This window comes from Rhinoderma darwinii, chromosome 4 (genome assembly GCF_050947455.1).
Source record: "Rhinoderma darwinii isolate aRhiDar2 chromosome 4, aRhiDar2.hap1, whole genome shotgun sequence".
Taxonomy (NCBI): domain Eukaryota; kingdom Metazoa; phylum Chordata; class Amphibia; order Anura; family Rhinodermatidae; genus Rhinoderma; species Rhinoderma darwinii.
This window is the reverse complement of record NC_134690.1, coordinates 349,071,921-349,215,416: the sequence shown is the minus strand read 5'-3', so window position 1 is coordinate 349,215,416 and position 143,496 is coordinate 349,071,921. Positions and strand designations below refer to the sequence as shown.

Here is a 143,496-nt window from a genome sequence, read left to right as displayed (position 1 = left end):
TCATGGAAAACACAAAATTGTCTGGGTGACCCCAAATTTTTGAACGGTAGTGTACATTTAAATTTAGAAAAATTTCAATTTTTGCAATTTTTCACTAAATTTTGGTGTTTTTCACATTTAAATACTGAATGTACTGTGCAAATTTTGCCAGTAACATAATGTCCAATGTGTCACGAGAAAACAATCTCAGAATCGCTTGGATAGGTGAAAGCATTCCGAAGTTATTACCACATAAAGTGAAACATGTCAGATTTGAAAAATGAGGCTCTGTCAGGAAGGTCAAAAGTGGCTAAAGAGGGAAGATGTTAAAAAAAACAGAGACATAAGAAAATATTTTTTTTTTATTGAAAAAGGAACTCCCCCACACAACCCTCTTGTACAATTTTATTTTTTTTAAAAAACGTAGATCATAGCAGTAGCCCAATGAATCTACGACACAGTCCAAACAGGAACATATACAAATACATAAAAGGCACATATATACCCACACAGGCACATATATAAACAGTGCAGATAATGTAGTAGATGTTACCTGCAATCCTATGTAACACCACAGATAATACAGTGATAACTCTCTGAGTACAGATAATGTAGTAGACGTTACCTGCACACGTAGACGTAACACCACAGATAACACAGTGATAACTTTCTGAGTACAGATAATGTAGTAGGTATTACCTGCAGTCCTGTGTAACACCACAGATAACACAGTGATAACTCTGAGTACAGATAATGCAGTAGATGATAACTGCAGTCCTATGTAACACCACAGATAATACAGTGATAACTCTCTGAGTACAGATAATGTAGTAGACGTTACCTGCACACGTAGACGTAACACCACAGATAACACAGTGATAACTTTCTGAGTACAGATAATGTAGTAGATGTTACCTGAAGTCCTATGTAACACCGCTGATAACACAGTGATAACTCTCTGAGTACAGATAATGTAGATATTACCTGCAGTCCTATGTAACACCGCTGATAACACAGTGATAATTCTGAGTACAGATAATGTCGTAGATGATAACTATACCCACAGACACATATAAACACACACACACACACACACACACACACACACACAGAGGCATATATAAGGGCAGCAGGGTATATAGGGGGCAGAAGAACATATAAGGGGCAGCATTGTATATAGGGGCAGCAGGGTATATAAGGGGGCAGCAGTGTTTATAAGGGGCAGCAGAGTATATAAGGGCCAGCAGTGTATATAGGGTGCAGCAGAGTATATAGGGGTAGCAGGGTATATAGGGGCAGCAAGGTATATAAGGGGCAGCAGGATATATATGGGCAGCAGGGTATATAAGGGGCAGCAGGGTCTATAGGAGGTATAAGGGTATATGGGGGCAACAGGATATATAGTGGCAGCACAGATATGTTTGTTTTATCTGTTCTACTTTAATATTGAACACACACTTTTACAAAGAGACATAAACACATACAGACACACACACTGTAACATACACATACATACAAACAGACACATACTGTATACACGCATACACAAATACTGAATACACACATACTGTATACACACACGTACTGAATACACACATACTGTATACACACACATACACACATACTGTATACACACACAGAGACACATAGATACTCACCATCTCTCCTTGCTGACAGGATCACAGGCTTATTGCAGGACGGGCTGTGGGCGGAGCTTCCTCCTCTCCTCTTGCTCCTCGGCTCTTAATTACTACGTGTGTAACTAAGAGTAGAGCACTTAGTAGAGGCAGAGCCCAGTGGCGCCCCCTACATGCTGGGAGCGTGCAGCGCCCTGCCCAGCGGGACATTTTTCAAACCGCCTGGGACAGTGGGACAGCGGTGAGAAACCGGGACTGTCCCACCGGATTCGGGATGATTGGGAGCTATGCATTTGCGCAGGGCCGCCATCAGGAATTTCAGGGCCCCCTACAGCTAAATTTTCTGGGCCCCCCTACCGTGGCACCGCCTGTTAACGGTACTCCATCCAGCACTATATCATGGTACCCAGGGCCGCCATCAGGGGGGTATTATGGGTACTGATGTGAGAGGCCCGGCCAAACCTAATTGAAAGGGGGGCCCGGCAACTGCCGCGACTTGCCTTTGGTAGAAAAAAAACAGGCCCCTGCAATGGGGCCCGTTTTTTTCACCAAAAGAATGTCGTGAGCTGCGGGCCCCCCTTTCAATTAGGTTTGGCCGGGCCTCTCACATCAGTACCCATAATACCCCCCTGACGGCGGCCCTGGGTAGCATGGGTGTCGTCATGGTGGCCGTCAAACACTGCCGCCCGTGCGACCGATCGCGCGCACCCGCAAACTCCCGCGCATGCGCACCCGCGACCCCCTGGAACCGCGCACCGAATTTTGAGGCAGATTTTGACCTGCCCACACTATCTTGCCGCGTTTTTTGCCTGCGGCGATTGAGGACAGCAGACAAAAAACGCAGGGAAAAATGCATTTTCTGCCTCCCATTGATTTAGATGGGAGGTCAGAGGCGGAACCGCGGCAAGAAAGGACGTGCTGCTTTTTCTTTTTTCCGCGACTCGCTCCCATTGATTTCAGATTAAATCAATGGGAGGCGGTTTTGGAAGTTTTTTGGTGCTGATTCTGACGTAGTGTCCGAGTCAATATCAAGGCCCAAAAACTCTGTGAACTGGGCCTTATTGTTAGGGCTTATTCAGACGAACGTGTAATACATCCGTGCAACGCGCGTGATTTTCACGCGCCTCGCATGGACCTATGTTACTCTATGGGGCCGTGCAGACTGTCAGTGATTTTCACGCAGCCTGTGTCTGTGTGTCCGCTGCGTAAAACTCACGACATGTCCTATATTTGTGCATTGTTCGCGCATCACGCACCCATTGAAGTCAATGGGTGCGTGAAAATCACGCCCAGCACTTCCGCAGCCGTATAAACTATGAATGAAAACAGAAAAGCACCACGTGCTACAAACATACAAACAGAGTGTCATAATGATGGCAGCTGCGCGAAAATCACGCAGCCGCGCATCATACGCTGCTGACACACGGAGCTGTTATGGACCTTTTGCATGCGCAAAACGCTACGTTTTTGCGCACACAAAAAGTACACGCTCGTGTAAATCCGGCCTTAGGGTAGGAGCACACTAGGCATGAACACTGCGGATTTTATGCAACACATTTTATTGTGGAAAATCTGCACCGTATTACAGTCGCAGCAGAGTGGATGAGATTGAAACAAATCTCATCCACACGCTGCAAAAAAAATGGACCTGCAGTGTGGCTTTTTAAGCCGCAGCATGTCAATGTATTCTGTGGAATCGCTGCTCCTCTGTTGCGGAAATGCTGCGGTTCTGCCGCAAAAAGCACACATGAGAAAAAAAAAAGGCACTTTTTTAAATTTATAAAAAAGTTTAGACTTGCCCCGGCCGTAGTCCTGGTGACGCGATCCTCTATTCTTAGCGCAGCCCGGCCTCCTGTCATGACGTTTCATCCCATGTGACTGCTGCAGCGGTCACATGGTCTACAGCGTCATCCCAGGAGGCGGGGCTACGTTCAGAAGATAGAGATGCGTCACCTAAACTACGGCCGGGGCAAGTCTAAACTTTTTTTTCCCTGCAGGATTCCCGCAGCGGACATGCCTCACGAAACCTGCGCCACTATTTGGTGCGGTTTTGCTGGCGGAATTCCCTGCGGCTACCGGGGGCGGATAAGCTGTGTAGTTTTACTCAGCATATCCGCCTAGTGTGTTCCTACCCTTATGATGTCGCTCCTGCATTTTTCGCTGCGTTTTTTGTCTGCTGTCCTCAATCGGAGCGGGCTAAAAACGCAGCAAAAAACGCGGCAAGATAGTGTGGGCAGGTCAAAATCTGCCTCAAAATTCTGTAAGGAATTTTGAGGCAGAATTTTTTCTGCCTGCAAAATACTCTGTGTGAACAGGGCCATACATAAACAGCACTTTGAGACACTTTACTCACCGTGTCAGAAGAGCTGCTCCCACTCCAGTCCTCTTCAGGCGATGTCTTCGGTCCAGACGTCCCGTCCAGTCCAGTCCTTCACCTCCAGGCTCCAGGCTCCAGAAAATGGCGGGGATCGTAGAACTGCCGCCGCGCAACAACTAGACTCCTCCCCCTCTCCTTACGCAGCTACGCTCTGGAGAAGAAGGAGGAGAAGGCGGAGTCGGACGAGGAGGAGGACGAGTCGGAGGCGGGCCAGCAGGTAAGTAGACTGCGCCGCTGTCCCTCTGTGGCTGTCCTTCCCCCTAGATCTTGTGTTGCGGGCGCACCGCCTCCCTCTCGGCGGCGCGCCTGGTCGTTCGCGCGTGGGCGCGCGCGCTTGTGGTCGTTCCCGCGCGGCCGCGCGCTCGCTCGTACGCGCGCAAGCGGGCAGTGTTTCGCGGCGGTGATTAGAGGGGGGCCCGCAGCTCACGGCGGTGTTTCACGAGAGGGGGGCCCGCAGCTCACGACATTGTTTTGGTGAAAAAAACAGGCCCCATTGCAGGGGCCTGTTTTTTTATACCAAAGACAAGTCGCGGCAGTTGCCGGGCCCCCATTTCAATTAAGTTTGGCCGGGCCCCCTACAGTAGTACCCCTAATACCCCCCTGATGGCGGCCCTGCATTTGCATGTGCCTCATAAAAATCGTGTTAGGGCTCATTTATATATTGCAGTTTTGGCTATTTTTTTTTTGGCACATTGTTTTGTAAAACTGCTGCAATAAAATCTGACAAAACTGCAGTGTGTGAATAAGCGCTAACATCGATTTGTATAAGGCATTAGGCCAGAATCACACACACACCATTTTGATGCAGTTTTTGGCTCAGGTTTTTGAGCCGAACTGTGAAGTGGACACAAAATAAAGGAGATTTATTTGCCTTTTTTTTATATACTTTTATTTCCTTTTGGATCTACTTCTGGCTTTGGCTAAAAAAAAAACTGAGCCAAGTGAATTTTGGACAATTGTATGCTTCCAACTTTGTGGGAACAGTTTGGGGAATGTCCTTTTGTATTCCAGCATGACTGTGCCCCAGTGCACAAAGCAAGGTCCATAATGCATGGTTTGACGAGTTTGGTGTGAAGCACAGAGCCTTAGCCTTAAAGGAGTTTTCCAGGGACACTATTTTTTTCATGCCGGGCATTGCACGAGCACTGTGGAGTTTTATTAATGACAGGAAAATGGGGCGGGCATTGAGGCGTAAGCAAAGAATTCAATGGTGCGGGCATTGAGGAGACTGTGTATCAATAGGAAGCCTCAAACCCAGGTATACGTCAGAAGTCCTGGGTTTGAGCCTTCCTATTGGTCCACATCACTCTCTGCTTATGCTTCAATGTCGGCACAATTTTCTTCCAAGGTCATGGTATTCCTCAGTGCTCATGCGCTGCCCGCCCCGAAAAGATATTGGGGCGAGCAGCGCACAAGCATTGAGAAATGCATGAACTTGAAGAAAATTATGCCGCCATTGAAGCATAAGCAAAGAATGAATGGCGCGGGCACTGAGGCTGTGGACCCAGGGGCGTAGCTAAAGGCTCATGGGCCCCGATGCAAAAATTCCTACAGGCCCCCCCCGCAAACTTCTCATGGCCGACGGTCCGCAGCTTTCAGCTGCATCGCTGGGTCTCCTAAGTGACCCAACAATGCAGCACTAGCAGCCGGGGGCGTCACTAAGACTGGGTTCACCCACCCTATTTACGGACGTAATTTGGACGTTTTAGCATTGAATTACGTCCGAAAATGCGGCCCAAAAGCGTTGGCAAACATCTGCCCATTCATTTGAATGGGTCTTACGATGTTCTGTGCCGACGGTCATTTTTTTTACGTGCCGCTGTCAAAAGGCGGCGCGTAAAAAAGACGCCCGCGTCAAAGAAGTGCCTGTCACTTCTTCAGACGTAAATGGAGCCGTTTTCCATGGACTCCATGAAAACAGCACCGTAATTTCAGCCGTAACAGACGCTGCCGTGTGAACATACTCTCAGGGCTTAAAATGTCAGGGAAATAGCCCCAATACATATGTGTCCGCCCAAAAAAAAGTGTGTATATGAGACAGCATAGCATATCTATAGCACTACGACCCTATAAACTATGGATAGGATTAGATACCGTGGCTCAGCAGACAGTATCACACATGATAGGATTAGATACAGTGGCTCAGAAGGCAGTATCATACATGATAGGATTAGATACAGTGGCCCAGCAGACAGTATCACACATAATAGGATTAGATACAGTGGCTCAGCAAACAGTACCACACATGATAGGATTAGATACAGTGGCTCAGCAGACAGTACCACACATGATAGGATTAGATACAGTGGCTCAGAAGGCAGTATCACACATGATAGGATTAGATACAGTGGCTCAGCAGACAGTATCACACTTGATCGGATTAGATATAGGGCCCAGCAGACAGTATCACACAAGATCCGATTAGATACAGGGCCCAGCAGACAGTATCACACATGATTGGATTAGATACACAGCTCAGCAGACAGTATCACACATGATTGGATTAGATACAGGGCCCAGCTCGCTGACATTGCGGCTCCAGCGCTGGTCCCAGGATAGGTAAGAATAATAATTTTGCTTCTTTATGTGTTACTGATTATTTTTGTGTGTTTGTGTTTTTTTACAGGTTCGGTTGTTGGACTTCGGAATCGAGGACTTCAATGACGGCGTTTTTTTTATTCTCAATAAAAGGGTTAATGAGGGTTGTGTTTTTTAATTTCAATAAAATATTTTTTCTATGTGCTTGTATCTTTTTAAACTTTATTATCACCGCCTTAGTAATGGCCGCTGGCTGATTGACAACCTCAATTACTAAGGCGAGGCTTAATGTTAGCAGGTGCAGAGGCTAATACTAACACCCATTACCCCAGGTACCCACCGCCACCAGGGATGCTGGGAAGAGCCGGGTACGAACCAGTACCCGTCCATCTGTAGTGAAGGGCAGGCACCGGAGTGGCCGCAGGCTTGTAGTATTAGGCTGGGGAAGGCCAAAAACGGTGGCCCTTCCCACCCTTGTAATGCTGCCTGCAGCTGCTGTGTTGTATCTGGCTGGTTATGAAATTTGGGGGGGACCCGACATCGTTCTTTATTTTTTATTTTATTTTTCATAACCAGCCAGATACAATAAAGCAGCAGCAGCCTAGCATCACCAGGGTGGGAAGGGCCACTGTTTTGGCCTTTCCCCTCCTGATAATGCCAGCCTGCGGCCACCCCAGTGGCCGACCATCACTACAGATGGTCAGGTACTGGATCGTACCCGGCTCTTCCCAGCACCCCTGGTGGCGGTGGGTACCGGGGTAATAAAGGGGGTTAGTGTTCGCCTCTGCACCGACTAACACTAAGCCAGTTGATTGGCGGGTCCCGGGAGTCGGAACCCGCCAGTCAGGGCTAACCTTACCTTCCTCTTCGGCCGCGGCGGGAGTTCTGTAGCCTCGATGCTGTGTGCGCGGGGCATAGCGCTGTGACGTCATGCGCTGCGCACAGCGCTTGACGTCAGGACCTCCGCTGCGATCCGAAACCAAGAAGGTAGGTAAAGTATGTTACTATAGTAACAGGGACCCGAGGCCCGAGGTTACTATAGTAACTTTTTATTGATGTGGTGCGGGGGGCCGTGCGCCCCCTGGCTTCGGGGCCCGGTCGCAATTGCGACCGCTGCGACCCCTATAGCTACTCCAGTGTGTGGACCAATAGGAAGCCTCAAACCCGGGTATACAACAGAAGTCTCAGGTTTGAGGCATCCTATTGGTTCACAGCCTCCTCAATGCCCGCGCCGTTCATTCTCTGCTTATGCTTTTATGGCAGACCTGTGAGGTATCGACACAGGTCTGTCTGCATAATAACGTTCGTGCACGAGCCTGTGTCGAAGAAAAAAAACAGTATGATGAAAAGCAGAACTTCCGGCCGGCCAGAGGTAGGGTGAATAGGAACAAATTCGTTCCGATTTTTGACAGAATGTATATTAGGAAGTATAAGAAGTATTAGAACAAAAATTTTGTATCCCTAAAAAAAAAACCTTTAAGCCCATCGAACATTTTTATCGATGAATTGGCACGTCGATTGCAAGCTAGACCAGGTTGCAACACATTTGAGTATAAAGTATAAGGCCCAGGCCTTATACTTTCTAAAAGGGTTTTTTAATCAGCATTAATTTTTTTTTGTTAGAGTATTTGGACACCCACACATTACACCTACAGGAGCTTTTATGACATCCCATTCTAAATCCATAGACATTAAAATGGAGTTGATCCTTCCTATGCAGATAAAACAGCTTCCACTCTTTTGGGAAGGCTTTCTACAAGATTTTGGAGTGTCTGTGGGAATTTTTGCCCATTCATCTAGAAAAGCATTTGTGATGTCAGACTCTGATGTTGGATGAGAGGGCCTGGCTTATAATCGCCATTCTAGTTCAACCAAAAGGTGTTCGATGGGGTTGAGGTCAGGGCCCTGTGTGGGCCAGTCAAATTCTTCCACTGCAAAATCACCCAACCATGTTTTTTTGGACCTTGCTATGTGCACTGGGCACAGTCATGCTGGAACAGAAAAAGGCCTTTCCCAAACTATTCTCACACAATTTAAAGCATACAACTGTCCAAAATGTCTTGGTATGCTGATTTCCCTTCACTGGAACTAAGGGGCTTAGGCCAACCCCTGAAAAACAACCCCATAGCATTATCCCTCCTCCACCAAACTATACAGTTGGCACAATGTGATGTGTGCATCTATTACAATGTATTATGGAAATTGTGTATTTATGTATAGTGTCAAAATATCGCACGTAAGAGCAGATTTTAAAATTTGTATTGATAAAAATCCATATAAAATTAGGTTATTTTAACCCCTTAAGGACATTCAACGTACTAGTACGTGATTGTTGTGGTGGACAGCACCAATCCCTGCCATGTACTTGTGAGGCAGTGGCGATGGTGCCACCCCCCGATCGCTACCATTGGTCGGTCTGCATAGACCGACCAATCGTAGCCATGGCGGGCGTTTCAAACACCCTGCACCAGCTCTTCCCACCTCACTCTGGTTAGGAACGGTGAGCAGAGCTGGTGTGACAGTCTGTGAACCGAATACTTACCTTGTTGAGGCCTTCTGTGCTGCGATCGTGCTCTTCTGCATCCTGCTCACTGTGATCATCATCATCAACTGTGCTGCTGCTGTTTTTTTGTTGTTTTTTTAGCAGCAGCACTAGTGATTCCTAACTTTCCCAGTCCCTGTTCCAGTCCCCCCTCCTCCATGTACATACTACGGCCGCTGATCAGTGACCGCCATCACTGATCAGCAATCTTTGGCACAGGACTTTTTTTTTGCCAGGTTTGCACCATCTCCGTGTGTGCGCCTTGCGGCCACTGAGTGCTGGTCAGTGACCGACATCACTCATAAACATCTGTGGTAATTTTTTATTTACGCAGGTTTTGTTTTTCCATTTTTCTGCCAGCACCATCTCCGTGTGTGTGCCTTGCAGCCTCTGAGCGCTGATCAGTGACGGCCTTTACTGATCGGCATTTGTGCTCATTTTTTGCGCAGGTTTTCTTGGGCCTATTTTTACTGCACAATTTTCTTGTGTGCGCCCTGCGGCCACTGAGTGCTGAGTCCATAATCAGCCTCAGTGGTAATTTATTCGTTTTTTTAGGGCCTTATTTCTCTCCATTTTTTTGCCAGCACCGTCTTTGTGTGTGCGCCCTGCAGCCCTTAAACGCTGATCAGTGACCACCATCACTGATCGGCATCTGTGCTTTTTTTTTTTGGCGCAGGTTTATTTTTTGCCCTATTTTTACTGCACCATCTTTTTGTGTGCGCCCTGCGGCCACTGAGTGCTGAGTCTATAATCAGCCTCAGTGGTAATTTGTTGATGCAGGTTTTATTGTGCCTATCGTTATATATAAAACTGTAGAAAAAAAAAAAAGTTCAATAAAATATAGTCAGGTGTAGCTAGTACCTGCATAGGTAGGACGTTAGGGTAGCGGTAGTTTAGGTGTAGCTAGTACCTGCATAGGTAGGATGTTCAGGTAGCAGACATATAGGTTAGCATCCGTTCTATAATTAAAAAAATGACATAGCATTTTAGGTAGTTTTAGCTATACAATTTTTTTAAAGTTACTGTCAATCAATTTACTCTAGTATATTTCTTATACTACAGTTTTTTCTAAAATATAGTGTTACATTTCGTGTCAGTGATTACTGTAGCTTTATGGTATGTTCACACGTCTTAACAAATTACGTCTGAAATTACGGAGCTGTTTTCAGGCGAAAACAGCTCCTGAATTTCAGACGTTTTTGCAAGTACTCACGTTTTTCGCGGCGTCCATTACGGACGTAATTGGAGCTGTTTTTCAATGCACTTTTTTGACGCGGGTGTCTTTTTACGCTCTGTCTATTGAAATTACATCGTAAAACCAAGCAATGGGCAGATGTTTGTAGGCATAATGGAGCCGTTTTTTCAGGCGTAATTCGAGGCGTAAAACGTCCGAATTACGTCTGAAAATAGGCCGTGTGAACATACCCTTACAGTTTTAGTCTAAATTTACTGCAGTATAATTTTTATACTACAGCACTAATATATAGCATTACAGATTTAGCGTCAGTTAGTGATGGACATTCATTTTTTTTTACTGAAGTTCGTTCACTATATTTTACATAGCGTAGTTTTATAGTTTTAGCCTAAATTTACTTCAGTAGTTTTTATACTACAGTTTTTTTTTTTTGCAGATTGAGCTTCACTAAATTTTAGTTTATTGTATGTGCACACGAGAACTGCAAATACGTCTGTAAATTACGGAGCTGTTTTCAGAAAAACAGCCTCTGAATTTTAGGCGTTTTCGAGGCGTATTTTGAGGCGTAAACGTGTCAAAATACGCTCCAAAATACGCTCCAAACGCCTGGACACTGTTTTTTGAACATTCCATTGACTTCAATGGACTTACGCTCCGTCAAAATTACGGCTGAAGAATTACCCTGCACTTCTTTTTACGAGGCGTAATTTTACGCATCGTAATTGCCGAACGACGCGTAAAATTACGCCTCGTGGGAACAGTACAGGGTCATACCCATAGAAAGTAATGGGCAGATGTTTGCCGACGTATTTGAGCCGTATTTTCAGGCGTAAATCGAGGCATAATACGCCTCGTTTACGCCTGAAAATAGGTCGTGCGAACCCAGCCTTAGTGTCAGGTAGTCAGGAAATTCTTTACAGTTTTATATTGCCATAATTTTTTTTTACTGAAGGTTGTTCAGAAATTTTTGTATACTTCATTTTTTTCCCAAACTTTTATTTATTTTCTTTGTTCTCTTCTTTTTTTTTTTATTCAGCAATTTTGAAATACACGTGTAAAAGCACAACACACACTCAACCCCCTGTGTAAAAATAAAGTCAGTGTTACACGTGTTCAAGCACTACAGACCTCTAATAAAAATGTCCCAATAATCCCAAAGGGTCTACTCAGCAGAGGAGGCATATGCCATCCTGGCCTCTGACACTGATTCCGCCAGCAAGGGATAAGTTTATTTCGCCCCATACATCTTGTCCTCCTCCTCATCCGGTGATGATGAACCCCCACACCGACCCAGGACATCAGCTGAGGCAACCCCCCCCCCCAGATAAGTGATCCCGTGTGGAACCCACCGCCTGAGAATTATGAGCCTCAGATCCCTGAATTCATAGGCAGCTCAGGAACTCATTTTGAGACTGAATGCCTCATATAAATATATTTTTTTAAGGTTTTTTTCAGTGAGGATTTAGTGAATTTAATGGTGACCCAGACCAATTTATATGCCCAACAATTTATTGCCCAGAACCCCATGTCATCATATGCTAAACCCTTCAAGTGGACACCTGTAGATGCAGCGGAGATGCTAAAAATTTTGGGGCCTTGTGCTGCATATGGGGCTAGTAAAGAAGCCACAGATCAGGCAATACTGGAGTACAGAAGTTTTGTACAACACTCCAATTTACCGCATCGCAATACCCCGTACTCGCTTTGAAGCTATTCTTACATTTTTGCATTATAATGATAATGCACAGTGCCCGCCCCCTGATGACCCCACATATGACAGCCCATTCAAAATCAGGCCAGTAATAAATCATTTCTGCACCAAATTTCAAGAAGCGTATACCCCCCAAAAGAACATTGTAATAGACGAGTCCCTTGTACATTTTAAGGGTAGGCTAAAATTCCACCAAAAGCTGCCCAGTATGAGGTTAAGGTATGGAATAAAAATTTACAAACTGTGGAAGAGTAGCTTAGGGTACACCTACAGGTTTCGGGTTTATGAAGGGAAGGACTCTAGGATTGAACCCCCAGAATGCCCCCCCCTGTCCATGGAGTTAGTGGGAAAATAATGTGGGATTCGGTGCACCCACTGCTGGACCAGGGTTATCACCTTTAAGTGGATAACTTCTAAACCAGCATCCCACTATTTAAATGCCTCTCCACCAGAAATACTGCAGCATGAAACCAGAGAGGCCTCCCTAAAACACTGCTTGGCCAACGTGTTAGAAGGGGTGAGAGCAGGGCATTATGTTGTTCGTCAAGTATAAGGACAAGAGGGATGTCGTTCTCTTGACCACAATGCATGGGAACGGCAGCACCCCTGTCCCTGTACGAGGGAGCACCACAATGACCCCCAAGCCATACTGCATCGTGGGCTATAAGAAGTACATGGGAGGGGTTGATCTCTCAGATCAAGTGCTGAAGCCGTATAGTGAAAAACAAGGGTGTGGTACAAAAAGGTGGCCGTGCACATGGTACAGATGGCATTGTATAACGCTTACGTGCTATACAAATGTGCAGGCCGGACAGGGTCATTCCTTAATTTTCAAGAGGAGATTATCAAGGCGCTTGTGTTTGAAAGCCAAGCAGGGGAGGGCCCATGCACATATGCTGAAAGCGAGGGCACCCGTATTGTACCACGGCAACAGTTTCACGGCATTGTTCCCCAAACTGCAAAGAAGGGAAGATCCCAAAAAAGGTGCAGAGTGTGTAGCAAAAGGGGCATAAGAAGGGACACCACTTATCTGTGCGACACCTGCCCCCGTAAAACCTGGCCTGTGCATAAAGGATTGCTATAAGGCTTACCATACATCTATGAATTGTTTGTTTTATTATTCATGTACCCTTTTATTATACTCTGATTTGCTTTTCACAACTTACACATACCCCCACATTATAAATTGAAATACCAATAAATACGGCCTAATTCAAATAAATTCAGCCAAAAAACCTGTGGCGTCAAAATGCAAATTATACATTTCGATAAGTTCCTTGAGGGTGTAGTTTTCTAAATGGAGTCACTTTTGAGGTGTTTCCACTGTTTTGATACCTCAGGGGCTTTGCAATTGCTACATGGCTCCGCAAACCAATCCAGCAAAATCTGAATGCCAAATAGCACTTCTTCCCTTCCGAGCAGTGGCGTAACTACCGCTATAGCAGCCGCAGCGGCTGCTACGGGGCCCGCGGCTCGATTGGGCCCGTGTCGCCCGCCGGCACAGGCCCCCACCATGGCTGGAGGCTCCGCTAGCAGCCGCTATGGCCAGGGCCGCCATCAGGGGGGTATTAGGGGTACTGGTGTGAGGGGCCCGGCCAAACCTAATTGAAAGGGGGGCCCGGCAACTGCCGCGACTTGCCATTGGTAGAAAAAAACGGGCCCCTGCAATGGGGCCCGTTTTTTTCACCACAGAATGTCGTGAGCTGCGGGCCCCCCTCTCGTCATGGGGGCCGTCGAACTGCGCGCGCGCGACCGATCGCGCGCACAAAGCAACTCGGGCGAGTGTGCACTCGCGAGCGTCCGCGAGCACGCACCCACGAAAGCCCGCACTCGAGACCGCCCGCGCGCGCTCCCGCGAAAGCACGGAAGCGCGCACCCGCGGAAGCGCGCGCACCCGCGAACGAAGCGCGCGCAGCCGCGGACTCACACATGGACACAACTTACCTGGAGCCTGGCTGGAGGTGAAGGACTGGACGTCTGGACTGAAGACATCGCCTGAAGAGGACTGGAGTGGGAGCAGCTCTTCAGACACAGTGAGTAAAGTGTCTGAAAGTGCTGTTTATGTATGGCCCTGTTCACACAGAGTATTTTGCAGGCAGAAAAAATTCTGCCTCAAAATTCCTTACAGAATTTTGAGGCAGATTTTGACCTGCCCACACTATCTTGCCGCGTTTTTTTGCTGCGTTTTTTGCCCGCGGCGATTGAGGACAGCAGACAAAAATGCAGCAAAAAATGCATTTTCTGCCTCCCATTGATTTCGATGGGAGGTCAGAGGCGGAACCGCGGCAAGAAAGGACGTGCTGCTTTTTCTTTTTTCCGCGACTGGTTCCCATTGATTTCAGATTAAATCAATGGGAGGCGGTTTTGGAAGTTTTTTGGTGCTGATTCTGACGCAGTGTCCGAGTCAATATCAAGGCCCAAAAACTCTGTGAACTGGGCCTTATTGTTAGGGCTTATTCAGACGAACGTGTAATACGTCCGTGCAACGCGTGTGATTTTCACGCGCCTCGCACGGACCTATGTTACTCTATGGGGTCGTGCAGACTGTCAGTGATTTTCACGCAGCGTGTGTCCGCTGCGTAAAACTCACGACATGTCCAATATTTGTGCATTGTTGGCGCATCACGCACCCATTGAAGTCAATGGGTGCGTGAAAATCACGCCCAGCACTTCCGCAGCCGTATAAACTATGAATGAAAACAGAAAAGCACCACGTGCTACAAACATACAAACAGAGTGTCGTAATGATGGCGGCTGCGCGAAAATCACGCAGCCACGCATCATACGCTGCTGACACACGGAGCTGTTATGGACCTTTTGCATGCACAAAACGCCACGTTTTTTGCGCGCGCAAAAAGCACACGCTCGTGTGAATCCGGCCTTAGGGTAGGAACACAGTAGGCATGAACACTGCAGATTTTATGCAACACATTTTATTGTGGACAATCCGCAGCGTATTCCAGTCGCAGCAGAGTGGATGAGATTGAAACAAATCTCATCCACACGCTGCAAAAATAATGGACCTGCAGTGCGGCTTTTGGCTTTTTAAGCCGCAGCATGTCAATGTATTCTGTGGAATCGCTGCTCCTCTGTTGCGGAAATGCTGCGGTTCTGCTGCAAAAATCACAAATGAGAAAAAAAAAGGCACTTTTTTAAATTGATAAAAAAGTTTAGACTTCCCCCGGCCGTAGTCCTGGTGACGCGATCCTCTATTCTTAGCGCAGCCCCGCCTCCTGTCATGACGTTTCATCCCATGTGACTGCTGCTACGGTCACATGGTCTACAGCGTCATCCCAGGAGGCGGGGCTACGTTCAGAAGAGAGAGATGCGTCACCTAAACTACGGCCGGAGTAAGTCTAAACTTTTTTTTCCCTACAGGATTCCCGCAGCGGACGTGCCTTACGAAACCTGCACCACTATTTGGTGCGGTTTTGCTGGCAGAATTCCCTGCGGCTACCGGGGCGGATAAGCTGTGTAGTTTTACTCAGCATATCCGCCTAGTGTGTCCCTTATGATGTCGCTCCTGGAGCTGCTGCCTGTCTCTAAATAGGCAATTGGTCCAGTAAAATTTGGAATTATTTTTTTTTGTGAACCAGCTTAAAAAAATACAAAACTTTTGTGTTCGGGCCTGTTCACATCACCGTTCGCTTCCGCTTCGGGGTTCCGTCTGAGGTTTCTGTCGGGTGAACCCCGCAACGGAAAGTGAAAGTGACAGCACAGCTTCCGTTTCCATCACCATTAGCGCAGTCGACTGCGCTATTGATTCCGCCCGAAAACCAGCCGGAATGGTGACGAACGGATAGGGGATACATGTGTGATCGCATGCATTGATAGGGAGAACGGGGGACTGAAAGTCACCTGAAGTTCTCCATCACAAACCTCGGACTTCCGGGATCTGTGTCGGCAGCTCCGTAGAAATGAATGGAGCGCCGGTCGCGCTTGTGCGCATGCGTGACCAGCGCTCCTTTCATTTTTATTGAGCTGCGCAGATGCCGGAAGTCAGAGGTTAGTCATGGAGAACTTCAGGGGACTTTAGGTCCCCCGTTCTCCCTATCGCTGCCAGCGATCACACATGTATCCCCTATCCTGTGGGTAGGGGATACATGTCTTTTGTCTTTTCACACTGTAGGTCGCATTTTTTGGGGGGTTGGGGACGCTGTATGGCGTTCCCTACAGGGGGGTTGTATAGCGTTCCCTACAGGGGGGGCTGTATGGCGTTCCCTACAGGGGGGGCTGTATGGCATTCCCTACAGGGGGGCTGTATGGCGTTCCCTACAGGGGGGGGCTGTATGGCGTTCCCTACAGGGGGGGCTGTATGGTGTTCGCTACAGGGGGGGCTGTATGGCATTCCCTACAGGGGGGGCTGTATTGCATTCCCTACAGGGGGGGGCTGTATGGCATTCCCTACAGGGGGGGGGCTGTATGGCGTTCCCTACAGGGGGGGGCTGTATGGCGTTCCCTACAGGGGGGGGCTGTATGGCGTTCCCTACAGACCCCCCTGTAGGGAACGCCATACAGCCCCCCTGTAGATAACGCCATACAGCCCCCCTGTAGATAACGCCATACAGCCCCCCTGTAGATAGCGCCATACAGCCCCCCTGTAGATAGCGCCATACAGCCCCCCTGTAGATAACGCCATACAGCACCCCTGTGGATAGCGCCATACAGACCCCCTGTGGATAGCGCCATACAGCCCCCCTGTAGATAACGCCATACAGCCCCCCTGTAGATAGCGCCATACAACCCCCTCTGTAGATGGCGCCATACAGCCCCCCCTGTAGATAACGCCATACAGCCCCCTTTGTAGATATCTACAGAGGGGGCTGTATGGTGTTATCTACAGGGGGGACTGTATGGCGCTATCTACAGAGGGGGCTGTATGGCGTTATCTACAGGGGGGGCTGTAAAAAAGGCACTATCTACAAGGGGGGGGGGGTTGTGTGACACCCAGGGGAGGGGGGACCCCAGTCAAAAGTTTGCTATGGGGCCCAGTCTTTCCTAGTTACGCCCCTGCTTCCGAGCCCTACCGTGTGTCCAAATAGCAGTTTATAACCAAATATAGGGTATTGTTTTACTCAGGAGAAACTCTTCTACAAATGTTGGGGTGCTTTTACACCTTTAGTTTTTGTGTAAATGAAAAAAAATTTGCTAAACCTACATTTTACTGAAAAAAATCTAGATTTTAATTTTCACGGCCTAATTCCAATACTTTCTGCAAAAAATCTTTGGGGTCAAAACGCTAACTATACCCTTAGATAAGTTCCTTGAGGGGTGTAGTTTCCTAAATGGGGTCACTTATGGGGTGCTTCCACTGTTTTGTCACCTCAGGGGCTTTGCAAATTCGACCATTCCTGCTAAATTTGAGCTCCAAAAGTCAAATGGCGCTCTTTCCCCCCTGAACCCTGCCGTGTGTCCAAACAGCCGTTTATGACCACATATGGGGTATTGTTTTACTCAGGAGAAATTGTTCTACAAATGTTGGGGTGCTTTTTCCCCTTTAGTTTCTTCCAATAATTTCTGCAAAAACCCTGTGGGTGGAAATGCTCTCTATACCCCTAGACAAATTCCCTGAGGGGTATAGTTTCCAAAATGGGGTGGGGTTTTCACTGTTTTGGCACGACAAGTCCTCTTCAAACCTGACATGGTGCCCAAAAAATATATTCTAATAAAAAGGAGGCCCCAAAATCCACTAGGTGCGCCTTTGCTTCTGAGGCCTGTGTTTCAGTCCATTACCACACTAGGGCCACATGTGGGATATTTCTAAAAACTGCAGAACCTGGGCAATAAATAGTGAGTAGCGTTTCTCTGGTAAAACCTTCTGTGTGAGAAAAAAAATGATTAAAACTAATTTTCTGCATAAAAAAGTACATTTGTAAATTTCACCTCCACTTTGCTGTAATTCCTGTGAAGCACCCAAAGAGTTAATAAACTTTCTAAATGCTGTTTTGAATACTTTGAGGGGTGCAGTTTTTAAAATGGGGTGATTTATGGGGGATTTCTAATATATAGGGCCCTCAATGTCACTTTAGAACTAAACTGGTCCCTAAAAAGAATAGCCTTTTGAAATGTTCTTGAAAATGTGAGGAATTGCTGCTAAAGCTATAAGTAATGTGCTAGAAAAATAAAAGGATGTTCAAAAAACGATGCCAACATAAAGTAGACATATGGGAAATGTTAATTAGTAACTATTTTGTGTGATATTACTATCTGTCTTACAAGCAGATACATTAAAATTTAGAAAAATGCACATTTTTACAAATTTTCTCTAAATTTTGGTGTTTTAATAAACACTGAATGTATCGACCAAGTTTTACCACTAATTTAAAGTCCAATATGTCACGAGAAAACAATCTCAGAATCGTTTGGATAGGTGAAAGCATTCCAAAGTTATTACCACATAAAGTGACACGTCAGTTTTGAAAAAAATGGTCTGGTCCATAAGGCGAAAACAGGCTGTGTCTTTAACCCCTTCCCGCACCTGGACGTAACTGTACGTCCAGGTGAGCAGTAACTTTGCGCACCTTGGCGTACAGTTACGTCCGCGCTTTAACAGTTAACCGCCGCGCGGCGCTACACCGCAGCGGCGGTTAACTGTGCAGGGTGTCAGCCCTGCTCTCCCCGTTGCCGATCAGCGGCCTGTCGCCGCTGAAATCGGCAATTAACCCCTTCGATGCGGTGGTCGATTGCGATCACCACATCGAAGAGGTTTACAGCGGATCGGCAGCCCCCCACATGTATTTGCGGGGGCTGGCGATCCTTATCATGGCAACCAGAGGCCAGACAATGACCTCCGGGTTGCCATGTACGGAAGCCTCGGAGGATCAGCCCCCGGCCGTTCCTCCGAGGCTTCCTGTCAGTGTGACTGTCACGTCACAATGACAGTTAGAACACATTACACTACGTGTGTAGTGTAATGTATTCCAGCAGCGATCAGAGCTGCCAGTCTAAGTGTCCCCTAGTGGGACAAGTAAAAAAAGTAAAAAAAAGATAATAAAAATGTTTTTAAAAAGTGTAAAAATAAAAGTTAGAAGTGACATAAACAAAGAATGCTTTTTTTCCTATAATAAGTCTTTTATTATAGGAAAAAAATGAACACGTTAAAAAAAGTACACATATTTGGTATCACCGCGCTCGTAACGACCCCAACTATAAAACTGTAATATTATTTTTCCCGCACGGTGAACACCGCAAAAAAAATAAACAAAAAACAGTGCCCGAATCACAATTTTTTGGTTACCAACCCTCCCAAAATATACAATAAAAAGTGATCAAAAAGTCGCATGTACGCCAAAATGGTACCAATACAAACTACATCCCGTCCCGCAAAAAACAAGCACTTACATCGCTTTTTTGACTGAAAAATAAAAACGTTATGGCTCTCAGAATACGGTGACACAAAAATGTATTTATTTTATAAATAAGTGATTTTATTGCACAAACGCTGCAAAACATAACAAAATTATATACATCTGGTATCGCTGTAATCGTATCGACCCGCAGAATAAAGTATAATGGTCATTTATAGCCCAGGGTGAAGGCCATAAAAAAACGAATAAAAAACATTGTCAGAATTGATGGTTTTTGGTCACCTTGCTTGCCAAAAAATGGAATAAAACGTGATCAAAAAAATTTCTGGTACCCCAAAATGGTACCAATGAAAACTACAGATTGTCCCGCAAAGAATAAACCCTCACACAGCTCCGGTGGAGAAAAAATAAAACCGTTCTGGCTCTCAGAATATGGCGATGCAAAATGTGCGGAGTGTTCCAAAAGCAGATAAGATTGGGCGCCATTTACCAGTGCGACACCGGCCACATATCTGCGGATTATTTATTTACTGCATTATTATACCCTCTTATTATACCCTGATGTACTCCGCACAGATAACATATACCCTGATGTACTCCGCACAGATAACATGTACCCTGATGTACCCCGCACAGATAACATGTACCCTGATGTACCCCGCACAGATTACATACGCCCCCACATTACAAACTGAAACACCAGTAAAACCCCAAACAGAACAACTACCAAGCTACATCTGCGCCCCAAAAGCCAAATGACGCTCCCTCCCTTCTGAGCCCTGCAGCGTGCCCAAACACCAGTTTACGTCCACAGATATGGCATCGCCATACCCGGGAGAACCCGGTTAATATTTTGAGGTATTTGTCTTCAGTGGCACAAACTGGGCATAACATGTAGTGCACTAAAGTGGCATATGAGTGGAAAATTGTAATTTTCACTCCGCACCATGCGCTGCGCATTAACCCCTTCGCGCACCACAACATAGCATGTCTTAGTGTGGGGGGTGATGTATGGAGCGTCTCACGTGAAAAATAAAGAATTTAAAACGGCAAAATCGCTGTTTTTTTGGTCACCTTCGCTCTAGCTAAAAATGTAATAAAAAGTGCTCAAACAGTTGTATGTACCAAAAAATGGTACCAATAAAAACGACCGCTCGTCCCTCAATAAATAAGCCCTCATACCGCTCTATTGACTGAAAAATAAAAAAGTTGTGGCTCTTCGAACGCGGGGAGGAAAAAACTAAAAAGGAAAAGAAAAAAATGGATCAGTCCAGAAAGGGTTAATTACTTTCTAATGAAAAACCATTTATGACCACACGTGGGGTATTGCCGTACTCGGGAGAAATTGCTTTACAATTGTTGGGGTGCTTTTACCCCCTTTATCCTTTGTAAAATTGAAAAAAATGCAACATTTTAGTGGAAGAAATGTTGATATTCATTTTCATGGCCCAATTCTAATAAATCCTGCAAAAGACTTGTGGGGTCTAAATGCCCACTATACCCCTAGATAGATTCTTTAAGTGGTGTAATTTCCACTTTTGGTGGGTTTCCACTGTTTTGGCCTCTCAGGGGCTTTGCAAATGCGACATGGCACCCAAAAACCATTTCAGCTAAATTTGAGCTCCCAAAGCCAAATAGCGCTCCTTGCCTTCTAAGCCCCGCTGTGGGTCCAAACAGCACTTTATTACCACATATGGCGTATTTACGTAATCGGGAGAAATGGTTTTAGAAATGTTTGGGTGCTTTTTCGCCTTTATTCCTTGTAAAAATTAAAAATGGCTACCTTTTTTCAGAAAAAAAGTCGATTTTTACCTTTACAGAATAATTCCAATGAATTCAGCAAAACAACCGTGTGGTCAAAATGCTAACTTTACCCCTAGAAAAATTCCTTGATGAGTGTAGTTTCCAAAATGGGGTCACTTTCCGGGGGATTCCACTATTTTGTTCCCTCCAGTGCAATTCAAACGCGACATGGCACTGAAAACTATACCAGCAAAATCAGAATTTCAAAATCCAAATGGTGCTCCTTCCCTTCTGAGTCCTGCTGTGGGTCCAAACAGCAGTTTATTACCACATATGGGGTATTGCTATAATCAGGAGAAATTGCTTTACATATGTTGGGGTGTTTTTTCTCTTTTATACCTTGAAAAAATTAAAAATTTCTACGTTTTTTCAGAAAAAAGTAGATTTTCATCTTCACAAACTAATTCAAATAAATTTAGCAAAAAAAACTGTGGGTTCAAAATGCTAATTATACCCCTAGATAAATTCCCTGAGGGGTGTAGTTTCCAAAATGAGGTCACTTTTGGGGGTCTTTATTGTTTTGGCCCCACAAGACCTCTTCAAACCTGACATGGTACCTAAAATATATGCTAAAAAAAAGGAGGCCCCAAAATCCACTAGGTGCTCCTTTGCTTCTGAGGCCGGTGTTTCAGTCCATGACCGCACTAGGGCCACATGTGGGGTATTTCTAAAAACTGCAGAATCTGGGCAATAAATAATAAGTTACATTTCTCGGGTAAAACCTCCTGTGGTATAGAAAAAAATGTATTACAAATGAATTTTGTAAAAAAAAAATGAAATTTGTAACTTTCACCTCTACTTTGCTTTAATTCCTGTGAAACGCCTAAAGGGTTAATACACTTTCTGAATGCTGTTTTGAATACTTTGAGGGGTCCAGTTTTCAAAATGGGGTGATTTATGGGGACTTTCTAATATATAAGGTCCTCAAAGCCACTTCAGAACTGAACTGGTCCTTGTAAAAATCACCTTTTGAAATTTTCTTGAAAATATGAGAAATCGCTGCTAAAGTTCTAAGTCTTGTAACGTCCTAGAAAAATAAAACAATGTTCAAAAAACGATGCAAACATAAAGTAGACATATGGGTGATGTTAACTAGTGACTATTTTGTGTGGTATTACTATCTGTTTCACAAGCAGATACATTTAAATTGAGAAAAATGCTAATTTTTGCAAATTTTCTCCAAATCTTGGTGTTTTTTACAAATAAATATTGAATTTATCAACCAAATTTTTTCACTAACATAAAGTACAATATGTCACGAGAACACAATCTCAGAATCGCTTGGATAGGTAAAAGCATTCCGGAGTTATTACCACATAAAGTGACACATGTCAGATTTGAAAAATCGGCTTCGTCCTGAAGGCCAAAACAGGCTCAGTCCTGAAGGGGTTAAAGAGGCACCAGATTCTCAAATCCCTATCTCCTATTGCATGTGATCGGCGCTGCAATGTAGATAACAGTAACGTTTTTTGTTTTTTTTAAACGTTCATTTTTGGCCACGTTATGAGCTATTTTATATATATGCAAATGAGGTTTGAAATGGACAACTGGGCGTTTTTTTCTCGTTATGTCCAACTGGGCGTGTATTGTGTTTTTAACTGGGCGTGTTTACGTGTATGACGCTGACCAATCAGTGACCAGTCAGCATCATACACTCCTCTCCATTCATTTACACAGCAGCGATGTGCAGCCACATAAACAGAGATTAACGTTAATCAAGTGTCCTGATAATGAATACACATGAAATCCAGCCTGGACGTCATGTGTATTCAGAATCCTGACACTTCTGACTCTTTTCTTAGAGATTTCTAGCAAGGGAAACGAAATCTCGTGAGATTACGGAGGTAAACGAGATTTCGTTTCACTTGCTGGAAATCTCACAGAAAAGATTCAGAAGTGTCAGGATTCTGAATACACATGACGTCCAGGCTGGATGATCATGTGTATTCATTATCAGGACACTTCTGAATCTTTTCTGTGAGATTTCCAGCAAGTGAAACGAAATCTCGTTTACCTCCGTAATCTCGCGAGATTTCGTTTCCCTTGCTAGAAATCTCAAAGAAAAGAGTCAGAAGTGTCAGGATTCTGAATCCACATGACGTCCAGGCTGGATTTCATGTGTATTCATTATCAGGACACTTGATTAATGTTAATCTCTGAGTATGTGGCTGCACATCGCTGCTGTGTAAATCAATGGAGATGAGTGTATGACGCTGACTGGTCACTGATTGGTCAGCGTCATACACGTAAACACGCCCAGTTAAAAACACAATACACGCCCAGTTGGACATAACGAAAAAAAATAACGCCCAGTTGTCCATTTCAAACCTCATTTGCATATATATAAAATAGCTCATAACTTGGCCAAAAATGAACGTTTTTAAAAAAAAAAAAACGTTACTGTTCTCTACATTGCAGAGCCGATCACATGCAATAGGAGATAGGGATTTGAGAATCTGGTGACAGAGACTCTTTAAGTGGTTAAAGTGATGGCTGAACAGTATACACTGATCAGCCTTAAGATTAAAGCCATCTGCCTAATATTGTGCAATTCCCCCCGGGCCACCAAAACAGCTATAACCCGTCGAGGCAGGGACTCCACAACACCACTGAAGGTGTCCTGTGGTATCTGGCGCCAAGACGTTACCAGCAGATCCTTTAAGTTCTGTAAGTTGCGAGGTGAGGACTCAATGGATCGGACTTGTTTTTCCAGCACATCCCACAGATGCTCGATTGGACTACGATCTGGGGAATTCGGAAGCCAAGACAACACATGGAACTCTTTGTCATGTTCCTCAAACCATTCCTGATCAATTTTTACAGTGTGGCAGGGCGCATTATCCTGCTGTAAGAGGCTACTGCCATTAGGGAAGAACGTTACCATGAAGTTGTGTAGTCTGCAACAATGTTTAGGTAGGTGGTACGTGTCAAAGTAACATCCACATGAATGCCAGGACCCAAGGTTTCCCAGGAGAACATTGCCCAGAGCATCACGCTGCATTCTCCCAATTGTCAATTCTCGTGCCATCTCTTCTCTAGGCAATCAACGCACACGCAGCTGGGCGTCCTCATGATGTAAAAGAAAATATGATTCATCAGACCAGGTCACCTATTTCCATTGCTCTATTGTACAGTTCTGGAGCCTAATTTTCCTTCTCCAAAATATCAACTTCAAGAACTGACTATTCACATTCTGCCTATTATATCCCACCCCTTGACATGTGCTGCTCGGTGCCAGGACCTTCTATGAGCCATGACCTGCTGAGAGAGCCTAAAGAGACCTGATGGAGAGAAGAGAAGCGATGTGGTGAGTATGCATTTTTTAAAAATGTTTATGACTGATGAGGAAAATTAATGGGCCACAATTGTGGCCCACAGCCAGCCGAAAGATGCAACACATTTATTCATTTATTGGAAGACGTTCACCTCTTAATAAATGTGTCGCATCTTCTGAAATCTTATTTACTAAGACTGGTGTATGATACGACAATCTTAATAAATCTCCCCCACTGAGTATCGAAAGCAGAGGTTTCTTTTCTGAAACTCAGTGCATTAAAATACTAGTATAAAAGAAGTGAGACTGTTAGAACTCGAATACTAGAATAGTGCAAACATTTTTTAGAATAATCACCAGATGGCGCACATGTACTATCCTACAATAGCAATGAATGGGTCTCTATGCCATAACCTGCAAATTTACAATGTTAAAGCACTCGTCATATTCAAAGGGTATATTGGCTGTGTATTAGAGAATAATAACAGTATGGGATGTGTCCAGCATCACCTTGTGAGAAACATGGGCCTCATATTTGGAAGCAATTGCAAATTCATTGGACGTATGAGTCCAGTAATATAAAAATACTGAGCTTGTATGTGGGAACGGGGCTAGGTGAGAACAAGTTTTTTTTGTTTTTTGGTGGGGCTTTATCTTCAGATAGCACTGTGTGGCACTGTCTACAGGGAGGGTGGCACTGTCTACAGGGAGTGTGTGGCACTATCTACGTGGGTTTTTTTTTTTTACTTGAATTTTTTTTCCACTACTAAGACTTTATTTTTATTTTTTTACACATTTCATTAGTCCCCCTAGGGGTCTTGAACCAGCTATTGCTAATGTATTGCAATGTATAGTCATTCTTACAGGCAGGGCTTAACAGAGGGTCCGTCCTGGGGGCCGTCCTGGGGGCCTTCATTAGGCACCCTGGGCTGCCATGACAACCATTGGCGACCCTCAATTGCGCTATGGGGCTGTCGGAGGGGGCACCTTTTCTTTATAACGCCTCAGATGCTGCGGTCGCGATTGACAGCAACATTTGAGGGGTTAAACGGGCAGGAACAACGGGATCGCTGTTCCTGTCTGTTACTCCCGGGTGTCAGCTGTAAAGCAGAGCCGACACCTGCAGCATATGCTGAACGCACTCCATACTTATCCCCCTGCACCATGACGTACCGGTACGTCATGGTGCGTCAAGGGGTTAAAGAGGCTCTGTCACCAGATTTTGCAACCCCTATCTGCTATTGCAGCAGATAGGCGCTGCAAGGTAGATTACAGTAACGTTTTTATTTTTAAAAAACGAGCATTTTTGGCCAAGTTATGACCATTTTTGTAGTTATGCAAATGAGGCTTGCAAAAGTCCAAGTGGGTGTGTTTAAAAGTAAAAGTCCAAGTGGGCGTGTATTATGTGCGTACATCGGGGCGTTTTTAATACTTTTACTAGCTGGGCGCTCTGATGAGAAGTATCATCCACTTCTCTTCAGAACGCCCAGCTTCTGTCAGTGCAGACACAGCGTGTTCTCGAGAGATCACGCTGTGACATCACTCACAGGTCCTGCATCGTGTCAGACGAGCGAGGACACATCGGCACCAGAGGCTACAGTTGATTCTGCAGCAGCATCAGCGTTTGCAGGTAAGTAGCTACATCGACTTACCTGCTAACGCCGATGCTGCTGCAGAATCAACTGAAGCCTCTGGTGCCGATGTGTCCTCGCTCGTCTGACACGATGCAGGACCTGGGGCAGGAAGTGAGTGACGTCACAGCGTGATCTCTCGAGAACACGCTGTGTGTCTGCACTGCCAGAAGCTGGGCGTTCTGAAGAGAAGTGGATGATACTTCTCATCAGAGCGCCCAGCTAGTAAAAGTATTAAAAACGCCCCGATGTACGCACATAATACACGCCCACTTGGACTTTTACTTTTAAACACACCCACTTGGACTTTTGCAAGCCTCATTTGCATAAATACAAAAATGGTCATAACTTGGCCAAAAATGCTCGTTTTTTAAAAATAAAAACGTTACTGTAATCTACATTGCAGCGCCGATCTGCTGCAATAGCAGATAGGGGTTGCAAAATCAGGTGACAGAGCCTCTTTAAGAACGATGACAAACGGAATCCATTTGCAATGGATGCCTTAACATCAATGGTATGCAAACGGAAATCTAGGGTTTCCATTTGTTTCAGTTTGGGTTCTGTTCATGGGTTCCTCTGACGGAAAGGTCTGACAGAACCCATGAATGGAGCCCCGACGCAGATGTGAATGAAGCCTTATTCTTTTTTTTTTCTTCTATTTATGTTTTCCTTTTCCAAGATATCTTTCTTGTATTGGAGAGCCTATGTTTAGTATGTTTATTATACTATATGATTTATGTATTACACTTGACATTCCAAACATTGTAAAGCAGGGCTATCTATCTATTCTGTGAAATGCTTCCTAGATGACAGTCTCTCCATGCCTTGTATGCTGATTCAAACTTTCCATCTAACATCCCACAGTCTCTCTGGTTCCCATTCCATGTCATGCAGTCTATTAATAGTGGTGCAGAGTTTTCTAGATAATCACTTCATAAACTTAGAGAGAAAATAAAAAAAATGTTATGCATTGCATGAGCTTGAAGTCAACAGAGGTGCAGTATATTGCAAAGCGTTTGGCTCTCATAGAATGTATTACATAATAGAATGACAACCCACGTATTTGTTGTTTAATCCCTTAATGGCCGGGCATTAAAACGCCTTGACCATTAACTGACCAGAGGCTTTACCCCCCCCCCCCCCCTTCCTGAGCAGGCACATTTTCAAGTTTTAGCCATGTGCCAATTTATAAGCAAATTGTTCTTCTATTCCTCTTCCAACCTACATGTATTTGGTCTTGTTTTTCTCAGAACATGTTGGGCTTACATATTTTGTAAAAAAACAAAAAAAACAAATATATTTTACTTTTTAAAAAATGTGAAAGGAAAAAGGGGAAGTAAAGTGTAAAAAATTTAAATATGTGAATTTAGATGGTGCATGCCACTGGGTACACACACCTGAATACATATTTGGCAACTTCTGCCGACTTCAGCGATACTAAATGTGTGCGCATTTCTTACACGCTGGGCGCAAGGCAGAGCTTACAATGAATGGTGCGCAAACTGGCTTTTGGAGAGCAAATTTTCCAAATCTGGTTTGCTGACACCATACGACCATTACAGATGTTGTAAAGTGCCAAATCACTGTTAACACCCCAAAAATTACTTTTTTTTAGGATATTAGACCCCAAGGTATTCGATTAGTGACATATGCCTGTAAAAGATTTTAGCTCTCTATTTTTTCCAGACAATTCATTGACCTTGATGGAAGAAATTTAAACTGCCATTTTTTTTCCAAATATGTGAATTCAAGTGATCTTTTCTGACATCTGGTGCATGCCTCTGGGAACACACCTGAATATATATTTGTCAACTTCTGCCGACTCCAACAATACCAAATATGTGCGCATTTCATACATGCTGGGCACAAGGCGGAGCTTACAATTAATGGTGCGTAAACTAGCTTTTCAAGAGCAAATTTTCCAAAGCTGGTTCCAAAGCAATCTTTGTGTATGTGACCAGTGTCGTGGCCAAAGTCGCCGTGTAGCCCCAACCTAAGGCCCCCTGCACACGGCCATGCTCGTAATCACGGGCGGTGATTACAGGCATGGCCGGCCGCAGACAGACACTCGCATTTGCGGGCTGTAAAATCATCTATTTCATAACAGTCTGTCTCATATATATTTATATTAAAGTATAGTACTAGGGGCTACACGACGACTTTGGCCACAACACAGGTCCCATGGCAAAATATTGCTTTGTCCGGTAAAATTACCGTGACCACATTCACTTTCATTACTTGCCATGTACGCTACGGAACATAGTGATCTTTGGCCGCGCGACTGTGCCGTGTCCAATGTCGCCATGTAGCCCCAAACTATACTATATATATCAATCTATAAGAGATACACAGATAGAGATAGATAGATAGATAGATAGATAGATAGATAGATAGATAGATAGATAGATAGATAGATAGATAGATAGATAGATAGATAGATAGATAGATAGAAAGATACTCCTCACATACTGTCCTGGGTGATTTTAATTCGTTTAATGCTGGTTCCTACCATCCCCAGATATATGTAGGTTTAGTCCCAGTTCTGGGTGTATGTGCAGCGTAGGTTCCCACCTCAAAGTGGTCGTCTTGTCGTGGCAGGTGGGCTCACACAATTTGATCAAAATATGCGCTAAGAACCTCCGTATTGTAAGCAGATTTAGCAGTAATGCATATTTATTTATATTTAGCGGCTTAGGTGGCATTAGTGTTCACAGTGTGCTGTCGCCATTTTCTTGTGTGATAGATAGATAGATAGATAGATAGATAGATAGATAGATAGATAGATAGATAGATAGATAGATAGATAGATAGATGATAGATAGATAGATAGATAGATAGATAGATAGATAGATAGATAGATAGATAGATAGATAGATAGATAGATAGATTCATTGGAGGAAAAAAAAAAAGTGTGTGTGTGTGTTTTATTATTGCTATTATTATTCTCCCTCCCTGACAGCCTGCCAGGAGAGGGAAAAGTTACAGGAGGGGGTGGGGTGCGAGAGGGGGAGAGCACGAGGGGGGGGGGTGCTGACGGAGCAGGTATTGTGATCATTGTGACAGATTGTCACAATGATTACATGTCCAGAGGCCGCACTGATTGGTCTCTGGTCAGAGCTCCGTCATGTCAGCTGTATCACGGAGCTCAATGCTGCTACAGAGTGGAAAAAAAGTATAACTCTGCAGGACATTCTAGAACGGCCCTGCAGAGTTAATTGCGGACCGCCCGGACGTTTATAGTCCGCAAGTGGTTAATGATAGGCTAAATATTTTAATTTGTGCCTCTCTGCATTTCAGCATCCACAACTTCTTTATTTTTTAATTGAAGTGGCTGTATGAGGCCTTGTGTTATGTGGGAGAAAACATTTTTGTTTGTTTTTTATCATGTTCACATTTCATGCTAAATAACCTGTGAAATGAATTTTTCAGGATATTACGGTCATATAGATACCTAATATGTGTAGGTTTTCCTGTTTTTATGTATCATATGGACAATAAAATATATTTTAAGCTAAATAATGATTTTTTATTTTTTTGGGGACATTTCTTTATTAATCCCATGAAGGGATAACATTTTTAGAACTTTATTTTTTACCTATAATGTACTAGCGTACCCCTCTATGCTAATACATTATACTTTGTTACTATGACATCCGCTGCCCGCGGTTAGGACACATAGTATGTCCTAACAGTGGGAATACTGAATAGGCAGCAATAGAGAAATGGTGGTAAAGATTATAAAAAAAACATACACTGGAGAGAAAAGAAGGTTTGGATGAAATAGGTTAGGAAACTAGAAGGCTGGCTCGCTGAAACAGAAAAAAGCTATAAGAAAGCAGAGAAAGAGACACAAGCAGCTACTGCAATGATAACATGAGAGAGCAGTACTAAGAAGATAACTTACATGTGTCCCAGCAAGGGCCGGCCTTAGGGGTGTGCGACCTGTGTGAGTGTACAGGGATCTGCACCCTCTCTGCATGTAGAGGGCACCACTGGTCACAGGGCCACCGTCAGGGCAGTATAGCTGGTACTGCAGTCAGGGGCCCGGTCACAATGCTGAAATAAAGGGGCCCGCCCACTTCTTAGTAACTGTAAACCTTTCTACCAGAGCCCCAGCGTTAGTTACTTGGAGAAAGGAACTGACTCTTCCGTTCCTTCCTCCAAAGTAACTTTAACGCTGGGACCCTGAAAGGACAGTAGGGGAAGCTGCTGCATGAGAAGCATGAAACCAGCTCCCCGTGTGGAGAGGGCCACCCACCAGATACAGCCGACAGGACACTGTAAGACTGGTGAGTACTCCATCCACCTTCACATCCCCCCTGACCCCACTTGTAGAAAATAAAGTGTTTTTTATTTAATTTACCTTGCGGTTTTCTGGCACAATTTTAAAAATCGCAACAAAACCGCCTTATTTGTGCCGCGATTGCAAAAATTACCAGTGCTTTTAGGCTATATTCTCACAATGCAGTCAAATCAAGTTTTTGCTGCGATTTTGCAAAAAACGTGGCAAAAAAATGGGATTTGACTGCACTGTGTGAAAAGACCCTAAAGACTTTTTTACAGTAGTTGATATTCGGCCGGTGCAGCGAGTGCCGTTCAACGAGACATTATTGATTGGCGCTCGTTTGCACCTGTCACACGGAGCTATGGATGGGGATCACTCTCCCCCATACGTTATTATCATGTCGGCAGCGCGTCTCCCTGCTTACGTTGCTGCCGACAACGATAATATTTAACTTTTTTAAAACGATACGACCAGCAGATGATCAAGCGTTTGCTCGTTCATCTGCTGATCGCTGCTCTATTTAAAACAGGGCAATTATCGTCAACGAGTGTTCTATGAACGCTTGTCTGCCCGATAATCGCTCAGTGTAAAACCCCCTTAAGGCCACTTCTGACAGGGTTGATTTGACTCCTATTTTCGGTGCTGATTGCGCAATGAAAATCCACTACAAATTACAATACAATTTATGTGAATGGGCTTTTCAAAATTCCATTCACATGCAGCCGGAAAAAATCTGCATGGGCTTTAGGGCATTCTGCTGATTGTTAAATTAGCAGCATGCCTATTATGTTGCAAAATTGCCACGCATTTCACCCTTTACAATGCAAAAGGTTAATTTGCTGCAGATCATTAGCAAAATCTGTAAAGGTAAATTCACATGTAGCATAAACACTATTGATTTTCCGCAACATATCCCATCCAAACGCTGTGTAAAAAATGCACTAGAAAACTGTTGATAAATTGAACTGCTGTGCGTTTTTTTAATCCGCAGCATGTCCATTTATGTTGCAGAATCGCTACTTTCTGTTTTGGGTTTTCTCCATTAAATTCAATGTTGCTATTTTTGCGGCGGAAAAGATGCAATTCCACCACAAAAAAATTGCAACTCAGAATTATTATTATTTTTTTATACTTACCCAGAACTCTGTGCTTCTGTGTCCAGCCCAGCCTCCAGGGATGACATTTCATCCCATGTGACTGTTGCAGGACGTCAGAGAGACGCATTGCATGGAAACTACAGGCTTTATTTATTTATTTATTTTTACCTGCCTTAGTGCTCCTTACATCCTCACAAGTGCTTCACCTTCTCTTAAAGCATCCTCCACACCGTGTTATCGCCCTACGTTTATCTTGTACATCGGATAAATGTGTTCATAGGGCTCCATTATGTCCTTTTGGTCCCCTTTTTTTTGAAGGATGGAATAGCGTAGTAGACTCTGCTATTCGATCCTGAGAGATCCCACAAAAATGTCAGGAGCTTCCCAATGCCAGAGTCCCCAGGCAGAACATCGCAAGCACTCTGCCCGTGGACTTTGGCCCAGGTAAAGCGCCTGACGACTGTCCATTTATAAACAGTGACTTCAGGAGTTTCCCCAGGGCCATTCCCTAGGCCATTCCCCATTGTATGACATATGTTTTGGCTAAATTCAATAAAATCCAGGGTATCAACTGGTTACTGACTGTTTCATGGTTTTGTTCACTGTAACTTTAACGTCAGTAACAAAACCAGTTACTGCATATAGCGTACAAAAGGGAGCTCCACACTTTCCGTTGCCCGCCTGGTAATGGAGAGGGGGACAATCTCTTTGGTAGTATGATGCCCAGAAACTCCTGATGGTGGCCCTGACTGGGCAGGCCATTTAATCAGCGCTCTATTATTTGCTCCTTATTACACACATAGAGGAGAAAGGAAGAGAGAGAGGAGGAAGCTCCGCCCATAGCCCGCCCCTGCAAGAAGCCTGTGAGCCGGTCAGCAAGGGAGGAGGTAAGTGCCCAGTGGAGAATATTTCTGTTGTTTGTGCCTGTATATGTGTCTCGTGTGTGTGTGTGCGTGTGTCTCGTGTGTGTGTGTGTGTGTGTGTGTGTGTGTGTGTGTATATGTCTCTCTATGTATATTTGTCTATATGTGTCTGTGTATATATTTCTCTTCTCTGATTGTGTATATATTCTAATATGTGTTTGTGTGTATGTGTCTCTATGCATGTATATGTGTGCCTATGTGTCTATACAGTATATGGGTCTGTATCACTGTGTGTTATCTGTGGTATTACATAGGACTGCAAGTTACATCTACAATATTATCTGTATTTAGAGAGTTAGCACTATTTTATCTGCGGTGTTACATAGGCCTGCAAGTAAAGGTACTTTTACATGGACCGGCCTGGGCCATGTAAACGAGAGCCGATCAACGAGACAGCTCGTTAATTCGTTAATCGGCACTCGTTTGCTTCTTTCACAAGGAGCCAGTATGGGGACGAGCGCTCGTTACTCCGATCTCTCGTCCCCGTGCATTATTTACATTTACACAGAGAGATGTGCTGCCGACAAAGATAATATTTTCAGTATTTAGAACGATACGATTAGCTGATGAACAAGCGTTTCCTCGTTCATGGAGTGATCGTTGCCTTGTTTGCCCGATAATTGGCCAGTGTAAAAGGGCCTTAACACTACGACATTATCTGTACTCAGAGAGTTATCACTGTGTTATCTGTGGTGTTACAGAGAACTGCAAGTAACATCTACTACATTATCTCTACTCGGAGAGTTATCACTATGTGTGTTATCTGTGATGTTACATAGGACTGCAAGTAACATCTACTTCATTATCTCTACTTAGAGAGTTATCACCGTCTGTTATCTGTGATGTTACATAGGACTGCAGTTATCATCTACTGCAGGGTCAGCAAGCTTTGGCTCTCCAGCTGTTGTATAACTACAATTCTCACATGCCCTAAAAGCTTTTGGATGACATAATAAGCCATTGGCTGTCAGGGCATGCTGGGAGTTGTAGTTTCACAACAGCATGAGTGTCAAAGTTTGCTTACCCCTGATCTGCATTATCTGTACTGTGTATATATGTGCCTGTGTGGAAATATATGGGTCTTTATGTGTATATGTGTCCTCGTGTGTGTCTGTATATTTGCCTGTATGTCTATATATGTGCCTTTATGTATTTGTACATGTGCCCGGATATCTGTATATATATGTGCCTGTGTGTGTGTGTGTATATATATATATATATATATATATATATATATATATATATTTATATATTTACCTTTATATTTATAAATGTGTTCCTGTATGTGTGCGTGTATATATATATATATATATATATATATATATATATACACACACCGTGTTCCAAATTATTATGCACATTGGATTTAAGTGTCATAAACATTTAATTATTAGTTTTTCAATTAAACTCATGGATGGTATTGTGTCTGAGGGTATGTACACACGATAGCAGGCATTTACGTCTGAAAAGACAGACTGTTTTCAGGAGAAAACAGCTGCCTCGTTTCAGACGTATATGCTCCTCCTCGCATTTTGCGAGGCTTCTCTGACAGCCGTAAATTTTGAGCTGTGCTTCATTGAGTTCAATGAAGAACGGCTCAAATTACGTCTGAAAGAAGTGTCCTGCATATAATGTATATAAGTGTCCTGCACTTCTTTTGCCGAGGCTGTATTTTTACGCGTCGTCGTTTGACAGCTGTCAAACGACGACGCGTAAATGACAGGTTGTCTGCACAGTACGTCGGCAAACCCATTCAAATGAATGGGCAGATGTTTGCCGACGTATTGTAGCCCTATTTTCAGACGTAAAATGAGGCATAATACACCTCGTTTACGTCTGAAAATAGGTTGTGTGAACCCAGCCTTAGGGCTCTTTGGATCATTGTAATCAATCTCAGACACCTGTGATAATTAGTTTGCCAGCTGTGCCCAATCAAAGGAAAACTACTTAAGAAGGACGATCCACATTATTAAGCAGTCCACAGGTTTCAAGCAATATGGGAAAGAAAAAGGATCTTTCTGCTGCCGAAAAGCGTGAAATAGTGCAATACCTTGGACAAGGTATGAAAACATTGGATATTTCAAGAAAACTTAGGCGTGATCATCGTACTGTGAAAATATTTGTGGCTGAGACAGAGCACAGACGGGTTCATTCAGATAAAAGCATAATGAGGAAGGTTTCTGCCAGACAAATTAAAAGGATTAGGAGAGCAGCTGCTAAAATGCCATTGCAAAGCAGCAAACAGATATTTGAAGCCGCTGGTGCCTCTGGAGTCCCGCGAAACTCAAGGTGTAGGATCCTCCAGAGGTTTGCAAGTGTGCATAAAGCCATTATTAGGCCACCCCTAAACAATGCTCACAAGCAGAAACAGTTGCAGTGGACTCAGAAATACATGAAGACTAATTTTCAAACCGTGTTGTTTACTGATGAGTGCCGTGCAACCCTGGATGGTCCAGATGGATGGAGTAGTGGATGGTTGGTGAATGGCCACCATGTCCCAACAAGGCTGCGACGTCAGCAAGGAGGTGGCAGAGTCATGTTTTGGGCTGGAATCATGGGGAGAGAGCTGGTAGGCCCCTTTAGGGTCCCTGACGGTGTGAAAATGACCTCTGCATAGTACGTAGAGTTTATGACTGACCACTTTCTTCCATGGTACAAAAAGAAGAACCGTGCCTTCTGTAGCAAAATTATCTTCATGCATGACAATGCACCATCTCATGCTGCAAAGAATACCTCTGTGTCATTGGCTGCTATGGGTATAAAAGAAGAGAAACTCATGGTGTGGCCCCCATGTTCCCCTGATCTCAACCTTATTGAGAACCTTTGGAGCATCCTCAAGCTAAATATCTATGAGGGTGGGAGACAGTTCACATCTAAACAGAAGCTCTGGGAGGCTATTCTGACATCCTGCAAAGATATTCAAGCAGAAACTGTCCAAATACTCACAAATTCAATGAATGCAAGAATTGTGAAGGTGATATCAAAGAAGGGGTCCTATGTTAACATGTAACTTGGCCTGTTAAGTTTTTTTTGATTGAAAGAGCTTTTGATTTCTGTAAATATGACCTCCTGAAGCTGCAAATTCAACAAATTACCATTTTAGTTCTCTTTACAACCTTTAAAATGTTTTGATCTCTGTTGTGCATAATAATTTGAAACAGTGCACTTTGAGTTTTTTACTTCTAAAAAAAAATCTGTTATCATTAGGAGATTTGTTCAATAAAATTTGCATTATACTCCAACGGTTGATGGCTTGAAGATTATACTGACTGTCATTTGCATCGACTATTTAGGAAAATCAGCGAAAAATAACATTTGCATAATAATTTGGAACGCTGTGTATATATATATATATATATATATATATATTTATATATATATATATATATATATATATATATATATATATATATATATATGCCTGTATGTCTAAATGTGAACCTTTATGTAGGTACAGTAGGGCTGGGCAATTAATCTACCGTAATTAATTAATTAAATTAATTCGCCCTTTCATTGAAGCACGATATTAGACCGAACCCCACAGCAGCGGCTTCTCAATATGATGGGAAAAGCGCTGGAGGAAGAATCCGCTAGAGCAGCAACAAGTCCAGCTCCAGCAGATTCTCTAAAGGTACACCCTTCTGACCCCCGACCTATTAAGCATCAGCTTCCCCTGACAGCCTATAAGGTGCAAGGAAGACTCCCTGTGCAGGCCGGCGTGCTGTCGTCACTGCATCACGCTGGTCTGCGCAAGCGTCCCACCCGGAAGCTATGCAGCACTCCGTTCGTCGCAGGAACGAGGCAAAGTAGGTACAATATTATTATTTTTTTGGGGAAGGCTGAGTGGCAACATACAGGGGGGGGGGGGGTTGCTGTGTAGCACCATATAGAAGAGGGGGCTGTGTGGCACTATATACAAGGGAGGGGCACTGTGTGGCACTATATACAAGGGAGGGGCGCTTTGTGTCACTATATACAATGGAGTTGGGCTGTGTGGCACTATATACAAGGGGGCTGTGTGGCACTATATACAAGGAGGGCTGTGTGGCACTTTATACAAGGGGGGCTGTGTAGCACTATATACAAGGGAGGGTTGGGCTGTGTGGCACTATATACAAGGGGTTGACATTGTGGCACTATATACAAGTGGGGATGTGTGGCCCTATACAAGGGGGGGACTGGTGCTATCTACAGGTGTCTATGTGTGGCGCTATCTACAGGGGGCTGTGTGTGGCGCTATTTACAGGGGGCATTACTGCTGTGGGGGCACAAAGGGGGTACGGTTACTGATGGGGCACTTTTATTGTGTCAAGCACTGAGGGATCATTATTACCATCTGGGGCACTGTTGATTACGAGTTTGTTTAGAATGGGTATTGGTTGGGAGGATGCTGGAAAAGCGAGAAACCAACATGTCTTTGTGTCAAAGTCTGCAGAGACGAGTCGTGGCTGGAATAAGTCGTCACAGTGGTCTGGGCCGAATGGAGAATAAAAGGGAAATTGAACGACTCTAATCAGAGAAAACATCACCTGTGAGTTACTAGATATAAATGTGCTGTAATCACTTAGATGGTCTGCAGGGCTCCTGTGTAACTGGAATCTACCATATTGGTCTTTATATAGTGGTTTTTATTCAGTAACAGTATGGGGTTATTATTCGTTGACTATGTGGTTATGGTCTGGCAGTATTATGTGGACCTTATATTGTATTATTAGTCTTATAATACTGAGTTGTGTTACTAAAAGTATGCAGGTAATATTTCATCTCGTATAGGTTTATGATATAATAACTGTATATGTATATAATTCTTTTGTGTGAGGGGCATATGCTTTGGAAACTCCTGGATGCGCTAGATATCAGTGATGCAGTTCTCTGCACATCGTCTTCTGAATTGATTGCATTATTGATACAGTAAGGGTGTGTTTACATCAGCGTTAGGTTTTCCGTTCATGGATTCCGTCAGACCTTTCCGTTGGAGGAACCCATCAACGGAAAGGCAAACGGGAACCATAGCTTCCATTTGCATTACCATTGATTTCAATGGTAATGCTTCCGCTGCAAATAGTTTACGTTTGTCTCCATTCCGTAAGGTTTCCGTTTGTTTGATGGAATCAATAGTACAGTCGCCTGCGTTATTGTTTCCGTCAAAAAAAATAAACCTTATGGAACAGAGACAAACGGAAAGCATTAGCAACGGAAACATTACTTTTAAAATCAATGGTAATGCAAACGGAAAGCTATGGTTTCCATTTGGTTTGCGTTCATGCATTCCTCTGACGGAAGCCACCAACGGAACCCCGACGCAGATGTGAACAGGCCCTAATTCAGCATTTGGGTCCCCACTTTTAACTTTGCCCAGGGCCACACTGTCTAAAACCGGCCCTGTATATATTGATAATTATCATTGACCTATGTACACAGGGCAACGATCAGCCGATGAATGAGCAAACACTCGTTCATCGCTGATCGTATAGTTTATGCAGCAATAAATATTATTGTTGTCGGCAGCAGATCTCCTTGTGTAAACAGGGAGACGTGCTGCCAACATGGTAAAAATGTATGGGGATGAGCGATCCTAGTAAGAAGTGCTCGTCCCCATGCATAGCTACTTGTGAAAGGAGCAAATGACTGGCACTCATTTACACGGCCCATGGTCGTGTAAGTGGACCCTTTTTTTAGATAAGGGAATTGAATACCCAGAATTTCTTAAATACTCCTAAAAAAAATAATCGTTGATTGAAATCGAAAATTGTCCATAGGGTTGAAAAAAATCTAATTTTATTTTTTGGCAAAATCGTCCAGCCCTAATGTACAGTATATATGTTCCAGTATATGCGTGTGTGTGTGTGTGTGTGTGTGTGTGTGTATATATATATGTGGTTGCATTTTGGTTTGTTGAGGGCAGCAACAGAGAGTCCCGCACAGGGCGCGATCCAACCATAGGCCGGCCCTTGTCCCAGCAGCGGTGAACTGGCTGCTATTAAGAAGTATATTATTGCAGTATGGTGCAACCCAGTGGAGTCTTGCAATATGAGTTGGTAATGTATTAATACACTTGTGATCTGTCCCTCATTTGATATAGATATTTTCTGATGTGGCACTTATGTACTTTTTTATATTTACATTGCACATATGAGGCTATGCTTTCTAAGAACTCTGTCTAATGATTTAACATGATACCTGAATATTGTCCCTTTCCTGTTGTGGAACTTTTTTTAAATTTATATTCAAAAACGGTATAAATAAAAATATAGCCAGCCTATTCGTTTATTATCATGCGCGCCCCCAATGGAGGTGCAAGGCATGCTTGGAAGTGTGGACAGGAAGTCCACACCGTACTGTACTGGCAGATTTGCATATCAGTGACATGCCCCCCAATATGGAGAGAACAAAAAATAGTGGAAAAGCTGAAACAGGGGGAATAGGAGGTGAAAAAGAATTTGCAAAACACAAAAATGAGGATGGAACATCATAACATTATTGGGGACTGAGGAGCATGACGATGAAACTTTTAGATGAAAACTCAGGTACGATTTAAGATCTCTGTTTTCTGACAGTGAATGGGAACATTTTTAAACCAGAGTCAGGGGCTCAAAATCTGTACAGACCTAAATAGGTCTCACAGCTGAGAGTTTGCTGTACATGGACATACACTATATGGCCAAAAGAACAATATGTGGACACCTACTTATAGAGTGTCCAGGTGTTTAACCCTTACCTCTTTTGACCTTCCTGACAGAGCCTCATTTTTCAAACCTGACATGTTTCACTTTATGTGGTAATAACTCCGGAATGCTTTCACCTATCCAAGCAATTCTGAGATTGTTTTCTCGTGACACATTGGACTTTAAGATACTGGCAAAATTTGCTCAATATGTTCAGTATTTAATTGTGAAAAACACCAAAATTTAGCGAAAATTTTTAAAAATTTGCATTTTTCTCAATTTAAATGTATCTGCTTGTAAGACAGGCAGTTATAACACACAAAATTGTTGCTAATTAACATCACCCATAAGTCTACTTTAGTTTGGCATCGTTTTTTGAACATCCTTTTATTTTTCTAGGACGTTACAAGGCTTTGAACTTTAGCAGCAATTTCTCCCATTTTCAAGAAAATTTCAAAAGGCTATTTTTACAGGGGCCAGTTCACTTGTGAAGTGGCTTTGAGGGCCTTATATATTAGAAACCCCAAAAAAGTCACCCCATTTTAAAAACTTCACCCCTCAAAGTATTCAAAACAGCATTTAGAAAATGTCTTAACCCTTTAGACATTTCACAGGGTTTAAAGCAATGTAGAGGTGAAATTTACAAATGTCATTTTTTTGCAGAAATAAATTTTTAATACAATTTTTTTTATAACACAGAAGGTTTACCAAGAGAAATGCAACCCAATATTTATTGCCCCGGTTCTGCAGTTTTTGGAAATATCCCACACGTGGCCGTAGCGTGCTACTGGAATGAAGCACCGGCCTCAGAAGCAAAGGAGCACCTAGAGGATTTTGGGGCCTTATTTTTATTAGAATATATTTTAGGCACCATGTCAGGTTTGAAGGGCTCTTGCTGTGCCAAAACAGTGAAAATCCCCCAAAAGTGACACCATTTGGGAAACTACACACCTCAAGGAAATTATCTAGGGGTATAGTGAGCATTTTGACCGCACAAGTTTTTTTACAGAAATTATTGGAAGTAGGCCGTGAAAATAAAAATCGACATTTTTTTCAAAGAAAATGTAGGTTTAGCTAATTTTTTCTCATTTCCACAAGGACTGAAGGAGAAAAAGCACTGCAAAATTTGTAAAGCAATTTCTCCCGAGTAAAACAATACCCCAAATGTGGTCATAAACGGCTGTTTGGAAACATGGCAGGGCTTAGAAGGGACAGAGCGCTATTTGGATTTTGGAGATCACATTTAGCAGGAATGGTTTGCGGAGGGCAGGTCGCATTTGCAGAGCCCCTGAGGGGACAAAACAATGAAAACGCCCAAAAAGTTACTCCATTTAGGAAACGACACCTCTTGAGGAATTCATCTAGCGGTGTAGTAAGCACTTTGACCCCACAGATGTTTCATAGAATTTATTAGAATTGGGCAGTGAAAATAAAAACAATCCTTTTTCTTCAATAAGACGTAGCTTTAGCGCAAAATTTTTCATTTTCTCAACAAATAAAGGAAAAAAGAACCCAATATTTGTAAAGCAATTTCTCCCAAGTATGGCAATACCCCATATGTGGTCATAAACTGCTGTTTGGGCACACAGCAGGGCGCAGAAGGGAAGGAGCGCCATTTGGAGTGCAGATGTTGCTGGATTGGTTTCTGGGCGCCTGTGGGTCCAAAACAGTGGAAACCCCCCAGAAGTAACCCAATTTTGGAAACTGCACCCCTCAATGCATTTACCTAGGCGTGTAGTGAGCATTTTAACCCTGCAGATGTTTTGTAGAAATTAGTGTGCACTCGATGTTGCAGAGTGAAAATGGGATTTTTTTTCCATAGATATGCCAATATGTGGTGCCCAGCTTGTGCCACCGTAAGAAGACAGCTCTCTAATTATTATGCTGTGTTTCCCGGTTTTAGAAACACCCTACATATCGCCCTAATCTTTTGCCTGGACATTCGACCAGGCTCAGGAGTGAAAGCGTACCATGCAAAATTGAGGCCTAATTTGCTGATTTACAAAGTATTGGTTCACAACTGCAGAGGCTCAAATGTGAAATAATAAAAAGAAACCCCTGAGAAGTGACCCCATTTGGAAACGACAGCCCTCAATGCCTTTATTAAGGGGTGTAGTGAGCATTTTCACCCCACAGGTCTTTTCCATAAATAATTGCACTGCGGATGGTGCAAATTAAAAATATATATTTTTCCCTAGATATGCCATTTCAGTGACAAATATGTCATGCCCAGCTTATGACGCTGGAGACACACACCCCAAATATTGTTAAAAGGGTTCTCCCGGGTATGACGATACCATATATGTGGAAGGAAACTGCTGTTTGGGCACATTGTAGGGTTCAGAGCGGAGGGAGCGCCATTTGCCTTTTGGATAGCGGATTTTGCTTGGTAGAAGATTTGTTTGAGTATTGCTGGTGTTTCCATGTATAAAGCTGGACAGAGTACATCAGGGGCATAGTCAGGTGGCATAATAATGAGGTAAAAAAACAATAAAATAATCTATAGATGTGTGTTACGCTGTGAAGCAATCCTTTCTGCACAGGCCGGTGTTGCACTGATAAATGTCCTTTCTTATCCCCCTTTTGGTCCACACTCCGCACCTTTGCAGTTTGGGGAATTTTGCTGGGAAAGTGTTGTCCTGGTATAATACGGGCGCCCTCGCTTCCAGCAGATATGTTTGGGCCCTCCCCTTCCTGGTTCCCTAATTTTAGGTCCTTGATAAATCGCCTCTTGAAACAGAAGAAATGTTCCCCTCGGGCTGCACAACTGCATATTTTTTATTTCCTGACTTATTGGAGCCATAACTAATTTTATTTTTTCATAGACGTAGTGGTATGAGGGCTTTTTTTTGCGGGACGAGCTGTAGTTATTATTGGTACCATTTTGGGGTACATGCGACTTTTTGATCACCTTTCATCCTATATTTTGGGAGGCCAGGTAAACAAAAAACCGCAATTCTGCCATAGTATTTTTAGATTTTTTTTATGCAGCGTTCACCATGCGTTATAAATTACATGTTCACGTTATTCTGCAGGTCAGTACGATTCCGGCGATACCTAATTTATAGGACTTTTTTATGTTTTACAACTTTTTGCACAATAAAATTACTTTTGTAAAAAGAATGTATTTTTTCTGTCGCCAAGTTGTGAGAACTATAACTTTTACATTTTTTTATCGACGAAGCTGTATGAGGGCTTGTTTTTTGCGAGACAAGCTATAGTTTTTATAGGAACCATATTTGGATACGCGCAACTTTTTGATCACTTTTTATTCCAATATTTGTAGGGCAAAGTGACCAAAAAACAGAAACTCTGGTATAGTGTTTTACGTGTTTTTTTTACGCTGTTCACCGCGTGCAATAAATAATATAATATTTTGATACCTCAGGTCGTTACGGTTCTAGGGATACTAAATACGTATGATTTATTGGTTTTTTTCAATAATAAAGGACTTGATAAGGGAAAAAGGGCGATTGTGTTTTATTTTATTACTTGAAACTTTTATTGTTTTCAAACTTTAATTTTTTTTTCACTTTTTTATACTTTTTTTTTTACACTTTTTCTGAAGTCCCACTAGGGGACTTGAAGTTCCAACTGTCTGTACGTAGTGCAATGTATTAGATCTGTCAGTTATTCACCGACAGCAAGCCGATTAGACTTCGCCTCCCGGCGGGGCCTAATCGGCTTCCGTAATGGCAGAGCAGGAGGCCATTGTGTCTCCTGTTGCCGTAGCAGTAGTCGCCAGTCCTGATTGCCTGCCAGGGCTGGCGATCTGCTAGTAACCGCTACGATGCAGCAATCGATTTGATTGCTGCATCGAAGGGGTTAATGGCAGGGATCGGAGCTAGCTCCGGTTCCTGCCATTACAGGTGGATGTCAGCTGTAACATACAGCTGACTTCCACCGCTGATGACGCTGGATCAGCTCCTGAGCTGGCGCCATCTTGCCGGCGGCTACGGAGGCCGATCAGGCTCCGCCGCCGGGCGGATCTTGACCGGCTTCTGTGCTAGGCAGACCGGTAGCCAGTATTAGGCCTCCGGTTGCCATTGCAGCCACCGGATCCCCGGCAATTTCATTGCCGGGGTTCCGATGAGCTGCAAACAGCCTAAATGTAGCGATCACGTTTGAACACTGCATTGAAGGAGTTAATGGCGGGGATCGAAGCTAATTTCGGTCCCCGCCATTACAGCCGGAAGTCAGCTGTAAGATACAGCTGAGATACGGCGATGATGGCAGCGGCTCAGTTTCTGAGCCGGTGCCAAATATTTGGCGTAAGTATACGACATTTTGCGGGAAGCACTGGCTTTCCATGTCGTATACTTACGACAAATGTCGGGAAGGGGTTAAAGCAAGTCAAGTACACAGCCATGCAATCTCCATATACAAACATTGGGAGTAGGATGGGTCATACTAAAGAGCAGTGACTAAATATGGCACTGTCATAGGATGTGACCTTTGCCACGAGTCAGTTCATGAAATTTCAGATCTGCTGGATTAACCCGGTCAACTGTAAGTGCTATTATTGTGAAGTGGAATTGCCTAGCAGTAACAACAGCTTAGCCACAAAGCGGTATACCACGCAAATTCACAAAGCAGGGCCACCAAGTGCTGAAGTGTGTGGCGTGTAAAAATTGCCCATCCTCTGTTGCATCACTCACTACAGCATTTCAAACTCCCTCTGGAAGTGACATCAGCTCAAGAACCGTGCACCAGTAACTTCATGAAATGGGTTTCCAAGGTTGAGTAACTGCACAAAAGCCTAATATAACCATGCCCAATGCCAAGTATCGGCTTGAATGGTTTAAAGCACGCCGTGACTGGACTCTGGAGCAGCGGAAATGTGTTCTCTGGAGTGCTGAATCATGTTCACTATCTGGCAGTCTGATGAATGAATCTGGGTTTGGCAGATTATGTATTCCGGTAGGTACCGTTATCGCATTATGTCCACTCTAAAATTTGGTGGAGGAGGAATAATTGTCTAGGACTGCTTTTCAGGGTTCGGGCTGAACTTATCTGCAGTGAAGGGTAATGTTATTGCTACAGCATACAAAGACATTTCAGACAATTGTATACTTCCAATCTTGTGGCAATGTTTCCATTCTGATTGTGCCCCTGTGCACAAAGTAAAGTCACTTCAAAAACAGAACTAAGGTAATTAGAAATACAACGCATACAAATTTACAGTTTATGGAAACATTTATTTTAACTGAACTTTTTGACCTGCTTATCCACAATTGTGCTAAAACAGCAAAAAAAATAATTTTAGCATATTATACACATAAAAAAAGAGAAAAAAAGATAATTTCTCTTTTTACCTCTAGGTAGTCACTCCAGGAGGTTCTCTGAATTTGAAACTCTTGGAAGTTGTGCTTTTTTTTTTATTAAGCCATGCACTGTTGTCATTATGAATTTTCTTAAAGAGGGTTTCCAGCCAAAATGTAAAACCGGCCATATCTTAGTAAATGACAGTTTAAAGCAATAGTTAAAGATTGGTAAGTCTGCTCATTTTACAAACAGAGATAAAGGCGTTTGTTTTTTTTCGTTGCGGCGGCCATTTTTCCAAAAGTGACAACTTGAAGTGCAGCCAAATTGGTTTTCACCTTTGAATTAGCTTCTTAAAAACGGATGGTCAAAACTGTCACTTTTTATTAATAGAACATGCTGCCTTGAATGTTATTTGTAAGTTTCTAAAAACTAATATGGCTGCACTTCCTGTTATCACTTTTGCAATAATTACCGCTGCAGCAAAACAGACCACAAACATCCATATTTATCATTCACTCCAACTTCTGATTTATTAGTAGGTGTCCATTTTACATTTTGAGTGGAAATTCTCTTTGGGTGTTCCCAGGAAAGTGAAAAGAAAAGACAGTTCAAATTTTAGGGGGAAGTACGGAAATTTTTTGACTACTTCCAACATAAGATTACGTGCATAGATCGTTAAGGTTCTGTATCTCATATGGACATAAAAACTTTATTTTTATTAATAAATGTTTTTTTAATGTACAACTGTGAATAGCTTGAATAAGAGATTTAGGTGTCCCGAAATTTTTAAAAAGGGTGACATATTCTTCATACATTGTGTAAAGTATCTATGGATCCATGATTTCTGCACCCTTTTACCAAAGTCACGTTATATAAATGATACCCATTAAATTTGATGCATGTGCCTATGGGCAGTCCTGCAGGAAAAAGACACATGGTCCACCTATATACATGTGACAAACTGTAGCTCTATGCTCATAAAATAATTCTTATTTGTCCAGTGCTCAGCTATTTCTAGTAAAAGTTTAAGTAACCATGCTACTAGCCAAGGACGGACATAAAGGAGTGGTGCTGTTTCATGTCACCAGGCCATCCTCGAAACGGGAAAGTCTGGTGCTTGCTGTTAATCCTATTTAACTTTTGCAGGACAAAAGGAACTTGTGGCCCTTGGGCTACTTTCCCTTTTTTTGCTAATGGGGTGTGTCATTGGAGAGAGAGCCTTGTGCAAGTTCACACTACTCATTAAGAAGTAGGATGAGGCAATATGATATGGGCCCTATAGCAATCACCTTGTCTACCTTCATTTCACCATGTTTCAGGCTACTGGCATATTTTTTTTGCCGATCCACCATATCGCACGTTGATCAGCACTTATGTAGCTCCATTAGCATGGAGCAGTCATCGTACTGTATGGGGACGAACAAAATCATTCGTCCCCATACAGTTTGCTTCATTGTCAACAACACATTTTTTACTGCCAACAATGATGATTATTAGGACTGTATAAAAGATGAGATTGGTCGACAAATGAGTCGACTGATCGCTTGGACCTTTTACACAGGCCGCTGATCGGAAAAAGGCTGTCTATTCACCCTATGGTAAAGGGCCTTTACCATAGAGCACTTTGTGCCTACAGGCTCCTGAGGTGGAAATCCTGCATTGTCACCATTGTCTCTTTAAATCTGGTCACTAGTATATATGGCTGTATTGGTGCAATGAATTGGAAGTGTAGCTGGTGATAACTGTATAACAGAATAGACAGTACATACTGTATGTTATCAGTGATAAAACATAACTAACAGCCCAAAATGTTTTCTTTTTTTTGTTTCTAGACATATAGGAATCAATTTGGCACGTCACATTTTTCTAAATGAATTAGAACTTTGTAAAAGGTCCTATAGTTTATCAATGATCTATTATACAGAATATCTGCACAATTAAGATTCTGCAAAAATTCTAAGACGGAAGGTGATTTGATCTATTTGTTGTTTAAAATGAGATTTAATCTATATTCCTGTTAATTATATCCGATGTTAACAGTTATCACAGTTATTTGGCAGCCTCTTGTGTCTTGTACTTCTGATATGCCTCCAGTATTTCTTTAATAATGCTAGGATCCTCTAGTGTGGTTATATCTCCCAGATCTTCTGTGTGGCCAGTGGCAATTTTCCTCAGCACGCGCCTCATTATTTTTCCTGAACGTGTTTTTGGAAGTCGCTTAACCATCTGATGGAGAGAGAGAGAGAGCGCATGTTACATGTGATTACTAGTCTAGCATTTCATCATACAAAGACAAAAATGACAATTCCAGGCTATAAAAATATTCCATATAAAAAAAAATATATGTAAATATATCAAATTATTTCATATTATGCTGCCACTTGCAATGTCGTTGAGTAATGCTGTCATCTAGCCTTTATTTTATTAAAACCCATTTTAATATACCCTTTTAGTGAATTCGGCATTAATAGACGTGGAGAGCAGATCCAAAGAGCATCTATCACTCTGGAGGACCTGCCTGGCATTACACAGGCAACCCACTGCTTTGAACAGTAATAACTTAAAGGAACAGTGTCACCAAACTTTTTTTTTTAATATCAGTTTTATGTTAGGGTTTTATTAAAAACGTTTATATTTATTTGTGTGTTTGTGATTTACTTTTTTCTATTTTTACACTTTTTCTTCCCTATGGGGGCTGCCATTTTTTTTCCATTTCTGTATGTGTCGATTAACGACACATACAGACATGGAATACGGCAGCTCCAGTCCCATAGGGAATGCGAACGGGGCCCGTTCCATCCACTTTGGTGTACGCCGTGTGTGTGGGAACGGCGCATGCGCCGCTACCACACAGTCCAATTTGAAATGCGCACCGTCCGGCGCCATTTTCCTGTGGACCGGAAGTCGCGGCCGGACAGTAAGATTACTACTTCCGGTCGCGGCTTCCGGACTTGTGCACATGGAGCAGCGGCAGCAGACGGAGCGGACGGACCCGAGGGAGCGGCGGCGACTGAAGCAGGTAAGTTATTTCTATGTATGTTCGTGTTTCAGTGTGTGTTTACTACTGTATGTTAACCTTCTACACTGTGTGTTAGCTCAAAAAATGGCGACACACAGTGTAGGAGGTTAGACCGTTCAAACCCCTCGTTTCTCCCGGCACTAGCCAGGATAAAGGAGGGGGGGATTCTGAGAGCTCACTAGAGCGAGGGATTTTTTCCCAATTTTGCAGCATAAAGCAATGTGGTTGCTTTACCACATGCAATGCTGCAATTTTGGGAATTGCTCCATCTAGTGACCAGTGCTGGGAAATATTATAAATTGAATCCAATTTATAATATTTCCTGACTCGTGAAAAAAATAAAAAAAATTAGAACAATGTTTAATCACCTATACACTAACTGTTTAACTAAAAAAAAAAAAAAAGTTTTGCTGGCAACACATTCCCTTTAATGCTTAAAGAGGCTCTGTCACCAGATTTTGCAACCCCTATCTGCTATTGCAGCAGATCGGCGCTGCAATGTAGATTACAGTAACGTTTTTATTTTTAAAAAACGAGCATTTTTGGCCAAGTTATGACCATTTTTGTATTTATGCAAATGAGGCTTGCAAAAGTACAACTGGGCGTGTTGAAAAGTAAAAGTACAACTGGGTGTGTATTATGTGTGTACATCGGGGCGTTTTTACTTCTTTTACTAGCTGGGCGTTCTGACGAGAAGTATCATCCACTTCTCTTCAGAACGCCCAGAACGCCCAGAACGCCCAGCTTCTGGCAGTGCAGACACAGCCGTGTTCTCGAGAGATCACGCTATGTCGTCACTCACAGGTCCTGCATCGTGTCGGACGAGCGAGGACACATCGGTACCAGAGGCTACAGTTGATTCTGCAGCAGCATCAGCAGGTAAGTAGCTACATCGACTTACCTGCAAACACTGATGCTGCTGCAGAATCATCTGTAGCCTCTGGTGCCGTCCCGATGTGTCCTCGCTCGTCTGACACGATGCAGGACCTGTGAGTGACGTCACAGCGTGATCTCTCGAGAACACGGCAATAGCAGATAGGGGTTGCAAAATCTGGTGACAGAGCCTCTTTAAAGAGGCTCTGTCACCAGATTATAACTTGACTATCTCCTACAGAATCTGATTGGCGCTGTAATGTAGATAACAGCAGTGGTTTTTATTTTGAAAAACGATCATTTTTGAGCAAGTTATGAGCTACTTTAGATTTATGCTAATGAGTTTTTCAATGGACAACTGGGCGTGTTTTTACTTTTTACCAACTGGGTGTTGTACAGAGGAGTGTATGACGCTGACCAATCAGTGACCAATCAGTGTCCTACACTTCTCATTGTTCCAGCCCAGCTTCTTTCACTGCACAATCACAATGTGTAATCACTTAAATACTAGTTGTTCAACTGAAAAAAAAACAAAAAAAAACATTTCTAGCGACGCATTCCTCAGCAGCGTAAAGAAGAACAAGGAGCCCTGGAAGTGATGATATGACCCCCACAGAGCCCTGATCTCGACATCATCGAGTGTGTCTGGGATTACATGAAGAGACAGAAAGATTTGAGGAATCCTACATCCACAGAAGCTTTGTGGTTAGTTTTCCAAAACGTTTGGAATAACCTCCCTGCAGAGTTCCTTCAAAAAGTGTGTGTAAGTGTACCTAGAAGAATAGATGCTGTTTTGAAGGCAAAGAGTGGTCACACCAAATATTGATTTGATTTAGATTTCTCTTCTGTTCATTCACTTTGCATTTTGTTAATTAATAAAAGAAAAACTATTAACACTTCCATTTTTTAAAAGCATTCTTACGTTGCAGCACTTTTCCACAACTGCCTAAAACTTTCACACAGTATATATATATATATATATATATATATATATATATATATATATATATATATATATATATATATATATGCACCTCATATTATGGAAACAAGAGGGGGAGACGAAACCTCCAGCTCACCTTTTGTGTGTAGACTTTGCACTTCAAATGCCGCACGGATCCTCGCGTCGGCACGCGATGTACTGAATGGGAGACAAGGACGATGTGGATCCAGCGGAGCTGTAGATAAAACGGAACTTGTTCCAAGTTTAATGGGCAATTTTCTTAAAAAGATTCAGGAGCAATCCAGACGATGTCCTGAGGTGCTTAGGAGAGATGTGCGGGATTTTTAGGGAGCCTACGCGTTTCAAACGCTTCCTGCGTTCTTAATCATACAGCCATGATTAAGAACGCAGGAAGCGTTTGAAACGCGTAGGCTCCCTAAAAATCCCGCACATCTCTCCTAAGCACCTCAGGACATCGTCTGGATTGCTCCTGAATCTTTTTAAGAAAATTGCCCATTAAACTTGGAACAAGTTCCGTTTTATCTACAGCTCCGCTGGATCCACATCGTCCTTGTCTCCCACCTCATATTATATTCCACTGCCTCCTGAGTACCAGTGAAATGCAAGGATTTTTGTTTACTCCATGAATACTAGAACTGACACTATGTTTAGGGGTAAGACACGGATTCATATGTCACTTTATAGGTCTTTCAGCTTAATGAGATCAATACATGCGTAGGTGAGCCTGCCTCTATCTCACATTAGGACGTATTATAACTTTATTACTTTTAGCGGTATTGCTACAGTGGCTGGAGAATACTCTTCTTTATATCTGTATGTGCTTATTTATGTTTAGAGAGGTTCTACTCAGGGGCGTAACTAGGAAAGACTGGGCCCCATAGCAAACTTTTGACTGGGGCCCCCCTCCCCTGGGTGTCACACAACCCCCCCCCCTTGTAGATAGTGCCTTTTTTACAGCCCCCCCTATAGAGAACGCCATACAGCCCCCCTGTAGATAACGCCATACAGCCCCCTCTGTAGATAACGCCATACAGCCCCCCTGTAGATAACGCCATACAGCTCCCCCTGTAGATAACGCCATACAGCCCCCCTGTAGATAACGCCATACAGCCCCCTCTGTAGATAACGCCATACAGCCCCCTCTGTAGATAACTCCATACAGCCCCCTCTGTAGATAACGCCATACAGCCCCCTCTGTAGATAACGCCATACAGCCCCCCTGTAGATAACGCCATACAGCCCCCCTGTAGATAACGCCATACAGCCCCCCTGTAGATAACGCCATACAGCCTCCCCTGTAGATAACTCCATACAGCCCCCTCTGTAGAGAACGCCATACAGCCCCCTCTGTAGAGAACGCCACACAGCCCCCTGTAGATAGCACCATAAAGCCCCCTCTGTAGAGAACGCCATACAGCCCCCCCTGTAGAGAACGCCATACAGACCCCCTGTAGATAACGCCATACAGAGTCCCCCTGTAGATAACGCAATACAGCCCCCTTTGTAGATATCTACAAAGGGGGCTGTATGGCCTTATCTACAGGGGGGGCTGTATGGCGTTCTCTACAGTGGGGGCTGTATGCCGTTATCTACAGTGGGGGCTGTATGCCGTTATCTACAGTGGGGGCTGTATGGCGTTATCTACAGAGGGGGCTGTATGGCGTTATCTACAGAGGGGGCTGTATGGCGTTCTCTACATAGGGGGCTGTATGGCGTTCTCTACATAGGGGGCTGTATGGCGTTCTCTACAGAGGGGGCTGTATGGCGTTCTCTACAGAGGGGGCTGTATGGCGCTATCTACAGAGGGGGCTGTATGGAGTTATCTACAGAGGGGGCTGTATGGAGTTAACTCCATACAGCCCCCTCTGTAGATAACTCCATACAGCCCCCTCTGTAGATAGCGCCATACAGCCCCCTCTGTAGAAAACTCCATACAGCCCCCTCTGTAGATATCTACAGAGGGGGCTGTATGGCGTTACCTACAGGGGGGGCTGTATGGCGTTACCTACAGGGGGGGCTGTATGGCGTTATCTACAGAGGGGGCTGTATGGCGTTCTCTACAGAGGGGGCTGTATGGCGCTAACGCCATACAGCCCCCACTGTAGAGAACGCCATACAGCCCCCCCTGTAGGTAACGCCATGCAGCCCCAACCCCCCAAAAACATCCGACCTACAGTGTGTCCTACAAAAGACATGTATCCCCTGTCCACAGGATAGGGGATACATGTGTGATCGCTGGCAGCGATAGGGAGAACGGGGGACCGAAAGTCCCCCGAAGTTCTCCATGACTAACTTCTGACTTCCGGCGTCTGCGCAGCTCAATAAAAATGAAAGGAGCGCTGGTCACGCATGCACACAAGCGCGACCGGTGCTCCATTCATTTCTACGGAGCTGCAGACACAGACCCCAGAAGTCCGAGGTTTGTGATGGAGAACTTCAGGGGACTTTCGGTCCCCCGTTCTCCCTATCAATGCCAGCGATCACACATGTATCCCCTATCCTGTGGATAGGGGATACATGTCTTTTGTTTAATGGCAGAGAAGGGAGATACCTCCCTGCTCTGCCGTAGTGTTCAGTGGCGTCCCGCTGTAGCAGCCATAGCGGCTGCTAGCGGAGCCTCCGGCCATGGTGGGGGCCCGTGCCGGCGGGCGACACGGCCCCCTCATGCCGCGAGCCCCGTAGCGGCCGCTGCGGTAGTTACGCCACTGGTTCTACTAGAATTGACAATTATCACCTATCCACAGAATAGGTGAATGCTGGGAGCTCCACTGCTGGGACCCCTACTGATTGCGAGAACGTGAGTCCTGAAAACCGTTTTTCCCTCACTGCACCTACAGCAGTGAGAAGGAAAATGAAAGGAGCTGCTGTACAGTATGCGCCCAGCGATCCAGTCAATGTCTTTGGGACTGATGGAAACAGCCATGTGCTGTACTCGGCGGTGTCTGTCATTACCATAGCCTTTGAATGGAGCAGCAGCGCTCATTCTCAACCGCCGATCCATTTAATGTCCACCTTACTGCGGTTGAGCAGTGAGGAGGGACAGGCGATTCGGTACTCCCATTTCTGCAATTGGTGGGGTGGGGGTTGCCAGCGATCAGACAATTATCACCTATCCTGTGGGTAGGTGAGAATGATCGATTCTTGAAATACCTCTTCAATACTTGCAAGCCCCTGCCTCTGTAGCCTCACTATAGCGGTGTCTGTATATTGTGGTTATTGTAATACTATGGTGCATGTTTTGTGATTTTACTAATTCTATGCCCCAGTCATGTGCACTGTGCTTTATATTAGTACTGGTATTTAGGGAGAGCTTCATGTTCTTTGAAGTGTTAAGGGCTGTGTCATTCTATGCACCCTTATTTTCTCTGTTTGTGCATGTGTATTGTATATATGTAAATATCTGTATATGTGTAATACATTTGATACCGATTTCATATGTTGGGCGTTGCACCTTTTGTTTTGGCTATACACTTTTGTTAAGAGCCCCTATTGTATTAATGGAGGATCTCTTTGTAGGTTCTATCCCTACAGATAACAGCTGATCACTGGGGATCCTAGTAAGGGGACAGTTTATTGTCAAGTGACTCTTCTAATAAGTAGGTATTGTCCGAAGCTGGAATCAGGGGGAATGCAGAAATCCAGTATAATAGCAATTTAACTTTTTTTGCGGACATGACACGTCAATGACATAAATGAGACATCTCATCAATGCGATAAAAACTGATTTGGTCAGTGCAGATGAGAAAATTTAAAACCAGATAAGAAAAAAAAAAAGTTTTACAGGAGGGCGAAAAAAAACCCTTTTTAACATTTACGTATTGTAGCTATGTTAAAAAGGTTGTTTGAGATTAGAAAAATATGATTGATTTCCCCAGGAACTGCTCCACTCTTGTCTATGGGCTATGTGCTCACTTTACGGAGGCTGAACACCAGACACAGCCTATGGACAAGAGTGGCGCCATTTCTTAAATAAGCTAACGCAAGCTGTTTTTTGTAATCTCATAAAACCAATTTAAAGGCTATGTACACCTTTGTTAGCATTTTTTTTTAAATAAATAAATGTATTTAGTGTTTAAGCAACTTTAAAAGTCACTTTTTTTTTTACTTATTAAGATACAGCTTCTACGCATCCGGTTTACATAGAAGCTGTATCGTTCTGTCTCAGCTGATTCCGTCAGTTCAATTATGAACTTATATGTTACTATTATTAGCTGTATCGTGCGTGTGGCTGAATTGACAGAATCGGCAGAGACAGGACAATGCAGCGTCTGTTTGCCGGATGCATAGAAACTTTATCTTAAAAAGTAAAAAAATAAATAAATAATAAAAGTGATTCTGAAAGTTGCTTATAAAAAGGTGTACATAGCCTTGAAGCATAAGCTTCACAAGACCAGAAAATTTCCTTTGTAAAATATCACTTACCAGGATATGATCAGGTACGGCATACTTTGCTATTTTGGTGGCTACTATGGACTTCAGATCCTCTTTTATAACTTGCTCAGTGACTGTAACACTTTCTTTCAATACAACAAAAGCAAATGCAGCTGAAAGATGAAGAGACAATAAATACATTAATTGTGCACTGTGGCCAAGATGTACAAGATTTGGCATTTATAGTATAATCTAGATAATCTATAAATGGCTTTATAGCACCGCCTCCTAAGACACAATGATAAAGTACAAGCAGTGTTCTGCATTTTTTATTAAGTTTGGTACACATTGAAACACAGTCCAGTCTTCCAAAAATGTTGTGTTGGTGGTCTATTCCAGGCGATACAAGGGCAGTCTCTTATATGAATAATGATATTGAAATTAGCATATTTCGAAGTAATAATTTTTGGATAATAAAGGAAAAAGAAAGACCTCTTTAAATAAATGTATCTGTAAAAAGCATCTACCCCTTCCCTCAAAAATTGAATGGGGTCCAGAATAAAAGATGCTAGGTTTGCTAATAAACTTGTCAGATGGCTTCCGTCAGTGATCCCACACAGGCCAGTCAGCACTTCCAAAATGAATCATGTGACATTCTTTGACACTACTTAGAAACTCTTTGTGGCACATTTTACTTGGCACTTCAAGGAGTTTTAGTCACTAGTTTTGTGTGTATTAGGGTATTTCAAAGGACAGATTTCCTATAAGGCTGGGGTTACATGGAAACTTGTAGCATGACTCCCCAATTTTAACTAATGACTACAGCTGCAGTCTAGAGGAATACTATGGGTTACATACAACTTGGTGAACTCTTGTGGACTGAAGCTGTCACTCAAAAGTCATTCTACAAAAAGTCTCCATGTAGCCCCAACTTAAAGAGGCTCTGTCACCAGATTTTGCAACCCCTATCTGCTATTGCAGCAGATCGGCGCTGCAATGTAGATTACAGTAACGTTTTTATTTTTTTAAAACGAGCATTTTTGGCCAAGTTATGACCATTTTTGTATTTATGCAAATGAGGCTTGCAAAAGTCCAACTGGGCGTGTATTGTGTGCGTACATCGGGGCGTTTTGACTACTTTTACTAGCTGGGCGTTCTGACGAGAAGTATCATCCACTTCTCTTCAGAACGCCCAGCTTCTGGCAGTGCAGACACACAGCGTGTTCTCGAGAGATCACGCTGTGACGTCACTCACTTCCTGCCCCAGGTACTGCATCGTGTCGGACGAGCGAGGACACATCGGCACCAGAGGCTACAGTTGATTCTGCAGCAGCATCGGCGTTTGCAGGTAAGTCGATGTAGCTACTTACCCGCAAACGCTGATGCTGCTGCAGAATCAACTGTAGCCTCTGGTGCCGATGTGGCCGACACGATGCAGGACCTGGGGCAGGAAGTGAGTGACGTCACAGCGTGATCTCTGGAGAACACGCTGTGTGTCTGCACTGCCAGAAGCTGGGCGTTCTGAAGAGAAGTGGATGATACTTCTCGTCAGAACGCCCAGCTAGTAAAAGTAGTCAAAACGCCCCGATGTACGCACACAATACACGCCCAGTTGGACTTTTGCAAGCCTCATTTGCATAAATACAAAAATGGTCATAACTTGGCCAAAAATGCTCGTTTTTAAAAAATAAAAACGTTACTGTAATCTACATTGCAGCGCCGATCTGCTGCAATAGGAGATAGGGGTTGCAAAATCTGGTGACAGAGCCTCTTTAAGTGACCTGTGTGTTCATATTTTTTATTGCTACAATCCCTACTGGTAGACTTTCTAATCACACAATTAGACGGTGATTGTAAGTCTCAGCATGTCACTGCCAACTTCAACGGAGGCTCAGCAATTCTGATGTGGCAATTCTGATATGTGGCTGGCCTCAAAGACACAGATTGAGACAGGCAGGGAAAACTTATTCAAACTGAAATTGGAAGATGATCAGACTGATAACCATTTTATTGATAATTTGTGCTGTCATTCTTATTAAAATTAATTGCGTGTAAAAGACTTTGGTCAGAGACAATGCTTATTCTCTGCTCTAACTCCATGATATCATTTATTTACTCAGTAAATCGTAAACTTCAATGCTCCGGAGAATCGGACACATATGAAAAGACTTAATGGGTAACGGGAATCCTGCCAATCATCCACACCTTGGCTTTTATTACAATATAGCACAAAAAAAAAAGTTTCTATTTGTATGTAAGAATAGGAATATGAACTATTATGGTACTATTGATATCCTTAATGTAGATCCCCGTTATTGCTATAAACCATGGGGGTGTTCCTCAGGATGCTTTTGAAGTAGAAAAATAAATATCTTGTTTCTAGTCTTTCACGTCTCATCTGACAGATTAGAATAAGTACAATGAGAAGCTAGTGAGGAGAGGATAAAGAGGGAAAGGACAGGGACTCTGCACTTATGTGAAGCCTGGGTGACTCTGTGACCAAAATATAGCTTCATAGCTGCTTAAAATGAGTGCTATTTCTTGAACCCAGGTTAAAGATAATAACTGGTTGTCCTAGGGGTAGAAAAACAGTCCTCAGCACATATGGCCTAGAGTGGTAACCCTTGCATCAAGTGGTACAGTACACTTTTCTCAGCGGTCTGTAGTGCCCAAATCCAGTAATTTATTTGTACTACTTTCTTCACCTTATCCAATCACCTCTTAATTTCCGACGTTCGAACATGACATCTGAGATGCAGACACCTGAAACCCTTTGATCTCAACATGTCTGTGCTCATCAAGCTCAAGTAGTTTTGAACACGTATCCAGTCTATACAGGAGTGTGGAAGAAGCAAGTAAACTGGTTGGCACTTTCAGAATTATGCGGATGGGCAGTGTAACTTTTTTAGGGGAATTTTTGGTGATCTGTGATTGGCACACTGTTATGAGCACATTTGTTGTTGGTATATTGGCATGGGGGCATCTGTAGCTTTGTGTCTACTGAAAAAGGAGCATGTGGAAAATGTATATTTACCCATTCCCTGTGTCCCACTGCAGGAGGGGACACCTATTTTTGATTTCCAGATGTTGGAGGATTATTGAGATATGTTCTAATGAGTCCCCAGTGACTCTTCTGTGACTATTCTCGCCTGCGTGTTCCAAGTGTTGATTCTGTTCCTGTGGCTTTCTTTTTCCTTGTCCTGTGTCTCTTCTGTGGCTTGGCTACTTTTAGTTCTGACTCCCATCCTGTGTCTAGTTCTTTCCTGGTTCCTGACATTTAAGTCGGTTTTTGAGTCCTGGTACCACGTCTAGCTTCATCTCCCATCTTCGATTGTAATGCTCTGGATCTATATTCTGGTTCTGACTTTGACTACACCCCTGACACCGATTCTGGTAGACCTCTTCTGATTCCTGCCAAGGTCCCATCCTTGCCTGCTCTGCTAACTCAGGTTAGAGACTGCCTTATGGGCAGACTGGGGCTACCCTAGAAGCAAACTCCATAAAACCCCAAAGAAATTCTAAAGAAATATCACACTCCTCATAGCAATCAATACAAATGTGAATGAAATACAGTGGAACTATGCCGCAGGACAGTGAGAATGATACATTTTGTGAATATTTTAAACCCACAGTGCAAAAATAGTAAAAATACTTTGTGTAAGCAGGAGCTGAAATATTTGAATCATGCTTTGCAAAGTTATGAATTTTTACACCTGGTTTATGGCCAAATGAGATAGGGGTGGCCAAAAATAGCACAACTTTATTCACTTTTGCCTATGGCAGAATACAAATACATCCTAGGCTTGTAAATCCAACCATACCCAGATACAATTTGGCATACTATTCTTAGCTGAGTAAATGATCCTACACAAGTGCTTAGTGCAATAAACTCTATGTTAATGGCAGAAACTATGAGCTGTGTAAGGTAAGTGCACTGCGCAGTAAATGTGAGATCAATTATCAAACACTCGCATGATTTAGATGAAACATTAACAGACTTCTCACCTCAACAGAAGTTGTGTTCTTTGGCGCACACTCAGTTCTAACGAATTTTGTTGCGTTTTAAAGCCTGTGACGTCTTATAAAAGCGAACCATATGGAAAGGATTGTTTTTGTAAGTCCTATTATATTCTGCACTATTGCATTTAATGCTGTAATATTCCCCACTATTCTATTTGCCAAGTAGTTAGAAAGACAAGTAAAAAATCTATTGAAGTGGGTAAAATAATTATTTATGACAGTCATTCTGCAGAAGTGACTTGGATTATATAACATAGGTACTTTTATGAGGGTTACTCATTAGCTTAGATAGTCTTCTATGAGGAGTTTTCATGTATTAATACACTAAATGACCCCATATATGAGTCATGGTAAAAACTCATTGAACTGCCCTTGAGATGATTTCAGAGGCCAGCATCATACATGTTTTGACTGACACGGTTATGTAAAATTGATAAGTGGAGTGCTGAGTTAACAATAACATAGTACATTCATGTCCTCAGCTGTAGATTTTTATTTTATTTTTTAACTCTTTCAGGACTGAGACATTTTTTGATTTTTCATCTTCGTTTTTCACTTCTCGTCTTCCAAGAGCCATAACTTTTTTACTTTTCCGTCAATAGAGTGGTGTGAGTGCTTATTTTTTTTCCGGGACGAGTTGTAGTTTCAACTGGCAACATTTAAAGTACCATATAATGTACTGGGAAATTGAAAAAAAATTATTTTGGGGTGAAATTGGAAAAAACTAGGATTCCTCCATTGTTTTTTAGGTTTAGTTTTTACGGCTTGCATTGTGCCAACTGTAAAGTTTGGTGGAGGAGGCATAATGCGATGGGGTTGTTTTTCAGGGGTTGGCATAGGCCCTTAGTTCCAGTGAAGGGAAATCTTAATTCTTCAGCACACCAAGACATTTTGGACAATTGTATACTTCTAATTTTGTGGGACCAGTTTTGTAAGGCCCTTTTCTGCTCCAGCATGACTGTGCTCCAGTCACACAACAAGGTCCATAAAGACATGGTTTGGGTGAGTTTGGTGTGAAAGAACTTGACTGGTCCGCACAAAGCCCTGAGCTCAACCCCATCGAGCACCTTTGGGATGAACTAGGATGGGGATTGCGAGACAGGACCCCTTGTCCAACATCAGTGCCTGACCTCACAAATGCTGTTCTGGATGAATGGGCAAAATTCTCATAGAAACACATCAAATTCTCATACAAAACCTTCCCAGAAGAGTGGAAGCAGTTTTAGCTGCAAAGGAGGGACCAACTCCATATTAATGCCTATGGGTTTACAATGGGATGTCATAAAAGATCCTGTAGGTATAATGTGTGGGTGTCCCAATACTTTTGTCCATATAGTGTGTCTCCCTATCCATGTCTGTCAATCACATACAGCAGAGCTGGGGAAGACAGAGGGGAGCCACCCATCATAAGCACATCACCCTGAGCCTGGTACAGAAATTTTTCATAACAATGTCCTACGAGAGCATAGTTAGTGGTGCCTGATGGGATATGCCATAGGTGCCCAAGAATTGTTATTATATGGAGAATACAAGTATTTACTAAAACCGACGTGTCAGAAGAGCTGACAGATCCGCTTTAATATTCAACCCATGATGACATTAAACACACATTGCTATTGAAAAGTGATTTGGCACTTAGACTAACGCTTGGCCTTGGGCCCCTATTGCTTTTATGAGTCTTTTTGTGAGCACCCTTCTAAGTTACCTATTAAACTACATTTATATAACATTTATAAATAACCAAGTGTGGATATTCCAAGAACAAAACTAAATTAACTCTGCTAACTGAATTTACACAGTTTCGGAAATTATAATTCTATCACGTCTTCTACTGAGTTACTGATCCATTAAATCAGACTTAACCCCTATCCGCACCAGGACGTAACTGTCCGTCGTTGCGGGAAGTTACTTCCCGCACGAGGACGTACAGTTACTGAGTTAATCCCGGTGCACACTGTCGGCGGCAGTGTGCACCGGGAACCAGGAGGTCAGCTGTCGCCGACAGCTGACACTCCCCTTTTGCCGGCCAGCGGTCCTTTGCCGCTGATTTCGGCGCATTAACGCCTTAAATTCGGCGATCGGGTGCAATCGCCGAATTTTAGGGGTTTCTAACATATCGGCAGACCCCCGTCCGAAATTGCGGGGTCTGCCGATAGTTAGTATGGCAAACGGAAGCCAAACAATGGCTTCCGGGTCTGCCATGGACGGAAGCCCATCAGGACCAACCTTCGGCTGGTCCTGATAGGCTTCCTGTCAGAGTGACAGAAAGTCACTGTGCCGTTCCCGATGCACACTGTCGGCGACAGTGTGCATCGGGAACTTGGAGATCAGCTGTCCCCGACAGCTGACACTCTCCAGTGTTGCCGATCAGCGGCTCATCGCCGCTGATTTCGGCAATTAACACGTTACATGCGGGGCTCGATTGCGATCTCCGCATGTAGCGGGTTTGTAGCGCATCAGCAGCCCCCATGCAATCGTGGGGGCTTCTGATGCTTGTGATGGCACCCGGAGGCCAGACAACGGCCCCCAGGTCTGCCATGTATGTCAGCCTATGAGGATCAGCCTCTGCTGATCCTCGTAGACCAACTGTCAGAGTGACTGTGACGTCACACTGACAGTTGGAATACATTACACTACCTAGGTAGTGTAATGTATTCTAGCAGCGATCAGAGCTGCAGGTCAAAAAAAGAAAGTGTAAAAAGTAAAAGAAAAGTTAATAAACAAAAATATAAAGTGTAAAAAGTAAAAAAATGTTAATAAAAATGTTTTATAAAAGTGTAAAAATAAAAGGTTTTGTTTTCCTATAATAAGTCATTTATTATAGGGAAAAAATGAAAACGTTAAAAAAAAGTACACATATTTGGTATCGCCGCATTCGTAACGACCCAATCTATGAAACTATAATGTTAATTTTTCCGCCCGGTGAACGCCGCAAACAAAATAAACGGAAAACTGTCAGCATCGCTATTTTTTGGTCACCACCCCTCCCAAGATATAAAATAAAAAGTGATCAAAAAGTCGCATTTACCCCAAAATGGTACCAATAAAAACTACAACCCGTCCTGCAAAAAACAAGACCTCCCACAGCTTTTTTGACGAAAAAATAAAAAAGTTACGGCTCAGAATAGCGTGTCCCAGAAAATAAATTATTTTATAGAAACTTAATTTTATTGTGCAAACGCTGCAAAACTTAAAAAAAACTATACACATATGGTATCGGCGTAATCGTACCGACCGGCAGAATAAATTAAAACGTAATTTATTGCGCACGGTGAACGCTGTAATAAATAAAGAATTTAAAGCGCCAAAATCGCTGTTTTTTGGTCACCCTAGCTCTAAAAAAGATCCTGAGGGGCCAAAATGCTCACTATACCACTAGAAAAATTCCTTGAGGGGTGTAGATTCCAAAATGGGGTCACTTTTGACGGGTTTCCACTGTTTTGGTCGCTCCGGGGCGTTGCAAACCCGGCATGGCACTGAAAACCAATCCAGCAAAATCTGCGCTCCAAAATCCAAAAGGCGCTCCCTCCCTTCTGATCCCTGCTGTGGGTCCAAACATCAGTTTACGACCACATATGGGGTATTGCCGTAATTGGGAGAAATTGCTTTACAAATTTTGGGGTGCTTTTTCTCCTTTATTCCTTGTAAAAATGAAAAAATTCTATGTTTCCACAGAAAAATAGGTGATTTTCATCTTCACAGACTAATTCCACTAAATTCTGCAAAAAAACTGTGGGGTCAATATGCTAACTATACCCCTAGAAAAATGCCTTGAGGGGTGTAGTTTCCAAAATGGGGTCACTTTGGGGGGGTTTCGGCTGTTTAGGTACCACAAGACCTCCTCAAACCTGACATGGTGCCTAAAATATATTCCTAAAAAAAGGAGGCCCCAAAATCCACTAGGTGCTCCTTTGCTTCTGAGGCCTGTGTTTCAGTCCATTAGGACACTAGGGCCACATGTTGGATATTTCTAAAATCTGCAGAATTTGGGCAATAAATATTGAGTTGCGTTTCCCTGGTAAAACCTTCTGTGTTACAGATTTTTTTTTATTACAAATGAATTTCGGCAAAAAAAAAGAAATTTGTAAATTTCACCTCTACTTTGCCTTAATTCCTGTGAAACGCCTAAAGGGTTAAAATATTTTCTGAATGTGGTTTTGAATACCTTGAAGGGTACAGTTTTCAAAATGGGGTGATTTATGGGGACTTTCTAATATATAAGGCCCTCAAAGCCACTTCAGAACTGAACTGGTCCCTGAAAAAATAGCCTTTTGAAATTTTATTGAAAATATGAGAAATTGCTGCTAAAGTTCTAAGCCTCGTAACGTCCTAGAAAAATAAAAGTACGTGAAAAAAAATGATGCAAACATAAAGTAGACATGTGGGGATGTTAACTAGTAACTATTTTGTGTGGTATTACTATCTGTTTCACAAGCAAATACATTTAAATTTAGAAAAATGCTAATTTTTGCTAAAATTTGAAGTTTTTCACAAATAAATATTGAATTTATCGACCAAATTTTTTCACTAACATAAAGTACAATATGTCACGAGAAAACAATCTCAGAATCGCTTGGATAGGTAAAAGCATTCTGGAGTTATTACTACATAAAGTGACACGTCAGATTTGAAAAAATAGGCTGTGTCCACAAGGCCAAAACAGGCTGTGTCCTAAAGGGGTTAAAGGGAACGTGTGACCAGAATAATTTTTTTTTCAGATAAACAATTAGTATATAACTGATTACACAGTTTTATTTATTTTTTATTTTTTCACAAGTCAGAAAATATTATAAATTAGATTCTAATTTATAACATTTCCACGTGCTGGCCACTAGAGGGAGCAGTTCCCAAAATTGCAGCATGGTCACTGTGGTAAAGCAACCTCATTGATTTCTGCTGCAAATTTGGGGTGGACACACTCTCTAGTGTCCTCACACAATCTAGTGCCAACGCTAGTGCCAGGCGGGGGAGGGGTTTGAATGTCTTCAAACCGCCTACACTGTGTGCCGCCATTTTCTGAGTGACTGCACAGTGGTAGGAGCTCAGCAGACAGTATCACACAGTCGCACATCATACACTAACATAAATTACCTGCCGCCTCCGCTCATCTAGCAAGTTCTTGCCCCCTACGCTCCTCTTCCTTGTGCCTTCGCTTCGTTGAACATATGGCCGGAAGCCGCGGCCGGAAGTCGTCATCTTACTGTCTGGCAGCAGCTTCCGTTCCACATGAAAATGGCGCCGGATTTCGCTCTATGAACGATCTTTGTTCTGGCCTGTGTGGGAACTGCGCATGCGCAGTTCACACACTGACAGCACACGCTTCTGAGAATGGAACAGCTCCCGTTCACATTCTCTATGGGATTGTATGTGCCGTATAGCATCTTAGTATGTGTCGTTAATCGACACATACAGAGATAAAAAAAAAAATGGCAGCCCCCATAGAGAAGTAAAAGTATTAATATATTAACTGGTTGCCGACACAGGACGAGTATGCTCGTCCTGAGCAGCAAGCACTTTGCGCATTAGGACGAGCATACTCGTCCTGCGTGACAGCAGTCTGTGCGCGTCTGTGCGCGCGATCGAGAGCGGGGCAACGGCTGTAATACACCGCCACGGCACCGCTCTGACAGCGGAGAGGAGAGAAACATCTTCTCTCCCCCGTTAACCCTTTGAACGCCGCGATGAAAGCTGATCGCGGCGTTCAAGGAGAGGGGACTGCACTTTGATCGCGTCACAGAAAATAACTGTGACGTGATCAAAGCCCACAACTCATATGGCCAGACAGCCCAGGGTCCAGTGAAGGACCCCAGGGCTGTCTGAACATATTTCCTGTTGTTAGGGCATACTGACAGGATGAGTTTATCGATTCATCCAGCGCTAACAACTGCCTGTGTACAATCAGTACACAGACCAATGCACTGGCATACAGATCTATGCCAGTACATTACAGTTACAAAATCAAAATGATAAATCCCTTTATGGGATTAAAAAAAAGTTAAATGAATGTAAAAAATAAATTCATGATAAATAAATAAATAAAAAGTAAAAAAAATACACAGAAACACACATTTTTTTTATAATAAATAAACTTTTTAAACTATAAGTCCCAAAACATGAAATATAGACATATTTGGTATCGCCACGTAACAACCTGTACAACAAATGTATAACATTATTTATGATGATCGGTGTATGGTGTAAAAAAATAAATATTAAAACTGCAGCACAACTGCTTTTTTTCTGCATTTTCGCCAAAATAAAAATTTATAGAAATTAAACGATAATGTATTTGTACCAAAAAATGGTACCTACATAAAGTACAACTTGTCCCACAAAAAACAAAGTCTCATACAACTACATCGTACAAAAAAAAAAGAGTTATGAGCGTCGGGATGCAAAGAGGGGAAATGTAAAAAAAATTGCTCTGTCCTCAAGGCCAAAATTGGCCGTGTCCTTAAGGGGTTAAAAAGTTGAAAGTGACAACATAAATAAATACATTTTTTGTTTACATAATATAAAAAGCAATATAATTACAAAAGATTAATAAATCATGACACCTTCTCTTTAAATAATGCAATCTAGCTAATGCATTGGAATTGCAAAACAGTCACAATATTAATTACATTAAATGCAACATACACATCTTGTGTAAACTGAAATAAAACGCCGTAAAATACCAACAGAAATCATTATCAGATAGCAATTTATTAGTTCAGACCACAAATTACCTCTGGGTACAGATTAGTAGCAAGTGACAAAGAACAACATTCATATTACAAGTACGCTCAGGACATTATACCTTCTCCTTTGATGTCATGGGGAAAACCAATGACTGCAGTTTCTGGAACATCGGGATGTTCATCCTAAGAAATGGATTAGATAAAACAAAACAAAAAACATTTCCATTAGTGGCACAAATGCATAAACTTTTTTTGAGGGAACGCATAGGAGTCCATCCTTCATAGCTTATGCCAAGTCATTTGAAGGGGGATCTATTGATGAATTGTCAGCATGCTTCCTGATTTCTTACTATTTCTTTATACAAATATCAGTGCCACATTGAAGACATACAGGAGGCCTTGGCCATACCTACCAAGGTATCTGGCACAGCAGTTATGGGTGCACAACTCTGTTTAGAAATGTGGGGCAGTTAGTCAACAGTGTTGACTCAACACAATGGGTGATGAGGGTGGTGGTTGGAAATTGGGAGACAAAAGAAGGGAAGCGGAGACAAACATTTTCATAAGCTTCTCATGCCCTAAACACTATTGCTACGGATGGTGGAGTTGGACCCCATACTTACTTGTTGAGCCCCTGCAGGAGTCAAAAATAAAAATCTCTGTTTACGAGAATTTCAATATGGCCCTATAAGAACTGTAATCTGCTATATAAACCGCTATAAAACATCCTATATCGTAAGTTGTGGTCCATGGGTGGCAGTGGCTTTTAAAAAGGGTTGTGTCCACACGGACCAGCAATGTATATCTGTCCCAGACCATGCTTTATTATATTTATGTTTATTTAAAAAATAGGGAATGTTTTTTGCCAAAAAAGTAATAAGGAACGTAGAATTTGCCAATACATAATACGCTTCTTCACAATACTATATAGCATGTATAGCTATATTAATGGATTGTCTATTATGTAATATATCCAGGGTTCTACAGGTCAGGCAACAGGTGTCATTTCTCATGCAGTGTTTTGGAAAACAGGAAAAGGATAAGGAAAAAGTTATATCAGTAATCAGTAGTCAAGACTTTTCTAGATATATCTATATTTTCCGGTTATAAAATAACCGGTGGCCTTAATGCTTTGAAAAAATGTTCACCTTACATCAGTGAGATTCTACTTTTACGGAGTTGTCTTACTCAAGACCCCCTATATGAGCAAGAGTTAAAAACCATGAAGTATCTACGGCTCCCGTTCTGGCTAACCCATTAATTTGAATGGCGACCATGTAATACAACATTTATATGCCCAGCCGCAATTCCCCCATATGACGAGACAACCCTTAAAACCTTATTTTTGCCATTTAATCTATAATTTAAAAATGTAAACCCTACAAGGTAAACCTTACTTTAGCTTATGGGGTATTTGTGGAGGATCAGCTAATAGTACAAGGCATATGATGTTAAAATATAATTTTTCTGTTGCACCACGCTCATAAGTGGGTCAGAATTTGGTGCAAGCTGGATGAATCGATAAACTCATCCTGTCAGTTGTAGAAGTTCAGGCTGGTGAAGTAATAATGTGGGGAATATTTTCTTGGCACAACCTGGGTCCTCTGATACCTGCGGATGGACGTTTAAACAGTAGGGCTTACCTAAGCATTGTGACCGAACTATCTTGTTTGAGCATATTCTGTCCACATGGGCCAATATTCCTGAAGAACAATTTTAACACCTAGTGGAATAAATACCACGACGAATTGCTGTGGTTCTGAAAGCCAAAAGGAGGTCCAATGCACAACTAGATGGGTGTCTCTTATAAAGTGTCTGTTCAGTGTATGTAAATTATGATAACACTATACATCATTCGGGACCCTCCCCTGTGCCATTTTACAAGGGATAGTTGGCTCCATGGGAAATGTAGTGCACGCTCAGTTTGTTCGAAGGCTCCCCATTAACCTGTGTATAGCAGAGCCTCTGAACAAAGTGAACACGCTCAAGATTTTGGCATCCACAAGATTTCACGAAGCTCAGTCAATCATACTGTAGAGGGCAGAGCAGAGTCCTGATTCATGAATAAACCAAGCATGATATACAGCATTGGAGATAGTGAGCACTATTTGTAAAAAAGAAAGGTGCGCTGGCAATATTGCATCTTATAAACCATATGCCTTGTACTATTAACCGATTCCTCCATCTTTTCAGTAATTTTGAGTTGACAAATGCATTGAAAAAACCGAAGCCAAGGCAATAGCTGTCAATAAAAGGGAAGGTGTTTCCTCCGATAATGTAAGTTAGGCTACATTCACACGAACGTGGCAAACCTTGAACGTGAAAAACTGAAGTTATTCAAGTCCGAGGTGCACCCATGCGGGACACGTTATCACGCATCCTCCATAGACTAGAGTCTATAGAGGGATGCGTGAAGCGCAAAAAAATAGGACATGTCCTATTTTTTCACGGACTCGTCACACACTCTGTTGAAACAACCATTATGTAAATGGCCCCACTGAAATAAACGAGTCCGTGTGACGGCCGTTGTTTTAATGGCCGTCACATGGACGTGATACACGCTCGTCTGCATGAGCCCTTACAGTGAAAGATACTAGACACGAGGAAAGTTACATTTCCTGTTAAATATTTAGGTTCCCTGTGTTTGCATGAGTTTCTTCCGGGTTCTCCGATTTCCTCCCACACTCCAGTATGTGTATAAAAATAATTCACTCAAGGGGTCCCTCCCTTAAATCTTCCCGGAAGTCAACCACAATAAACTAAGCCCTTCCATTCCCCTCACTCAGCAGAAACATTCTTGACTATTCTATGTCTGCAGAGTGTGAAATAATCTGGTATCAAGTACCAGATTTTGTCCATTAATTTCTGGAAATACTGTTTAAAAAATAAGAATAAAGAATATTTAACTCACTATTCCTTAATTTTACATAGAGTTTTCTATGGATATACAAATAACTAACATAAAAAAATTTAATTTCCTATATTTTTTCTTACGGGAGAACTATTTCAAGTCATATGGTACATACCAATGCATCTTCAATCTCTGCCGTGCCAAGTCTGTGCCCACCGATGTTTATGACATCATCCATTCGACCTGTTATCTGGTAGTAGCCTTCATTTGACCTATAAGCTCCATCACCAGTAAAATAATAGCCTGAAACATGTAGGTAAAAGTGCATGAAGATAATGAATTTCATAAGTTACACTTTAATCAGTTACTGGGAAATAATTCTTAAGACCATTGATCCTATAATGAGGCTACAAAGAAAACAATAAAATAAATAAAAAAACACTGCATACATAAGGTATTTATTAAAAAGAAATAGATCCTATCTAAGAAAGCACTTTACCCATATCTCCCAACCGTCCCAGATTCAACGGGACAGTCCCGGATTCCTGGTGGTGTCCCGCTGTCCCAGGCGACTGGTGGTATACCACGGTGTCAACTGTATCTGCGTCTTCAGAACCATCAGCTCCCTGCTTCAGCATTCACTGTCCACTAATCGAGTGCTCTCCGGGCACAGTGCTACTTTAAGCGTAGAGCCCGGGAAAGTCCTTGATGTCACTGTCCATATATGGACAGTGAATCCGGGCTTTCAACTATGGACTCCCCGGCCAGAGCAATGCAATCTCTCTGGCCGAGGATTCCTGTCTTGGGAAAGCCCTTGACGTCACTTTCAATTTATATGGACAGTGAGGTCAGGGGCTCCTCCTGGAGCGGAATCTCGAGGTAGAGCGTTGCCGAAGCTCTGGCCGGGGATTCCGCTCCTAGAGGGAGCCCCTGACGTCACTGTCCATATATAGAATCCCCAGCTACGCGCGCGCCGCATCGGTTGTCCCCCTTTGCAATACTTGACAGTTGTGAGGTACGCTTTACCTAAAGTATTGTTTTTTAAAATATAATTTATACTCCACGTATGGACTGTGTCACAACTGCTCATCAGACAAAGGCCAACTAAATTGGAGTAGGTATGTACCTAGTTGTTCTCTGATTTTACAAATAAAATGACGTGAGTAGATGATGTTCCTCAAGTTTCTAATTTGTCTCCTGAGAGCAGAATAAGGAGAAGTACAAAGAGCTGCAAGTCTACAAACCAGAACAATCTGTGTAGCCACAGTCCCCGAGATCTGTCCTTCGAGACAAATTAGTGAAGAAGATAAATTTACGTCAGGGACTCATTTTGTACTAATACAAATTATTTAACCAGGAAGACACGAAATATGTCTTATCCATGGAATAAAAAAGTGTTTTTGAACTCACATTCTGACTCTGGGGCAATGTGCCTTTATTTCATGAATGGCTGTCCCTGTCTTTATCAGACATTTCTGACTGACATTCTTATCAATGACGAATGTGCTCATAAATAACAGCAAAATGTCAAGATTGACCTATTGATCTTTAATTGTACATTAATCTTTTGATATTACATAAGAACCACTTGCTCTACTTTCAATAAATGATTTGAGGTGTTGGGTAAGTGAAACACCTACAAGTACATGCTAAGTATTTGCTTTATTTTATAAAATCTATCTTATCACACCGGATAAAGACTATCAGGACAGAGATAACACAACATATATCGAGTATATAATGTACACTAAAAAATATATCTGACATGCAACCGCTGTTACCTGGATATGTCTTGAAATAAGCATCAACAAATCTCTGATGGTCTCCGTATATGGTTCTGGCCATGCCAGGCCAAGGTTGGGCAATACAAAGTGCACCGGAAACATCCCCACCTTTGATAACCTTACCCTGGTAACAGAAATATATTGTTATATCTTGAGCACCTTGTTATGAGCGGTATTATAACTGATAATCCTCTATGGTGCAAGAACTCTACATGAAACATTAGTTCATGGCCCTCTTTACAAAAAAATATTGTGGCGTTAAAGTATTAAAATGGATAAATCATCTCGCTTCTACATCACCTAAATACAAGTCTGGACATTTATTCCCATCTAGAGACCAACAAGATCAACTAAGGAAGCTCAGAAATATTAATACTGTGATCTGTCCCAATTCACACTGCATTACACCATGTACTCATACCCAGGATGGCATGATTGAGAGTGGCAGTACATGGACATCTGCTCTTAGGCCGCTCTGCAGTATTAGGCTACATTCACACGAGCGTATCAGATTCACGCGCGTGGAAAACCCGCGTAAATCTGGTCCGTGTGTGTTCCATTATGCATCAGTGTGCTTTGCGAGTGGCATGCGTTTTTCACGCACTCACAAAGTACATCCGTGTGCGGTGCGTGGTTTTCACGCACCCATTGACTTCAATTGGAGGTGCGTGAAAACACAGCAATATAAAACATGCAGTGAGTTTCACACAGCAGACTCTCGCTGTGTGAAAACTCACGCATGTGTAAATGGCCCCATTGCAATCATTGGGTCTGTGTGCTGCGCGTGATTTCCATGCGCAGCACACGGACGTTATTCACGCTCGTGTGAATGGGCCCTTAGGGACTAGGACCAGAGCTGCAGGAGGTAGGAAGAAACATAAAACAACCATCCTACAAAATTATAATTATCATTATATTTTCATGAAGAACTTCACTTACATTTTCATTTAGGAGTGTAGGTCTTATTCCAAAGAAAGGTCTCATAGCCATGGCTGGGATGATCTCAGTCTCACGCTCTGAAGGACGAGGTGAAATGCAGATTCCACCAGTTTCTGTAAAACACAATTAACCCATTAACATTATAATCTGGAGGTGCGACATATTTAAGAACAATAGACTAAAGCACATACAATCTATTGATATAGGTTAGGCCCTGTTCACATCATGTTTGGTCTTTCCATTCATCTGTTCCGTCAGAGGAACAGATGAACAGAAAGACAAACGTAAAGTAGCGTTTCCGTTTGCATTACCATTGATTTCAATGGTATTTTTTTCTTTCAGTTGATTTCAGTTCGCGTCTGTTCTGCTAGGTTTCAGTTTTTTTCATGGAAACAATAGCGAAGTGTACTGTGATATTGTTTCAGTCGATAAAACTAAAACCTAGCGGAACGGACGCAAATTGAAACCAACTGAAAGAAAAAAAATAATGTTGAAATCAATGGTGTTGCAAACGGAAACACTACTTTCCATTTGTCTTTCAGTTCATCTGTTCCTCTGACGGAACAGATTTACGGAAAGACCAGCTGAGATCTAAAGAGCAATATTGTAACATAATACATCAATCTTAAATTCAATAAATATCCTTTAAGGGCTAGGCCAATTTTGGCCTTGAGGACCAGAACAATTTCTTGATTTTTCCTCTTTGCATCCCGTAGCTGTTTGTTTCTTGCGGGACCAGTTCTACTTTATGTTGGTGCCATTCTTTGATATATTTACTTTGTTTCCACCCAATAAGAGCCTTTGGGTGGCCTAGTAAGGTTCCATACTACTCAAAGGCTGTATAAAACATCCATGTTCATGAGGCTGTAGAAATACAAACTGTTATTCTAAATGGTGTCATTTTGTTTTGGACATAGATGCATCAAGTCTGTATGTATATATATATATATATATATATATATATATATATATATATATATATATATATATATAATGATATTATTATACTAAATGGTTTTCGTCTATAGTATATTCTATGATTCAAGGCTTTAAAATGATACATTCAGGGCTTTGTCTTAGTCACAAATGAAACCACAAATCTCTGAGCCCTTTCATTAAGACAAAAGTAAAAAATAAAAAAAATGCACTGCTGTATTGTTAGAAGCCGTTTTTAACAATTAACTAAGCCTCGGCAAAGTGAACTCATTTATCCAGAGAAAGAATTATCCTCTGCCTTATCAGTAAAGAAGTAAAGTGAATATATAAAGAGCTTTAGGGCACCAAATTACTTTTATTACTCAGTATTAGGCTATGCTGCCCATTATCTGCGTCCTGAGATTATGCTGCCGTACTACTGCAAATCTTAATCATTCTCATTCTGGATAGATCCGAATTAGATACATTCAGAGATTTCCTCCTGCAGGATCAAACTTAATTGGACCCTTAAAAATGTTTCTTTGGCCAAATAGCCAATATGACTATAAGGACTATAAAATAACAGAGGTTTTAGATAGAAATGTAATGTTTACAAACAAAATTCATCTGGGATCCACGAGGACCACTTAACAAATTAAAAAGATATTAAACAAATCTCTGCAAATTAATTTGACTAAGTACATGCAAATGAGACCCCACTAATTACCGTAACTTAATCGCTTCAAATCTCCTTAAATGAAGCTCAACTGTAATTGGTACAGTAGGTCCCTTGGAAGGCAATGCTTAATACGCATGATGCTTATCCCTCTGTAATGACAATTAACCCCTTCTGGTCAAATGGGGGTCACATTGCATTATGAGAGCTATCGAATATTACACTCATTCAGAATATCAGTGTTTTTTTTACTGATTTTATTAAATGGAATTGTTTTGAGAATGTCATTTTAAAGTATTATTGTTTTGTATACGGTTATTATTTTATACTTTGTTTTGCTGCAGAAATATTATGAAACATGTGAGTGAAAACCTAGAGTTATAGAAAATACTTATTTGGGTGACCTCAACAGTCGACTATATAACAGTCGACTATATAACAGTCATCGGGTTTTAGTATCAGTCAACCACTTTTATAACTTTTAAGGTATTGTAGAAGCAATCGACAGAAGCATCTACTGTATAAGATGTCCATAAAGTGTAAAGCAAGGACTTAACTAACAGGATATCAGTTAATATCTGCTAAGCGGCCCAATAGCTGAGGTGGCCCAGCTTGCTGGAAATGGAAGGAGTCTTCAAACAGGTGCAGAGCTCTAATACACTGTATAATGAACAGTGGAGTTTTTCAGCCCCTGGAAATAAACAGTGAAGGTTCCTATTTACTGAGTGCAAGCAGAGATCTTGAAAACTGCGAGAAATTAATTAAAAAAAGTACTGTACATGCAAAAATTGCAGAACCTTTCTGTAATGAATCGGGGTGGGGAGACAACAGGTGAGCCCTAATCTACCCGCAACTCAGTCCCTGCCTACTTGCACGGCCCGTCCTAAGTGACGGCGTAGAACTGGGCGACGGTCCCTACGCTCAGTAAGTGCAAGACAGACAACACAAGACAAGGGTACACAGAAGCAAAGGGGAAACCGTGAGCAACAGGCAGTGGTGAACGAGCCGAATCAAACCAGGACAGTACATAGTAGCAAGACGGAGCAGGAGAATAGACAGGCAAGCCAGGGTCAAAAAGGTTATAGCGGTCAATCAGGTAAATAGCAGGAATAGCAGAGCCAGGAAACCAGAGAATCACAAGCAAGGAACATGCTGCAAGTGAGGGTATAAATAGACCAAGGGCGGGAGCTAGAACCGTCAGGCCAGGCTGTGATAGGTTCTCCCTCTCCTCAGCCTGCAAGCCTGAGTGGTAACAGATCGCGTCACTCTAGCAGACCTTGGAGCTGATGAAGGCTGATTAACCCCGGGCGTCGACACAGCACCTGTGTCAGGCAAACCCTTTACACTTTCTTTATTTGATGAAGAGGTTTTATTACCTGAAACTGGAAAAAACATTTTGTGGCAAATGATCGAGGGAGGAGAGACAAATGAAAATTCTATGTAGAGTGCTAGTATTCCCTTTACTAGTATTCCCTTTACTGCTCGCACTGTGAATTGCCGATACACTTCAATGGGAGAAGGCTGTAATACTGTGAACCGCTGCTATAAGCGTGTTGTTAATTCACAGTGTGAGCATTAAAGGGAATAAATGGGAACAGCACTCGTACGAGCCCTTTTAAAACAGGTAATCGGCAGGGGTGATGGGAGTCACACTTCGACCGATGAGATATTGATGGCCTATCCTGAAAATAGGCCATCAACTTCTTAGGACTGGAAAACCCCTTTTATTATCACTCCCTATGACAATTTCCTGAAACCCCTAGCGGTTTGGGGTGGGCATCATTAAACATGGCACTTTTCCAATTTTTCCTACAGGGCCCCATAATGACTTATTACACCCCTGGTGATAAAATTTATATAGGCCTCCAACAACGGAAACATTTTCAAGATATGTTTGTCTAGCTTTTCATGTTCATATATTCTTGTACTTAGTAGTAGAAGAATGTGAATGAAGTATGAATGAAAAAGCTGCTTGTTGTGGCCCCGAATCTCAATATAGGCAGTTCAGTTAGCCGCCTGGGGACCGAGGCTCTCAGGGGGCCCATGCAGGGGTGGGATCTGGCAAGTTCGCCCCGGTTCTCCCAAACTGGTTGTTAAAAATACAGCCGGCTCGGAGAACGGGGGAGAAGAGGGATTCAGAACTGGTCCTCTGCACTAAATTGTATTTGCATCCTTAGGATGCAGGTACAATTGATCAGTCTAGCGCTGGTGAGGCACGGGAACTATCAGTTCCCTGCCTCGCCATTCAGCGTTTTACCAATGATGCAGGAAGCGCGATGACATCATCACACCGCCTGAGTCGTTCCACTGGGTGAGGTCTGGTCAGAAGAGACTAGGTCTGCGTCACTGGAGGATGGCGCAGGACTGGGGACAGGTGAGAATGTAATTTATTTTATAGTGTGTGTGCGGTGTTAGGGGCACTATCTACAGGGTTAAATACAAATACTCTATAGGGGCAATATCTACAGAGGGCACTTTGTAGATGGGGCACTATATACAGGGGTGCATTGTAAATGGCACTATCTACAGGGGGCACTGTGTGGGTGGTGCTTTACTTTACAGTGCTTGACACAATTGTATTCAGGGGCACAGTGTATTGTACTATTATATTCAGGGGTGCAGTGTATGGTGCTATTATATTTAGGGGCATAGTGTGTGGCACCATGAGAATTTTATCTCTGTTTTTAGGTGCGGCAATGTTGGAAAGTGAGGAGCCGGAAACAGTGGCAAATTCTGCAGAAATGGGTCGTGGCCAGGAGAAGTCACCATAAGGTCTGGACTGGATGGACAAGAAAAGAGAAAAATAACTAATAGAATCTGAGAAGACGATCACTGGGTTTGATCTGTCACCTCTAATGACATGTCTATTGTAGGAAATCCTCGTATTCCGCAAAAAGTCTTTGTTTAGTCTAGGACTAATAGGCAAATGAGTGTTAACATTCCCCTTGTTAAGAGGATGTGTCCCTTCACAATGTAATACTGTCAGCAATGGATGGAACTATCAGTTTGTAGGGACACAGCCCTTTGACAAGGGGAATCGTAACACGTATTTGTCAATGCTCGCACAGAAAAGGTGGTGTTAACTATAGACATAGTGCGGCAGGGCGGCGGTGGAGAAGAGGGACCCAAGTTTGGGGAACAACCGAGGGCCTATGGTCTATTTAATCCGCCACTGCCCCTGCCGTTCTATATTCATCTTCCCTGCATGCTGAGCCACATGCAATAATGTGAATTAATTCTGAAGGCTTGTCAAGGGTTTGAAGCTGCATATCAAGGCGATGATATAGAGCTATCATACACATTGGTGGTTTATACATTACTCCTTATTTAAAGTGCACATAATGTTATCATTCATTGTCCCTCTGCAAAGTTTGCTTTGCAATTCAGAACACACATTGTATCTATGGCTACTTGTGTTAAACAGAAACATATTTTTTTTTGCTTTGTTAACAATAGCTCATAAAGCTTCCTTTGCATTTCTTTTTCAATATAGAAAACAATATCTTGCTTGACTTGCTACAGTGATTTTCCTACACACCGTGACAGAAGGCAGCACCAGCGCCTTATCTATTCTCCTCATCTCTTTGGTTCTCCCAGTAGAGTTCTACATATACTTTTTTCTCACCTGACTTCTTGAAGTCAATAGGGCAGATTTACTACTGTTTCTGCATCTAGAATGTGTCGAAAAATGCACCGAATTTTGGCACAATTTCACACATTTCTTTTTTACTAATTTAAGAACAGATGTTTGTGCCTCACTAGACACTTTTAAAAAAGGGTCTATAAAAATGGGGTCTAGCTTAGCACTGGAAGGGGCTGTGGCTTAAAGTGTATCAAACGAAAAGTAAGCCAACAAAGAGTTGGTATAAAGAAGAGAATTTGTCTAGCATGTATAACAAGATGTGGCAAATTTATCATACAGCGTTTGCCGCTGTGATACATTTGGCATATCTTCTGACTGCCTGATCTAAGTTTCCACTGTATAAATCTTATTCTTGTTCCTAAATAAATTACTCTATCATGTTGTTGATATATGCTGAAAAAAGCTACATAAAAGCACTTTAAAAAAAACTTTTTATAGCTGTTTATGTCTGACTAATATTATATATCATAAAAAGGTTTACAGTATAAGAACCTGCTATATGAAATGAATACTCTGTAGTGGAAAATTCCAGTTCTGGAGAAGATATTTGAATAGGCATGTGAACTTTACAGAGCAGTGATAAAGTAACAAGATTATTCTACATAACTTGTACATGTTAAACATTATCTACGTTGTTGCGGTATAGTTTCAGACCAAGGGCAGACATAAATAGCAGAGGGCCCCTGTTTCTGGACACAGACTATTTTTTTCAAATCTGACATGGGTCACTTTATGTGGTAATAACGTGGGAATGCTTTTACTTATCCAAGCGATTCTGAGATTGTTTTCTCGTGACATATTGTACTTTGTTAGTGAAAAAATTTGATCGATAAATTCAATATTTATTTTTAAAAAAAACACCAAAATTTAGGAAAAATTTGCATTTTTCTAAATGTAAATGTATCTGCTTGTAAGACAGATAGTTATACCACACAAAATAGTTACTAGTTCTCATATGTCTACTTTATGTTTGCATAATTTTTTGAACGTCCTTTTATTTTTCTAGGATGTTACAAGGCTTAGAACTTTCGCAGCAATTTCTCACATCTTCAAGAAAATTTCAAAAGGCTATTTTTCAGGGACCAGTTCAGTTCTAAAGTGGCTTTGAGGGCCTTATATATTAGAAAGTCCCCATAAATTACCCCATTTTAAAAACTACACCACTCAAAGCAGGGCCGACCTTAGGATAGATGGTGCCCCGTGCGAAATGATCTTTCGGCGCCCCACCCTCATCATTAAAGAAAAATGTCCCATAAACAAATTATAATGCCACTTTAGCGCCCCCATACAGTATAATAATATTTAATAATATAATATATTACAACCCCTTCAAGGACACAGTATTTTGTCCTCTAATTGTGCCCATGGTATTATGCCCCCTGTAGTGCCCCTACACAGTATAATGTCCGCTTAGTGGCCCCCACACAGTATAGTGCCCCCCTGTAGATTTTGCCATGCAGCCTCCCTGTAGACAGAGCTATAATCCCCCACCTCGTTCTTGTAAATCCTGCCATACAGTCCCCCACCTCCCCCTTGTAGACAGTGCCCCCAAAAAGAAAATTGTTTTACTCACCTAGGCCCCGTTCCCACAACGAAATGAGCTGCTCCACGACGGGATCCTTGTGTAGGCCGGCATGATCTTGTAGCCTAATACAGAGTTTCCAAACCTTTTCGGACTCAAGGCAGCACTGGAAAAATACAATTTCCTCAGGGCATCCCTACCAAAAATTGTTTTGAGAAAGACAGAAAACGGCTAAAAACAAGCACTACACTCATAGGGTACGTTCACACACGTTTTTTGTAAAGCAAAAAAAATCTGCCCCAAAATTCCTTCAGGAATTTTGAAGCAGATTTTGTATTCACAGCGTTGTTTGACCTTTTATTTTTTTGCGTTTTTTTCTTAAGCTGTTGAAGCTAATGCAAAAGACGCAGGCATAAAAGCTCCAAATGGACACCACAGGTATTTTCTGCCTCCTCTTAACTTCAATTGGAGGTCAGAGGCGGAAATCACTTGAAGAACATCAGCCCACCACTCACAGATTCCCCCTGTAGGTAGCGCCACACAGCCCCTTGTAGGTAGCGCCACACAGCCCCTTGTAGGTAGCGCCACACAGCCCCTTGTAGGTAGCGCCACACAGCCTCCTTGTAGGTAGCGCCACACAGCCCCCTTGTAGGTAGCGCCACACAGCACCCTTGTAGATGGCACCACACAGCCCCCTTGTAGATGGCACCACACAGCCCCCTTGTAGATGGCACCACACAGCCCCTTGTAGATATCGCCACACAACCCCCTTGTAGATAGCGCCACACAGCCCCCATGTAGATAGCGCCACACATCCCCTTGTAGGTAGTGCCACACAGCCCCCTTGTAGGTGGTGCCACACTGCCCCCTTGTAGATGGCGCCAAACAGCACCCTTGTAGATGGTGCCACACAGCACCCTTGTAGATGGCACCACACAGCCCCCTTGTAGATGGCACCACACAGCCCCCTTGTAGATGGCACCACACAGCCCCCTTGTAGATAGCGCCACACAGCCCCCTGTAGAGAGCGCCACACAGCCCCTTGTAGAGAGCGCCACACAGCCCACTGTAGAGAGCGCCACACAGCCCTCTGGTAAGGAGTGCCACACAGCTCCCTGGTAGGGAGTGCCACACAGCCCCCTGGTAGGGAGTACCACACAGCCCCCTGGTAGGGAGTACCACACAGCCCCCTGGTAGGTAGTGCCACACAGCCCCCTTGAAGGTAGTGCCACACAGCCCCCTTGTAGATAGTTCCACACAGCCCTAGCCCCCTTGTAGATAGCACCCCTCACCTACCCTTCCTGTAGATAGCGCCACTGTAGCTCCCATAAGGAGCGGAATCCCTGTGTGGCCGGGGATTCCGCTTCTGGAGTGCTCTGCTTGATTTCTCTATCCATATATGGACAGTGACATCAGGGGAAACTCCTGAAGCGGAATCCCCGTCCACAGAATTGCCTTTGCTGTGACCGGGGATTCCACTCCAGGAGAAGCTCCTGTCGTCTGTGTCCATTTATGGACAGTGACGTCATAGGCTACTCCTGGAGTGGAATCCCCGGTCACCGCATCTCCAACGCTTAAGGATTTTCCCCTGATGTCACTGTCCATATAGGGACAGAGACATCAAGCGGAGCGCTCCAGGAGCGGAATCCCCGGCCACACGGGGATTCCGCTCCTTCAGGGAGCTAAAGTGGCACTAGTAGATAGCAGAACAGGGAGATACTTCCCTGCTCTGCTATAGTGCCGTCGCTATCGCTGTATCAGCCGCAGCGGCTGCGAGCGGCGCCACTGCCCTCATGCCCACTGTCGCCGATAGCAGCAGGTATGGCTGCTACAGCGGTAGCGACGGTACTGAGTGAAGGAGCACCCAGGCAGAAGGCGACTGCTGAGTCGCCGAGCCCGGGCGCTTCTGAAACAAGCAGCGGAAGGGAGCCAGCGCAGCGCCCCCTTACACCTGCTAGAGTGATGTGCCCTGTGCGAAGGCACAGGTCACACACCCTTAAGGCCGGCCTGCCTCAAAGTATTTAAAACAGCATTTAGAAAGTTTCTTATCCCTTTAAGCGTTTCACAGGAATTAAAGCAAAGGTGAAATTGACAAATATAATTTTTTTTGCCGAAATTAATTTGTAATAGATTCTGCAGTTTTTGGAAATATCCCGCATGTGGCCCCAGTGAGCTAATAGGCTGAAACACAGGCCTCTGAAGCAAAGGAGCACCTAGTGGATTTTCAGGCCTCCTTTCTATTAGAAAATATTTTAGGCACCATCTCAGGTTTGAAAAGGTCTTGTGATGCCAAAACATAGAGAAAACCCTAAAAAAACGAAACACAATTTTGGAAACTACACCCCAAGGAATTAATCTAGGGGTATAGTGAGCATTCTGATCCCACAGTTTTTTTGCTAAATTTCTTTGAATTAAGTCATAAAATTTAAAATCTACATTTTTTTCAAATAAAACATACAAAGTTTTCATATTTACAAGGAATAAAGGAGAAAAAGCACCCCAACATTTGTAAAGAAATGTCTCCCGATTACAGAAATACCCCACATGTGGTCTTAAAGAGGCTCTGTCACCACATTATAAGTGGCCTATATTGTACATGATGTGATCGGCGCTGTAATGTAGATTACAGCAGTGTTATTTAGAAAAACGATCATTTTTGACGGAGTTATGACCTATATTAGCTTTATGCTAATGAGTTTCTCAATGGACAACTGGGCTGTTTTACTTATGGACCAAGTGGGAGTTGTGGGGAGAAGTGTATGACGCTGACCAATCAGTGTCATACACTTCTCTCCATTCATTTACACAGCAGATAGTGTTCTTACTAGTGTGCAGTCACATACTCACACACTAAAGTTACTGAAGAGGCTTGAGAGTTAATAGACATCACGTCCAACCAGGACGGGATGTCTATTCATCACTGCCGACACTTCTCTAACGTTTAGTGTGGGAGTTAATGACAGCAAGCGTGATTTACAGCGTGATCTCACGAGATTACACTTGCTGTCATTAACTCCCACACTAAACGTTAGAGAAGTGTCGGCAGTGATGAATAGACATCCCGTCCTTGTTGGACGTGATGTCTATTAACTCTCAAGACACTTCAGTAACTTTAGTGTGTGAGTATGTGACTGCACACTAGTAAGAACACTATCTGCTGTGTAAATGAATGGGGAGAAGTGTATGACGCTGATTGGTCACTGATTGGTCAGCATCATACACGTCTCTCCACAACGTCCACTTGGTCAAAAAGTAGAACACGCCCAGTTGTCCATTGAGAAACTCATTAGCATAAAGCTAATATAGGTCATAACTCAGTCAAAAATTATCGTTTTTCTAAATAATAAACACTGCTGTAATCTACATTACAGCGCCGATCATATTATGTACAAGAGAGGGAATTTATAATCTGGTGACAGAGCCTCTTTTGAATTTATGTTTGAACACACGGCAACCCTAAGAAGGGAAGGAGCGCCAAATTTTTCTAGAATGGTTTTCGGTGCCATGTCGTATTTGCAAAGCCCCTGAGGGACGAAATCAGTGGAATCCCCCCAAAAGTGACCCCATTTTGGAAATGACACCCCTTGTGGAATTTATCTAGGGGTATAGTGAGCATTTTGACCTCACAGACTTTTTGCAGAATTAATTGGAAATAGGCTGTGAAAATGAAAATCTAAATTTTTTCCCATAAAATGTAGATATAGCTTAGATTTTTTTCATTTTCACAAGGGCTAAAGGAGGAAAAGCACCCCCAACATTTGTAAAGCAATTTCTCCTGAGCATGGCAATACCTGATATGTGGACATAAATTGCTGTTTGTACCCACGGCATGGCTTAGAAGAGAAGGAGCGCTATTTGGCTTTTGGAGCTCAAATTTTGCTGGAATGGTTTGCGGCTTCATGTCACATTTGCAAAGCCCCTGCAGGACCAAATCAGTGGAAACCCCCCAAAAGTGACCCCATTTGGGAAACTACACCCCTGAAGGAATTTATTCAGGGGTATAGTGAGCATTTTGACCCCGCCTGTTTTTTAGCCGAACTTAGTGTAATTATGCTGTGAAATTCAAAATTATATTTTTTCGGATAAAATGTGGAAATGTTCAATTTTTACAAAGAATAAAGGAGAAAATGCACCCCAACATTGGAAAAACAATTTCTCCTGATTACGGCAATATCCCAAATGTGGTAATAAACTGCTTTTTGGACCCACAGCAGGGCTCAGAAGGGAAGGAGCGACATTTGGCTTTTGAAGCTCAAGTTTTGCTGAAATAGTTTTTGGGTGTCCTGTTGCAATCGCAGAGCCCCATAGGAACCAAAACAGTGGAAACCTCCTAAAAGTGACCATTTTGGAATGTACACCCCTCAAGGAATCGAGGGGTATAGTGCGCATTTAGACCTCACAGTTTTTTTGCTGAACTTAGTGGAATTAGGTAGTGAAAATGAATATCAACATTTTTTACACTAAAATGTTGAATTTCCACAAGGGATAAAGGAGAAAAAAGCACCACAACATTTGTAAAGAAATTTTTCCCGAGTACGGAAATACCCCACATGCGGCCATAAACTGCTATTTGGACACACGGCAGGGCTCAGAAAGGCAGGAGTGCACTTTGGCATGCAGATTTTGCTCATTTGATTTTTGGGCGCAATATCGCATTTGCAAAATCCTGAGGTGCCAGAGTATAGTTTAAGACCCCTGAGAAGTGACCCAATTTCGAAACTACACCCCTCAAGGCATTTTCTCATTTGCCTGGACAAATGACAGGACTCAGAAGTGAAGAGCACCATGCACATTTGAGGCCTATTTGGATGATTTTCACAGCATTGGCAGACAATTGCAGGGCTCCGAGGTCAAATAGTAAAACAAACATCCAAGTAGTGACCCCTATCTTGGAAACTACTAACGTAGGGCATATTAAGGGGTGCAGTGAGCATTTTGACATGACGTGTTTTTTTCATTAGAAATTAATGCATAGCGTTGGTGCAAAGTAAAAATTTTAATTTTCCGCTGATATGCCACTTTAGTGCACAATATGTTGTGTCCAGTTTGTGCCACTGAAGACAAATACCTCATAAAATGTTAAGCGGACTTGAAGGCATGCACTTCTAAGCTTTACTCTAATACATTGCTCTACCCACTACATTGCGCATCGCAGCCATGCCAATCGGCTATAAGACACTAAGATGCCGCGATCGCTTTTGATCACGGCATCTAAGGGGTTAATCGCAGGGATCGGAGATAGCTCCATTCCCTGCCATTACAGCACGGTGTCAGCTGTAATATACAGCTGACACCGGCGGCTGATGTCGCAGGCTCAGCTTCTGAGCCTGCCCCATCTTGTTTCTGGGGACGGAAGCCTTTTAGACCCCGCCTCCGGGCAGGACCTTTCAGGCTTTCGTACTTATAGAACCGATAGAGGACAAAACACGACCTTAAATAAACGATAAAAAAAATATATATATTTTATTAAATACGCAAGCTAAAATATACAAACATGTACAGAAGAATAAAAATGCAACCTTTACAATGGGACAGAGAAAGGAAAAATGCGGTGGGCGTGCCGAAAATACAGACTGTGTCAAGGTCCTATACAGAAGTCAATACATAATGAAATATGATTAAATATTTATAATATATAGTGATAGAGAACAGGGGACCAGCACAATATATCAGAATATGAAATGAATCACAAAATAGCACTATAAGTTAGTTGATGTAATGAATCATGTGAGTAAATAGCCAAACATGACACCGAATGCATAGAAAAGTTGAAAACATCCTGATATAAATAATACCTGCAAAATGCAACTGGGCTGGAGCACAGGAAGAAACCCTGACAGGACCGGTCAGACACCACCGCCGCTCTCCTGACGCGCGTTTTGCCATAGCTCCATCAGGGAATCGTCATTGTTAGGCAACCGGTCTGCCAGAGCAGTCATCGGAACCTCGGGATTACATCGCTGGGTTCCGATCTGCTGGTAAAACCCCATAGATGCAGCGCTCAGTTTTGAGCGCCGCATTTTAGGGGTTAATCGGCCGTATCGGAGACCAGCTCCCGTCCTGGCCATGCAGCAAGGTGTCAGCTGCAATATACAGCTTCTGTGACTTTGCCTTAAAGGGAATGTGTTGCCAGCAAAACATGTATTTTTTTTTTTAGTTAAACATTTAGTGTGTAGGTGATTAAACATTGTTCAAATTTTTTTTATTTTTTTCACGAGTCAGGAAATATTATAAATTAGATTCTAATTTATAATATTTCCCAGTGCTGGTCACTAGATGGAGCTATTCCCAAAATTGCAGCATTGCATGTGGTAAAGCAACCACATTGCTTTTTGCTGCAAAATTTGGAAAAAAGCACTCGCTCTAGTGAGCTCTGAGAATCCCCCCCCTCCTTTATCCTGGCTAGTGCCGGGATAAACGAGGGGATTGAACGGTCTAACCTCCTACACTGTGTGTCGCCATTTTTTGAGCTAACACACAGTGTAGTAGGTTTAAATACAGTAGTAAACACACACAAACACGAACATACATAGAAATCTCTTACCTGCTCCTGCCGCCGCGGCTCCCTCCGGCCCGTCTGCTCCGTCTGCTGCCGCTGGTCCAAGTGCACAAGTCCGGAAGCCGCGACCGGAAGTAGTAATCTTACTGTCCGGCCGCGACTTCCGGTCCACAGGAAAATGGCGCCGGACGGCGCGCATTTCAAATTGGACTGTGTGGGAGCGGCGCATGCGCCGTTCCCACACAGACAGCGTACACAGAAGTGGATGGGACGGGACCCGTTCGCAGTCCCTATGGGACTGTGGCTGCCGTATTCCATGTCTGTATGTGTCGTTAATCGACACATACAGAAATGGAAAAAAAAATGGCAGCCCCCATAGGGAAGAAAAAGTGTAAAAATAAGAAAAAGTAACACACAAACACACAAATTAATCCAAACGTTTTTAATAAAGCACTAACATCTTTAACATATTAAAAAAAAAATTGTGATGACACTGTTCCTTTAAGACCTTGTAGACAGCAACGTAACAGTATGTGACATGTCGCCAAGGGGTTATCAAAAATATGTGGGTCCCTTGATGTCCAACATCTATAATTTTTCGTGAACAGTGTGAATTTCTGGGTTGTCACCCCCAGTAATTTAGAGCTATGGGCATCAACCCCTCACATGCACTTTTTTAAGATGGCAGTATGCCCCATTGTCTACAACATCCCTGTGCACAGGCTGCATATATGGTATGTCCAGCCCTGTATTAAACATGCGGAGACAAATTTCTACTCAAAGGAAAGGTGAAATTCTGCACAATTTCATTTTGTGATTTGTGAGTATACTTTTATTTAATTCTCTTATACTTAGAAAATGTATATTTATATCTATATCTCTTGATCTATTTGAATTACATTTTCTAATGGGTGATGTATTAAGATAAATGTGTTCACACTGCAGTGCACATTCGGCGTATGTGTCAGGAAAGCTTCCGGAACATATATGCCAAATCCATAGGGAGCCATTAAACCGACAGATGCCACAGAAGAGTTTCCCTTTTTTAGCTTCCATCGGGGAGGTATACATGAGTATACTGTTTTCTTTAACTGTATGGAATAGCGTAGTCATGGACAATATACCATAGAGTGGAATCCCACAAGAAAACGTATTCTGCTGCGCAGTATACTTTACCTTTTTTTTTAAGTAAGAGCCTTTGGGCGGCGTATGTCACTGCATGCCTTTACATAGATATAGGTCAGATGCTTCAGTCAGTGGTAGATTACGAGAAATCCTACCAAAGTATACCTCTGACATACACTGCGAACACCGTGTTAATTCTCTATTACAGACATTTATAGATGGAGGATTCACTGTAAAAGCCTACAATTTCTTGGTAGTTGTACTTGTGTGCAGAAAATAAAGGGGAGAGCTGACAATACGTCCGGATCTGATCTCATGTAGGGGGGGTCAAAGATGGCAGGTGTTCGCTGAAGAGCAGAAGGTGTATGACAGAGCGGTGAATTCTCCCTTCCAATTTATGTGGCGTCTTTCCTTTTCTGTCAAAAATATACATTCAGAAAGTCATTGGCAACTCTCCTAAGCCTATCCTAATTTTAAAAACAAGTGCCAAAATGTCTGCCCAGAAATTACCATATTCTTCCTGTTTTGAAAAATCTAAAGTTTCAAGACCAAAAAATATACAACGTCCAAGGAAAACTAGGACGGCTCTCAGTTTAGGGTCAGTTCACACTGAGTTTTTTTACAAGTTTTTTGACACTGAAACTGCGTCGGAAAACGCGCCAAAAAACGGCTGAACATGGCTCCCATTGATTTCAATGGGAGGCGGTTTTTTCCCGCGAGCGGAGAAAACGGCTCGCAGGAAAAAGAAAGGACATGCCCTATCTTCGGGCGTTTACGTCTCTGACCTCCCATTGACATCAATGGGAGGCAGTACTTCGCTGCGTTTTTTGCCCAAGGCGCTCAATAGCCGCGGGCAAAAAACGCAGCGAAAAACGCAGCGAAAATCGGCTGAGTTTTTGAGGCAGATTTTATGCCTGCAAAAAACTCAGTGTGAACCCAGCTTTATGTTCCTGACCTTGAATTCTAAAACTGGTTTTTTTTTATAGGAAAATATCAGGTGTGGTTGGTAATGCAGGCTGTATATAATAAAGTGGACAAAATGTATTCTACAGACTGTAAATGTATGATGTATATCTAAACTAGTATCTATATATTAAAGAATATAAGCTATATACAACATAACTAGGTTAGAAGTACAGTTGTATACAGGAGAAGACTGAACTCTCTATACTGTGTAATGCAAAATATAGATTGTAGACCAGGGAGTGTATGTCTGCTCTTCGGCATGTCCCCTCTAGTGAGAGTTGCTTCACAGAGTGCTGAAGGAGTCACGTGCCGAGAGTCACTTCAATTGGGAAAAAGGTGAAAGTCTCATTAATAGGACTTTATTTTGACCAGTATTGCATAGGTATTCCATATGTTTTTACAGTCATCATGTAGGTGTTGTAGTATCACTTATCAGAATGATTTACCTGTTTGCCACCATGTGTCCACAAGATCACATCTTCCTTCCCCGACCACATTGTAAAACCATTCCCAAGCTTCATGGTTTATTGGTTCACCCACTAAAATGAAAGAACAGGATTCATGAAGTTGCTGTTACTTGCTGTTAGGCAGTGATCTAGCAGAGAGGGCAAGAAGAATCAAGTTCAAAAAGGACAACTTTTTCCAAAGCATGTGACAACGTCACACGACTCAACTGGGTCCACAGCAATGTGTTTGTTTCTCTAGTGTTTAGATAATGACAGCAGGAATTTCTGTTCCTTGTTATGTGTGATATATAATACTACAGAATGCAAGACTCGATTAACCTGCATGTGATTTCAGAATATTCAGCTGCCTTGTGAATAAGACAATAATTAACCAACAGCGGAATTTTCTTTCTTTTTCTTTCAATAAAAAAATCCATTGCTTTTTACAACTTACAGACTTAAAAAAAAGGGACGTCATTACTGTGATTCATAAAAAAAATTATACTTTTTTATTGACTCTTGTCAACAATTAGGGGACTTAACGGAGATTTTCCGGAATCAGAAATTATCACCATAGGGCCAATTTGCTCGACCACAGTGATAATAGGTGTCGATGGGTGATAATTTATGATTCTGGGAAAACTCCTTTAAGTTATTCTGTATGACCTTCAGATATGTCAAAAACCTCTTTCTGTACATTCTATATATTTTGAGTTTACTATGTAAACACATCTGTAAGCAATATAGTCCTTTGTGTAGCAGTATCAGAAATCTTCATATGTGGAAAAATACAATACCAAAGATAATCTGTCATATGACAACAGAATAAGCCTGTACACACGGGTTAATTATTGTTACAATTTGCTAGTCTTAGTCATTGTAGCAATAATTGGCCATTGTGAAGGTAGAAAATCAACGCTTTACAATAAAAATGATTGTTTTTCCTTCATCTTCATTGATCGTGCTGACTTACATTGGGGATTGTTGCCTTGGGTCTTGTCTGGTGACGCTCAATAGGGCCAAGCCAACAAGAGCCAAGCACTAGATTGTGAAGATCATACCGATGAATACGTCCATCAGATCCTTGGTCCCAATTTTCTAAACCACTTGGTTGGGTGGTGGTTTGTAAAATCATGGTGTGTAAAGGAGCCTTATGGAAGCCTATACTTCCATGTCATGACATTAGTGCATGTTCAGAGATAAAAGAATGCAAAAGTCTGACCCCTAGACTTGTAAGTGATCTGTTTTTGTCTTTGCACACTAGAAACTGTATTAACAGTGTACCAAAAGACCAAAAGGTGCAAACAGGCAAATTTACTAAACAATTTACGCAGTAAACTTTGATCGACACTCGTCAAATTTGCCAAAAATTTGAAAAGTAACAATTAAAGCTGGTGTAGTCTTCAATAAGAGGAAGTTTAGGCCAAAATTATTAAGTAAACTCAGGGAAAAAGGCATAAATCTACATCTGGTAATAGAAGGCCTGTCAGAGTTAAAAATGCACCAAATTTATTAAGAGACCTGCACCTTATAATAAATTTAGTGCAAATCATGCCATCTTCCTCCTGGACTTAGGCTGGCATAAGAAACACCAGTCTTAGTAAATTTGGGCCTTTATCTCTAGACCAGCACCAGTAATAGGAATTAGTGCGTCGTGGAAAACATGAAAACTTTGCAAAGTGATTCATTTATGTTGATTGAAAACATTTTGATGTTTCCAAAGTAATTTTGATTGACTAGATTAAAATTAACGGTTACATGTCTTTAAAAATACATGAATTTCAATCCTTTTTATATTTTTACTCTACAGGAAGACACCAATTAAAAAGCTTTGACCCTGTTTTCACTGGTGCCATGCCTTCTGTGGTTAAAGGATCAATGATCATTTTGTAATGGGTCTCAACAGATTTATTAACTTATAATGGATCAATCAGGTTTCTCATTTGATGGTAACTTGATGTAATAGAACCATTACACCAATGAGAAGAGAGATCCAAGAAAAAGAGACTGGAAGCAGCACTCAGTAAAAAAATGTGAATTTATTCACCCAACACAGCAACGTTTCACTTCCTCCATGGAAGCATTTTCAAGCAATGAATGAAAACCACACATTGACATATATAGACAGAGCCACAGCCCAATTAACAGGTGTAATGAATCGTAGTAGTTATACAATGTATCAAAAAATACGATATATTATAAAAGTGTAGCAAAAAGTATAGTGCAGAAACATATGAGTCAATCACTGACATTTAGATGTAGATAATCACAACTGTATTAAGTGACATGTATGTGCATATAATAGTGAAAACATATTAATTACAGATTAATCAACAATCACAGTATGATACACAGAAGCTGGCACTCACCAATCTAGGTAAACAAGGGGGCAATAGGGAACTGGTCCTCAAACAACGGGAGGTTCAATGGATTCATAAACTTAACTCCCTTCATCCCAATGGTCTTAACATGGATTATCCTTTGAATGTATTCAAACGCTGATTGTATGTGTACAGTTAGAATTTTTGGATGTGGTTAAATTTTTGGATGTCTGTCCTTCTCTTTTTAGGGCATTTGTTTGATGTACTTTTGTGGACCCTGGGGTTCTCTTGCCTGATGGTACCATTCATTATTTAGTTGTTACTGTGAAAATTTTTATATTTTTGATGTATGGAATAGGAGTAATTATATTATAAATTGATTTTAATGTGTTTACTAATTTGATTCTCTTTTGTCTTGTAGATTGAAGACTTTGAGATGTTGAGATTAACACTGAAGGACACTTACCAACTGGTATTAGGAAGGCTACTTTTATATGTTTTGTACTTTATTCTGCCTACGAGAATGTTCAAGAGTTTCAAGAAAGGTCTCTACTGTGTAGAAGATGCTACAGCGCTGACCTGCACGGATGATATATATTGTGTACCAGAATTAATAGGGGGGTAGTTGATAGGGGAATAAGCTCTTTTTTTCTCATAACTTGAAACACGAAGTAACCTAAAATGTATCCGGGATGAGGATCTGACATATTTGCATGTCGAGATTCTTCATATGACGGTATTCCCTTGATTGATTCATTTGGGGGATACCTTGTCTTTTGGGTTTTAATAAAACTTCATTGTGATGTTATTTACTATCTTTATCTACCTACATTCTTACCACATATTTTGTGAATACTGATGTGATATATATCTCTCCGTGCAGGGTTCTTTTTCAGCCATTGCTGCGCATACATCCCGAGAATGGTATCGCATTACTGGCAAGTTTTCCAGTTTTCACTATGGCGTGGCTAAAGCGTTTTATCGCATTGCGCCTGCGCGGGACTGCGGCCCCTCTATGATGTTGTAATCAGACTGCGATGTACAGGGTCATAGTGCTTTGTTTTGCACGTGTTGGCAGCAGCCAATAGACGGTGTGAGTTGGGGCAAGCGCAATATGGCGATTATGGCGCCGGAATTCTTTTTCCTTTTTCTTTTTTCTTTTTTTTTTTTTTTTTTCACTGACTTCTCGTGGACAGATGGTCCTTGTTTACCTAGATTGGTGAGTGCCAGCTTCTGTGTATCATACTGTGATTGTTGATTAATCTGTAATTAATATGTTTTCACTATTATATGCACATACATGTCACTTAATACAGTTGTGATTATCTACATCTAAATGTCAGTGATTGACTCATATGTTTCTGCACTATACTTTTTGCTACACTTTTATAATATATCGTATTTTTTGATACATTGTATAACTACTACGATTCATTACACCTGTTAATTGGGCTGTGGCTCTGTCTATATATGTCAATGTGTGGTTTTCATTCATTGCTTGAAAATGCTTCCATGGAGGAAGTGAAACGTTGCTGTGTTGGGTGAATAAATTCACATTTTTTTACTGAGTGCTGCTTCCAGTCTCTTTTTCTTGGATATATGCATGAGGAGCTCGTCACTCCTTGATATTTTGAAGCTAGCACCAACCGTTTCTGGCTATTGACACAGTGCTGCTCCTATGTTTGGATCTTCTATATAATGAGAAGAGAGACTTATACAGTTTCCGTTTTCTACATTTTGCGAGTTGTTTATGATCATGTCCTACACATCCATTATTTTTCACTGTTCTGTTACATTAAGAAAAAAAAAATTTAAATGCAAAAAATCTAATTTCTGATTGGTACTGTACCCCCCTCTCAGTCATCTTTTCTGTAAGAAAAAAAAAGTTTTATTCAGACATGTTGGTATCAGACGGGTACTATTCACCTACCAGAGCCCAGCATTTTCAAAGACGACCTATCATATTTCTTTACCCACTCCTCTCCATATTTGAGTAGCAGACGTATAGCAGTCGGTGCACCGTAAAACTGATTAATCTTCAACCTTTCCACCGTCTCCCAATAGCGACCTAAGCAACATCAACAACATTCTTTATGGAAAAGGTTATTAAAATCATCTACATCGTACAATTTTTCCAAAACATTTCAGCTCACTTGTAAATTTGATTCTTTCACCTTAAAGCATCATATAGTAATATATATATATATATATATATATATATATATATATATATATATATATATATATATATATATATATAGTAAATATAATGAATAACAAATTGTATTCTCAAGAATTTTCTTTTAAAAATATTGAATCATTGAACTAGACCACTGAAATGGCAACTACCCACTCTAACGAATTTTGCCTTAAACAAGTTACAAAGTCGATGGGGGGAATTTATTAAGACTGGCGTTTCATACACCAGTCTTAATAAACTGAAAAATCGGAGTAAACGCTATCACATTTTTTTAAGAGGCAAAAGGCTCTTAATAAATGTGTCACACCTTTCAGCCGGGCGCTCCTCTCCTCCTTCGTCACTCCGGGGGCCACTCATGCAAGGACCTGATGCCGAGCAGAGTCATGACCTTATATGCGGTGCAGAACTTCAACGTCCTGATGCTACTCGGCAGAGGAGACTAGAACTGCTGAGGCAATTATTATTATTATTTTTTTAATTTATTCTGTGTGAACTCACTGTTACGTACAATAAGGCTGGGTGATATAAAATCTTCTGACACAATAACAATATTGAATTATATATCACAATAATGAGATAGAGATTATATATACAGTGTGTGTATGTATATATGTATATATATATATATATATATATATATATATATATATATACATACACACACATACACACAAACACAGTGAAAGTGGTATATACACATAGCTTCCCTGATACTGTATAAATTACAAGGGCAGCACTATATACTACATTACTAATGAATAGTTCAGGTAGAATTTGTTAGAATATTAAAGGGTTGTCCCATTAGAACAACCTCTCGCCATAAGTCCCATTAGGATATGTGGACATGATAGACATCCCTCTTTTAGCCAGGGGAGAGTTGCTATAAACAGCTCTCAAAGTCACTGTGGGAGAAATCAAGGTCCGATTCTGGAGGACTCCACACAGTCATGTACTACATGGTTGCCCATTCATTGGAATAAGCGCCATTATGTGACATGTGTGGCCACCTTCAGCAGATTAACCTTCTGCGACCAACTAAACTGCCAGGCCGGCTACATTCTAAAAGGGAGTTGGCAAGTTGGGACCCACTTCTATCAGACATTTCAGTTCAGAAAAACCAACGTAGCTTTCGGCATTTTGTTTGTAAGACAGGTGCTAAAATGCAGGCGTATTATGAGTGAAACTGGCCTTACTAAATTCCAAACAGTGAAATTCAATCAATCATGTGTACATCAATCATTTGAGGTAGAAGAGTACAGAACTAATACATTTGTGAAATAACTATTAAGGGCTGTATTGTTTGTGCATTGTAACTCTTTGATATAAGATATTGCAGTAGGTGAAGTGCTATGGACAATGATAGGTAATATGTTGTGACATCATGATGAACTGTGCCAAATAATTAATTCAGATGTACTATTATACATCTGATAAACTAAACTCTGCTTCATCTGACAACCTTAGAGCTATCCTTGATTTTTTTTTATACTGGTACCTTGCTATACATTTTAGGTATTTCTATATCCCGTGACTCCTCGATAAACATTCACGCTCAGATCAACCAGAAAACCCTGGTACTGCTTATCTCTCAGGGGAACAAAAGATAGATCATGTTACTATCCAACATGCCTGATACTTGTTGGCTACCCCAATGCATATTAGAGTTTAAGTTATTGTTTAATTAAGACAACCTCTGTCCATATGCCCCTTGAGTACCCCCCTCCTCGTATGAACCAAAATAAAGAGCCGCTCCCATTCTGGCGAATAAGACAACGCCTTTAAGATGGACAAATTAGATAATTGTCTGTGGATCCCATGGATTTCGTCAGGATCCTCCGACAATTATCGGCCAGCTTAACTCTGTTACATCTTTAGCATATTGAAACGAATGATAGACAAAATGAGCAGATGGGTGCATCGCCTGAACAATTTGTCTCTCCATCTATGCAGAACTCAATAGGGAAGACAGAGGCTAAAGGTGGAGAAAACAGTTGACTATTTACTCTAGTTATCATATTAACACTGAACACTATTGAAGTTAAATGTGTATATTTTATTGCAACCACCCTTTAAACCGGAGTCTAATTCTAAATGATATTACCGCACTGATATTTAATTATGTTATGGAATTTTGCTAATATATGCCATAACATTCTGATTGGTGGGATTATGACATCCAGAAACATCCACTGATCCTAAAAACTAAGGGACAGATGTCCCTTCAGAAGCTACGGTTTCCGTTTGCCTTTCCGTTGAGGGGTTCCCCCGAGGGAAAGCTCAGACGGAACCCCTGAACGGAAACAAAACGCTGATGTGAACAGGCCCTAAAGACGACCACATGCATTGTGCCATTATGATTGAACTAAATGTTTTTATCCAGAAACGATCCTGTCACTTCACCAAAGAGATGAATGGCCACTTACATCAATGAATATACTATTGCTTATCTTACAGATTACATGATGCCACATTATCTGATGTTATTGGTGGAGGCACAAGTCACTACAGATATTAAGTTTACTTAAAGTAATAAACTGACATTGCTAACGTGTTTATGAATTAAAATAGTGGAGTATTATATAATGTAAACTAAATAACAGAAGCAAATATTTTTTAATAACCCCAATCTCTTCACCTGGATCTGGATATGTTGGAGTGCTCTCAAACAGGACAGTGGTGGCTCCATTGGAGAGTGGTCCATAGACAACATAGCTATGCCCAGTAATCCAGCCAATGTCAGCAACACATCCAAACACATCGCCTTGTTTGTAGTCAAATACATACTGACAAGAAAATAGACATTAGCGATATTAAACCACATGTCATATCACAGTATTAAACAAAGCAGATAAGAATATCATCAATGGTGCGCATCCAAATATACACTTACCTTGTGTGTTAGGGAAGCGTACAGCAAATACCCAGCTTGTGTGTGCACAATTCCCTTTGGCTTTCCAGTGCTACCAGATGTATACAGCAAAAACAACATGTCCTCACTGTCCATAGTTTCGGGAGGGCACACTGGTTCTGCTCTGGCCATTTCCTGCCAAGAAATGTACAAACTGAGATCTGTGAAGTTTCAAACTTGGTGCTTCAATACAGAACAAAGTATCTATGCCTGGGTTTAGATACATTTTTTACTTTTCCATTTAAGAGTACTGCCTTATGGAAACATTCCCCATGAAATACTGTAATAATTCTGGAGCATTTTTCAAGAATTCTGTGTTGTGTCGTTCCTCTGTTATCCCTCATGGAAATGTATGAAGAAATTGACAAGTGGGTATTACCATTCACCTTTAGAATAGGATGTGTACTTATGCATTCTGGAGAGTGTCATAGTGTGTAGGGACATACCTCATTGACAAGGGGAATGTTAACACTCTTGTCAATTTATTTATACATTTCCAGTAGGAATAACAGAGGAGCATAACATTGAGTTTTAAGAAACAATGCTCCAAAATTTTTATTTTATAGGGATACAAGTATTTACTAGAACAGACATGTCAGGAAAGCACTTTAAAAGGCCCAACATGTTTCTTTTTGATAATATTTACAAAAAGTATTTTTAAAATATATATTTTGATTATATTCACTCTGCAGAGTTTATTTCCACTAAGTAATTATAACCAAAATATGCATAATAATTAAACAGCACTCTGATAAAACCAAACATTAGTAATATTACATTATAGCTAACCAATATATATGGGACAAGGTACTCCCTACTGTAAATGGAAGAGTATTAACAGTCACCAAGGTATTTTGTGACAATGTAAAAACATGTGGCCACAGAACTGAATATACTGCCTGGCCTAAATTGTTTGAAGGCCACACGCAGACTTTGACCTGCAAAGGCAGACTCTTGTCCCATTTTATGTATAAGGGCTCATGCACATGACCGTAGTGATGTGAACGGCCCGAGACCTGCGGCTCGGACGGCCACGAAGTGTCATCTGCGGGCCACCCACAAATCACGGGACGTGCACATGGCCGAGTGCATTCATTTCAATGAGCCCCGAACAATGCACGGACCATGGAAACCATGGTCGTCTGCATGGGCCCATAGAAATGAATGGGACCGCAATTCACCCGTAGATTTGCGGGTGAATTGTGGCCGCAAAAACACGTTCGTGTGCATGGGGCCTTATGTTCTCCTTGTATCCTTGTATGGTCGGCAGTAGCCTCCAATACATATTAATATGAATTCTTCAATTCATATTATTTCTTGATGCACAAACACACGTGCGTCATATTACATAGTAGTGCACATGTATAAGACGTACTTCTTCCAGAGGTATGTCAAGATTACCCATGTGGACTTTGCTGTCCGTCCTCTGAGCAACAAAGACATGTTTGATTGTTGGACAGCTCTTGACAGCTTCATCCACAGTCTTCTTGAGCTCTGTCACACGTCCACCCCTCAGTCCTTGGTTGAAAGTGATGACAGCTTTGCAGCTAGCTATTGAAATAATGTGGAGGTGAGTATTATTATCTAGATTATGTACTAAATATAAAAAAAAATTGGAAAACATTTCCTCTCTTGTGGACATTACCCAAAGTATTATGAGACTGAGATCATCTTACTTCTGATAACCTTCCTAACAAATTAAACTTGACTGTACAGTTTATAAAAGTTTTTTTATATTAATATTTTTATTATTATTAATAATAATTATTATCATTATTAATATTATTATTACGAAGTATATAATTGATAAGAAAATCTTCCTGAATGATGTACCACTGGCCTGTTCTTAAGACATTGCCAAGAATTCTGCAGTCAGTAAAAACATAGATAAAGAGTAATTGATTGATTCCTGTGGTTGAGAAAAGCTTTTCACTCTTACCAGTGAATCATGCATTTGCATTGCCCTTGCTTTAACACTTGTGGAGGGCTAAAGCAGACCATTAAAATAAGAAAAAAGTTGGTCAATTCCATAGAAATTGGTGGATTTGGACGACTATCTAATGTGTATGAGTGCCTCTTGACTCTCCACCGACAGCAGATGGGATGTCAAGGAAAAGAGGGATCTATTGGATAATATTGGATTTTAACATACCTGATCCTTTGCTCCCTCAGAAGCTAAACTAATTGGTGACGGAGTCTGTTTTCCCAGTGTAAAATATGTTCAAAGTGCTACAAAGTACAATGGAAGCCATTGATAAAAATTACAATGAAGGAAAATGGTGCAAAAACTTTTATGGCTGTGTTTTCACAAGTTTACAACTTAAGGTGGTTTTGCACAGGCGATTGAGCGCCTATAATAACAAGTCGATCAGCGCCCTTTTGCTCTATTTACATGAAGCAATGATTGCGGCTATATGGGGACGCGTGGGGCTATATGGGGACGTGTGGGGCTATATGGGGACGTATGATCCTTAATGCGATTCTTCGGTCCCCATATGGTTTGCATAATGTCGGCAGCACATCCCCTGCTTACACAGGGAGATGTGCTACCGACAAACGATAATTTTTATGACAATATAAAAAATCCAATCAGTCGACGAATGACTGATAGCTGCCTTGTTTACACAGGCCAATGATCAGGAACGAGTATTTATACGTGCACTCGTTCGTCCGATCATCAGCCCGTGTAAAAGGACCTTTACAGACATGCTATATAGATAAATAAAATGTATAGATGAAAGATAAATAGCGCAGTTGCCCACAGCAACTAATGAAGTTACTTCTTTCATTTGACAATGGCTTAGGAAATTTAGATCTGTAGTTTGATGGTACAGATGTACCTTGACTGTGATAACTAGCTGCAGCGTGATTTCACACAACAAAAGCCATTGAAAAGACATTGGAAAAGTCAAGACAAAGGATCTTGGCACTGTGTATTTAAAGAGACTCTGTCACCACATTATAAGTGCCCTGTCTCCTAGATAAGGAGATCGGCGCTATAATGTAGGTGACAGCATTGCTTTTTATTTAAAAAAACGATCTGTTTTCACCACTTTATTAGCGATTTTAGATTTATGCTAATGAGTTGCTTAATGCCCAAGCGGGCGTGTTTTCACTTTAGACCAAGTGGGCGTGGTACAGAGGAGTGTATGACGCTGACCAATAAGCATCATGCACTCCTCTCCATTCATTTGGTCAGCGCATAGGGATCCTGCTAGATCACTATGTGCTGTCTTATACTAACACATTAATGATACTGAAGTGTTTAGACAGTGAATAGACATTCCACGGGATGTCTATTCACAATCTCTGCACTTCGTCACTCTGTCTGTGGTAGTTACAGCAGAGGAAGCGTAATCTCATTGTAACCTGTCATCTACAGCGTAATCTGGCGAGATTACGCTTCCTCTGCTGTAACTACGAAAGAAACAGTAATGAAGTGCAGAGATTGTGAATAGACATCCCGTGGAATGTCTATTCACTGTCTAAACACTTCAGTATTGTTAATGTGTTAGTATAAGACAGCACATAGCAATCTAAAAGGATCCCTATGCGCTGCCTAAATGAATGGAGAGGAGTGCAAGACGCTGATTGGTCAGCGTCATACACTCCTCTGTACAACGCCCACTTGGTCTAAAGTAAAAACACGCCCACTTGGGCATTAAGCGACTCATTAGCATAAATCTAAAATCGCTAATAAAGTGGTGAAAATAGATTGTTTTTTTTAAATAAAATTCACTGCTGTCACCTACATTATAGCGCACATCTCCATATGTAGGAGATAGGGCACTTATAATGTGGTGACAGAGCCTCTTTAATGCGTTAAAAGTCAAGGTAAAGACGGCTACATCTGTAGCTTTTATACATGAGGAGGCCTGGTATGAGTTGCAAGTGGCAGAGTAGATGTAACTGTCTCATTGACTTGAATTACTTTGCAATGATATGATATGATATGATGACAGAACAAATTCATGAACCTAAATAGAACTATGACTAACTGGCCATGAACTTGAGAAACCATAGATAGGACAGGAAAGTGGACACCGTCATATTAACAGTACAGAATCTATAAATCAAATTCATTCATATTTCCCTAAGAAACCTGCAGCAGCTTAGCTCTATCTAATGCATGTCTTGGCCTGCTGTCAGGCATTTTCATTAAAAAGTAATATTTTACTGTCAAAACATTCAATTTGTTCTAAAAAACCGAAACATGAAAAAAATCGAACAGAGACAACAACATACCTGTTTATTATTACAATCTTTTAAGTAATCTTCACGTTATCTTGAAGTCTAATTGAATGCCCTACTACAAGCATGATGGTAATTTTCAGCATTCAGAAAGTTTTAAGTTGGCCATGGACATAAAAAATTGTCAGCCCAATGATCTTTAGGAAAACAATTACATATTCTCCATTAAAGAGCAAGTTAATTCTAAGGAGCAGGGAAAGTTGAGCATCTGGTGCTGGACATCAGAGAGACAATTGAACTGAAGTGTATAAAATTGAATTTGTATGATCTGTCCGCGAGCGGGATTCAGCCCGGTTCCACTAATCTAAAAATTACAAATCTCAGCGAAACGTACTATTCCTACGGAGATAGTATAGCGCTATTCCTATGGGCACTTTATGGCACTATTCCTATGACCACTCTCTGTGCGGTACTATTACTAAGGGCACTGTATGATGATATTTATCTCTGCACTGCACAGCTCTTTTTAATGAGGTAATACTATATAAATAGGAACAGGTCTAGTTATAGACACGTGACCTATAATTATAAGGATGTTATATGGCAAATTTATAGAATTTACCATTTTGCACAAAAAATATTTGTTGGGCGTTCCCAATGATGTATGGTATATTTGGAAATGTATAGGATATTGGCCTCTACATGCAAAAAAATATATTAATTTGTGGTCCTGTTACTATATGGTGTGTTTGGAATATTATTTTTGTATTGGAATACAATGAATTTACTAATGGCAGGTTCTGGTTGACCAACTAGACATTAAATTTGAGTGAATCCCATCAACAAAATTCTAATGTCTAGAAGTAAAATAAATACTTACTACTTACCATCATTAATACGTCCAGCCAAGGATTCAGCACTGAAACCAGCAAAGACAACTGTGTGAATGGCTCCGATCCTTGCACAAGCCAACATGGATGCCACAGCCAGGGGTGAAACAGGCATGTAGATGGCCACTCTGTCGCCTTTTTTTACTCCATACTTTTTCAGTGTGTTGGCAATTCGGCATGTGGTATCAAGAAGCTCCCTGTAGAGGAATGTATACAGGTTACATTAACTCTAAAAAGCCCTAGTTGAACCTTTTTTCCATGTAACATCTATTTTATAAACTTAGTAATGGACTAAGTAAATAAGTTTAATTAGATAATTTACATATGTTATGTTAAGATGAATGAAATAGAGGGGGTCCCCCACTTGAAACCCTCACTATTAGTCAGTGAGCATTTACAAAGAGCGCCTCTCCCTTTGGAGGATCCAGAGTGGATAAGCATCACATGTACAGCCCATTGCAGTGTAGGAGAAATGGACACTAGTTTGCAGCGTCCCCCGAGCTAACAGCTGATTGGCACATTGTCAGGGGACCAACAGGATCAATAGGTTTGGGATACCTTTTCAGGGGTATTTGAGATATCTGGGCTGAGTGAATATGAGAGTATCTGAGCTGCAGTGTTTCTGTTCTTCTGTTGTTTTGTTTTCTTTGAATTATATCGCCAAAATATTGCTTTATACTATATGAATGACTATAGACCATTCAGACGTAAAATTAAAACCACTTTCCCATTCGTCCAAACAGCTCTCACCACTTAAGGCATGCACTCCACCAGATCTCTAAAGGTGCCCTGTGGTATCTGGCACCAAAACATTAGCAGCAGATCATTTAAGTCCTGTAAGTTGCAAAGACTTGTTTTTCCATCACATCCCACAGATGTTCTATTGGTTTGAGATCTGGGGAATTTGGAGGCCTAGACAACACCTTGAACTCTTTGTCATGTTCCTCAAACTATTCCGGAACAATTTCTGCAGTGTGGCAGGGCACATTATCCTACTGAACGAAGCCACTGCCATTATGGAAGAACGTGGCCATGAAGAACTATACTTAGTCTGCAACAATGTTAAGGTAAGTGGTACATGTCAAAGTAACATCCACATGAATGCCAGGACCCAAGGTTTACCAGCAGAACATTACCCAGCCTCTGCCGGCTCTCCTTTTTCGACTAGTGCATCCTGATGCTATCTCTTCCCCAAGTAAGCAACGCAATGCGCCCTGCCATCCACGTGATGTAAAAGACGAAGTTATTCATTAGACCAGGCCACCTACTTCCATTGCTCCATAGTCCAGTTCCGATGCTCACATGCCCATTTTAGGCGTTTTTGCCAGTGAACAGGGGTCAGCATGGGCACTGTGACTAGTCTGCAGCTACACACCCCCAGATGCAGCAAGCCTCACAGTTTGTTCTGACACCTTTCTATCATAGCCAGCATTAACTTTTTCGCAATTTGAGCTACAGTGGCTCCTCCGTGAGATGGGACCAGATGGGCTAGCATTCACTCCTCACAAATATCAATGAGCCGTGGGCGCTTATGACCCTGTCACCAGTTTACAGTTTGTCCAATCTTGGATTGCTTTTGGCAGGTACTAGCCACTGTATACCAGGAACAACACACAAAATCTGCTCTTTTGGAGATGCATCACAATTTGGCCCTGGTCAGACCCACGCGTATTGCCGGACTACCTGGGGTCCTTTGATTGTTAAAGAGCTATAGCCTTTATTCACCCCTCTCTTTGATGGTTGTATATTATTGCACATATGTATGTATATTGAATATTTTCTTTATTTTGTCCTGTTTTAGGGTTTTTTCTTCTTGCATTGCTTCGAGATAATAGTGATCGTCCTATGGCCTGATCAGGGACCAGGACTTGGGTCCAGCACATGGTGGATTTTTAAATGCTTTTAAAACTTGTCTGTTTCTTTTGTATTTTGTAATGTTGTAATAAAATAACTTTCATTCAGTGAAGTCTGATATAGGTGTTCCCTTGCCTTGTGCATTTTTCACACGATTACAAATAAGACAGCACCATATAGTGACGTTACCTATGCTTAAAAGATAATGTTGGGCACAAAGTAGAAAGAACATTATATTTCAGTGCTGCATAAAGCATTAAAAAAAATCTGGTTACCCATAAAATACTGAATATTACATTTCAGACTTTATCAAGCAGAACTGTGCACAAGGCCAACGTCTCTGCTCCCTAATGTCCTAATGCCCTATCTCCTACATAATCTGATTGGCGCTGTAATGTAGATAACAGCAGTGGTTTTTATTTTGAAAAACGATCATTTTTGGCAAAGTTATGAACAATTTTAGATTTATGCTAATTAGTTTCTTAATTATAATCTGGTGACAGAGCCTCTTTAAAGATTTTCCAAAATGACTTTACGCAAAGTCACCCTGTGAATATTAGGATGGCCGCCACAAAGTGTAAATGGGGAATGAGGCTCCACAATATGAAAACCACATGGTGCAGAATACGAAAATGTTTGGCCAGTCAAAACTAAGGAGCATCTATTTGTCTTGAACAGGCCTCTGGATAGGAACTTAAACTGCTAAATCAGGGACGTAGATAAGAAATTGTATGATTTTCACCTTAAAACAGTGATCCCCAACCACCGGGTCGGACCAATACCGGGCCGTGGATCATTTGGTACCAGGCCCCGGTACCTGTTATCCACCCGGTGGCCACCAGGGAATTACGGGCGAAAAACTACCACCAATTGTGGTGCAGTTTTTCAGTTTTTCGGCCGGAATGTCTGCAATGGAAAACTGCAGAGCATTCAGCCGTGTTGCTAGCAGGTCGGCCTCCTGGTATGATGTTTTATCCCAGGAGACCGCTTCAGCCTGTGATTGGCTGCAGCAGCAGTCACATGGAATGAATTGTCATCCCAGGAGGCCGGCCTGGAGGAAGAAACAGACTTCTGAGTAAGTATAAGATTTCATTCTGTTGTGTGTGGACAAGCCCTTATGCTGTGGATTTTCCGCAACTAATTTAGTTGCAGAAAATCCGCAGTATTTCCGCAATGTGTGAACTGACCCGAAACTCCCCTGCCGGTCCGTGGAAAAATTGTCCTGCACGAAAATGGTCCTTGGTTAAAAAAAGGTTGGGGACCTCTGTTGTATGCCTCAGATGAGCAACACAGTGTATTTCCCATTGAAATCAATGGGAAACGTTTTGCAGGTGTATTTCAAGTGTATTTTGGAGCGTAATACAAGACTTTTACACACCAAAATATGCCTGAAAATAAACTGTGTGAACATACCCTTAGAGGCAGGTGTAAATATTCTGGGATTCTCCTATTTACCATGCACTATCCCTTTACTCGATCGCTTGTCCCCATATATTTTAATCATGTCGGCAGCGGATCTCCCTTGCATAGGTAGATGTGCTGCCGACAACGATAATATTTCATGCTGCATAAAAGAGCAGATCAACTGATGAACGCTATTTTGCCCGCTCATTGGCCCGTGTAATAGGGCCTTTAGTGGCATTACTGAATCTACTTAGTAAGTTTAGAGGAAATATGGAAGATAACAATCTGAGGCATAGAGCACTTTAGATCTCACACTTCAAGAAAGTTGCAAAGTTACCTCCCAGTGAAGTAGGATACATCTGGTTAAATGAAAATGTATCTAAAATGTCAGCCTCCATTTTCTATCTACAGCAGGACTGTTTTCAAAGTATTGGTCATTAGTATTTTCAAGGGTTTTCCCCCTGTCGACCACTACCATCAACTTTTTACACTTGGCATCATGGCGGTATTTTTCACGGTGTGGTATAGGAATAAAGTGTTAAAGGGGTTGGCTCATCAAGACAACCCCTGTCTATATGGTCTATTAGAGTATATAGACATCATAGAGTGGGGTTTCCTGCTCAGCACCCCCTTCTATGAGCCAGAGCAAAGAACTGCTGAGTAAGAGTGGCTCCGGACCATGCATGTATTACATGGTCTGGCTAAGCATTCCGGGAAGCTGATCTTAGAGATGGAGTTGTTTCGTTCAGAGCAAAGAACTGCATTAAATTGGTATTTAGTGGAATTTAGTAATATCCAGGATTTCGTCATCCATATGGTTAGGTGGTCAATTATCGTGCATATTGAGAACTGAGGGGGAACCCTCCAGAAACATAAACGCTTAATTATGAGAGATTTATCACTACGAATTACAAGTTATACTGAATTAATCTGCTCAGCTCATCCAGTATGTTCAATGTGACAGATCCGCTTCACTGAAATGTATCCTGGGTGCGTGACTGTACTGTATGTAAATGTTTAACTAATGGTAAGAACACAAGACTGTAACTAACAGGACCAACATATGTAAGTAACAGAGACATGAAATTCCTGGGCCTCAATGCAAAATCTGTAACAGGGCCCCCCACCTACATACCATGTGCTATTTATAATACCGGTGTCTACTTATGTGGCAGAGAGGCACCCTCAGGCATCAGCATCAGGTTTTGACTGCTACTGCTATGCCCCTGGTAAATAACCTTTTTTGTATAAAATAGGTTGGCATTATTAAAATAAACTTAAAAGGGGTTTTCTAATAATCAATATTTATCACCTATCCACAGGCTAGGTGATAAATATCTGATCGGTGGGGGTCCGACCACTTGATCACGAGCTTACCTTGTTGTTCCTGGGAGTCCCATAAAAACGGAGTGGTACTGCGCATGCTCGACCACTGCTCCATTCATTTCTACGGGGCTGCCAAACATATTGCTCGGCCGCCCCATTGAAATGTATGGAGCAGTGGTTGAGTATGCACACTACCGATCCATTCCTACGGGGCTCCCAGGAACAGCAAGGTAAGCCCGTTCTCGTGATCGAAGGTTGTGTGGATAGGTGATAAATATTGATTGTGGGGAAAACCCATCTAACAATCATAAGGATACATATACATTAGGTCGTTTATATAAAATGTAGAATAAATATTAGAAAAAATATTTGATCGCAGCTGTCATTTTCCAGGGCAAAGTGGAAAATAAAATCAGGCAACAGTGGTTACCACCTCCTGTACCTTTGTGCTAGTTTAAATAAATCCAGCATTGTCCTTATTAATCGACACTATAATGAATACTGTAGTTACTTCTGAATCCAAACCTCAGAAGACAAATCTCCCTCAAGTCTCAAAACTATAGTGGACACATACCCTGTAATCTAAGGAGGGTTTGTCTATAACTGTATATTCATGAGCTACGTCTACTGAAACTACGTACAGCGGTTTCTAGGAACGGACTCTCTCTTCTTGGTCTTATGACTACCTGCACACCCAAATTACTAGAGCACTGTACAGTACAGCATTATAAAGAACTGCAGACCGACTATTATTACTGAAACTAAATCGAGCAGCACATAGTGTATATGTAACTGTCACTGATTTCACTATTGTGAATGGCACTGGCCCGATGATGTTACATATGAATTCTCACATTGCGCATAATATTATCTTGACTTTGTTGACCACAAGGAAACAAAAATAAATGATTCCTGAAATGTAATCATTTGTATAGTCCTTGGCAGGCTTCAGTATCGACCCATTCTCGGATTTCCAACACAACAGAGAATTGTTCATTTAATTCAATGTTATCAAGTACTATTTGCCTAAAATCCCATATACAAACATCAGCTTTATTACCCCTCCATATGCTCCATAATAAATCACAAAGCATCCAGCGTATACTAACGGTGCCAGGATTATCCCTCATTCTTCTCAGTGCCGTATTGTAAAGGGTTTGTTCGGGCGCAAAATAATTGATATTGGGTAGTGTAAAATTGATAACAGTTTCGATTTAAGATTCTTCCTTTACCAAGCTTGTGGTCCATGTTTTACAAATACTTAATAAGGTGCCCATAGCCTGTCAATGACCATACTATTACCCTGTGTACCTTTTTTCATTGATTCTTATAAAATCATGAAACATATTGTGGCATGATCCATCTCATGCAGGTATTGTCCCCTAGAAGCACTACTTCTAGGGGAGAATACGGTGCCCAATGGAGGTACCATTCAGCGGCACAAGGAGTGTGTATGGCGCTGTACTATGAAAACAGAGGAACTCTGTACGTTTTGCATGAGCCCTCTGATAGATAACCCCTAAGATAGATAACCTAATTCCCTGCCAAGTAGCATTCTCCTGAACACTTATTGGCTGGGGTTTTTCCAGCATTGGACTGTGCAATATAACTGCCCAACATCTTTTTGTTAAGAAAAGACAAAGATTTTTTGGGGTGGACTATTCAAAATCATCTACCTAAAAAATTCACCACATCATAAAGACAATCCTTTATGACGGCCTTGCAAGCAATCATGTAATGTTCTACTTTTCTGGGATCATTATGACAGGTTCACTTTAAAGATGGCCATAGTATAATAAATATTTTTAATAAGTAATGACAATGTTTGTATCTTCGGCACCAAAAAGATAATATCCAATAAACTGAAACATAAAAGGAAATGTAGCAGACGTAAAGGCCCTTTTACACGGGCCAATGATCGGGCAAATAAGCGTTTTTTGCCCTCTGTAAACAGGGCAATGATCAGTCGATGAACGAGCAAACGCTCGCTCCTCGGCTGATTCTATCATTTATGCAGCATTAATTATTATCTTTGTCGGCAGCACATCTCCCTATGTAAACAGGGAGACGCGCTGCCGTCACGATAAAAATGTATGAGGAAGAACAATCGTAGTAATGAGCACTCGTCCCCATAGATAGCTCCTTGTGAAAGGAGCAAACAAGTGCCGATCAATGAGCTGTCTCATTGATTGGCGCTCGTTCACACATCCACGTCAGGACGTGTAAGAGGACCCCAACAATAAAACATTGTGTAATCATAAAGTATATCTAGCAAACGATCTAATCATGACTGACACTATGAGCCACATTGTACTTGCTGGTCGTGGATATGGACCTCTTATGTAAATGTTACTTATTGTTTATACAATACATTCATGTGATACTCCTAAAACATGACCTTGCTACATTTAAAAGACACAGTAACTTTTCTCCTGCTAGATAAGTATGCAAGATTATAGTGATGGGCCCAGCAAGGTATTGTAAAGGAGATCGTCAATATGTCATAAAAGCTGAACTCCTATATGATTTTCTTTTAGTAAAACTAAAATTATAGTTTAAAAGTAAATCTATTATTCTACAAAGTTTGGGTTTGGTGTCATTTGGCACCACTTGTGATATCATCATGTGTTCTCAGTGTTATAAAAATTGTTTTATAGTTATCCTGTCTCTGAAAGATTATGCCTGTCTAGCACATGATAGGCTTAGATACCTCGCCTCAGCAGAACACTGTCCCTGGATATACTGTACTTTATAATGAAAATCTGTGCCATGGGGCCTGTTACCTATATCTGTACATACAGTACAAATAATTTGCCTCTTCAAAAGCACTAGTCTATGTATGATAATGTACTCATACATAATACAGACAGTTACCAAATAATACAACTGTATAAAACAACCAAATATTACCACAATACTGTTACTGAGAAAACCCCAATGTTATAGACCATAATACTAGACCAATATTACCAGTACTAACACTATACAAAAGCCAAATAATACCACCACACCATGACTTTATTTTACCAACACATAGTGTCTAAATATTACCACCATACGGTCACTGAATAAAAACCACTATACAAAAAACAAATATTACTACCTTACTGTGACCATATACTTCTACGCAGGCGTCCTGCAGTAAATACAGTACAGTTAATGTCTCCGCAGATTTTAGTTGTTCGCTTTCCATATTCTCCTCTATCCGACCTAGACTGTCATTAAGACTTCTTCCAACTTCATCCTCTGTAGAGTTTACGTCAGACATCTTTGTCTCCTCACTTTTACGGCACCCTCCCCACATTTTCCCCACCCTCTACATAAATTCCTCATCTGCACTACCCCAGATGGAAATAGTGCCCCCCACAGTAAAAGTGCCCCCCTTGGTGACTTTAACAGTAATAGTACCCCTCAGACAGTAATAGCGCATCTTTTACTGCTCCACACAGTAACAGCATCGCTTTAAGTGCCCCCCACACTGTAATAGTGCTCCCTTTAGGTGACACACGGTAAGTGCTCCTCTTAATGTTCAACAGTAATAGCGCTCTTTTGTGCCCCTACACAATAACAATGCCCTCGTTTGTGTCCCCTACACAGTAATAATACTCCACTTTGTATTCCCACAAAGTAGAAATGTTCCCATTTGTGCCCCCTCACAATATCAATGTCCTCTTTTGTGGCCCTAAACATTATTAGTGCCCTTAAAACCATAAAACGGATACTCACCTAACCCCATTCTCACAATGAAATGCTGGGGCCCCTTTCAGCGTGTGCTTTCAGGGGCCCAGTGCTGGCGGGTTGATTCAGTGGTGTCATTGCGCCTTCTGCACTGGGATACTGACATGCTGAGTGTGATCTCCATGTATCATAGACCGCAGGCCTAAAGATGCCGGAGGCCTTTGAGAGTAATAAGTAGGTCAGGAAGCCAACGGCTCTCCTTCGGTTATAGATTTCAACTGTATCCTAAGGCCTACATGTAATTCACTGCAATGGGACTGAGCTGCAATAACAGGCACAGCTCATACACAAGAACGCTGCCACCCCGGAAGAAAGTAGTCCTATTTGTGCTTTAATTTCATATATACAACCCTTTTAAATAGTTTCAACATAGGTCCAGAATTCCTATGGATGACAAATAAGTGAGACAACATTTGAGTAGGGCTGAGAGATACTCTATTCACAGAGAATTAAATATCATTGGCATTTTAACATATTTTTCCTACATCTGCCACTCGCACCTCCCCAGTTGTGAACGTCTCTCTAAAAGGGTTAAAGAGAACCTTTCACCTGCCCATACATGTGCAGCACATAATAGGCAGGGCTTCACAAACACTCTCACGTTAAAATTATTGTTCTAACTTCCTCCGTTATTTACATATCGGTCTGTGTGTGTTCTCGCGGGAGGGAACACAGCGCAAGCCACCCTGACACTGTCCGTAGCTGATTGGACAGTGTCAGAGCGAAGAGTATAACGCCCCCTTGCCATTTAGTTAGATAGAAACGCCCCTTTGACAGTTCAGGGGCTTATTTACATATCGGGGTGCCAAATATAACGGCACCGATATGTAAATAACGGAGGAAGATAGGAATAAAATGTAAAGTAAGACAGTGTTTGTGAAGCCCTGCCTATTACATGCTGCACTCAGCTACACATGTATGGGCAGGTGAAATGTGCTCTTTAACAATATATTATAACAAATATACAATAATATCATACAGGTATACAATCATATATACAGCCTGCTGCAGAGCTGCCATGTACCACCCTAGTTGACACCTATTTCTTGAAACCTGCTATGTACCTTGCACTGACATTGTATTTGTACAGAGCACAGCCATCTCTACTTAGAAATTTGCTTAAGGGAAATAGAAGATAAAGTTGGCAGTACAAATTTGATCCAGTCTTGAGCTGTATATAGACATTGGTTTTGACCTACCGCATACAAACGAGTACTTATGCCTTCAACAGATTTGTACACATAAGCAAAGGCAGCAAATCCTTCAGATATAATAAGGCCCATTGGAAGAGGTCTGACTCCATTCACATTACTATACTGTATAATACAGGAAAGAGGGATGTTGTCATCTAAGGCCATGTTCACACTGCGGGTTTGCCAGAGAATCTAAGGCAGAAATCTAAGGCTGAATGTAAAAAGGATTTTCTCAGATTTGCAGTTTCGTTTGATAACAATGGAATGCGGATTCCAACGTGGATTTTGTAACGGAGTCCGTGTAAAAATTCTATTTTGTGAATATGCCCTCTTTCTTCTCCACTAGTACACGAATGTTAGCAGATGAGACAAGGGAAAAATCCAGAGGCTCTTGCACTCTTCTGTCCTAACCAAGGTTGGGCAACATGCCCTGTGTCTTCCAGTCCTGGGATGAAGAAGTGTGGCATAAATAAGCACCAAGAAGGGGACCCTTTTTGCCTTAATGGACCCCTATTCACAAAAAAACTATAAATTAGGAGCATGAAAAGCTGAATTTTCATGATAAATATAAACAAAATAAAAATCTCCACTACATTAATATTTCATAAGTACCACCAACTTTAGTCCTAGAAGACTTCCCAAACAAACTTGTGTCTAAAACATTTTATTCAGTTGCATTCAAGTGGCAGGCATTCTTTCCTACACAATCTCATGCTGCTAAGAGGAACGCATACCCCTATGAAACTGGAAACTTGGCACCAAGTTCTGCTTTTCAAAATAACTTCACAGCTTTGTTCGAAGTCTCAGCAGGCAAATCTGAATCAGTCATTGAACAGTCAATTTACCACAGTAAATCAGCTTGTGTTGCTTATAATATGGTACGTCAACCAGTATGAAAGTTTGAGAGGATTACAGATGCCCCAAGTTATCCCTTCTACACTACAAATTAAATATAAGGGAGGGTAGTTATTGTATTTCGAGTCAGATGCCATTCCAGTAGCAGTAGCCAAGGAATAGAAAAAGCAAAAAAAAAAAAAAGCATCAATAGATCCATTGACAGATCTAATAAAGTAGAACTCTACTAAACAACTTTCAGTCATACCGTCTACTGAAAGTTGCTTAAAAAACTTTGTACAAGTCTTTTGTGTAGCACATTTTTCACTTAGTCTAGAAGTTGGCTGGGCTAATGTTATTAGGTAATATACACTAAAGACACAAAGGAGCATACTAGCCAGTATTAAAAGAAAATAAATTTTATTGGACATATAGAAACATGTACGAAGGATAAAAAGGTACAGAGCTGGACATGAAGACTCTGATTAATTTCACTTTAACACAAACTAACAGGAATCTCTCTATATTGCAAGATAAAGGGCAGTGTAGAATACACAGGCTAAAGTGGATGGACTAATGTAATCATAACGCAAGTCATGTACATCAACACTGTAAGACAACAATAACATAGGTAAACTTATAAAGGTAAAATGTCATGAAGAACAGGTGATGCATGACCTACAGACACGCAAAAAAGTCTAGGAAAAGTATACAGACCATCAGTCATATAGAGTGAAAAAGGTACTAGGACTGCAACCTAAATGAGCCAGAAGTCCACCCACTGATACGGCAACTTACCCATAGTAATCGATGGATGCAGAGAGTCGAGCTAGTGTGAGTTGAAAACCCCAACGCGCGTTTCGCGATGTGCTTCCTCAAGGGGTGTGAAGTGTCTAAAGAGATAAGGAGTATAAATAGCGCTAGCCCCAGGTGAATCGAGTGAAACTCAGTCCAAGGAGATTCCGGCGCACGTCATCTGCCGAGACCGGAAGTGAGGCATGCCCCACTTCCAGCCCCCAGCACTCGAGCGCACACCAAGGATCCCCGACGCGTACAGGGATCCCAGGCATGCGCAGTGCGCTACAGGGGGCAAGGAAGAGGGCCGGTCACAAAACAGCGTCGCACAGAGGACGCGCGCACCTGATTGGACGGTGAGCACGGGAGGAGAGGAAAGATATGTATCGATGTCCCACTGCCTAGAGATGGGCTATGCCAGAATCTCTCCAGCATAAGCCGAAAATACAATGCGTTAAAGAAATAGACAAATGTCTAATAGACACTATTGCAAGTACAATGTCAAAGACCCAATGAGAAAAGAAATATATATTAGCACCAAACCCATTAATAAAAGTGAAAATATGTGGCTAACTTTGAATTCTTAAGATCCGCGACATATTAAAAATATGAGGGGAAATAATAATACAACCATAAGGGGTTTTAACCACCCCTTATGGTTGTATTATTATTTCCCCTCATATTTTTAATATGTCGCGGATCTTAAGAATTCAAAGTTAGCCACATATTTTCACTTTTATTAATGGGTTCGGTGCTAATATATATTTCTTTTCTCATTGGGTCTTTGACATTGTACTTGCAATAGTGTCTATTAGACATTTGTCTATTTCTTTAACGCATTGTATTTTCGGCTTATGCTGGAGAGATTCTGGCATAGCCCATCTCTAGGCAGTGGGACATCGATACATATCTTTCCTCTCCTCCCGTGCTCACCGTCCAATCAGGTGCGCGCGTCCTCTGTGCGACGCTGTTTTGTGACCGGCCCTCTTCCTTGCCCCCTGTAGCGCACTGCGCATGCCTGGGATCCCTGTACGCGTCGGGGATCCTTGGTGTGCGCTCGAGTGCTGGGGGCTGGAAGTGGGGCATGCCTCACTTCCGGTCTCGGCAGATGACGTGCGCCGGAATCTCCTTGGACTGAGTTTCACTCGATTCACCTGGGGCTAGCGCTATTTATACTCCTTATCTCTTTAGACACTTCACACCCCTTGAGGAAGCACATCGCGAAACGCGCGTTGGGGTTTTCAACTCACACTAGCTCGACTCTCTGCATCCATCGATTACTATGGGTAAGTTGCCGTATCAGTGGGTGGACTTCTGGCTCATTTAGGTTGCAGTCCTAGTACCTTTTTCACTCTATATGACTGATGGTCTGTATACTTTTCCTAGACTTTTTTGCGTGTCTGTAGGTCATGCATCACCTGTTCTTCATGACATTTTACCTTTATAAGTTTACCTATGTTATTGTTGTCTTACAGTGTTGATGTACATGACTTGCGTTATGATTACATTAGTCCATCCACTTTAGCCTGTGTATTCTACACTGCCCTTTATCTTGCAATATAGAGAGATTCCTGTTAGTTTGTGTTAAAGTGAAATTAATCAGAGTCTTCATGTTCAGCTCTGTACCTTTTTATCCTTCGTACATGTTTCTATATGTCCAATAAAATTTATTTTCTTTTAATACTGGCTAGTATGCTCCTTTGTGTCTTTAGTGTATATTATTATATATGGGAGTTGCCCCTTTCTTTATTAGGGTAGTATGCTATACTTTAAGCATCCAGCCCCACACGTGCTATATGAGCTGGTTTGTTTGTTCATAATGTTATTAGGTAGGAGAACTAGGCAATTACCATATACTCCAAAACGAAGGGATAGTGGATTTTTGAGGGTACACTAAAGAAAAGACAGGACCAAAATTGGGATCATTGTTCTTGACTGCAGGAGGTCAATAGTGTGTGATCAGCAGAGCTCCTCTGCTGTAAACCCTATTACGGTTCATTCACATCACTTCTTTTTGTACTGTATATTCTCTTGTTTTAGTAATTAAATAGGCCACTTGTCATGTTGTGCGATAGAAGCAACTGACACTTCTAGGCAGGTTTTCCTTTCATCCAGGCCATAATCTTTCAAAAGCAGCTTGAAAAATCTTGAAAAAGTTTCACCACGTATCTCAATAGCTTTCTCAACTCAACTAAGAGGTCGGAAAAGCATCCTCAGCATTTAAATCCCGCGGTTAGTTCAATTGCCTGAAAGTTATAAATTCCACTGATTTAAATGGAGGAAGCCAATTTAATGAGCAGTAAATAATCTTCAAAACTCATTGATCTTTATGTACCACAAATAGATAAACTTTAGTTATATTATTGTCCTTTATGCACATAAAATAAGAATACATTTTAATCTACAAACCGTGGACAAGCTTTTACTCTTCACGGTTGCTAGCGTTGCTAAATATTTGATCACTGGGACCCCACAATCGCTAGTGCCAGGATCCCCAGTTCTCCGCTCCTCCTCACCTGCATGGGCGCAATATTGTACAGTGATTTTGTTGTAGAATCAAGTATACCGCTAGATTTTGGTAGTCTGTCAAAAGAGAACTCCGCATTCCTGGCCTGACTTTCTCTAAGGCTATACTCACACAACAGTGAAAATACGGTCGTGTGTGGCCGTTTTTTTAATGGCTGCCACACGACTGTTTTCAGAACAATGGAGTTTTATGAATGTATTCACACAGCCGTTTTTGTGGTTTATTTTTATTTTTATTTTTTTTAACGGCCCGTGAATACTGGCCTTCAAAAAATAAAACAGGTTCTATTTTCGACTGTTTTCACAGCCCCCATAGAAGTCAATATATCAGTTTTTAACGCACGTTTTTCAGAAAGCCATCCTTGTGACGTCCGTTGAAAACTGATCCTGGCCCTCACAAGGCTTTTGTGAGAATCCCCGGCCAGAGCGTCCGGAGGAACCCCTGACGTCACTGTCCATATATGGACTAGGGTTGTCACGATACCAGAATTTGGACTTCGATACTGATACTTTGTGTAGTATTACGATTTTCGATAACAAAACTATACTTTGCCAACAGTAATAAAAAAAGCTCAATTTTCTGAGGTGAGGCATGAGGTGGGAATTTTGAATGTTTCTCAGCCATAATGGACAACATTGGGCTAATGTGTAACGTACATGATGGGGTTAATTACTATTAATGTGAAGCACATGGAGGTAAAATTTATCACACCTCGTGCCTTACATTAATAAGTGAAAGAAGTTTTTATTTTATTTTTTATAGCATATACATCATAAATGATGCAAAAAATTAGTTGTGCAGGTTATTACGGCCGCGTCAATATCGAATGTGTATACTTCATGTATTGAGACTTATTTTAATGTTTATTGTAAAAAATGTGTATGTGTATTTTTTAAAAATGTAACATTACTTTATGTTTTTAAATTTTTATTTTTAAACTTTAATGTACTGGCATATATCTATATGCCAGTACATTAGCCTGTGTACAGATGGTGCACAGGCAGTTGTTAGGACATACCCAGGGCCGGCTCCAGGTTTATGTGGGCCCTTGGGCGACACAGACTTAGCGGGGGAACTCACGGCAGCAGTAAAATGCCAGAAAATGTAACTTTGTGCCCTCATATAGACATTAGGCCCTGTTTATGCCCCCATAAGGAAGTTAGGCCCCCACTTTGTACCCTCATACATTTAGTACCCTCTGTACATAGTGGCACATAGCCCCCCTCCCATGTAGTGCCACACAGCTCCCCCCACACAGGTAGTGCCACACAGCCCCCTCCTCCCAGGTAGTGCCACACAGCCCCAATCCCTGGTAGTGCCACAAAGCCCCTCTCACTGGTAGTGTCACACATCCACCCCCTGGTAGCATCACACAGCCACCCTCCCCGGTAGTGCCATACAGCCACCCTCCCTGGTAGTGCCACAAAGCCCCCCTCCCTATAGGTAGCAACCTTTGGGGTTCCCTCTAGGAGTGGAATCCCCAGCCAGAGCATTGTCGACGCTCTGGCTGGGGATTTTCGCTTAAGGAGAAGCCCCTGACGTCATTGTCCATATATGTACAGTGTTGCCAGGGGCAAACCTAGAGCCATAGTGCTGGGCAGAGCACTACTACCAATCTGCCTGGAAACAGGGGCATAGCTAAAGGCTCATGGGCCCTGGTGCAAGAATTCAACTTGGGCCCTCCTACCCCTCCCCAACTCCACCAGATCCCTGTGCACGCCTATGCTCAGCTGCCTTGCCCGACAGACCCCATGAATGCCCCCACAGTATAATTCCCCCCATAGCTGGCCCGACAGTATAATGCCACCACACAGAATAATGCCCCCATAGCTGCCCCCACACAGTATATTGACCCCCACAGCTGCCCCCTACAAAGTATAATGCCCCCATAGCTGACCACCACAGTATAATGCTCTCCATAGCTGACCCCACACAGTATAATGCCCCCATAGCTGCCCCCACACAGTATAATGCCCCCATAGCTGCCCCCACAATATAATGCCCCCCATAGCTGCGCCCCACACAGTATAATGCCCCCCATAGCTGCGCCCCACACAGTATAATGCCCGCCATAGCTGCCCCCCACACAGTATAATGCCCCCATAGCTGACCCCCACAGTATAATGCTCACCATAGCTGCCCCACCACAGTATAATATCCCCCATAGCTGACCACCACAATAATAATGTCTCCATAGCTGCCCCCACAATATAATGCCCCTATAGCTGCCCTCACAGTATATTGCCACCCATAGCTGCCACATACAGTATAATGCCCCCCATAGCTGCTCCATACAGTATAATGCCCCCCTATAGTATAATGCCCCCATAGCTGCCCCATGCAGTATAATGCCCCATACAGTAGAATGCCCCCATAGCTGCCCTATACAGTATAACACCCCCACACAGTATAATGTCACAAACACCTGCCCCATACAGTATAATGTCCCCCACAGCTGTCCCATATAGTATAATGCCCTCATACAGTATAATGCCCCCTTAGTTGTCCCATATAATGCCCCCTCAGCAGCTGCCATATCAGCCCCCCTCCCATATCCAGTATAATGTCCCCATTTGTACGTATCTAATAGAAAAATAATAACATGAATACTTACCCATCCATGATCCCACGACGGGTGGGGGATCCTTCTTTCACATCCTCTGCACTGCGCTGTGACTGGTCAGCGCTGTGTGGCAAAGGGGGTCCTGCAGGCCCCCCAGGCTTAGGGGTCCAGTCGCAGTTGCGAACATTGCGACCCCTATAGCTGCACCACTGGGACACTGCCGCTGGGAAACTGCTCAGCTAGTGAAAACATTGTCCATATATGGACAGTGATGTCAGGGGATTCCCCATAGACGAAGTCCCAGAGCAGAGCGCTCTGCCTGGGACTCCTTCTCAACTCCTTACATCACTGTCCATATATGCCTTGACGACGGCAGCGTAGGCACCCGGTAGCCGATTGGGCCGACCCAAGTGTAGTGGGCCCCGGCACTTGCCCGGGTTCGCCGGGTGCGGACACCGGCCCTGGACATACCTATGTATGCTCTAACAGGAAATATGGTAATGCAGCCCTGAGGTCCTTCAATGGACCCTGGGCTGTCTGCCCATGTATGGTATGTCCCACAACCGCGTCACAAGGAAGTGGATTCCCTGTGACGTGATCCAAGATGCATCTCCCCTTCACATTTTCCCCTGAATGCTGTGGTCAGCTTTGATCTGAGCATTCAGGGGAATAGCGGCGGAGATGAGAGGTTTCTCTGATCTCTGCCGTTAGAGCGGTGCTGTGGCTGTGTCATACAGCCATTACCCCGTTCCTGACAACAAGTGCGCGCGGTCAGCATGAGGTGATGCGGCCGGTGCTGCACTAATGAGCGGCGGTGCAGGCACTGAAGACAGAACATGTGGGTGTTTTGTAGTGCGCCCGCCATGTTCTGTCTTCAGTGGCGGCAATTAGTGCAGTGCCGGCCGCATCACATCATTCTGACCGCGCGCACTTGTCAGGACTCAGGAGCGGCTGTATTGGCTGTATTACACACCCGCAGCCCCGCTCTAATACATTCAGCTTAGTATCGAAATACATGAAGTAATAGTATCGAACCGTTTGAGGGTGCACGGTATCGAAACAGTATAGAAGTTTTGATGCATCGTACATCCCTAATATGGACAGGGACATTATGGGCTTTGAGAAGTCGGAATCGTCGGCCAGAGCGTCGGCAAAGTTCTTGCCAGGGATTCCGCTCCTAGAAGGGTTCTCTAGTGGTGCTATCTACATGGGCACTGTGGTACTATGTGGGCACTAACAACAGGGGCATTGCAGTACCCTCTACATGGGCACTGTGGTGTATTCAGGGGGTTGGGACAAAAAAACAAAACAAAATAAAAACCCTGAAGAATAAAATTCATGCATTTTTTTAACGGCCGTGAAAAACGGATACCAAATTGCTGTTAAAAGCAGTCAGACAGCCGTGGGAAATGGATGAAAATTTGGTCACACACTGATGCAAAGGGCTATGGAAAACTGACATACCCTTTTTTCCCTGTTGTGTGACTATATGTAAAAACAAGTAAAGAAATCTGGTTGCAGCAACACGTCAGATTAACACTGTGTGACAGTTTTGCCCTAACAAGGTCAAATGTATACATTAGTTCTGAAGGTTTTCCCTATGTGAGTCGTGTGACCCAGGTAAGTTGAGTTCTTCATCAAGTTCATGCAAAGTCACCAGAATTCAAGAGTCATTTCTGAAAGACATCAGGAAGGGCTGAATATCACATAGTGTAATGAAGGATATACAACTATCTATGACATTCACTTCCCTTAACTGCCTTATTCATTTGTTGACATTTCTAACAGTTGATAGTTGCCAAACCGGTTTGTGAAAAGGAAAGCGTTATGCCCAGTAAGTTGTGCCATGCCCTGCCCTGGATGATGAAGGTTCTACAATAGATTACAATTAACAATTATTAATGTCTCAAACACTGTGGTAGAGATATAAGCGCAAGAGGTCTCATATCTCAAGGATAACAAAAGCTTATGTTCAATAAGTATTTATGCCGATCACTGAATGAAAGGGTTTCCTGCTTTCTGGCACTGTTCCTCTTAGATGCTTAAAAAGGCTTATAGTCTGCATTTTGCTGATTTTCCTCCCCTGAGTTCCATTACTTCTCTTTGCTGACCACACTTCATGCTGTAACAAACCTCCACCCAGTGCTGCGTCTGCTCAATTTCCCACTAATATGGATCTGTATTCTATTGATAACAGTCATGCTGGTCAATTCATCCTGAAGATAATTTTTCCAGAAAGCACATTTCACGTAATAATAATAATATATATAAAATCTATATCTAGAGCTCATGCTTACTCATTTTCAATGCGAGTCATATTTATTGCAACTAAACTACATTTTTCAATGACATTCCATAACACAGGGTTTATAACCATTATTAGAATAAGGTGACACCAAGTTGTAGTTTTATTGGAAGCCTTTTCCTGGCATACACTAAGTAAAGCTGTAAAGTATAGTATTAGATATATCATGAATAAGAGGAAAAGCATACTGTTCTGTATAAGATACGATTTTTCATGTTTTATTAAAACTTTAAAATGTGGGAATTATTTTATTATAAACACTAAAAGTAAGTTTATAAATGTTGACTAACAAATCTTTATGTATGTCCTACTGCAGCACACATTGGGTTAATAGTAACCCATTTGGATATGACAGAAGAGTCAAAATTAAGGAGTTACTAACAATAAGGGTATTTTCACACGCTTAACCAAAAACGTCTGATTTTCAGATGTTTTTTTAAGCCACTCGCATTTTTCGCAGCGTTTTTTACGGACGTTTTTGGTCTATGAAAAAACGGCTCCAAAAACGTCCCAAGAAGTGACATGCACTTCTTTTTCGTTTTTCAAAACGGCCCCGTAAAACGGCCCGTCGGAACAGAACTCTGTTTTTCCCATTGAAATCAATGGGCAGATGTTTGGAGGCGTTCTGCTTCCGATTTTTTGGGCGTTTATGGCCCGAAAAACGGCCTAAAATAAGCTGTGTGAACATACCCTTAAAGGCTATTTACATCTATGAACTTAGATGTGATTGATAATAGGTGGATCCTGCACGTCAGAGACCCGCTGTCACCGAAGCCACCAGTCCCGCAGACATGACGGATTCAGGTTTCAGCGCACGATACATCTTCGATGTATCCAGTATACATAGAAGCTGTATCTGAAAAAGTTACAATTATTTTTAATAAAAAGAAATCACAAAGTTGCACAAAGCATTCTAAGGCCTTATTTACACGAACGTGTGAGTTTTGCGCGTGTAAAAAATGCAGCGTTTTGCACGCGTTGCAGTTCGTGTGTCTTCAGTGTTTGGTGCGTGTCTGCGTTTTTTTTGCGCGTATTGCATCCTTATGTCACGTGGTTTTGACGTTTACAATATCGAATGGAGGTGGTTATTTTTTTCCCCTCGTTTCTTGAGCAACTTTTGCGCAAATCACGCACAGCACGCGGATGTGCGTCTGTGTGTTGTCCGTGATTTTCACACACCCATTGACTTAAATGGGTGCGTGATGCGCAAAAAACGCTCAAGTATAGGACATGCATTGAGTTTCACGCAGCGGACACACACTGCGTGGAAAACACGGAATGTCTGAAAGGCCCCATTCACTTGCATAGGTCCATGCGACATGCGTGATTTTCACGCGCGTATCACGGACGTGAAATACGCTCATTAAATAAGGCTTTATACTGTTTTTGGTTTTTTTTAACAAAAATTCTTCACAGGTTTATTTATTTATCAAAGATTTTTATTTTGAAAATATAACACAGTATATAAAACATTTCACATTTTTGCAAAAAAATTTTGCACGCAGTGCAATATATTAACTTTCACATTGTAATAACAGTATATAAATATATGAACATCATTAGGAGGTAGCCTCCCAACCATCAAGATTGAGTAGTAATAGAAATGTAATGGTAATAACTGTACCATGTTCACATCAAAACAGTGCAATAGTCAGGGAACCAGTCTCCCAGTGAAATAAGGGTTGGCACATCTAAATGTAGTCACACAAACACAAGACACCAGAAGACAAAGGGAAACACATACAGACAAAGCGCACTCAGTTAGGCTATATAAGTTTGTTCAGAATATTCCATCCAACCAGAGAGGTAGATCAGCACCACCCCGGAATCCAGACCATACTGCCCAAGTTTGGACAAAGGGCACAGATTTGCCCCTATCAGCGGACAGCAACTCCTCCATCCTCATAATCCCGTTCACCTCCGTTACCCATTCCTGCAAAGAAGGTGCAGTATGAGACTTCCAGTGACGAGGCATCACCGTTCTTGCCGCGGTCAGAAAATGCCTAAAGACACCCTTTTTGAGGTGTGGGAGTGATCCAGGAACCATGGAAAGTAGTCCAATGGAAGCCGAGGTCGGGACCTCAGTGTGAAAAAGCTTGTTACCTAGATCAAAAATTTTCCCCCAAAAGGGATGTAGCTTGGGACAGTCCCCCCAAATGTGCAACATAGTTCCAGGAGCCTCCCCATACCTCCAACAATCAGCAGACACATTAGGAAATATCCTATGCAACAAGGCAGGACAACGGTACCATATGGTAAGTATCTTATAGTTCTTCTCCTGAGCAAAACAAGACGTTGGTAACTTGTGAGCAAGAAGGAAGAAAGTACCCCATTCCTCTTCAGAATGTCGAACCCCCATTTCCTCGTCCCATGCAGTAGTGAAGGACAATTGAGAAAAAGAATACTTAGGCAAAAGGACCCCATGTAAATAGGACAACACATGAGAAGGAGCAGTAGTCAAGGACAAATAATGTTCCAGAGGGGTCTTATCCTGTAGCAACACAAGACAGTCACCCAGGGAAGAAAGATAGGAACGCAACTGCAAATAGGACCACCAGATTGACCGTCTCCCCGGGCAGGCCTCACAGACAGAATCATTGAGAGGATGGCACCGTCAGGAGTAAGGGTCTCAGCCAAATATCCACCCTCCCTTCTCTCCCAACAGAGAAATGTATCAACACCCACCGCCGGAGGGAAGGAAGGGTTATCAAAGAGAGGAGTCAAAGGACCCGGGCGATGAACAAGGCCCGCAGTACCAAAGACCCGTTCCCATACCACAAGAAACTGACGTGTGAGGAAAGGCAGAGAAACCGTTTGTCGCTGAAGGACAGACAACCACGACAGGGCGGACAATGCAAGAGGAGACATGGCTCTTTCAATGCGCACACATTGCTTACCCGTTTCCGAACGGAACCAATCCACTACCCTTATAATCATCGCAGCTTGATGGTATTGTTTAAAGTCTGGAAGACCCACGCCCCCGTCTACTTTTGGCCGACTACGGACAGCGAAACGGATGCGAGGCTTAGAGGAGCCCCATACAAATTTAGCAATGGCCCTGTGTAAGGTCTGGAAAAAACCCGATGGTACGACAATAGGGACGGTCTGGAAGATGTATAGGAATTTGGGCAAGATATCCATTTTGACCGCGTTGATACCCCCAAACCATGACATACGGTTCCTGCCGTACTCCGCCAATTCCTTCAGAGTACGCTGCAGAATGGGCGTGTAATTCAAGGCAAACAGGTCTGACTGTTGCGTGGGGACATGCACCCCCAAGTATATTAAGGATGTAGATTGCCACTTGAACGGGAAAGATGGGCAGCCAGAGGAGCATCCAGAGATATATTCAGGGCCTCTGATTTACAGTAATTGACTTTAAAATTACTTAAATGACCAAAGCGCTCAAACTCCTCCGTCAAAGATGGCAAAGAAATCATGGGAGTCGTAATGTACACAAGGAGATCATCTGCATATAGCGCCAATTTATGATGTTGTGAGCCAACACGTACACCATTAACATTAGGGTTGCTCCGCAGTGCCACAGCCAGGTGTTCCATGACCAGAACATACAATAGAGGCGAGAGTGGGCACCCCTGTCTCGTGCCTTTAGCGATAGACAAAGAGTCAGATAAGCGTCCGTTAACACGAACTCGAGCTGTAGGCCTACGGTATAACGCCATTATTCTATCCACCATAGTGGTGCCAAGGCCAACCTGCGTCAGGACACTGCCGAGGAACACCCAGTGCACTCTGTCAAAAGCCTTTTCGGCATCTACCGAAATTAAGCACATCGGTATCTTACGGGATTGGCAGTATGATGTTAAGGAACTGCGGAGTCTCCAATAGCACGCTCCACTTCCGATTCCAAAAAATCTTCCTCGAGCCCCAAAGCCACCCCATCCTCCAAGGACGGCAACGCAGTATCACGAACATAACGGTAGATTTTATCCCGTAACGCCTCAGCCTGCATATCATGAAATTGGCCTTTGATATTATATAAAGCCTAGTAATATTGTCTGAAGCAATCAGTAATACCAACCGGGTCATGAACCTCACTACCCGAGGGAGATGTAATTTTAGGGATGTATGACGCTTGTGTACGGGGATGCAATATCCATGCCAAAGACCTGCTACATTTGTCCGCAAATTCTTAGGAGTGCTTCCGCATCCAATCCCCGAACCGCGCGTGTGACTGATCTATTAGAGAACATAAGGATTCTCTTGCTGTAGTAAGATCCGCAAAAACCTGTGAGGATGGAACCCGCTTATGACAGTATTCCAGATCCCGTATCTGAGTAAGGAGACGCGCAATAGCTACCCCTTTTTCTCGCTTGAAGCGTGCCCCATGTTGTATCAGGACTCCTCTAATGACACACTTCAGCGCCTCCCACTGGAGTGGCAAGGGAGTAGATTCATGCTCATGAACCTCAAAAAAAACGGTGAGTGAGTGTTTAAGGGCCGACACGCATACTGTATCACGTAGTAAATTGTCATTGAGTTTCCACGACTGGAAATTAGGCATCGAATTAGTAAATGTAAGGGTCAGAAACACAGGGGCATGATCTGACCAAACCATAGGGCCCACCTCAGAAGTAGGATGCCAGGTAAGCAAGTGGTGGCTAACCAAAAAAGCGTCTATCCTACTGTACATGTTGTGCAGTGGGGAGAAGTAAGTATACTCTCTTACCTGAGGGTGCAAAATCCTCCACACGTCAATCAATTGCATGGAATGCATCATAGTCTTCCGTGCCCCCAAGTGTGACTTAGGAACAGCAGACCTGCCCGAGGAGGTGTCAAGCCTGGAGTCGAAAGTCAAGTTAAAATCTCCTCCTACGATTAAAACGCCCTCGGTGAACTCCTCCAATTTCCTCAAAAATAATCGGCCCACTCGAGCCTGGTCCTGATTGGGGAGGTACAAATTAGCCAGAGTAAAAATCTTATTCCGTATGGACAGTTTGAGAAAAACATACCGACCACCCGGGTCAACAAGAACATCAATAGTTTTATGGGAGTGTGACTTGTGAATACATATACTAGCGCCCTTGGACTTGGATTCCGGGTTGGCACTGTGAAACCAGGCCGGATAATATCGATTCGTGAACTGTGGCGTATGGCCCACCTGGAAGTGAGTCTCCTGTAGGAACAATATATGCACCCGCTCTTTGTGCATATTATATAAAATTTGCGAGCGTTTTTCTGGGACCTTAAGCCCCCTAGCATTAAAGGTACAGACTTTCAATTGCGCCATCACCACCTCCCACCGAAGGGGCTCGCAAAGAAATGCGCTAAAGCAGTGGCGAAAAGAACAAGACAGACAAGGAAGGGAGACACGACAACAAAGACAGACAAACGGGCGAAACAATCACCCACTCCTTGATCTACTCAAGGAGAAACAATCCAATATACACCGGATACAACCAGTGAGACCCTAAGAGGAGAAGTGTCAGGACAAGGTCTAGCCAGCGCCCGCACCCCCCAACCCAGTATAAATATCACACATCTAATAAGAATCATAACATAAGAGAAAAGAAAATCAAGGTAATTAGCACAATATCCCAAGGTAATTAGGCAATGACAGGCCGTATTATCAGGAACAGAAAGAAAACTCCCCGGAATGCATTAATTGTCAACATAAATGTACATGCAGGCAATTATCAATAACGGAAATAACAGCATAACAGTCATGTTGAAGCATCACTGGTAACTCAATAACAATACTTAACCACCTGCAAGTGGCCTATCCGTTCTCCGGCAGCCTCCACTTATAGCAAAAGAACGGGCATAAAGATAATTTCACTTTGAACACAGCAGACTATCGTCTCATATGATAAATGCAATAACAATTAAATTGACATTCCCAGTCCGACCGCAATCCACAAAGGAGACATCTAGACGAAATCACAGCGGATCAGCATGTCATCCACCAGGACGTCCCATAGGAGAAGCGGGAGAGCGACCACGCCTGCGTGGTCTTGGGTGTTGCGGTGGAAGGGGAACATAAGGCCAATCAGGAAGGGAAACTCTAGGCACACGGAGAGCAGCGCAGAAATCCGGAACATCCCCTGGGTCCCGAACACTCAACAGTGTCCCATTCCTGCGAACCTGCAGCTGAAAGGGGTGACCCCAGGAATAGGAGATCTCATGCTCTCTCAAAACATGCAGTAAAGGACGAAGCACTCGGCGTTTGTCCAAGGTCATCCTGGACAAATCAGATAACAGCTGAATTTTGACCCCTTGCAATAAAACTTCCCCTTTATCCCGGGCCTTCCCCATGATCTGCTCCTTCAGAGAGAAAAAATGGACACGGCATAGCACATCTCTAGGCCTATCAGGATCCGGGTTACGAGGGCCAAGAGTCCTGTGGGCTCTATCCAGCTCTAGCGGGTCATCAGTAGGGCGCTCCAGCAAGGAGTTAAACAGGGACTGTAAGACGGGTATGAGTTGCCCCGGAGAGATATCCTCAGAGATGCCCCGAAGCCGAATATTGTTACGGCGATTCCGGTTCTCATGATCCTCAGCCAGGTTAAATAGCGAATCTGCTGGGAGTGATGATCCAGTCGGTCAGGTCAGCATGAGAGACTTGCTGCTGTGTAACAGTGGAAATGTCGCCTTCCATGCGCTGCACTTGATCCGACAATTGAGAGAGATTATTAGTAAGAGATTGTATCTCTGATTTGTAGGTCATCTCCAGACGGTTTACATAACGCTCCATGTCCTGTTTAGTGGGCAATGCAGATAGCTGTTGTCTCAGGCCCTGTAAATCATCCCCCATGCCAGCAGAACCAACGATATGGGGAGAGGGATGAGGATCCTGTTCCCTGGGAGAGGCAGTAGGCAGTAATGCAGGCCCCAGCACACCAGAGGATGAAGAAGGAGAGACCCGGGCGCCATGACAGGCACCACGTGGTGAGCAGGACGGAGCAGGAAGCGCCAGGACAGTCCCAGAGGAACAAATCTCCACCCCCGCCAGCAGGGAAGGAAACTGCCCCAGAGAACCAGAGGCCGAGGAGGGGATACTGTCGGTACCTGATGCTGCAGCGGCAGCCGACGATGATGTCCCCTCCGCAAGTGGAGTCCCGGCGCCAGCTTGTTTCCCCTCCAGCGGCGCCATCTTGGGAGACGGCCCAGCAGCAGCGTCGGTGAGGAATCTCTGAATGGAGCCGGCTGTAGACATCTGTCTGGTACAGTATGGAGTTCCCCTGGTGGCCTTGGATTTTCTGACCATTAGGTAAGTGCAAGTGTGCTTTTTGCTGTGCTTATGAGCGGGTTAGGGAAGTGCAGGAACGGAGCTCTCAGGCAGCACGTCTGGTCAGCGCCATGTCCAAGCCACGCCCCTTCTTCACAGGTTTACATGGCCTATAAAGCGATGAACACCCCCTATATGAACCCTCCAGTAAAGTAAAGAGGCAGATTTTTCCTCTCTTCTGCTAGGCAGGAGACACATGGATATTTCCTGTATACCTCCAGGTGTATACAGGGAGTGTACTCTGTACTTCACCCCCCCCCCCCTTGCATGTTCTGTATACAGGTTCCATCCTGTCCCTGGCTTGGTGACAATTTATCTTTGCACTAGGACGCTGTTGCAGATGAACTAAGATGGCGGCCGCTATCTTAAAAGCTCCAGATCACTTCCAGTGACGTATGAATCATGCACCGTGGCCTTCTCTCTACAGGCATGTTCTGCGCATGCGTCAGAATCCTCTGCTACCTAGATCTTGCGGTCAACGTGTGATTTCTCGGTTTTATAGGGCGAGAGTTTTAAAATAAGTGCATTGGTCTTTCCGACGGCTGAACCCTTTGAATCAGAGACGTACTGTTTATGTCAAACTTACGTTTTTAATGGCTCAAATGGCTTTCTGGATTTTATTGTTTCTCTGTTACAGTTACCTCTTTGTGCTGTCATTTCAGATGACCAGCCCAACTATAGCATCAGGCAAAAGAATGAGAAAATCTAAATCATACCGGCTGCATTTCTTGTCAGCAGTCTTTGCCTGATAATTGGAACCATAATATGTGTGTGTGTGTGTGTGCGTGTGTGCGTGCGTGTGTGCGTTTTAAATGTGGGGATGTGGAACATTCTTCTATTGAGTTTGATGCCAGAAGTTTCTTATTCTGGTTTCAGCAGCAACTGTCTGAAACTTTTCGGGAGGCCAGATCTAAAAAAAGATCTTTAAAAAAATCTCTGGATAAGGATTCTGCAAGTACCTCCGCCTCCTCTCCCACAGTTTCTCTTTCAGAGGGTGAAGTATTGTCAGATGTCTCTGATAAGGGCGCTACCGAAGACCATTATCTTCTGCATTAAGATTGTATCTCAACTGTAAAGTCAAATACTGACACAAATAATATGTCTAAAGGCCCTATGAGGCTATGTTCACATCTGCTTCAGGGTTCCGTCAGAGCTTTCCATCGGAATGGAGCCCTGACTGACACAAACGGAAACCATAGGTTTCTGTTTCCATCACCATTGATTTCAATGGTGATGGATCCGGTACCAATGGTTTCCGTTTGTCTCCGTTGTGCAAGGGTTCTGTCGTTTTGACGGAATCAATAGCGTAGTCGACTAGAACATATATGCATGAAATCAACTTGGGCCTCTCCATCAACATTTATCAGACATTACAGACTGGATTTAGTCTCTGCAGAAGGTTCAGCCTTTGGCAATGTGTTGCTGCCATGGGACGAAATCAAAGTATGAAATGTACCTACTTCAAATTTTGGTTTCTTGGAGTTCATAGGCAGCACAGGAATTCCTCCTAAAACTTTCACTGCTGCATAAAATACGCCTCTTTACGCTGCTGGAGGGTTCATAAAGGGGATGTATTTAGCTTTAATTGTTATTAATTAACTACTTATGGCCTAGTTCACACAGAGTTTGACAGGCAGATAAAATCTGTCTCAAAATTCCTTCAGGATTTTTGAGGCAGATTTTGCATTGCCAGCGTTGTTGGGTGCTTTATTTTCTGTGTTTTTTCCCCGCGGCAGTTGAATCAATGCAAACCTGCTGGAAAAACACTCCAAATGAGCACCGCAGGTTTTTACTGCCTCCCATAGTTGTCAATGGGAGGTCAGAGGTGGAGGCCGCTCGAAGAAAGGAAATGTTGCTTTTTATTTTCCGCGACTGTGTGTGTGGGGAGGGTAATTTGGGGTATTTATTTGCGCTGTTTCTGACTTGGTTCCTGCGTCAAAATCAGCGCCGAAAAACTGACATAAGAGACCTTAATTGTGTCTCTTATGTCGTGTTACCACGGATTACTATTAACCTAATGTGTGTTGCCTACAGATTCCAGGAAACAAAAATGTCAGGTAAGTAAATTTGAGACATATAGCTAAGGCCTTATTCACACGGACATGTCTGTTTTGCGCGCGCAAAAAACGCTGCGTTTTGCGCGCGCAAAAGGTCCGTGTGTCATCAGCATATGGTGCGCGGCTGCGTGATTTTTGCGCAGCCAGCATCATGATGACACTCTGGTATTATGTTTACAAACAGAAAAGCACATGGTGCTTTTCTGTTTTCATTCATAGTTCTTACCACTGTAGCACGCATCATGCGCGGCACCCGGAAGTGCTTCCGTGTGCTGAGCGCGATTTGCACGCACCCATTGACTTCAATGGGTGCGTGCAGCAGGAAACACGGGCAAGTATAGGACATGTCATGAGTTTCACGCAGCGCACATACGCTGCGTGAAATTCACTGACAGTCTGAACGGCCCCATTCATTAACATAGGTCCACGACACGCTCGTGAAAATCATGCGCGTAGCACGGACGTATTTTACGTTCGTGTGAATAAGGCATATTACAAATACTTAAGTCAAATAGATGTGTATGAACTAAAATATTGCAGCAAGACTGGACTGGCCATTTTTGTTGCATTATTTTTTCCCCATTTCAAAAACGCATCTGAATAAAAAATTCCCACGTGTTTTTTCAAAGTGTCTCAGCTGTAATCTGGTTTTCGAATTACTAGTTATAGGTTTACAGCGTAAACAGTTTTTTTCCCCAGCATTTCAAAACTGCAACAAAAACGCAACATGTGAACCCAGCCTCACCTACCAGAGGATCCTCCAAGTTCAGCTACAATAATCAGCCCCAAAGTTCCAGCAGAAAACAACCCCAATTGAAGCAGATCTAAATCCCATGGGTCAATTCTTATTAGTTGATTCACATATAACTTTGTGCATGCATAAGTTTGGACATGCACAAGTTCTGTATAAAATTCTCAAGTTGTAGATATCCAGGTGACAGCACATTTGAGGTGTTAGGCTATGTGCACACGCCCTATTTACGGACGTAATTCAGGCGTTTTACGCCCCGAATTACGGACGAAAAAACATCTGCCCATTGAATTCAATGGGTCTTACGGTGTTTTGTGTAGACGGGCTTTTTATTTACGTGCCGCTGTCAAAAGACGCCCGTCTCAAAGAAGTGTATGTCACTTCTTGGGACGTAATTGGAGCCGTTTTCCATTGACACCAATGAAAACCAGCTCCAATTACGTCCGTAAAAGACACCGCGAAAAACGCGTGCACTTGTCAAACGTCTGAAATTCAGGAGCTGTTTTCGCCTGAAAACAGCTCCGTCATTTCAGATGTAATTGGCGTTGCCGTGTGAACATACCCTAATAAAGAGAAAGCAAACACCAATATATTTAATGTCCTACCTGTATGAGATTTTGACATGAGTCCCTGGCTCATCCCTTTCCCAGATTAATGCAACTCTTTCTGGACATTGATGGACATGCTTGTCTAGGCAGTTCACTAGAAAAAGGAAACGGGTTTAGCATTAGCAACGAACAAAATAAAATACAGTGGTTTACATAAAAAAAGGCCATAGTTGTCATATTCAAGGTTTTCCAAGATACATCATCAAATAAAGTTTATTTTACACAAATACATCTAACTTTTTTGCTGACATTTATCTTGACATTTTATGAGTAATATAATGAATACGAAGAACATTGATGTTCAGCTGATCAGGTTGTATAAGTGGCACTATGAGCAGTAATCATTACCAGATTAATATAATATTGTCTAGTAGAGTGTGCCTAACATTACATGGAACATGAATCTTCTATAGTACTACATAACCTAATGCCTTGTATGTCGCTTATATGCTGCATGGCAGTCCTATACGTTGTAGAACAAGATCAGTCATGGAAACATTCATATGAAAGACACCAGTAGTACGGCTCTGTTCACATCTGCCTTGGGGGGGGGGGGGGGTCCTTATTAGTTTTTGTCAAGCTTTCAGTCTATAGCATTATTCTAAATAAATCAAAAATATCAGAATTCCAACACAACCCTGATGGACCCCAGTCATGGGGCCTCTGTCAATGACTGTTTTGATCTGTCGGAAGAGTCATTGTTTCGTAATAAGCAGAAACCATGACACAAATGTGAACAGAGTCTTGGATGACTTACTGGACATTTACAGTAAATGAAACATTGGAAGGGAACACAATGAGATGGGGAAAATAATAATATATTGTATATGCACAAAACCACACATTTTTAACAGCACAAAGAGGTATCACAATCATAACATAAGCTACTAATACTGTTTCGCCATAAATTTAAAACCACCTGCCAAGATTGCGTAGGTCCCTCTCGTGCCGCCAAAACAGCTTTGACCCGTTGGGGCTTGGAGTCCATAAGAACACTTAAAGTGTCCAGTGGTATCTGACATCAAGACGTTAGAAGCAGATCCTTTAAATCCTGTAAGTTGTGAGGTGGGGCCTCCATGGATCGGGCTTGATTTCCAGTGCATACCCAAGGTACTGGATCTGATAGAGATCTAGGGATTTTGGCGATCAAGCCAATACCTTAAACTCCTTGTCATGTTCCTCAAACCATTCCTGAACAATTTTGGCAGAGTGGCAGGGGCATTATCCCGCTGAAAGAGGCCACTGCCATTAGGGAATAACGTGGCCATGAAGATACATACTTAGTGTACAACAATGTTTAGGTAGGCGTTATGTGTCAAAGTAAGACTGGAATCACACGAGCATGTTCGGTCCGTAAGGGACGGAACGTATTTCGGCCGCAAGTCCCGGACCGAACACACTGCAGGGAGCCGGGCTCCTAACATCATAGTTATGTACGACGCTAGGAGTCCCTGCCTCTCCGTGGAACTACTGTCCCGTAGTGAAAACATGATTACAGTACGGGACAGTAGTTCCACGGAGAGGCAGGGACTCCTAGCGTCATACATAACTATGATGCTAGGAGCCCGGCTCCCTGCAGTGTGTTTGGTGCGGGACTTGCGGCCGAAATACGTTCCATCCTTTACGGACCGAACGTGCTTGTGTGAATCTAGCCTAACATTCACATGAATGCCAGAACCCATGGTTTCCCAGCAGAACATTGCCCTGAGCATCACAATGCCTCCGCCGCTTGCCTTCTTCCCACAGTGCATCCTGGTGCCATCTCTTCCCCAGGTAAGATGCACATGCACCCAGCTGTCCACATGATGTAAAGGAAAATGTTATTCACCAGGCTTTCACCTTCTTTCATTGCTCCATGGCCATTCCAAGCCTTCTCCATACTTTCTTTCTACCATCATTCTGGTACAGGTTGATCTTAATTTCATCTCTCCAAAGAATGCTGTTCCAGAACTGGGCTGGCTGCTTTACATGTTGTTTGGCAAAGTCTAATCTGGCCTTTCTATTTTTGAGGCTGATTAATGGTTTGCACCTTGTGGTGAACCCTCTGTATTTGCTCTCATGAAGTCTTCTCTTTATGGTAGACTTAGATACTGATACACCTACTTCCAGGAGAGTGTTCTTCACTTGGGTAGATGTTGTGAAGGGGTTTTTCTTCACCATGGAAAGGATTCTGCGATCATCCACCACTGTTGTCTTCCGTGGACGTCCAGGCCTTTTGGAGTTCACGAGATCACCAGTGTGCTCTGTTTTTTTATGTACCAAACTTTTTATTTGGCCACTCCTAACATTTTGTGCTCTCTCTCTCTCTCTCTGATGAATTTCTTCATTTTTTTCAGCCTAACTATGGTCTGTTTCACTTGCATTGAGAGCTCCTTTGACCTCATGTTGTGGGTTCACAGCAACAGCTTCCAAATGCAAATGCCACACCTAGAATCAACTCCAGACCTCCTACCTGCTTAATTGATGATGAATTAACGAGGGAATGGTCCATACAGACCATTAAATAGCTTTTGAGATAATTGTCTAATTACCTTTGGTCTCTTGAAAAGGAGGCAGCTACATATTAAAGAGATGTAATTCCTAAACCCTTTCTCAAATTAGGATGTGAATACCCTCAAATTAAAGCGGAGAGTCTGCACTTTAAGCCCATATTGATTATATAACTATATTAAATATGTTTTGTTAAACCGCTAAAATGGCAAAACTTGTGTCACTGTCCAAATAATTCTGGACCTAACTGTATTTTCAGTATTACACTATATAATGCTTATTCCAGTGGGGCATGAGTATGGATTAGAAGTACATAATCAATTTATGTATAATTTTTAAAGTCTAGTCTGGGTTCTAATAGGATTGTCAGGTCCCATGTTGTAGCACGCTCCAGGTTGCTTCCATAAACTGCTTGTTGTCGGTACATTACATTCCACAATGCCTGCTGGGGTCTCCAACAGGTCATGTTGTTCTGGCTGGCGGCCTGTTCAGCACTAACAACCTAACCATCCGCAGCCATCATTCAAGACCCTAGAAAGCAGTCACAGCAATGTTCAGCCTTTGTAGAATGCAGATAATCTCCACAAGGCTATAATCTCAGAAAATACCTTTAGAAAAAGAAGGAAAGCTTCATACTATTCAGTCCAAAGAATTCTTCTGTGGAATGTATTGTAACAACTGTAAAGACTAATGATTATTAGGCCTTGTTCACATCTGCATTGGGGCTCAGTTCATGGGTGCCATCAGACCTTTCCGTCAGGGGAACCCATGAACAGAACCCAAACAGAAACCATAGCTTTCCGTTTGCATTACCATTGATTTCAATGGTAACGCATCCGTTGCAAATGGTTTCCGTTTGTCACCGTTCTGTAAGGTTTCCGTTGTTTTGACGGAATCAATAGCGTAGTCGACAAAGTGATGCGGACCATATTATGGACAGGACCCTAATTGGACATTTTTTTTATATGATAGACTGACATTTTACTTATCTCCATTCCCCCACGAGACCCTCATTTTCTTTGTGATGTAGGTGGCCTGTAAGTGGAACTGATGTAACACTGCTCTCCATGGCCTTGCTCTCATGTCTATAGTGACGTGACGCTGTTCATCCTGTGATAGCTGGTAGCAGTGCTTGACCACCAAACTGGATTGCCGCGGGTCAATGATACCCGTGGCAATCGGATGTTAAAACAAATCAGACGTGTGTAAAACTAGTAAGTGTCCCACAATAGAACTAGTGCAGTATCAAAAATAGAAGTATATCACAAAGCTAATTGTTTTTACATTCTGAGTCTCTTTAGCACTATTTTGTTTAACCCGTTAGTGACCGGCCCATAGTCTTTTTACGTCGGTCACTAACGGGCCTTATTCCGATGCCATAGACTTTTTACGTTGCGGCATCGGAATAAGTAAACAGAGCAGGGAGCTGTCAAATCTCCCTGCTCTCAGCTGCCAGAGGCAGCTGAGGGCTGGGAGCGTCCCTACTCTGCCGGGTGAGATCGATATTAGCATCGATCTCACCCGTTTAACCCCTCAGATGCGGTGCTCAATAGCGAGCACCGCATCTGAGTGGTTTTGGAGAGAGGGAGGGAGCTCCCTCTCTCTCCAACCGACACCCGGCGATAAGATCGCTGAGTGTCTGTGTCTCCAATGGCAGCCGGGGGACTAATAAAGGCCCCCAGGTCTGCCTGTAATGAATGCCTGCTAGATCATGCCGCAGGCATGACCTAGCAGATGCCTGTCCGTTTTAAACAAAAGTACAAAAGTATTGCAGTGTATTATAATAGCGATCGGAGGATCGCATAGTGAAGTCTCCTAGTGGGACTAGTAAAAAAGTTTAAAAAAAAGTTTCATAAAGTTCATCAAAAAAATGTGAAAAAAAAATGAAAAACCCACTTTTTCCCCTTACAAATTGCTTTACTATTAAAAAACCAAAATAAAGTTAAAAAGTTACACATATTTGGTATCGCCGCGTCTGTAACGACCCCGACTATAAAGCTATTACATTACTTAACCCGCACGGTAAACGCCGTAAAAACATTAATAAAAAACGACTGAAAAATTGCTGTTTTCTGTGAATCCTGACTTTAAATTTTTTTTATTAAAAAGTGATCAAAAAGTTGCATCTACTCCAAAATGGTATCAATAAAAACTACAAGTCGTCCCGCAAAAAAAAGCCCTGATACAACCGCATCGACCAAAAAATATAAACGTTATGGCTCTTCAAATATGGAGACACAAAACCAAATAATTTTGAAAAAAAAGCGTTTTTACTGTGTAAAAGTAGTAAAACATACAAAAACTATACAAATTTGGTATCGTTGCAATCGTAACAACCCGCTGAATAAACTTATTGTGTTATTTATACCACACGGTAAACGGCGTAGATTTAGGACGCAAAAAAGAGTGGCGAAATTTCCGATTTTTTTCTATCCCCCCCCCCCAAAAAAATGTAATAAAAGTTAATCAATAAATAATATGTACCTCAAAATGGTGCTATTAAAAAATACAGCTTGTCCCGCAAAAAAAAGACTTTATAAAGCTATGTCGACGCAAAAATAAAAAAAAGTTATAGCTCTTGGAATGCGACGATGGAAAAACGTAAAAAAATAGCCTGGTCATTAAGGTCTAAAATAGGCTGGTCATTAAGGGGTTAATGGGAAAACACCTTATAACCCTTACCTCCACAGTTATTTTCTGGATTTTCACTTTCTTTTTTCCTACCACCTTCCAAAAGCCATAACTTTTATTTTTACCATTGATGAGTGCTTGTTTTTTTTGCGGGATGAGGTGATTTTCATGACACAGTTTATTGTACCATAATAATGTACTGGGAAAAAAAATTCTTTGTGGGGAGAAATGTGAAAAAACAGCGATTCCTCCATTGTTTTGGGGGGGGGGTTTGATTTTACGGCGTTTATGGTGCGGTAAAAGAGACATTTTAACTTTATTCTACGAGTCAATACGATTACGGTGATACCAAATTTATAAAGTTTCTTTATGTTTTACGACTTTTCCAAGGAAAAAACGGATTATTAAAAATAAAATTAGTTCTGTATCATCATATTGTGAGAGCCATAACATTTTTATTTTTTGTCGATTGAGTGATGTGAGGGCTTAATTTTTTCTGAGACGAGCTGTAAGGGGTTGTAAGGGGTTGTAAAGGGGTTAAAGGGAATGTGTCACCAATCCTTTTTTTTTTTTAAAAACAACATAAATCCAGATAGTAAAACATTGTTTTTAAATCAGTTTTTCATTTTCTTATTGTAGTTTTTTTTAAATTCTATTTTCTGTACATGATTATGGGGGCAGCCATATTGGTGTTAACAGCATTCAGAGATATGCTTTACAGCAGCCATAGGAAACTACAGTCTGGAGTTGACTTATTGGCTTCTATTGGAGTGTACATCACTCCTTGTCAATGGTGAATCCTGTGTTATCTATAAATAGAGGCATTATCTTTCATTGTAATCCTGCCTGTGAAGACAATCCACAAAAATTCTTACAAAAATATGGTTAACATAAAAATTTTATTTAAACAATAGGTCATTTTTATGGCATATTCCCTTTAATGATTGGACAAGGTAAAGAAAGATCTTCAATGCAGAAGGGAAACAAAGTATGAAGTAGTGCAGAATCTCAATTCAACAGCCTGTGTAATATTTGACTAAAGATTCTAATTGTAGGTGGACTATATGGACACACCACTTAATCATTGAATTCAGGCATTTCATTCAGTCCCATTGCCAGGTGTATAAAATCCAGCACCTAGCCATGCAGTCTGCCTGTACAAGCATTTGTGAAAGAATGGGTCATTCTAAAGAGATCACTGAATTCCAGCGTGGTACTGTAATAGAATGCCACCATTGCAACAAGTCAGTTTGTGAAATTTCTTTCCTCCTAGATATTCCACGATCAACTGTGAGTGGTATTATTGCAAAGTGGAGGCGTTTAGTAACCACAGCAACTCAGCCACAAAGTAGTAGACCACGTAAAGTTACAGAGCGGGGTCGCAGAGTGCTGCGACGCATAGTGCATAAAAGTCGCCAATGCTCTGCTGACTCAATACCTGCAGAGTCCAAATTTCCTCTGGCATTAACATCCGCACAAAAACATGAATGGGTTTCTATGGCGGAGCAGGTCCATGTAAGTCTTACATTGCCAAGTACAATGCCAAGCGTTGGACGGAGCGGTGTAAGGCATGCTGCCACTGGACTCTGGAGCAGTAGAAACGTGTTCTGTGGAGTGATGAATCACGCTTCTCTATCTGGCAGCCAGATGGACGAGTCTGTGTTTGATGAATGCCAGGAGAACGTTAACAGCCTGATTGCATTGTACCAACTGTATAATTTGGTGGAGGAGGGATAATGCTATGGGGTTGTTTTTCTAGGTCCCTTAGTTCCAGTAAAGGGAAATCTTAATGCTTCAGCATATCAAGACATTTTGGACAATTATATGCTTGTAACTTTGCGGCAACAGTATGTGGAAGGCCCTTTTCTGTTCCAGAATGACTGTTTCCCAGTGCACAACGCAAGGTCCATAAAGGTATGCTTGGAGGAGTTTGGTGTGAAAGAACTTGAGCCCCGACCTCAACCCCATCGATCACATTTAAGATGAACTAGATCAGAAATTACAAGCCAAGTCCTCTCATCCAACATCAGTGTCTGTCCTCACAAATGCTGTTCTGGATGAATGGGCAAAAATACCTACAGACACACTCCAAAATCTGGTAGAAAGCCTTCCCAAAAGAATGGAATCTGTTATAGCATCAAAGGGAGGACTAATGCCATCGTAATGCCTATGGATCTAAAATTGGATGTCATAAGAGCTCCTGTAGGTATAGTGTGTAGGTGTCCAAATACTTTTGTCCACATAGGGTATGTCAGATCTATACAGGAACAATACAATGAATTGATACAGTATCAGGCACTGGTGTCACTATCCGTGATGCAATCTATAAAGGAGCAAATTCATACATCTCCAAGCCTTAAAGGGGTTTTCCAGCTTCTGACAAATAATGACCTATCCACTGTAAAGGTCATCAGTACATGATCTGTGGGGGTCCGACACCTGGGCCCCGCACAGATCAGCTGGTCCGGTGCCTCCGTGCACCGGACGTACAAGCCGGAAGTAGTTTGCTCCGGCCACGGAATAGCAGCCGAGCTGCATTACGGCAAGTGAATGGGAGCAGACCTGCAGTACGGCCACTATGTTATGTACGGAGCCAACTGCTTCCGGGCTCCGTACATAGCATTATGTGCCACAATATCCGGTGCACGCAGGCCACCGGAGCGGCTTGTCGGTGCGGGGTCCGGGTGTCGGACCCGCACCGATGTCATACTGATGACCTATCCTGTCGATAGGTCATCAGTTGTCAGACGGTGGACAACCCCTTTCAGTTCTTTGTGGAGGAAGGAACAAGGGTTGTCACTATTTTGGGTCACCTCCAGCATAGGGTAGTAAGGTCCCCTGCACACACTGCAGATTTTGTAGCAGAAATTTCTGCGACTGAAAATCTGTTCCATTCATATTAATAGAGTTGTTTTTTCGGTGTATACATTTCTGCAACAAAATCTGCAGTGTGTGCATGGGGCCTAACTAGGGTTGTAGCCACGAAATAGCAAAAACTCACAAAGTTATAAAATAACATATGGCTAAAAAAAAGCCTAACAATGGTCTCTGATCATGGAACTACAACCAGATCACAGAAAACATAATGGAGTGCAGTACAAATAGAGGAGCACTCAATGTCCTTGGGAATGAGACAATAAACTGGCACAATCTGTGTACATTGGCACAAACTGTGTTATGGATTAGAGGCTGGAATATATTCTGAGACGTCATACAACTTCATCGTTATAATAAAGCTGGACACACAAAGGGCGCAGCAGGCACAACATGTTTGCCACACCCTGCCATGCCCCTCACATGAACAAATTTGCATGAAACGCAAAAACAGTAAATCACACACCATGCCAACGGAACGTAACCTAGCAACGTAGTTCACAGTACTAACACTTTGATACATGTGCCCCAATCTCTCTGATTCACACATGGATTATATGTTTATAATAGGAAATAATAATTAAAACTGGTATAGTTATTATTTTCTCCCTGGCTCCGGCCCTAGTTTATAGCTGCATGTCATTAACCCATTATTGCTGCCGGCGTAATACATACATTATATGCTAAACATGTGACACAAGCTGAAGCTTCTCAGGAATTAGTTGTTTTTTTTATTGAACCAGACACACCCACTCTTCTATGGGTTTAACCAATCAGCTTCATAATCTGAGCCCATCCCTCTCCTCCGAGCGCAGCACAAGTAATGTCACTGTTCTGCAGGCCAAGACACACGCAAGACACTATTAACCCTTTCAGCTCCTACAAACAGATTAGATTGCCATCCCTGTTCCATCCCGACATAAAAGAAAGATAATGAAGGTGTTCCTCTAAAGATGCTACAACTCTATTAATAGATAATATATCAGGATGCGTTTCTGCATTATTATGGTTAATGGATTATTATGGATCAAAGCTGCAAAAAAGTGAAACTTTGTATATGTTCGGAAAAACTTTGTGGTTTTATTCAGCTTTGCTTAATCATAATAGTTTCATGAAGTTACATTGTTGATATATATTCCATATGGGGACACAGTACGAGCTCATTTAAGGTGTCAGTAGGTTTAAAGGGTATTCCAAATATTACATTTTAATAGCATACGTTCACACTCACCAGAAACATTGAGCTGTCCACCAAGGAACCATCTTACCCGGCCTTGAGTAAAGTCACAGTCTTTAACCGTCTGGTGCGGTTTTACCCAAGTCAGTCTCTCCCTGGCAAGAACCCCCCAAAATTTCTCAGGGTTTTCAAGTGAAAATTGCAAGAGGTCCTGAAAGGTCTGTACATTGGGTAGTGCAGTTGATTCCGGCATATATGAATGGACATCCCATTGAGGTCCTGGAGTTTGGTAAGATGGTTGTACCTTCTGCTTTTGGTATGAGGCACAATATCTCACCCCAAGTCTTCTCCAGGGGCAGATTCTTGAAGGACCCTGTTGCTTGGTGAGAAGTTGGTGCAAAATTAGTCTTCTTGTTAGATTTGCTGCCATGGTGATTGCATATGAGTTATAAAGATGTATTATAATAGTACCATAACTTCAGAAGAGGAGTGAAAAGTTGCAACAGGTTTCCAGATGGAAAAGTTCTGTGCTGATGATAACCGCAACTGCAAAACCATCTGCTGTAGCTGTGCTGATAGAATTACACTAGCCAAGAGCTCCTCCTTATTTCATACCCAGGAAATGTAAATGGAACTTTTTCTGCACCTCTATTGCAGTTCATTGCCCCTTGTATAATCCATGTGCAAATGACACAAGTTGTTAAGAGTCTTCTGAGTTGTTCTGCCAGGCTGGTCTCCTGATTCCAGCCATCGTAGTGTTTTTTACTTATCTGTCGGCAGATGCTTCAATAGTGTTTGTCTTTATCACAGCTTCTTGCTCTGGAATAAAGATCTGCGTACTGTCAGCACGGGGCGAAAATGTGGTTTTGAGAAACACCATATACATAACAAACAATGCTGTCAATTGTTCATGAATCTATTGTGTCATCAGAAAATATATTATGCATGAACATTAAAAAAGGTTGTACAGTTTTGACAACTGCTTTTATCTTACAGGTCCCCAAGCTATTCAGAGGGTATCGGTTCTACCTCTTTATGTATCTTAATCCATAAAGAGGTATTTTCTGTCGGATTCATATGGAATCTGCCAACAAAAAATGGTGTCATATGTATATAAACAGCGTTTTAGACAAAGTCTTTCGGCACCGTGTATTTGTCGTGTGTACTTTAAAGGGCAACTAAACTTTAAAAAAAACTTTTGACGTTATAGTGACATGCCATAAATTTTGATGATGGGGGTTTGAGCACTGAAACTCCTACCGATCGCTAAAACGGAGCTGGAAAGCGCTGTGCTGCTTAGCTTCAGATCTGCTTTCCGCAGAAAGCCGAGCGAGCCGTTTATGAGCAGTGTACAAGCAGTGTGCGGTCTCAGACTTTTTATTGAGCCCATGCACTGCTCCAAGGAAAGCAATCATAAACGAAGTGGCACAGAGCTCAACCGGCTCAGCGCCCATTCTCAGGATGCAGATAAAGTTATATCCAATGCTGGAGCAGGGAACTGACGGCTCCTTGTTCCAGCATTCACTATGTAATGCCGGCCGCGGGTGGCTCGGCACAGGCAGGCGCGATGTACTGATGTCATTGCACCTGTCTGTGCCAAGCCACACATTGCACATACCGGTGGAGTAGATGGATCTCCTCATCTAGTCATGGAAATATGGATAGGAGCAGGACCGGCGTCCACAACAGGCGAAGCTGGGCAAGTGCCGGGGCCCACTTGGCCGCGGGTCCTGTCGCTGCCGTCGTCATGGAATCACTGTCCATATATGGACAGTGATGTCAGGAGGAGGGACAGAGTCCCAGGCAGAGCGCAAGCGGCTCTGCTCCAGGACTCCGTCTCTGGCAAAGCCCCTGACATCACTGTTCATGTATGGACAGTGTTGTCAGGAGCAGAGCATTGTCCCAGGCAGGCAGAGTTCTAGTAGCGCTCTGCCCGGGACTTTGGCTATGGTGTTGCCCCTGACATCACTTGCCATATATGGACAGTGATGTCAGGGGCTAACCCAGAGCTGGAGTAGCGGAACAGAGACTTTACAAGCGCTCTGCCCGGGACTTCAGCTCTGCTCCGGACATCCCTATTCATAGATGGACAGTGATGTCAGGAGCAGAGCAGGTGTCCCAGGCAGAGTGCTAGTAGTTCTCTGCTCGGGACTATGGCTCTCGGGTTGCCCCTGACAACTCTGTCCATATAAGGACAGTGACGTCAGGGGTTTCTCCTGAAGTGGGATCCCCAGCCAGAGCATCAGCAATGCCCTGGCTGGGGATTCCACTCCTAGAGGGAACCCCAAAGGTGCTAACTACAGGGAGGGAGGCTGTGTGGTACTACCAGGGAGGGTAGCTGTGTGGCAATAACAGGGAGGGCGGCTGTGTGGCACTACCTGGGAGGAGGGGGCTGTGGGGCACTACCTGGGAGTAGGGGGCTGTGTGGCACTACCTCGGAGGAGGTGGCTGTGTGGCACTACCTGGGAGGGGGGCTGTGTGGCACTACCAAGGAGGGGGTGCTTTGTGACACTACCAAGGAGGGGGGCTGTGTGGCACTATCTACAGAGGGCACTAAATTTATGGGGTTACAAATTGGGGGCCTAACTTCTATATGGGGGCATAAACATGGCCTAACGTCTATACAATTTGACATTTTCTGCAATTTTACTGCCGTCGTGAGTTCCCCCGCAAATGGGCCTTCTAAGTCTGTGTCTCCCAAGGGCCCACATAAATCTGGAGCCGGCCCTGGATAGGAGAGTAAATATATATATTTTTTTATTAGGCACTATGGGGCAATATATTGTATTGGGGCAGCTGTGAGTGCATTGAACTGTGTAGGAGCAGATATGGGGGCAATATACTGTCTGGGGTAACTATGGGGGCATTGTACTGTGTGGGAGGCACTACGGGGTCATTAAACTATGTGGGGGCAGCTATGGGGGCATTATTCTATCTGGGGGCAGCTTTAGGGGCATTATACGGTGTGGGGAGGCAATAAGGGGGAATTATAATGTGTAAAGAGGCATTATAGGGGCATTACCCTGTGTGGGAGCAGCTATAGGGGCATGATCCTTTGTGGGGGCAGCTGTGGGGGCATTATATTGTGTGAGGGCAGCTACGAGGGCACTATATCGTGTGGCACAGCTATAGGGCCATTATCTTGTGTGGGGCAGCTATAGGGCCATTATCCTTTGTAGGGCAGCTGTAGGGCCATTATCCTGTGTGGGTGCAGCTTTAGGGGCATTATCCTGTGTGGGCGCCGCTAAAGGGGCATTATGCTATGTTGGGGGCAGCTAAAGGGGGATTACACTGTGTGGGGGAAGCTATGGGGGCATTATACTGTGTGTGTGGCAGCTATGGGGGCATTATACTGTGTGGGAGCACTAAGGGGTCATTATACTGAGTGGGAGCAGCTATGAGGGCATTATTCTGTGTGGGGGACAGCTTTAGGGGCATTATACTGTGTAGGGAGGCACTATAGGATCATTATGTTGTGTGAGAGCAGCTATAGGGGCATTATATTGTGTGGGGCAGCTATAGGGCCATTATCCTGTGTGGGCGCAGCTTTAGGGGCATTATCCTGTGTGGGTGCAGCTAAAGGGGCATTATGCTATGTTTGCGCAGCTAAAGGGACATTATACGGTGTTGGGGCAGCTAAAGGGGCATTACACTGTGTGGGGGAAGCTATGGGGGCATTATACTGTGTGCGTGGCAGCTATGGGGGCATTATACTGTATGGGGCACTAAGGGGTCATTATACTGAGTGGGAGCAGCTATGAGGGCATTATTCTGTGTGGGGGACAGCTTTAGGGGCATTATACTGTGTAGGGAGGCACTATAGGATCATTATGTTGTGTGAGGGCAGCTATAGGGGCATTATATTGTGTGGGGCAGCTATCGGGCCAGAATCCTGTGGACGCAGCTATAGGGGTATTATCCTGTGTGGGGCAGCTAAAGGGGCATTATACTGTGTGTTGAGCAGCTATGGGGGCATTATACTGTGTGTAGGGCATTTATGGGGGCATTACACTGAGTGGGAGCACTAAGGGATCATTATACTGTGTGGGAGCAGCTATGGGGGCATTATTCTGTGTGGGAGCAGCTATAGGGGCATTATACTGTGTAGGGAGACACTATAGGGCATTATCCTGTGTGGAGGCAGCTATAGGGGCATTATCCTGTGTGGGGGACAGCTTTAGGGGCATTATACTGTGTAGGCAGGCACTATAGAGGCATTATACTCTCTGGGGGCAGCTATGGGGGCATTATTCTCTGTAAAGGACAGCTTTAGGGGTATTAAACTGTGTAAGGAGGCACTATTGGGGCATTATCCTGTGTGGGAGCAGCTGTAGGGGAATTATCCTGTGTGGGGGCAGCTTGAGTGGCATTATATTGTGTGGGGTAGCTATAGGGGCAATATCTTGTGTGGGGCAGCTATAGGGGAATTATCCTGTGTGGGGGTGGCTAAATTGTCATTATACTGTGTGGGCAGCTAAAGGGGCATTATACTGCGTATGGGGCAGCTAAAGGGGCGTTATACTGTGTGGGAGCACTAAGGGGTCATTATACTGTGTGTGGGACAGCTTTAGGGGCATTATACTGTGTAGGGAGTCACTATAGGGGCATTATACTGTGCGGGGCAGCTATGGGGCATTATTCTGTGTAAGGGACAGCTTTATGGGCATTAAGCTGTGTAGGGAGTCACTATAGGGGCATTATACTGTGTGGGGCGGCTATAGGGGCATTATCCTGTGTGGGGCAGCTATAGGGGCATTATCCCGTGTGGGGGCCACTAAGGGGTCTTTAAACTGTTGGGGCCCACTCACTCGTGTTTCACCTCCCATGTGCTAAACCCCTAGCTACGCCTCTGTTGACCACTGATGGACGGGTCGGGTCACACCCAGCATCAGCGGACAAAGTCGTGCCTCAGCGACGAGCATCAGAATACCATGAGCCCACCCGCACAATTATTGTTGTTTTCGATGTTGCAAAGACTTATTTTTCTAATGGAGCTAAGTACTAGCATCAAGCTACGAATGATGCAGACATACGTCAGATGAAATGAGGCTAAGTACAGTAGCGTGGGGTCCAAAACAAAAGTCTCAGCCAAAAATGGGTCCCAGTCTCAGAAGTTTTGTGAACCACTGCTTTATGGAGTGTTCACACACTGCAGATGCATTGCAGTCATTTCTGTAACTGAAAAAGTCATTCCATACATCTGAATGGGGTTGTTCAAAACCACCTTGTGTGAATATACTCTTCGAGTTGCATCAAAGTAAATCATAAGGAGCATCAGTAGAGAGTATTTTTTTTAGTAACAATCGTTTAATCCAGCGATGCTCAATCTGTGGACTATGTGCGGCCTAGGTCCCTGGAGAAAGCAGCCATGAGGTATTCTGCCGCTTTCCCCATGGTAATGGTCTGGCAGAGATCCCCTGCGCCCCGTAAACCCTGACCAATCATAGAATAGAGGAGCTGTATTCACACATGTCCATCCAGTTCATCCATGGAGGTAACACAGGATGTGGATAAATAGAAGGAAGAGGATTCAATCTTAAAACTTAGTTTTCTCCTAATGATGGCGAGTAGGTCCAAGTAAGTCAAGCTGCCCTAAAAGAGATTTTACGCCCCCGAGTATGACATGTTAACATTTATTCTGTGGGTCAGTACGATTAAGTCGATTTTTGTGGTACAGATGACTGTTTGATCAGAGGTTTCCGTTTTTTTAGCGGAAACAATAGCTTTGTCGACTACGCTATAGTTTCTGATAAAAAAAAAACAGTAACCTTATGGAACAGAATGGAAACCAATTGCAACGGAAGCATTACCATTGAAATCAATGGTAATTAAAACAGCAGCTATGGTTTCCGTCTGGCTTTCCGTTCATGGGTTCCTCTGAAGAAAAGGTCTAATGGAACCCATGAACAAAATCCTGATACTGATGTGAACACAGTCTTATCCTGCAAACAACAAGCCCTCATATGGCTATGATGACAGAAAAATAAAAAAAGTTATGGCTTTTGGTGTGTAGAGATGAAAAAAAAACAAAAAAAAAATCCTTAGAGGGTTAAGGGATTCAAGGGGTTATTTGATTAGACAAAAAAAAAAAAAAAAAATCTTGTTTTTTCCCCAAAAAACAGTGCCACTGGTTCTGGTTTTGCATTTCAGCCCAATTCACTTGAGGGTATGTTCACACGGCCAAATTTCAGACGTATACGAGGCGTATTATGCCTCGTTTTACGTCTGAAAATACGGCTCCAATACGTCGGCAAACATCTGCCCATTCATTTGAATGGGTTTGCCGACGTACTGTGCAGACGACCTGTTATTTACGCGTCGTCGTTTGACAGCTGTCAAACGACGACGCGTAAAAATACAGCCTCGTCAAAAGAAGTGCAGGACACTTCTTTGGACATTTTTGGAGCTGTTTTCTCATAGACTCCAATGAAAACAGCTCCAAAAACGGACGTAAAAAACGCTGCGAAAACGCCGCGAAAAATGTGAGTTGGTAAAAAAACGTCTGAAAAGCAGGGTCTGTTTTCCCTTGAAAACAGCTCTGGATTTTCAGACGTTTTTGTTGACTACGTGTGAACATACCCTCAATGGAGATACACTGCAATATTACACACAGTCAAATGACAGTTCTAAATAGCTTGAGCATTTATGGCATAGCCACAGGACCCACCACTGGGACCCCCACCTATTGGTAGAATGGAGGTCCAGTGAATGGGGGTTCCAAGGAAGTCTATGGGATTTAGAGAAAATAGATAAGCAAGCAACTTTAAGTAAATGCAGTAAATTTCAAGAAACCATATTACTCAAACTAAATCGTTCAAAAACCGTGTTATATGTTTACAGAAGAAGGAAATACATGAATGGAATTCCCATAAGGCACAAGAGGCCTATGCCTAGAGGTGGTCGTGCAAGAAGAGTGCCTGTTCCTCACGTTCAAGGCAGGATTATCGTTCAAGCAGTGGGAGCTTGCGCAGCAGTCGCCATTGATTACTTCCTTTCAGGTAATGTGGGTCTATGCTGTAAGCAGTTTAAAGGGGTTGTCCAGGATTAGAAAAACATGGCAATTTTCTTCCAAAAACAGCACCACACCC

The 143,496-nt window shown here is 42.6% G+C and overlaps 1 protein-coding gene across 2 annotated transcripts; it reads right to left on the bottom strand.

Moving 5' to 3' along the window:
- Positions 1–44,177: 44,177 nt before the first annotated feature.
- On the bottom strand, positions 44,178–138,229 carry ACSS1 (acyl-CoA synthetase short chain family member 1). 2 transcript variants are annotated; one of them, XM_075862931.1, is made up of 15 exons: positions 138,027–138,229; positions 136,463–137,240; positions 127,234–127,330; positions 98,030–98,229; positions 94,327–94,502; positions 92,934–93,086; positions 92,679–92,826; positions 89,774–89,911; positions 85,523–85,615; positions 69,731–69,843; positions 68,789–68,915; positions 67,183–67,310; positions 64,276–64,339; positions 53,508–53,629; positions 44,178–46,455 (listed from the first exon to the last, which is right to left on the bottom strand). In XM_075862931.1, exons 2-15 carry the CDS (start codon positions 136,836–136,838, stop codon positions 46,279–46,281), a joined length of 2,112 nt encoding a protein of 703 aa, XP_075719046.1. In that variant the 5' UTR covers positions 136,839–137,240; positions 138,027–138,229; the 3' UTR covers positions 44,178–46,278. The 2 variants fall into 2 exon arrangements, with proteins under 2 accessions (XP_075719046.1, XP_075719047.1); XM_075862932.1 differs by having other exon boundaries at positions 136,463–137,227.
- Positions 138,230–143,496: the final 5,267 nt, after the last annotated feature.

Bases quoted from the DNA above. Each gene is read 5' to 3' on its own strand.
- ACSS1 (XM_075862931.1), bottom strand. From the start codon at position 136,838: ATGGCAGCAAATCTAACAAGAAGACTAATTTTGCACCAACTTCTCACC. The intron at 127,331-136,462 runs GTGAGTGTGAAC...TCCTTTTTCTAG, and splicing joins TGGACAGCTCAATGTTTCTG to TGAACTGCCTAGACAAGCAT. The intron at 89,912-92,678 runs GTGAAGAGATTG...GATGTTGCTTAG, and splicing joins TCCAACATATCCAGATCCAG to GTCGCTATTGGGAGACGGTG.